This window comes from Ctenocephalides felis, unplaced genomic scaffold, assembly GCF_003426905.1.
Source record: "Ctenocephalides felis isolate EL2017-DRISC unplaced genomic scaffold, ASM342690v1 CF-g0.4_SCAFFOLD_01604, whole genome shotgun sequence".
Classification (NCBI taxonomy): Eukaryota; Metazoa; Arthropoda; class Insecta; order Siphonaptera; family Pulicidae; genus Ctenocephalides; species Ctenocephalides felis.
This window is the reverse complement of record NW_020537758.1, coordinates 7,255,077-7,399,255: the sequence shown is the minus strand read 5'-3', so window position 1 is coordinate 7,399,255 and position 144,179 is coordinate 7,255,077. Positions and strand designations below refer to the sequence as shown.

Sequence of the window (144,179 nt, the reverse complement as noted above, 5' to 3'; positions counted from 1 at the left end):
GCTCAAGAATCCATTAAAATAAACAAACTGTTTACGCTTATGAAGATAACTCTTAAAAAAATAAATAAGTGAAGAATGATTCATGATTAAGTAATGGTAAATGATTGCTGTCTACATTTTGGTACAAGAATTTATTTTGGTTGGTTTTTAAGGTTCCAATGCCTCTGCAAAGTACGACGTCCCAAATTCAACAGTCTGCGATTGCTGAGTGTCCTGATTTGCACTTGGGTGAAGCTGCGATGACTTGCCAGGAATTATTGGCGCTTTCAGGGGCCCTGAGTGCGGCTCTGCCGACTGGACAAATTGCTCTGGACTCGTTCTTCAATTCTTTGAGCAAGGTAGATAATAAAAGATACTTCAAACAAACATTCGTTCGACTAGGGTGTAAATCCGTACAAATGCAACGGAAATTGTTACGGCAAGGTCAAGTGAAAGTCATTCGCTTTCGATGATATCATTTCTATACGGGTCGATTGTGATTAGTTATCGTGTCGCGTGAATAGAGATGTGTCGTTGTGTGCGTACCGATATTAACAAGGAAATCGGCATAGATAAATAAACATTTTAAAGTTGCATCGTAGTACAAATCTTCTTAATTATATTGTACTCGTATAGTCGTTTACGTTCATTCTAAATCAATTTTGCTCGTCGGTAGAGATCCTTTTCTTTCAATTTGTCGGTAGAGTTTAATTCAAAGGCTCTGAGATTCAGTTTGCTTGCCAGTAGAGTCCTATTTGCTTCTTTTATAAAGTCGAACTTGCTCGTCAGTAGAGTTCTATTTATATTTTTTTGAAAGCAAAATTTGCTTGTCAATAGAGTTTATTTTGTTCGCCAGTCGACTTCTTTAATTTTTCAATCTGTCCACTTTGCTTCTCAGCACATAGGTTCGATATTTATTTTGTTTGTCAGTAGAGTTCTTTTTTTTATTCTGTCGATTTTTTTTCAGTAGAATTCTCTTTTATTTATCCTATGTGGGATTCAGTTTGCTCGTCAGTAGAGTTCTTTTATTATGTCGAGTCCGTATTTATTTTGTTTGTCAATAGAATTAAATTTCTTTATAACATATCGATATTTATTTCGCTCGCTAGTAGAGTTCTTTCCTTGCTTTTTTTTCAAGTCAACAAATTTCTGTTACTTTCTCAAGTCAAATTTGATTGTCAGTAGCGTCCTTTATAAAGATCAGCCGGGTAGTTTAATTGTAATTGATAACTAAACTAGTGATGCATGGCATCGTGCCTTAAGGCAAATTGCTGGAACTTCCAGTACCAGTAATTAAAATTTTTAAAAAGATTAAATTTTATTTTAGGACTCTGAAAAAATCAATTTTTGAGATTTTTAAAACTTTCGAAAGAAAATTGACTTCTTTGAAAAACTTGTTTTAAAAATTCAATTACTATTTTTGGCACTTTTTGCGCCGTATCTCCGGAATGACTGAACCTGCCTTTGCCAAAAACTAATTACCACGTTAATAGGAATTGAATGGTTTTTTAATCATTCAAATCGCTTTATCCGTGTTCCCGAAATCGTCGACGAAAATTTGTATCCGCACACACACGCACACACACACATACATCCATTTTTTAAGGTATTTCAAAATGTTCAGAAGGTTTTGAAAAAAAAATTTCATTTTCGATTTTTTTGCAATTACTATAACTTACCCTATGGGAAATAATATTGATATTGATAATTTTTATGATATAAGGAAATTCATTTATAGTTTTAAAATATTGGAGGCCTGTGAAAACAGGTTTGGTTATAAAAAATCAATAAAATAAATAAATCACTGACTAAAAGAGTGGTGAAAAATTATTCTATTACTAAATAAATATAGAGATAAGACAGAAAATTGAAATAGAGATTTGTGAAAGAAGAGTGAAAATGTAGATTTGTATATAATTTTGAATTCAAATTTAAAAAAAGTGTTAGGGTTGTTTATAAAGTGACATTTAAGCATTATTTTAAACCAAAAAAAATTTTAACTGAAATTATGTTCAGATTAAAATTAGAAGAAAATTGATTCCAAGGGGTGAACAGAGCTTGATGAGAATAAATAGGTTTTGAAAGTAAAAAAAAGTTAAATGTATCTTTTTTTTCAAATTTCAATAAATGTTAAGGGCGGACAACCTTTGATGAAAATAAATAGTATTTTCTTATTTGGTCATAGAAAATCATCAAATGGTGGAATAATTTTGGAAATATTGGACTTGCAAAAATTTATCGTCAAATTTTTTGAATGAATTTTGCAACTTGTTATGTGGCACAATGCTACTTAAACCGATTTTTTTAAAAAAATTTCCAGGGAGTTCAAAAACCAGACGAGTCCTCAAACATCCAGCAAAGTTTTGGCCCTCACAACCAAATCGATATGGATTTAGGGCCAACAAATCAGTTACAAAATGAAAACTACCCTGTTTGTGTGATGTTCAAACAACCACGATTCAGGGATCACCTAATACTGACCAACCTAGACCTTTAATTTTGAGGTGCTTCATCGCAGTCTACAGGTAATAAAAAAAACTTACCCACTACAAAAATAAAACCCTGACTATGTCTTAAAATTTTCTACAGATTTTGTTCTAAGTGTTGTTCCTGTTTCCGACGCAAAGTGAAACTCCTGGTGGAGCACAAGTATTTCCAGCAAGCAATTCTGCTGGCGATTTTAATAAACACTTTATCAATGGGAATTGAGTATCACGACCAGCCTGAAGAATTAACAGTGGCTGTTGAATATTCCAATGTGGTTTTTTCGGCGATTTTTGCAGTCGAAATGACCCTGAAAATAATTGCTGAAGGACCCTTCGGATACGTTGCTGACGGGTTCAATGTCTTTGATGGCGTTATTGTTGTCTTAAGGTCAGGAAAAAATAAATTTACAAATCTCACATCATCTTTATTAATTTATTTCATATTTTCTGACCATATGTGATCAATTCCCAATTTTTTCTATGCTCATTCATAAATATGATTCCTATCAGAATCGTGAAAGAACGTCGACTAATATATCAAACGGGAGAAATAATCTTTTTTAGATTAAATGTTACCTGTACTACGAAGGGATGAAACTTTCTTGAGATTAACGAAGGGTCGGTATATATATATATATATATATATATATATATATATATATATATGTATATATGGGAATGGGGCGTGCGTAACATTAGTCCATATCACATTAGAAGCAAGTTTAATGGATTGTAATTAATACCATGTTTCGGATGTAACATAATTTATATACTTAGTTGGTATATATATATATATATATATATATATATATATATATATATATATTTAAGAGAGAATGTTCGGACGTAACCGTAGTTAATAAATAATGTTAATTTTGAATTCCTAACGTTTGGAATTAAGTTTTTATAATATTTTGTAGGAACGGAAACTATTCTGAATATATTTTATTTTATAATTCATTATCTTAGTTCTTTACTTTATCAGAAAATTTTCAAAATCGTGTTTAAAAATATGTACCATATGTAAACGTTTCTGTCAGTTTTTGAGTATGAATAGAATTTTAAGTATTACTATTGAATTTTCTCAAAATTTTGTATAAAGATAAAAAATTTAAGTAAATGAAAGTTTGAATAATTTTATCTAATTTACAGTGTTTCAACAAATTTTTTTTAAATCGTCCAAAGTTTAAATATTGTACCTTAAAATTTAATACTCGCTAAGAAAATTTTCGAAAATTGTCTAAAATTTGTAAAATTGAACCATGTCATTCATTCTAAATTTTAAATTTAACTTTCTATGAAATTTTGTATAAACCTAAATATATCTAAGTATTACAAAATTCAGATAATTTTATCTATATACACTTATTCATTATTTTATAAAAATATGATGCTTTCTAACAAAATTTTCCAAAATCGACTAAAGTTTGAAAATTGATACCCAAAGATTTCTGTTAGTTTTGAAGTACAATTAGAATTTTAAATTTTGGTTTTATATTTCTAAAAAAAATTGTATGAATCAAAATATATCTAAGTATAACATACTTACATAAGATTAGATAATTTTATCTATTTTCACGATATTTTATATAAATTTTATGCTTTCTAAGAATTTTTTCTAAAATGGTCTAAAGTTTGAAAATTTGTACCGTGTCTTTGCAAACATGTGTGCTAAGTTTGAAGTACAATTATAATCTTAAGTTTAGAGTTGAATTTTTATAAAATTTTGTATGAACCAGAATCTATCTAACAATAAGTATAACATAGATAGATATTTTTTCTATTTTCACAATATTTTATAAAATAATAATGCTTTTTAAAATTTTTTTCCAAAAGGATTTCAAGTTTTAAAAATTGTACCATGTCTTTGTAAGCATTTTCTTTGAGTTTAAAGTACGATTTTAGAATTGAATTTGTATAAAATTTTGTATGAACGGAAACAAATTTAAGTATATAAGAGTTTAGATAATTTTATCTTATTTGATGGGGATTTATCAAAATATGTTACTTTCTAAGAAATTTCTCCAAAATCGTCCAAAGTTTGCAAAGATTTCTGTTAGGTTTGAAGTACAAAATTTCTATCAAATTTTGTATGAACTTAAATATATCCGAGTATAACAAAGTTCAGATAATTTTATCTATTTTCACGATTTTCATAATTTCATAATTTTATAGAAATTTCATACGTTCTAAGAAAATTTTCTAAAATCATCTGAAGTTTGAAAATTTGTACCATCTTTGTAAACAATTTCATTAGGTTTGAAGTACAACTGGAATCTTAAACTTCAGATTCAAATTTTATATAATTTTGTACATACAGAAAAAAATTAAGTACACCAAAGTTTAGATAATTTTATCTACTTTCACATCATTTTAAGAAAATTCTATACTTTCTAAGAAAATTTTCCAAAATCGTCTACTGACAAAAAAAATCCTCATAATTTTCTAGTGTCATCGAGTTATGTCAAACTTTCCTGGGCGAAAGGGCCGGCAGTTCAGGTCTATCAGTCCTGAGAACCTTTCGTCTCCTGAGGATCCTGAAATTGGTCAGGTTTATGCCTAATCTGAGGAGACAACTTTTTGTCATGCTTAGGACGATGGATAACGTCGCCGTCTTTTTTCGCTGCTTGTACTTTTCATTTTCATCTTCAGGTTAGTGAAAAATTATAATTGATTTCGAAGAAAAAATATGTTTAAAATATATTTTTGGAAATATTGGCAAGGTGGAAATTTGAAACTAAAAAATAATTTTAGAAATATATCTAGTATTAGATTAGAACTGAAAAATTGTATGAAAAATATGAAAAAATGTGATACCGCAATGCAAAAGGTGTCGAAGGTATGGGCACACAAAATCATATTGCTAAAGAAAAATTAAAAAATTAAAAAAAAAACAACAAAAATGAATTAATAATTCAATGAATAATAATTCAATTAAAATAATAGTTTAATAATTATTCTGAAACCATCAGCGTCGTCGACTGTATCAAATTTCACCTCGCCAAAAACTTTACAGATTTTTAAATGTTTGATGACTCAAACCTGCATATATATATATATATATATATATATATATACATCGGTATTATTTTATCCCATTCTTCAATAAATTGATTTAGCCTCAAATCCGCTTTAGAAAGTCCAGAAAACCAATTAAAGATTATTTTAAGAGGCGCCCTCGACTTTCTTTTCCCTTGCGAACTTTTCCACTTGATCGAACTTTATCGACAATTGTCGACGTTTTCAAATACTTTTTTTCAACTTTTCCTTCCTTCGATTTCTTTGTGAAAAAGTGCAAAAAGTAAAAAAAGTTTACTAAAACGGAAAAGCCATATTTTTCTCGAGAATTAATTACGGAAATCGATCCGGGAGGAAATTTTTAATAACGCTTCTGCGGTGTATTGTTTGATTTATATTATAAATTGTAATTTGAGGGAAAATTGGATTTTGATGAAATGAAATATATATTTGGGAAATCGATTTATTATGGAAAATGTGTGGAGATATTTTGTTTGAGTCAACAAACATTATTATAAAATTAATCTTAATAATCCTTAATAACGAAATTATAATGTAACATATATTTACATGTGATATGTCATATATATTTATTTATAAACAAACAAATACAAAAACAGTACACAGACAATAGCAGAACCAAGTAAGCAAAAAATTTATATTAAAATATTTTTAATATAAAAAATTATAAATAAAATTTATGCACTTTTCTACAAACATCGAATATATATAAAATAAACAACACTTTTGTTAATAAAATCATTTGGAAATATTTTGCACAATTAAATAAATAAAAAAAAAAATTTGGTGCAATATATTTCTATTATTACGATACAAAAACAAAAAAAAATTATAAGTCATTTATAAAAACTTTCACTGGAAACTTTTGCCCAGAAACACAGAAATTTATGTTTTATGTTTGTGTATGTCTCGACTTTCATTCGATTAATGTTTTGAGGACTATTTTTTTGGTAAATGTTGTGTGAAATGTGTCATTTCATATTTTATTTCACTTTTTAGAACACTTTTCTGCAAAAAAAAAATATAAAAATTTGGGTAAGTCGGTAAAGATTTGAGTATATGTACAAAATGGTTAATTTTAGATTTTCGTTGAATAAAATACGATTTTTTAAAGAAAATATGAATTAATATTATTACAATATTTTTGTCATATAGTTTTAAAATTAAGCATGAACTAAATTATTAAGAACTATCAGAAATTTGATGCAATTAACATAAAAATATTAATTTGTTGCAAAAAAATTTGATAAAGTATGGCTAAATTTTTTTATAAAATTTGCATGCGTCTCATTTTTTTATATCTGTCATCAATTCAATAAAATATCAAAATTGAATTTTTACGTCAGATGTCAGTACATTAAATAATAAAAATAAATTTTAAAAGTTAAGATTAAAGAATCATGTGTCAAAATTAGAAGGCTTTTCTAAAATTAATTATTTTGCCAGCTGAAATTTTCACTTGTTACGTAATCTATTTAATCAGTTAATGTGCAAAATATAATAATTTTAAGTATGAATATTATCTAAATTTTACAAAAAATCATAAAAATCTGTTTTTAATTTATCCTTTTAACAAAGTGTGTGACTTTGTTTAATTTTTTTAAACTTGTTAATCTTCTAAATTTATTTTAAATTATATAAATAAAATTCCAAATTTTAAATGTTATTTCAACCAAATTTTCCATTGTATTATTACAATTAACTATAAAATTTTCAATATCCAATTTAAATAACAAAAATTCTAGACATCTATTTTGTACATATATACAAATATTTATACCCAAATTTTAAAATAAATCTATACAATTTATTTTCCAAAAAATCACACTTTCTTTTCTCATGTAGTTCACAAATGTCGTTTTATGTTATGTGTGTGAATTAATGTTTAGTTTTAGAATTTGTTTGTTAAATGTTTTCATACAAAACTATACCAAAATATACGATAAATTAATATTGTAATTATTGAAATTGTTTACTTGAAAAACAATTTTGATTTTGTTATTAATTTGTGGATATATTTTGGCCTGAAAAATCGATTTTATGTTCTTTTCTGTCTATGTGAATGTCTTCAAAACACATTTTAAATTTATATATATATATATATATATATATATATATTTATAAATATTTATACACAATTGAAATAATGGTACAAAATTTAGTATATCTTTGCACACATTTTGTTAACTCGTTCAATTTTGAATTTTATATTATATAATTTTTTTCAACATTTTATTACGTTAAGATTTATTTAATTTACTATGACCATATAGACAAATTTTATTAAAATTAATACTACAAATATAAGATAATTTTTTAAAAATATCTCTTTAACAAAATTGTCCTAAATGGATAACTTAAATTATTAAAAACTATTAAAAGTTTTTAGTAAAAAAAATATTTTTGTTATATTTTACCATATCTACTTTGATCACAATTACTAGAAATATTTTTTTTTCTTCTCGGGTTTATAATGAAAATGTAATTCATCTTTTTCGATTCAAATCTAATGACATCCTAATCGTTTTCTTTTGTCCTCAAGTGGAATAATTTAAGTCTCGAATAAAATTAATTCCGTCTTTGTACAATGTCGCTTTTATATAGAAAAATATTACTTCGGTTAAAAATAAAAACGAATTTACATAATAATCAAAAAAACGCAAATTAGACGCGGCCGGGGGAGAAATTATATTTGAATAATGACAGAATGATATTATAAAGGAAATTTAATGTATATATATATGTATATGTATATATATATATATATATATATATATGTGTGTGTGTGTGCAAACATATACTATAATCAAAATTTCAACATAAGATTTTATTACATGTTCTTCACTTTTTTTCCATTTAGTCGCTCTTTCACCTTACACTATATATATATATATATATATATATATATATATATATATATATATATATATTAGGGTGGTCCTTAAAATGGTCATTTTCGAATTTCCTTGCTCCCAGGGGCTCAAATGGTTCCAAATGGATAAAAAACAATTCTCTGAAAGTTTTAGCTCTTAATATTAACGTTTAGATAGAGCGCAATTCAATCAAAGTTTTGTATGGAAATAGCATGGAAAAATTTTCAAAAATTTTAAAAATGTTTTTAGATGTAATTTAGCGAACAAATGAATGAATAAAACTCATTCATTTGTCGCTAAGTTATACCTAAAACATTTTTTTTAAATTTTCAAATTTTTTTCATGCTCTTTCCATACAAACTTTGATTGAATTGCGCTCTATCTAAACGTTAATATAAGAGCTAAAACTTTCAGAGAATTGTTTTTTATCAATTTGTAACCATTTGAGCCCCTGGGAGCAAGGAAATTCGAAAATGACAATTTTAAGGACCACCCTAATATATATATATATATATATATATATATATATAGATATATATATACTTTTTTACACACTTGCCAAACTTTCGCAAAAACTTAATGACCTCTTCGCCTTTGACAAAAAATAGTTAAAAAAAACTATGGGAGATGTGAATGCTGATTAGACGACGAACCTTTATAAAAAAATGGTTCTAGTACCAAAATTTTTTGTTTTTTTTGGAAACAAAATCTTATTTTAAAAAAAAATTAAAAATTACTTAAATTAAATAATTCATAAAAATGCTTTTTGGAATTTGTTATAGCGCTAATTTTATTTGTTTTTTTTTTCATAAATTATACTAATTAATAGGCAATTTATAAAGAAAATAAATCATTTTTTAAAACGTTGTCTAAATAATTTTGTTCATAAATATTAGATGACTGTATAGCTAGATAATAATTTTTTAGGAGCTTTTATAAAATTGTAACCATTTTTCGGTTTTTGTGGTTATTTTTTTTTTACTTTGGATAATTCAAACTTTAAATTTATTTATTTATTATACGCCAATCGGCTATATACAGTTAATTAATTTATAATCGTAAATAACATTTTAAGGACCCGAAAAATAAAAACTATCATAATTGCACCAAGTTTTCAAAATTTAAGACTTTTTGTTGAACTTGGAATTTAAAATTATTAAAATCTTTGGTAAAATTATGATAATTTTTCGGTTATTGTGGTTAATTTTTTTTTTACTTTGGTTAATTTAAACTTTGAATTCGTAATCGTAAATAACATTTTATGGACCAGTTAAAAAACTGGTTAGATTTTTTTTCTAAATTTTTTAAGGACAGTTAGGATCAATACTGTGACGTTTAGTTTTGCAACACTCTATAAATTCTTCTATATATATTTATAGAAATAAATATGTATAAATATTTCTATTATTTCAGTTTAATAATAATTCACAAACAACGTGAGATAATTTTTTTTCTAATTTTTTTAAGGACAGTTAGGATCAATACTATGACGTTGAGTTCTGGGATACTCTGTATAAATATTTTTATAAGGACAGTTAGGATCAATACTATGACGTTGAGTTCTGGGAGACTCTGTATAAATATTTCTACAAAGACAGTTAGAACCAATACTATGACGTTGAGTTCTGGGATACTCTGTATGAATATTTCTATAAGAACAGTTAAGATCAATACTATGACGTTGAGTTCTGGGACGCTTTGTATAAATATTTATATTATTTCATTTTAATAATAATTCACAAACAACGTGAAATGATTTTTTTTCATAATTTTTTAAAGACAGTCAGGATCAATACTTTGACGTTGTGTTCTGGGACAGTCTATATAAATATTTCTATCATTTTCCGGTTCGTCAGCATTCAAATAATAGTTCTCAAACAACGTGAAATGATTTTTTTTTCTAAATTTTCTAAAGACAGTTAGGATCAATACTATGACGTTGAGTTCTGGGACACTCTATAGAAATAATTCTTTTATTTCTGGTTCGTCAGCATTCAAATAATAACGTTAATTGACATAATAATTTTCAAACAACGTTTTTCTTTTATTTATTTATTTATTATTTTGTCAATCAAGACTTAAAAAGTCATTCAAACAACGTGAGCAGTTTTTTCTAATTTTTTTTAAAGACAGTTAAGATCAATACTATGACGTTGAGTTCTGGGACACTCTATAGGAATAATTCCTTTATTTCTGGTTCGTCAGCATTCAAATAATAACGTTAATTCACATAATAATTTTCAAACAACATTTTTTATTTTTATATTTATTTATTATTTTGTCAATCAAGACTTAAAAGGTCATTCAAACAACTTTTTTTTTTATTTTATTTTTATTCTGCAATCTATAAAAATAATTATATTTAGCAGAGAATTCTGACAAGTGTTTACAATTGGTTGTTTACAAATTGGTAGAATTCAAACAACGTGAGCAGTTTTTTCTAAATTTTTTTAAGGACAGTTAGGATCAATACTATGACGTTGAGTTCTGGGATCAATACTATGACGTTGAGTTCTGGGACACTGTACAAATATATCATATTGGTATGGTAATATATATATTATATATATAGTATATATATATATATATATATATATATATATATATATTATAGAATTTTATGATATGAGTGGAACGAATATTAATTGTTTAAATGAACAAAACAGCACTCAGATTTGTTTAACACAACTTTATTTTATGATTACAAACGTTTCGAGACCAGTGTGTGCCTCATCATCAGTGTAATTTCAATAACAGTTACTTATTACTAAACATTCTTTAATATTTTATTTAAAACTATACTTTTGACTTTTTAATATAAAACATCAACTATTCCTTGCATTGGCAAGTGACAATTGTTTCAATCAATGCTTGACACGGTACTAACTGACATGTGACATTTACAGAATATATATATATATATATATATATATATATATATATATATATACTAGCATACCCAGCCTTGCGTTGCAACGGCCCCTATTAAAATCCACCTGATTGAAATTTGAATCCGTTTGACAACCAAATTTCAAACCTTTTGTTATAAAAAATTCATATCAATCCAAAAATAAATAAAATCCGGATTGAAATTTGAATATGATGGATCAATACTATTGATTAAAGTGTTTTTTTTTAATTTAAATAATAAATAAACTGAAATAATTAAACATTTTGATAAAGTTCTGAGGAAATCGAGTTCAAATCTATGTTTGATTTTTGGCACTTCGAAATCTAATATAATATGATATAATATTCAGTTTTCAATCATGATTTATATTAATTTTGTGATGTTCACCTGAATGAACAACTTAAGCAAATTAAATCTTAATCATAAATCAATTTATTCTTAACAATATTAACAAACGTCATTTTCGGCATTTGTTTTAAATTCGTAACCGCTCAAATTTATTTAAATTTGATAAATTTTATTATTCTGTATCTTAAATGTGATTTGTAATATAAGTTGGAATAATTAATTCTTTTGACCTGCCAAAATTTTGTTTATGATGAATTTATTCATCTAATACATTCCATAGATATTGATAAATAACATTTCACTTTTTTTAGTTTACAACTATCAAAATTTATTTAAATCTATAAACATTATATATTTCTATTATTTTGAATATAGCATTTTGCCTCATTTGGATATAACTGTTGGATATATTATAATATATCTGTTACTTTTTCAATAAGTAAAAATAATAAATTTTTAAAATTGTCAATTTTTTTTTCAGAAATCATAAATCGCTTTTTCTCGAAGTTTCCGTAAATATTGACATTTGTCATTTTAGTGTTTTGTTTTTTTTAGTGAATTTCTGTCAAAATTTATGGAAATTTATAAAAAATATAAAACTAAATAAATATTTCCTTCTTGGTCGAAATTTAATATAATGTGATATAATATTTTTCAATAATGTTTTGTATCTACAATATTGACTATAACAAAACTCGGAATAATTAATGTAATTGTTTCTTATTGAAGTCGTCAAAAATTCTTGTGATCTATAATGTTTCGAGGAAGTTTTGGTATCCAAACTAATTTCGTAAGCAAATCAAATAAATATAAATTATAAATCTATTTATCTAATAATTTTCATAAATATTGTCAAATGTCAATTCACGTTTTTTTAATGTCAACTTTCATTTAAATTTATAAACATTGATTTTTAATTAGATTTAAAACTATATACAGTGATTCTGAATATAGCATTTCATATACATGTTAGATATATCTATATATGTAAGTTTTTGAATTATATTTTTTGAACTGTCAATTTTTTTTCTAATTCTCGAATTTTCCATAAATTTTGACATTTGTCATTTTAGTGTTTTGTTTTTTTTTGGTCATTTTCTGTCAAAATTTTTAGAAATTCATAAAAATTATGTATTTATATTTTAAATTTACTTTTCAAAATTTCCTATAACCTAAGTTGGATATATATGCACACTATGAGCCAATAAAATTTAAAATCGGTTCAGTAGTTTGGGCGTGCATCGCGAACCAACATCGTGACACGAGATTTATATATATATATATATATATATATATATATATATATTACCATTCAAATCTCCTTTTCACGTGCGAAGAGGTCCTCAAGCTTCTCACCTCAACCCAAGTTTGTAAATACTACTCATCACCCGCCACCTATTTGTTTATTTATCTCGCGACTTTGAACCTTTGTAACTTTGAACCTCTGAACCTTTGAACCTTTAAACCTTTAAACCTGTATACCTGTATACCTGTACAAACCTGTACCTGTACCTGTGTCTACTATTAATGTGTGTGTATTAGCATACTTGGTATGAACCTCTTCGGTTGCAAGTTCTGCCCAAGGGACGTGGCTGCCTTCGACCCGGACAGGTGCGATAGGAAAAATTTCGATTCGCTGCTGTGGGCACTGGTGACAGTTTTTCAGGTACCTAAATAAAGGGCGAAGGAATTATTGACACTTAAATTTTTTGGAGAAAAGGAAAAAAATTAATTCACTAATGTAAAGGATAATAATTAGAAAGTTCAGACGTACACTTGATTAATAGCACATACAAACACAACACATGTCAGGTAGTTTGGAAAGTGATTTGAGTCTGCGTACGTTTCGAGTGTAGATTTGTTTTATCATCAGTGGTATATTGAAAAATTATATAAGACAAATTAAAGTTGTCTGCACTTCATGTTGAGTTCTCGGACACCATGTATAAATTATACTGCTTAAAATAATGAAATAGCACGAACTTAGATGTTCAATAAGAATGAAATCAGCCTGGAAAAATTAATGCAGGGCATATACAATTATCATTGTATTAATTGTAGTGAATTTGGAATTCCCATCAACAATATATGCTATATCAGTCTAAAATTATTTGCATTTAATGCACAAGAATAGAAAATTATATTGAGATATATTTTACATCATCATTGAAGTATTTATTTGTACTCCTGACTACAGAAAATCATCTCATTTTTTCTAATAATGTAAATAACCTCAACGAAGTAGAGATCAGCATAGAAATATTTATCTATGACAATATTTTTACGTATTGATGCTAAAAAGCTAAATATTATTTGAAATTATACTACTTTACGTATTATACGTTTCATAAATAATGTTTTTAAATTCGAGTAAGTATGTTGGACGACATCAATTTTTGGCTAATTTATCTAATTCTATTTGTAATATAATTATCACAACTTATTTGAGATTCTCAGCCGATCATGGCTGTTTACAGAAATATCTGTATGTCTGCAAATTAACTTTGAATCAAATATAATCTTTTACATTTCCATCGTTGTTCATATAAGTACTAACACGTTAGTTGCCATGTCAGTCATATGTGTCTGACACTAAATAAGAAATTTTCCTACAAAGCAACGCTTTGTAGAAGTGAAATAATTTTTTTCAGGGCCATATATGTCAGTGTGTGAAATTAAAAATAGTGTTTAACAAAAAAAAATTTAGATGCATTAAATTTTGTTGATACATTTTTAACTAAATTATCTAACACTGTCGTGGCCCATGTGAATTTTTTTTAATTTTATCACAGTGATTAACTTGTCAATAAAAAAAATTACGTTCAATATATTAATATTAGTTAACTAGAATTATAGACATATATATATATATATATATATATATATATATATATATATATATATATATATTTGGCTTTCGTGATTTTGTAGAAGTATAAAAAAATTTTAGGTCTAGGTAATTTTAGGATTAAATTTTGTTGATACATTTTCAACTAAATTATCTAACACTGTCGTGGCCCATGTGAATTTTTTTAAAAATATTACCACGGTGATTAACTTGTTAATAAAAAAAATTACATTCAATATGTTAATATTAGTTAACTTGAATTTAATTTCTTTAAATATGGCTTGCAACTTTATTATGTTGTTTCATTTTTTTTATATTTGTCTTATATATTTTACAGTATATTTTTTACTAAAGATGGGTCAAATCTATATTCGAAACGTAAGCTGGGTTATAATTTCTGAATTATCTAACTCTGCTTTTTATTTAATATTTGAACGTATCTCTCTATATTACAAAAACTAACACGAATTAATTGGATGAAAATTTATAATTGGATGAAAATTTACTAAAATTATGTGTTTTTTTAAAAATAAATTTTTAATCATAACATAAAAATTAAGTATGATTAATTGTATATATGTAAATTATAAATATTTGTGCATTAATGAATTAATGAATTATTAGTATTAATAAAAATATTAAAAATAAATTTGTGTTCAAAATTTCTAAAAAATTAACAAACTAATTTTTCATAAAAAATTTAAAACTCATTGTAAAGTAGTAAATAAATATAGGTATTATATAGTTATTCAAAAAGTAATATTTCAAAGCTATTTTTGCAAAAATTTTAAACATTTTTATCTTGAATATTAAATTTGAAATTAACGATATTAAATATAAAAGTTATAAATTTTTCATAAAATAAAATAATACTTAAAATTTAAAATAAATATAAAATTTGAAATACGATTGATACAATTAAAATCAAATTTCAAAATTTATATTTAGCTTTATGGTTAAAATCATTTAAACATTTATATATTGCGACTTTTATAAAAAATATTGATTAAAAATAAATATCATATTTTATATAATAAAACAGCCCTTAAGCCAAAATTTGTATATATTCAAATTCAAAATTTTTAAAACAACTTTTATTAAATTTTCAATCATGATTTTTAATCACAGTTTGACTTTTTTTCAATAATTTATATATTTCCTGGTTTTAAATATAAATAACGAAAAATTTTTGTGAATTAATATTATTATTATCATTCAAACATATAATATTTGAAACTATCAATTTTTGAAATAATATTTTCATAAAATAAATTAAAAACGTTAATTACAAATTATTGATTTTATAGAAATAAAACGAACGATTTCTTATGTACTTTGAAAAACCATTAAAAATATTATACAAGTTTTATTATAAAATTAAATTTATTCCAAAATCATAAAACCATATAATAGTAATGTTGAATAATAATAAATTTAAAAAATTTAATAAATTTGTTCATTTTTTGTGCTCATCTAAATTCTTCTTTTCAATAACTTTGATAAATAATTTTGAATATTAAAAATGTAGTTTTCGAATTTTATATTTTTGAATAATAATAATAAATAATATAAATTATTTACTGCAAGAAAATTTTATAATATATATATATATATATATATATATATATTATAATTTATATTTAAAATCAGCAAATATATATTATTTAAATAATCAAATTGTATTCTTAAAAATTCACGTCCACCGATTTTTAAACAAAGTTTTTACCGTTCTATTTTTAAAAAATATTCATAAATATTTATTTATCCACTGCTTTTTGTTTAAAAATTTTGAATTTGTATATCCAGATATTATATATTTTTTCTTTAAAATATTTATAAAATTTCATAAATTTTGCCTTAAAACCTACGTTAATATCGCATAAGTTTTAATAGAAAAAAGTATATTGAATTAAAATTTAAAACCATCAAACCTTTGTCGACATTGTAAACAAATATCGGAGATTTATAAACGTGCTATTTATTTTATACATTAATACGTTCAATTTTCTTCCTTGACATCAAGTATATAAATATATATATATATATATATATATATATATATATATATATATAAATCTACATTTCCATTAATCCATCCATCTGAATGATAGCTTCTTTTTCTTTGTTGTAAACTGCAAAGTAGCTATTTTTATCAATCTATTTCCTTATAGAGAAAAGTCTATGGAAAACGTAAAAGTAGCTTTTGTTGCGAAAAAACAACAAAGAAAATCGACCCACTTCGCATTAACAATGTAGGTAGCTTTTGTCACTGAAAAGAAAGGATAGACGGGGCGCTGGGGGAAAAATTGTAAGGGATAAAAGATTTATGCTGGTTATTTTATACTTTTTTTTCTCAGAACGTGTTTGAGATTCATTCTTGAATTTGTTGATGACATAATTATAAATCTGAACCCTAAATCATTTCATCTTTTCACCACGAGTTAATATTTTATCGTACGAGAGTCTTTTCAAATTTTGTGTAAATTATTAGAGCTTAATCCAAAATTGCTCATTCAACCTTAAATTTTCACACTCTTAACCTAATTGTTAATTTTGGTAACTGAATAATTTTCTGCGGTTTTATTTTTGAGTTTTATGTTTCTTCTACTTATGAGTCTTTTACCCCTTGAGAGATTTTTTCCCCAGCCCTAGGTTTAAGGAGAATCTAGAATTCAATTCCTCTTAATGAGGTAGATATTGTTGATTGTATTGAAGGCAAAAAAAATATTGCTTCGTTCTCTGTTATTTTTGTTGTTTTGTATTTTTTTCTCGTATTTTTTCTTTTTTTCTCGATATATAGAAGGCGACTTTGATAAAGGGGATGTCAAATGCATCACTTGTTGATATAAAATTAATTGAAATCTGTTATATAAATAAACAGAAATAAGAATATATATTATATATATATATATGTATATATATATATATATATATATATATATATATATACGTTTCGACTCTACATGTATGTCATTTTTTTGGAGTTTAAACCAGAAAATAATTTAAATGCAAAACAAATTTATTAGTCATAACAAATTTTGGATGTATTTTTTCCTGATAAATGTGGTGCCTTGATTTTTTTAAATTTTGGCGGTTGGGAAATATTTTTTTTAAATTTTGGCGGTTGAGAACAATTTCTTTAATTTTTAATTATTATTTATATGATCCATTTGTCATTATCTCTATCTAGCTTTTTTATTTAGCTAAATATTTTGCTACAGATACTTTGAAATTCCACTTTTATTATTTCTAAAAATATTTATTATTGAAATTATTACATTATTATTCTTAAGAAAATACTTATTTTTATACATACCTTACAAAACTAAAATTGTTTTAATTATTTAATTATGGATTTTAAAGTATTTTTTTCAAATTACTGTTTTTTTTTAATATTTTTCCCTTAATTTTTGTTCATTCGTGTATATTCAATATATTAATTATTAATTATTTTAGTTATTTATTTTTGAAAAATATATTATATTTTTTAATTTTAGTTAAAATTTTTGCTGCAATAGTATAATTTAATTATTTTCGAATTGCATTTTTTAATTGGGTTTAAAAAAACTCAATTTTTTTATTGTATTGATTATATATAAATTGTTGTTAATTTAACTCAATTTTTCATTAGCCTTTTTTTAATATAGAGTTTTATTAGTTAATTTTAAATTTCATTTAAAATTATTTTTTATTTTCATGCCAAATACATTTCAAAATATAATTTATTGTTATTACAATTTGTAGTATTAAAATTCTGTTTTTTTTTAATTAAAATAAAAATTATAACTATTAAATTTTTGTGATAAATTACAAATTAGTTTGGATATATATATATATATATATATATATATATATATATTATAAATCACGTGTTTCCTTGATCACTTAAAATAATTTTACTAAAATATATTAATTCCATTTTTCACTATAATTTTATTAAAAATCTACAAACTTCCAACAAAAATATTTACCTACAAAAATTTGAAAAAAAATTATTTTCAAATGAATAAATGTAAAAGAAATAAAAGAATTTCAAATTAAAAATATAATTAACTCTTAAACTTATAAATATTTAATATAGATTTAAAACTAAGTTATGAATCTTAGTTACTAAATTATTAAACAGACTTATACAAAAAGACTTCAAAACAAAATACACAAAATAATAGGCTCAAAATTAGACACAAAACAAAAATGTCTGAAATTAGGCATTCTAAGATATATATATTATATAAAACAGTCCTCAAAAATAAGGTAAGTATATTAATTTTGTAGTATTTAATAGTTTAATATATAATATTGCATTTGTTTTAAATATTTCTTCTACTTTTCTATATGCATAATTTTCCTAAAAATCTTTTTTCTAAACTAGTTTCTAGGCATGGGAATGTTTTTATTAATAAAATTTTATAAATTTAAATATATTTATTACACAGGTAATTATTTAAATTATATGATTGTTTCATCTTTTATTTGTAATTTTCTTAGTAAATTTTTGTAGATAAGGGATGAAACGATCGTATGATTCGAAATTACAAAATATCCTAAAATAATTTGTGGAACTTTTTTATATATTATATAAAATTTTTATATATAACTACGATTTTTCTTGCATGCAATCAAAAGTAATTTTTAATACAAAATGTAATATAAAAGATGTGCTAACTTTTATTAACAAAAGGGTTGTTTGTTTATATATTATAATAAAAACAGGTATATATGATATTTTATATATTTTTAAAATATTTATGTGGTTTTATATTTAAAATTTTGCAATTGCTATTTTTAAATAATTATTTGGCTGCTATTGTTGATAATTTTTAGCCTTGGATAATATATATATATATATATATATAAAAAAAAAATTGACACATTTACACTTTTAATTATCTTTTCCCCACAAATTAATCTATGTCCAAAATTTTCCTAATCCATCCCCAAATTATTTCGTACCATCCCCAACGGTTTAGGTAAATATGAAAATTCCGTATGTAAATAATTAATTGATTCATTATTTTCGGGGTTGAAGGGGTAGATTTTGGTATTATAATTAAATTAGAACGTTCGACAATAAATATTTACCTTACAGAATCATTAATTTAATCCACTGATATATATGAAAATTAATACATAAATGCAAACGTGAGTTTAATATTATATAGGTGAAAAACAAGTGTTGAAAATAATTGAAATAATAAAATTTTGTATGTAAGTTTGTATCGATTTATAATTTTTGGTATTATATTTTACTTTCACAATTTGGAAAAAATAAATATTTATCTTCAAATAGTTATAGAGAAAATAGTTATATAAACGTATATATAGTTATTTTATGCAAACCATATAAATTTTTACATTTTGCTGATAAAAATCTGAAAAATAAATGCAAAATCAAGTTGAACCAATTTTCCAAAATTACAATGCTTTATCTAGATTCTGGAAAATGATACCACGTTCAAATTAATAAAAAGCGACTTTTATTAATAATTTTACTATTAATTGTGCGAAATGATTTTCAAGTTACAGAAATCGATTTTAGCAGAAAAAGGATTTAAAAAAATCTCCAAAAAATCATACAGCTGCGAAATATATGAATTATTACATTTTTACGTAAATATATATTTAAACCAAATTAAAACATCTTTCAAAATATATGTTTGATTAATTTATGGAGTTATTTTTATATGAAAAAGTGAAATAATTAATGAAAACATTCAATAACTAGGCAAAATTCTTTGAAAATATGAATTTAAAGTTGTTACCAATTTATTATATTTATACTTTCACCAAATTGTCGTATTCATTTATAACTTACATACAAAAATTTATTTTTTAAGCCTAAAATAAAAATGCATTTTATTTAGCGTTTTACTATTTTTCAGTCAAAAGTATTAATTTACATTAAATAAATAATTTGTTTTCATTAAAATTTATTTATGTTATTAATGGTATATATTTTATTATAATAAAAATAATTTTAAAGGAAAAATACTAAAATTCGTAAAAATTAAGTCAGATTTTTTGGCACAAATACAAGTTTTTTATGATATTTTGTAAGGTTTGTATAAAATGCTTAAAATTTACTATCAGAAATAAATAAATGAATATATATATATATATATATATATGCCGTTTTAGGGAAATTTCATATATCTAAAATCAAAACGTTGAAAATATAAATATTCTATCTTTATTCCAAAAAAAGTTAACAAGAGAAAAACTTAAATGTGCGACTTTTTCATTTTTAAGTGAGCAAAGCCTTTTTTCAAAGCACCTACGAAAATAAATTTATGCAAAAATAATTTCAAAATAGTTTTTGGGAGTCTCGAAAACCTGTAGGCTACAAAATATCATAACTTTATTTATTAAATTAAAAAAAATTAAATTCAATATAAAAAGGAAATAAAACTGCACCAAAGTTATCTCCATTTTTTATCAAAATTGTGTAAAAACTCTATTTTATTTAAATTTTTTATGTATTTTATCTTTCGTTGTTAACAAACTCTTTAAAATTCAGAATTTTAAAAATTCTTATATTATAAAATTCATTTGTTTAATTTATACAATATTTTATTTCACAATTATAATTTTATCTATATATCGAATAAAAAATAAGAAATTTGTATATACATTTTAGAGAAGACCTAATTTCAAAATCGGAATGAAGAGACAGGAATATTTTGTATTATTTCATGACAAACTCATAAAATGCGACTCTTGGTACTTATGAATCTGTTAATAAGGTACATAAATTGATTTTTGGGGAAAAATATCAAAATATTTTTTTAAAACGTGAAAAATTGTCACTACTTCTTTAAAATTTTCATATTTATACAAAACTTTCTGTAAAAATTTTAAGGAAAGTGTATTTATTAACTTCTCGAATCCGATTTGCTAAATGCTTTCTTGTTGCATAAAAATGAAATACATTTTTAGAATACGAAATCAAATAAAATGTGTTGAACAAATAAATTTAGTTTACACAATTACAGTTAATTTAAATGTGTTTGAGAAAATTCAATTGGAAATCGCAATGTTTAGATTTAATTGAAAGTGAAGACTTGATTTTAGTTGAAAATTCTATCTAAACATCTAAATCTCAATTTCGGTTAATTAAGTCACACTTTGGGAATATAGTGAAACTTGCCTTAAGGGGGTATTCTACTGTAGAGTCATGAATTTCGCCCGGTTTTTGAAGCGCTGTATAAAGGAAACAAATAATATTTTCACTATCGATTTTTTTATCATTTGTTTATTGATATTTTATTATTATATAAAAAAATTATTAAAAAAAAATAATTAAAATTCACAAAGTTATGAGCCATCAAAGTGGGGGTTCCCAAAAAAAGAGGGTGTCCTGGCGTACATGATTCCAACTCTCCTGGTGATTTGAAACATAAAAAATAGATGGATTCTTAATTATAATAGATGTCGCTATCGTATGAACCTTGGATAAGCTGAAAAAAAAATTTTTGTTCGAATGGCGGCAGTTTGAAAAAAAAAATTAGTTTTTTTCATGTTTTTTTAACAATTCCAAATTTTTTTAAAATACTAAATGAAAAGTTATAGTTTTGCGCAAGGTCCATACGATAAAGCGATGTATAGAGAAGATCCTCTCCAAATTTGAAGTAAATCGGTTCATTAGAACTCGAGATATCCTTACCGCCAGCTCGAAAAAAGTAGTTCCGAGAAAAACGCGTTCAAAGTTTTGAGACAAGTCGGACCCGAACCGAGGCCACGTTACTAAATCGGTTATAACTCAGGAAATAATAATAATTTTGAAAAATCCTTTCAATGACATATTTTGAATAACTAAGCTTTGAAAATATGAAAAAAAAAATTTTTCGATTTTTTCAAAATTCTACAGTAGAATACCCCCTTGAGGCAAAATGCTTCTTACAACTATTTACTCTAATCACTCCACATACGAATAAAATATCAATCTATCTATATAAACCACACACATATCACCATCACTACCTTTACTACCATTACTACCATCACTACCATCACTACCATTCACAACTAACATATTAAATACTAACTACCCCACCGCCGCCCTCAGCGTGTTGGGCATGTACCTGTTCGGCGGTAAATTCTGTCGCTACGTCGGCGACCCTTCCGAGGACGGTCTGCCGCCCTTGAACAGGCGAGGTGAGCCCATCGAAAGGGAGTGCACTTGTCCCGAAATAGTGGCAAAGGACCCCCATTGCGAATGCGACAGGAAGCATTTCAATGATATCCTGTGGGCGACGGTCACAGTATTTCAGGTAAAAATGGTAAAAATTTGGTGGAGTTGAAAGGGTTGGTGGAGATGGTGGAGATGATGAAGGTAAGTTGGGTGAAAGATTGGTGAAGGGAATTTGGTGAAGAAACTTTTGGCTGATGTTTTGTAACAATTTTCATGTAAAGTGGTACTAAAAACTGTCAAAATGCAAACTCTTACCTAGGAAACGCACAAATGTCAAAAAAACGATGTTATCAAGGTATGTTACTCATGTACATGTTGACCTGGGTGACGGGTGACACACTTAAGTTTTTTTTTGTATTATTTTATTTTTTTTTTAATTATGTTCGATTTTATTGGACCAATGAAATACTGATTCAAAAAACGTCGAGTTAGTATATTAATAATATAATAATAATAATAATAAATATTGAATTAATAATATCATAAAAAAATTCACATAGGCCATGATAGCTTTAAGTTTCACATAATTTCACATTGGCTGTTTTTTTTTATAATTATTTAATGTTTTATAATTATGCTTGATATTATTAAAAGCGTCGAATTATTGAATTTAACACGTCAATCGCCACGCTAAAATAAAAAAAAATCACATAGGCCATGATAACTTTATTAGAAAATTTTGTTAAAAATGTATCAAGAAAACTCAATATATCAAAGAAATTTTTGGAAAACGCTATTTTTAATATCACACATATAAGACTGACATGGCCTTATGGCTAAGAAATTTTTAGGTCAATTTGTCAGAAGCATATGTCTGACATGGCTCGTGTAGAACACATATTGCTGACATGGCGATTAACGTGTAAAAAAAAATAATATCGTTTGAAATTGTTTTGAAAATAATTTTCATGAAAAACAAACATCAGAAAATTGTTTATATTAAAAGTTTAATAATTATTTTTTTAATTTAAACAATTATTTTAAGGTAAATCGAAATATTTTACTTTTGTTAATTATGACAAAAACATGGTCCAAATAATTCATTTTAATATTTTTCACCCCTCTTAGAACAAGATTTTTTATCAAAACTTGATACTACAGTATTGGACTTAATATTTTACATTTTTATAATAATTTTTTAGAATTTTAATCTTTTATTTAATCACCTGTAATCTTTATTTTTAACTTATTTTAACAAAAATTTTCTTCATTTCATCAGTGTGTGTACTATATATAGAATTGTTGTCATAAATTTCATTCTACTTTTAAATAGTAAAAAAAATTAAAAATCTCTAATATGGGTTATTATTTTTTTTGCATATTTGTTTACACAGACAAACTACATACAAAAATTGTGTAAACAAAAATTTATTATAAATAATTAAGTAAAAAGTCTACGAATAAGGTAAGTGGTTACCACTAACATAATATTTTTTATTCATTGCATTTTTATCTATATATTTATATATTTTTGCTTATACATTTAAAATTTTATTCTATGTGTATATATTTAGTTTGTTTAGTTATGAAAAATTTTGCAAAATATTTTATTCATTTGAAATAAACTGTTTAAAATATACAAAAAATAAAACAAACTATAAAATATAATTATAATAATATAATATAGTAAACATAATTTATAAATATTCAGAATTTTTAAAAAATACTTAAGAAATTTTAATATTTTTTATATAAATTTTTAATTTAACTTATAAAATATTTATAAATACCAAAATTTTTGTTTGTCAAATTAAAAATATGATTTTATTTTTAGAATTTTCAATATGCCAAAGTTTTTAAATTTTACTTCTATTTTTTTATTTATTTACTTATTCGTTTTATTTACTATAAATAAAAAGCTTAAAAGTTTAACAAAATAAATAAAAAATAAATACATAAACGAATTTGAGGATTCACGTTGCATTCTTTTAGTACGTGCTCGGATTTTTTAAATTCCTAAATTCAATTGCAATTTTATAGTATACCGAGTTGCTGTAGGACATTATAATGTTAGAATATATTGTACATTATTTAATTTTGTATTAATTTGCCATAAAAACCATTCACGTGAAACAATTTGTCAAAAAGATACGACACATTTAATAAATACATGACAAAATATTTTTCTGAAAGTACAGAATCAAAAATCAAATCAAATAATTCCCCCACATTTCTTTTACTAATCAGTAATCTTTTTTTCCTCCAACAAATTCATTATTCGCAGAGAAACAGAATTAAAAAACATTATACAAATTAAGTTAAACAACAAACTGTATTGTGTCACAAAACAAGATTGTGTTTTTCCTTTTTTCCGTCCGAATAAAACTTTTTAATACGAACTCTCATTATAAATTCAAATGAGGGAAAACTTGTCGGAAAACGATGGAAAAACTAATTAGATTCTTGCTTTTTTTCTTCTTTATTTTTCATCTGAGTTCGACTCGTTAATTGAATCTTGGAGGAGGAAAAATAAGATGTTTTTTATGGGAATCGATTGAGTGGAGTGATTTAATTGATTATATCGAGATGAATTAATAAAAATTTTAAAACAGGCATTTATATGTAATAAATATTTTTACATAACATATTTTTACATTTTTAATTTAAAATATGAAAATTCGGCTGAGATTTTATTTTAATATGTATTCTTCAAAATAAATTTAGTATTTAGTAGGTAATTTTGCTACTACTAGGTACTAAAATAAATATTATTTAAATAACGTACTAAATAATTTTATATATTTATTCAATTTATAACCATAATTTTCGTAAATATATTTAATATTATGTGAAACATAAAACAAAAGCTAATAAAACCTAAATTAATTGTATTGTAACTTTAAAAAAATATATATAATTTTTTTTTAATTTTTTAGTAAAGTATATATATATTTTAAAAATTAGTTCTTCTAACAAAATAAATTTAGAATAATAAGTTTATAACATTTTTTGGCATGATTTTTTTAAATAAATTTCAAATATGTTTTTATTAATTTTACAAATTATTACTAATTTGCTTATGTACATACGTGTATACCTATTTACTAAAGAGGATTAAATAAAAAATATGAAATTCATTAAAAAAATATTATTAATAATAACAAAATTAAAATAAATATTATAACAGCAATTTTTATGCATGTTGTGTTTTTTTTTATTAATTTTGAATATATTTTAAGTTTTTTATATAAATTTTATTTATTAACGCAAACAAATATTATAAAAAAAAATATCTTAACAATAATTTAATAACAATTTTAAAAATCTACTTTTGCATGTTTTTTCTTACATTTTTTTTATAAATATTAATATAATTTACTACTTTTACATGAAATATAGTTTAACATATATATAAATTAACATATAGATGAAATATAATTGTTTTTGGCATGATTTTTTTTAATAAATTTTTAATATGTTTTTATTAATTTTACAAATTATTACTAATTTGTTTATGTACATATACATATTTACTTAAGAAAATTAAATATCAAATATAAAATTTATTAAAAAAATATTAATAATAATAACAAAATTAAAATAAATATCGAAATAGTAATTTTTATGCATGTTTGAATATATTTTAATATTTTTCATATAATTTTCATTTATTAACGCAAACAAATATTATTAAAAAATATATTTTAACAATTATTCTCATAACAATTTGAAAAATATTCTTTTGCATGTTTATTCTCATTTTTTTATAAAAAATAATATATTTTAATACTTTAACATATATATTAATTAACATAAATAAATTTTCAAATATATTTTTGTTGTATTTTTTATTTAAAAAATCTAAAACAGTGCTTTATCTTATTTTTTATATATTATATAAACTTATAATAATATATTTGAATACGTGTATATTATTAAAACTTAAAAAATTAACATATATTTATGCATGTTTAAATTTACATTTCTACTAATTTATAACATATATAAAATTTTTGCATGTTAAATAAAATTTAATTAATTTTTGTAAATTTTTGTATTTATTAATATTTATACTTTGTGTATGTTTGTAATAATAATTTTCAAAACGTGTATCTAATATTAATATAAAATATTTCTAATATTAATATTAAAAACATATTTTAAAAATTTCAAGTTACAAATTTTTATTTATAATGCTTTCTTGACTAATTTTCAAAGTTTTGTAAAATGCTTTTTTAATATTTTAAATACAAAATTTTATTGCAATGTTCATGCAAGTTTTTGAGATAAAAAATAAATTATAAATTTAAAATTAATTATCAATTAAATTTCATATTTAACTAATATTGCTCTTTTTTATAATTATTTTACTAACGACAAAAATGACAAATCTTGAATTGTATAAAATATTTGAAGCATTTTTTCCTAACAATGTAATGTTTTATAATTTATATATTTTTATAGAAATTTCATTTAATTTTATCATGCAAGAAAATAGTAAATATAACATTTAATTAATTAAAGTCATTAATTTTGAAAATTCTATTTAAAGCCTATTCTATTTATTATATAATATTCAGTATTAATTTAGATAGAATAAATTTAAATATATTTATATACAATTTTTGTATTAAATTTTACTTACTAGGGCATGAAGCATGTGCACAACTGTTCTAATAATTCTTAAACAGAATTAATATTTTGCAAGAACATTGTGACTTAATATTTTTTATTTTGTAATATTCAGTATTAATTTAGATAGAATAAAATTAATTTTATTTATACACAATTTTTGTATTAAATTTTACTTACTAGAGCATGAAGCATGTGCACAACTGTTTTAATAATTCTTAAACAGAATTAATATTTTGCAAGAACATTGTGACCTAATAATTTTTTATTTTGTATCCATTATTTTAATTTTTTTTGTAGATTTTAACCCAAGAAGATTGGAATGTGGTTTTGTTCAACGGAATGGAAAAGACCAGCCATTGGGCAGCCCTGTATTTTGTGGCCCTTATGACCTTTGGAAATTATGTGCTTTTTAATTTACTCGTCGCTATTTTGGTCGAAGGGTTCAGTTCGGAGGTAAAAAATAAAAAAAAATTAAATTAACCAGTTATAATATATAAATTGTTAATTTTTTACAGAGACATGAAAGAAGAGAAAGGGAGCAAAGGGAGTTGGCCAAATCAAAATTATCAGCAGAATGGTATTCGGATTCTAATTCTTATGATTCCAGGAGCGATTCTTCTCATAGTGACAGTTTTACACAGGTAAAAGGAAAATATATACATATACCCTAAGTCTGTTTTTACACGGTAGATTGGTTCCAGAAGAAGCCGTGTAAAAAAAAAACGTGTAAAAAAAGACATTGATCTTATACAAAAATGGGTGATTTGTTCCTAATCTCTAAAACCTATTGAAATTAGTGAAAAACAAGAACTTTTAAGAACAAAAATTCATGTTTATTTTATTAAATCAAATATATAATGCTTATTTTCACAAGCATAGTAATTAATGTTGAAAAAGATATGAACTCTAATCTTAAAAGTAATATTTGGTTGTCAAATATCTCCCTTCCGCTTTTTTTGCTCTTGGTTTATAATACAAAAAGGCGGAAGGGAGATATTTGACAACCTATTATAAATTAAATGTATGGCAAGTTCAGGAACTAAAAAACTATGTTGTGAACGAAAAATTTAATTTGACAAAAAAAATTTAAGTACATAAAATTTCAAATTTAAAATATTCAATTTTTAAACCGTGTTATATCAAAACCGTGTACAAAAAGATCGTGTAAGAACAGACTTAGGTGTATATTTAAAATCAGTAAATGTAAAACCATCTGTAAATACACTTGGATAAGCACAAAAAGTTTCATCAAAATTGGACTAACCGTTTAGGAGTAGTTCAGTGTCATACATACGCGTACAGAAAAATCTTACAAATCTTGGGGGCAAGTCTGTCTCATAACATAGCGTTGTCATGGCAACTGTAAAAACTGTAAAAATATCTATCTATTCATTATTATTTTGACAGAATACAGTTGATGTAAAATATAATCCTTAATTCAATTATCCTTTCTCCCAGGAAATTAAAAATACATGGCGCTCCGCCGACGATTTGCACAAACTCAAAGACTCGAATACAAACGCTGCAGCAAATTCTGGGACAGCTTTGGCGATTTCTGCAAATGTCGGTACAAGCAAAATGGTCAACAAGAGAAATTTAGCAAATTTGAGAAGACTGCAGGAACCTAAATGCAATATCGAGAAGCAGTCGAAGATGTTGCAAAGGACTAAGGGATCTGTTCAAGGGGATGCAGAAATTATAAGGTAAGAAAAAATATATATTGATGTTGTTTTACGTGTAGTTGTTACAAGACTTGCTGTTTTTGATGTGAAACTTCTTTAGGCGTGACTAGGGTGTAAATCAGTACAAATGCAACGGAAATTGTTACGGCAAGGTCAAGTGAGAGTCATTTCCTTTTGATGATATCATTTCTATACGGGTCGATTGTAATTAGTCGTCGTGTATGTGAATAGAGATCTGTCGTTGTATGCGTACCGATATCGACAAGAAAATCGGCATAGATAAATAAAAATTATAAAGTTACATGGTAGTACAAATCTTGATTTAATGAAAAATGCCTAAATCAAAAAAATATTTAACACTGTCGCCCAAAATTTAGTTTGCTTGTCAGTAGAGTCCTTTTTTTATTTGCTCAGCAGTAGATTTTCTTTTTTTAAATATTTTTAAATGGCTTGTCAGTAGTGTTTTTTCTATTAGAATTGTTATTTGCTCGTCAGTAGAGTCCCTTTTTTGTTTTATTATTAGTATATTCTTCAATAGATCCTTTTTTGCTTTCATTGCTAGTTTGCTTGTCAGTAGAGTTCCATTGTTCTTTAATTTTTAGTTTGCTCGTCAGTAGATTCCCTTTTTAATTTTAATTTTAGTTTGCTCGTGAGTAGAGTTTCTTTTATAATTTTACAGTTAATTTCCTCGTCAGTAGAGTCCCTTTTTTACTTCAAAATTTAGGTTGCTCATAAGTAGAGTCCCATTTCTCGTCGCCTAGATATTTAATTTGCTCGTCAGTAGAGTCCCTTTCTTCTACTATTTTTAGTTTGCTCGTCAGTAGAGTCCATTTCTTCTACTATTTTTAGTTTGTTCGTCGGTAGATTTTTTTTTTTACTTTTGATTTTACTTTTGCGTTCGTTTGTGAGTAGAGTTCCATTCATATTTTTTTAAATTAATTTGCTCGTCAATAGAGATCTTTTGTTTTTCTAATCTTTTAGAAGACCCTTTTTTTTAGTTTGTTAGTCAGTAGTGTCTTTCTTCATTTTTTATTAGTTTTCTTGTGAAATCGTTGTATTTTTTTATTTATAAACTGCTCCTTAGTACAGTTCCCTTTTTTGTCACGAAATTTAGTCTTCTTGTCAGTAGAGTCCTCTTTTTTGCTTTGAAATTAAGTTTGTTCGTCAGTAGAGTCTTTTTATATTTTGTGTAAATGAAATATTTGCGCCGTGTACGAAAAGTAAGTTTGTTGAAATAATTTCTATATTATTCGTAGTTTCTATAAATATTTGAAATAATTAAAATGGAAAATATTTTTATAGGCAAGACAGATATTACAGTTGTTTAAAAAATGAGATTATATCGCCAGCGAAAAAGTAAAAAAAATACAATCAGTCAATGAGTGTATGTTAATTTTAATTACATGAAGTTCTTCAAACACAAATATTACATGATAAGTGAAGTTACAAAAACAATATTTGTTCAGACGCTTTTTAACATGATCCTTTGTGTGAACGAATATTATATAATTTATTAAACAGCAATTACTTCATTTCTCTAATGAAGGTTCATTTCTAAATGCTTATTACAATGACAAACCGATCATGTCATATTTGAAATATGACTTTAATGGCATTATTGTTTTTAAATATTATACATATTTTTAATGCTATTATAAATATATAATTAATAATTTATCATTATATAAATGTGAATAATGGTCGACACTAATAAATGTGTGCATGACGACTTTTACCACATTACTAAAAGACATTATTCGAAATTGTTACATAATGTATTTATTTTTACATAAATGCCATCTTGTACAGTAGCAAATAAGTTTTAGTTCAATCGCGTGTGAACCTTACTCACACTTTTTTTTTTTTTGCAGAAGTCCTTTACCATTGCCGGTAATTACCCATACTTGTGCCACACCTCAAGATTCCCCAAATACAACCCTGGAACCTCCAGTTTGCAAAACAACAGGTGAACGTGGTGGTTCAATTCGTCGAAAAGCTTTGGGCGAAGATGAAACTGACATTTTGGACACCATGGATTTTTTAGACAAAAGCTCTGTAAGTACAAGTTAAAAATAATAAGCTAGCAGCTAGAGTTTGTCGGTTTTCAAAAACCGGAAAATTATGGAATTCGAAAACCGGTTTTTTAGTGAAAAAAGTCGGTTTTCACTGTATAAATGGAAAATGACAAAAGTGCCCATAATCATGAAAGTGGTCTAAGTCATATATTTCTTGTTTCGAGATATTTAATGAATTGCATTTGAATAAATTAAAAAATATTTTTACATTATGCGTCATTTTAATTTTTAATTTTATTAGTCTCAATTAATGGAAATTTATTGTGAATATGAAATTTTGTGTGAATTTCATACGATAATATTGCTTTTAAAGTTTGAATTGACTTAGATCATTTTCAAAATTAACTGAATGTCCTATAAATGACTTGAAGCAATAAAGAACTTTGAGTTTTATTTGAAACAATAATTTTATTGGAATAATTTGTGAGCATTTATTAATTATTTTTAAACGGTAATCCATTTTTATCATTATTTCGAGTATTTAAGATTTTTAAAATGTTCCTGAAAAACTGGAGGAATGTACGATAGTAAACTCATAATATCTCTATGTTTTTCATCCGATACTGGTCTAATGCTGGTGTATAAGGGAAGTAATTTAATATTTCCGTATATTTTTGGTCTTCCTCTTTTAGGTGAAAGATCCAAAACGTGAAATGTAGAATCATCTAAAGAAGTTTTATAAAACATTTAATAAGATTCATTTTTCAAGAATCTCATCCATTGAATTTGTAGCCAAGAGACAGATTCGCCCGCAAGTTTTGATTTTTTTGTCGTGTATTCTTCGCCATTATTTCTCTTAATTTTTCTAATATTTTGTGCATAACTACTTTCATTCTTTGCCCGTTTTCTTGTCTTATCTTTTTCTCCCTGCACCATTTCTTTATATATAATTTCTTTAAATTTTTGACTTAGATTACTTTCATAATTAACACTAAATGAATTCCATATAATGTTGAAATTACAACCACTATATAATGGTTCATTTTTGACAATTTCGTAAAAATCACATTGAATACATTTAGTTTAAACTAATGTGGTATGAAATAACTGATAAATTCATTTTTTTTTTAATTTTTGACTTAGACCACTTTCATAATTATGGGCACAAATATAGCCAAATATAAAAGATAGATGAAAGCGTTTTGATTCTTGGAATCATATCGGTTCAATAACATATGATATCTTATCAGTCTGCAATGGTTCCCAAAAAAGTTTTGTATATATTAGTTACGATTTTTATACCAGTGTATATATTAATTTAAATCAGAGTGACTTCTTCTTGAAGAAGCAACATCCTCTACTCTAACTTAAAAAAAAGTTTTAAACCCTAGAAGTCACAAAGAACAAAAAACTTAGAATTATTATATCAAGCTTTAAAAACAATTAAGCATAATTTGGTCGCAAGTATAAGAGTATTTTCTCTTACAGAAAATTTTGTTAGTAAACAAAGGACATGTCTAATTTGCAATTCCATAGACGTTCTCAGTTTTTTGAAATCATATTTTATTAAACAAAAAAACAATTAGAATGTTTAAAACTAATTAATTAAAATTGCTCGGAACAGACAATAGCCGAGTTTAGCTTAATTGTTTTTAGAACTAAAATTGATATTAACAAGTATGTATCTGTAGAATTTATGTTAAAAGTTTATGTGAATAATAATACAACCGTTTATGCAGAAAGATAGAAGCAGACTGACTGATTATATATTCTTTAACTGATCACATGTATTACAAATATTATTAACAATCACTTGTTGACACAAAAACAAAAGAGAAACATATATACATAAACATACAGTAGGCATTGAGTGTTTAGTATCAAACTTCAACAGTATCAACATGTATCTAATATTTAATTTAATTTAATGAATGTTTTTTATTTAAAAATGTATTATTTTTATTTATTCGAAAACTTTCGTTTCACTATCATAAAAATATTTTCATTCTTATATGTGAAAATGATGCATGAATAACGAATAATTATTTTCAAAGGTATTTAATAAAGATAAACTATTATTTTTTAGTTTTACTAATTAAAATTAAAATAATTTTGTTTACTATCTATAAAATTGAACAATAAATAAAATCAGTCAAATACTGCTCTAAATTACACTAAATTTGCGTAAAAATTACATAGTATTCGAGCAAAAATTTATTTTCTATATAAAATTCGAAAACCGGTTAAAACCGGTTGTTTAGTAAAATTAAAATTCGAAAACCGGTTTTCTAAAATGTCGGTTTTTGTATAAATTCTAATAACATGTGTCCTTTACCCCAGTGTTCTAGTATCCCTGGTCTTCTAAAACCGCCAATTCTGCACGTCAACTCGACTTTAAATCTGAAGGCAGTATGTGTGACACCTGTACCATCTTTGGAGAAGTCGAATACAGAAAAAGCAGCATCTACAAATTTACTTTTGCCATCAACAACGCCTCAATTTTTATCCCCAAATTTTATTCCAAACAACAACTTTCTGAACATTCCGGTTGAAAGATCAGGAAGCGCTCCGGTTGGATCGAATTTGAGTTTGAACCATTTGCTGCCACCAGTTTTGAACCAGGAACGATGTGCTTCCAATTTGAGCCTCAATTTAGCCAACAATTGCCTGGGAAACCAAAACATAAATACAGAAGATGGTCTGAATAGTAGTACCACAGAACCAGGTAATGAACGAAAAGTCTTGTTGTGATAATATTTGTAATTTCTGGCACATTACTTGATTTACTGGTTTAAATTTATTAGTCAAGAATTTAAAAAACCTATTCCAACTTTCTTTCACAGAGTTTATACAATACGATACAGTCACAACTAGATTGTTTTCAAAAATATTTTTTAAAATGAGATATATTTGAGGATTCTTTGTGGGCTATTAACTATTTAGTTCATCAGTTAATCAAGATCTGAAGAGAAAATAGAAGTTCAGCCTAAAATAAAGCACGGGTTTATTTAATCAATTATTTAATCCTTTATAAATATTTATACAGATTATGATTATTATTATTTTTAATTTGTTATTTCTCATATTGATTAATTTTAATTATTTTTATTTCAAAAATACTTCATATGACTGTATCGTTTAATTTATTTTATAAAAATCGAAAAGGTCTGAGTAACCTTTCAGAACTAATTTGATAATTTACATTTATCATAATATTACTGAAGGTTTCTTTTGTAAAAACAGATTGAAAGGAAAATAAAAAAATACAGACTCTCTTCATATATATTAGTTTCACATGGGTCATTCTTTTACAAATCGTACGGATTTTCGAAAAAATAAAATATCACATTTTAGAGTTGTCTGAATTTTTTTTACAGATATTATACATAAAATCATTTGACACGTATTTCAGGATTTTGCTAAGAAAAATTTTTTACGAAAATATTTACGATTGAAATATGGATTTTTTGCTCAATTTCTATGAATGCGGTAAATTATTTATCTCCGGATGTGCTGATCGGATCAGTATTATTATTTTTTTTATTACTATCATATTGTAGTGAACTTTGTAATGATGAGATTTTTTTTGTTTTTGCAATTTTCTTAAAAAATAACAACCCTTAAATATTTACAAAGGTTTTACTCAGCCTTACCCCAATTTTTTAACAACAATGTTTGAATTAGACGGATTGTTCAGTTAGATTTTTCTAATTATAAGAAAATGTTTTTCAGACTTCAGATCAAAGCATCAGATCAAAGGTATATCTGGTATTTTCTTTATAAAAGTATACGAATTAAATTGTTATTTCACATTGGCTATATAATTAAGCTATAATACGTAAAATTCCATTAAAATTAAAAATAAGTCGATCCCTTTTTATCCAGGCTATAGAGTAAAGACGGAAAATGACAAATTTTAGAAAAATGTCTGAAAAGCATTTTCTTATGATTAGAAAAATCTAACTGAACAATCCATCTACATTCAAATATTGTTGTTAAAAAATTTCTAACTTTAATTGTTTTTGAAATATTGGCAGTGGATCTTTTTACCCACGAACTTTTAAGCTCCGCTCTCTCCTAATTTTTTTTTGACTATATATTCATTTTTCGCCAGAAGCGAAATTATAAAATATTCTTCAACCGAAAAACAATAAGATTGAAAATATTTAATATCTTTCGATGTAACAAAGTCTCCAACAAATTGTAAAAAGAATTTTGTTGCAGATAAAAAAAAAATGTTTTTTCTTGGATCGATTCAAGTTGGGGTAAGGCTGAGTAAAACCTTTGTAAATATTTAAGGGTGCTTATTGTTAAGAAAATTGCAAAAACAAAAAAAAATGTTTTTAATCATTACAAAGTTCACTTCAATATGAGTGTAATAAAAAAATAATAATACTGATATCCGATCAGCACAACTGGAGATAATTAATTTACCGCAGATGATGTTCATAGAAATCGAGCAAAAAATCCATATTTCAATCGTAAATATTTACGTAAAAAATTTTCTTTCAGCAAAATCCTGAAATACGTGTCAAATAATTTTATGTATAATATCTGTAAAAAATAATTCAGACAATTCTAAAACGTCAAGGTCTGGATGGTGTACGGTTTGTAAAAGAATGACCCATATATTAAATCTTTAGTACTTGTTTTACCAATTTCTGTCTTTGTAGATAATGCTGATGTGCAACAATCAGATCAAAGTTTGGTCAACAATAATTTGGATTCAGCGACTAGTCCAGGGCCAAAAAATGGTTCAGATGTTGAAATTTCTTCAAATGGAAATCAACATCAAATTTTGTCAGTTGGTCAAGTTGCTTCTAGTAATGGTCTGGTTGCTAATGGGGCTGTTGCTGTAAATAATGGCATTTTGCTGAATAATAATAATGGACAGATGGATGTTAGCATTACTATTCAACCAGAGGTAAATGAAAAATAATTGGATAAGAAGTTTTGTAGGAACTTAGGCACCGATTCTGCCGCATGACAGACCAATGTTATGGCCATGTTACGCTCCAACTTCCACACACTATGCTTCTGAATTGTACTGAATACTGTCAAAATGTCATGTATCTACGTCACCCAAGGTCTAGGCTCAGAATACATTTTTGTGTCGGCAATAAACATTGAGGTCTAGGTATACAAAATGGGTATACCAACAGAAGTCCGGTGTCAGGTAGTAAATGCGTTAACTACGGTGAACCGAGGACTGGACGTACCTTATAAGTAGTCACGAAAGACCATTGATTATGGTGCTGCATCAAAATCTATAATTTTTAAATCCCCAAAAAATGCTCTTTCTCTGTCTTCAGCTCAAACGTCGTGTTTCACTAGTGTGGGAGTAGTTGTGAATATGATAGTATAAACTCCACTTGTATAAAATATATATAAAATTTATTGATTATGAAAATTAATGATATAAAAATATGACAAGTCCAATTGTTTTCTCTACCATGACTAGCCTGCTTGATCGCCACAATCTGCAACGTCACTCGTATGTTATGAAGCTTAGTCAGAAAAGCCCTGCCACCTAAGATTGTTGTTTTGGCATTTATGCTGTTTCTAGATTAAGTTTTATATCTGACAACCTGAGGAATACGCTTGATTTTGTATGGAAAGTTCTACATAACATAGTCTTGCGATAACATTGGTCTGTTATGCAGCAGAATCACTTAATTTGGTGTTTGTGTAATATTTTCTGGTTTCTTTAGTTTTCTTTATTGATCTATGAATTGATCTATTTTTGATTTTGCAGATAAAAGAGAAGTCATCAAATCTTCTTCCAAGTGGATCTCTAAGGATACGAAGAGGTTGTAGTTGGCGATTAGGTCGCACCAGTCTTAGGAAAAAATCTAGTCCAGGTAAAAATTAATTTTGGTAAAATATTTTGATCAAGCTGATTAAAATTCGGACTTGTTGTAAGACAAATTGGAAGCAGCACAAATTATGCTTTTGTGACTAATTAAATTGTCCTTGTTTTCACTATTCTTGAGTGCAAGTGACACCAATCCAATTTTCATAATATTTCAGATAATCTGGTCACTTTTTCTGATGATCAGTAACATAAAACTTAACTTGATCTCCTATTATTTTAGGTATTTTGGGTTCTGCATCCTTAGACAAGGACCAGGATGGTGAAACTACTGCCAATGTTGTCATTTTGAATAATGGAAGTGATAAAGCTCATAGTAATGGTGAGAAATTTACTGGAAATATTTAGGATAAGTTATGATAAATGTAAGATTGCTGATGGTTGACAAATCAAATTCATTGGATTTTTTAGTATATTTGATCAACTGGAAAAATTATTAAAATCAAATTCTAGTGTCTGACCTTGATCAAATGTTACTAAGTATTTATAACTACTTTATAACCATTATCCATTTTATTTGATCATAATGATAGAATCATGATTGATATAGGTGTAATTGATTCTAGTACTGTGCAACTTGCAATAGCAAGTTTTAAGAACTCCAAAATATTTGGTTTCGATGGTATTCCATCTTTCTTTATACGTGATTGCTCATCTACTCTATCTGATCCACTTGCATTTTTATTTAATCTATCTTTGCGTACAAACACTTTTCCAAATTATTGGAAAATTTCACGATTACTTCCAACTTTTAAACAAGGTGATACATCAAACATTGCAAATTACAGGCCGATATCATTATTATCAAACTTTGCTAAGGTGTTTGAAAAAATTATTTATAGAGAACTAATTCCTTATGTGAGAACTTTAATTTCTACTAATTAACATGGATTCATGCCTGCCCGTTCAACGATAACAAATTTAATATGTAATAAACAATATATAGCTGAGAATCTTGAAACTAATGGACAAGTTGATGTTATTTATACTGATTTCAGTAAAGCTTTTGACAAAATTGATCATAACATTCTTCTTACTAAATTATCTAAGATTGGTCTTAATTCTTCACTTATTTATTTTTTCAAGAGTTATCTTCATAAGCGTAAACAGCTTGTATATCTGAATGGGTTCTTGAGCAACATTGAAAATATCAGTTCAGGTGTTCCTCAAGGATCCATTCTTGGTCCACTACTATTTATTATTTTTATTAATGACATTTCTGATAATATTAGCTGTCCACATTTATTATTTGCAGATGATCTCAAAATAAATTTTGTTGACGACTGCTTATTATTACAGTCTCAACTTAACTCTTTGGTGTATCTATAACAAATCACATTTAAATATATCAAAGTGCAAGATTCTCAGTTTTTCATGTAAGCGCGTTCCAATACTTTTTGATTATAAAATTTCTAACACCAGCATTGATAGATGTAATGAAATTTTAGATTTCGGAGTTTTATTTGATTCTGGTTTGTTTTTCACGGATCATATAACTGATATTTGTAATAGAGCACATAAATCTTTAGGTTTGATACTGAGAAATTGTAAACAATTTAAATTTACCAATGCACTTATTTGCATGTACTATTCTATTGTACGTTCAAAATTAGAATATGGTTCGATTATTTGGTATCCTCATCAAACCAACAACTCTGATGCGATAGAGAAGGTTCAGCGTAAATTTCTGAAATACCTTTATTATAAAACATATAAAATTTACCCTGAACGTGGCTTTGACCACAAATCTTTACTAAAAGAATTTGGTATTCCTTCCCTTGCCTCACGTCGATTTATCTGTACAAATATGTTCTTATTTAAACTTTGCAATAATTCTATAGACTGTTCTCTTATTCTTAGTCAACTATCCTTTAATGTTCCAAGGCTATCTACGCGTTCACAATTATTTTTCAATTATCCTACTCCTAAATCTAATTTTCTCTTAAATTCGCCTATTTTACTTATGTCCTCTAACTTGAACTTAATTAATAATGAAATAGATATTCACAACACTTCACCTAATCAAATCATCTCCATCTGCACAAGTAAACCTTTTTATTTTCTTTTCAAATATCTCATTATTTTATCTTATTCTGTTTATAAATAATATTGTTACATTTTGCATTATATGTAATTTTATGTAAGCATTTTATGTTAACTATATATTGTAATTTTGTTTATATTTTAATTGTTATTCATTATGTAAAATAACTGTATTTTTGAGTCCTCTTGGAGTAATCTGTGGGCTATATATTTAAATAAATAAATAAATAAATGACAATTTATAATTTATTTTTTCCTCCTTCAGGGCGCAATACAGACCTCCAATCGATGCACCGAATCCGCAACGACACCAGACAAAATTCCCTGAATTCCCAGAACCTTTTGCAAGGTTCTCAGAATCTACCACTTTTACCAGGCACGTCTAATTTTAACCTAAGCCCAATGCCGTCGTTTCGTGGTAGAAGCTCGACTTATGGTTCAATACCACATGCTGGTATGTGGTCAAGACGAGAATCTTTAGGGCCACGAAAATACAGTATCAGTTCTGTCGGAAGCCATGGGCAGAGATTGACTCATAGAAGGTAAGATAACATAGGTCAACAAGGAATAATTGTGCAAACGATTTAAAAACAATACTGTTTTTATGTATATTTAAGGCATTGATTTCAAAAATGACATTGGTTTTTTCTATGAGCTTTAGTTTTCAAAATACGATATATATTAGGTTGTCAAATATCTCCCTTCCGCCTTTTTGTATTATAAACCAAGAGCAAAAAAGCGGAAGGGAGATATTTGACAACCTAATATGATATATTTTACGATATTAGGTGCGCACCCAAGTTCTCGCTGTTTTTTCGATGAAAATGTAACTTTATTATAAAAAAAAAAGAGTGCGCGTAAGGATCACATGCGATTGAAGTAAAACTTATTTGCTACTGTATGAAGTAGCAAATTTAAGTTAAGTAAAAATAAGTACATAATATAACAATTTTAATTAATGTTCATTAGTAATATGGTATGGTAACACTCGTAATGCACACATTTATTAGTGTCGACAATTATACACATTTATATAACAATAAATTATAAATTATATTAGGTTGTCAAATATCTCGCTTCCGCTTTTTTGCTCTTGGTTTATAATACAAAAAGGCGGAAGGGAGATATTTGACAACCTTATATATTTATTATTGCATTAAAAATATGTATAATATTTACAAACAATAATGTAATCAAGGTCATACTTGAAATATGATATGATCGGTTTAAAGTAATTGCTGATTAATAAATTCTATAATATTCGTTCACACAGTGGATTATGTTAAACAACGCCTAAACAAATATTGTTTTCGTAACTTCACTCATCATGTAATAATTGTGTTTGAAGAACATCATGTAATTAAAATTAACATACATTCATTGACTGTTTGTATTTTTTCTTGAATGTATGTATTCTTTGAACAGCTGTAATATCTGTCTTGCCTAAAAAATTGAAGCCATACTTTTATATTTGTCTTATTTATCTATCAAGCCCTGCACATAGCTTGATCTATGAATCATTTTCTTTTTTATGTGAACGTTAATGCAATGATCATCATCAATTTTACGAGGTAATAAATTAACCATATTATTATCAACGTCAACAGCCACATTTATAATTTGTCAAAATATTCCAAATTGCATGTCTCAATCGTCTAATTTGCATGAAACACAGCCTAGGTGAAATTAACCTTTCAGATACAGTATCTAGTTTAGGTAGATAATTTGGTATAGATGGGAATACAAACTCGTTAAATTTACACAAAGTGGTAATTTTACCCGAATTTAATGCCTTTCGACAAGTTTGACATACGACCTGATTATTTGAATCAATATTCAAAAAACCATCATTAAGAATTTGTTTTTGAGCATCATTTGATATTTCTAAGTCACTTTGAAACCAGAGTCGATCACACACAAAACATACATAGCCAAAGCTATCATTTGTAAATTGTTTTTCAAACAATTTTCGTACATTCCCAAACAAATTGAAGTTTTTATAATATAAAAGTGAAAAAATAATATAAAGTGACAAAAACTGATCTTTTGCAAATATTATGGAAGTTGAAATACTTCATTTGACTCTTGCAAAAGATCAGTTTTTGTCACATTATTAGTCATATTATATACAGAATCATTAATTTGCAATTGACGTGATCAGAAAAGGTTACAGCAGTACTTTCATCTGAAAAGATGACAGAATAATACGTTTAAATGTGAGTAGTTGAAGCGTTTTTCAAGATTAAACAGCAAAAAGATACTTACTTATGTCATTGGTGTTGACATTAACATCTAAATTGATACCTCAGGCTCAAGATTTTCTAATAAATTGGCAGTAACCGATTATTTTCCTGCCGTTGTTTTGTTTGACGATGTAAATCTTGTAAATTAAAATTAGTCTCCATAGCCATCATAAAAGAGAAACATGTAAACTTACGTTAAATTTCCAGTGAAGAAATATTGTTTCCACAATTTCACTTATCATGTAATTGTGTTTGTAGAACTTTATTATTGACTGCTTGTTTGTTTAAATATAAAAATATTTTGCATTTTAGTAATAACCTCAAAGGTATATAATAACCTCGAACAACTCGAATAATACAAATTACTTCAATAAAGTTACATTTCTTACGCTGCGCAGATTTTTCCTTTGTTTCATTATTTGCGATTATTTGCACTACAATTATTTATGGGGGACGGGGTAAAATATTCTTTCGATCCTGACATTTTTATTAACTCACAATTTATACTACTACATATTTAACCTTAAAAAGATTTGATATAACACAGAAAATTTGAACAATATGCTTCATGCTTTCGGTGGATACTCGCGACATCTGAGCTAACTAGCGTCGTAAGCGCGAATCATGCAAGCGATTACTTTACACCCATGTCGCGCCTAAAGAAGTTTTACTTCAAAATTTTTTTTTGTTGCCCTGTGTAATTGACCCAAATCCTCATTTGTTTTACTAAATGTGTCCTTTATCCTTTTATTAGGTTGAGGAGGCGTTCCTGCGCTCCCGAGCATTTTCTCTCCCACCAGCAACACGTAGAAGATATATTCATTCCAATTTCGACAAGTAGAAAATCCATACAGTCTTCGAATGTGCTGATTGTCAGTTTAGCTGAGCAGCTTCTCAATGATCCTAAAATGTCTGAGGATACTTCCAGACGTTTGAGTTCTATAGCTGCAGATTTGATTGCTAATAGTGATCCTGAAAGGGCAAATGGTTCTGAGGCCACGTCCAAACTTAAGGAGCTGGTGAAACTTTTGGAACCGAATCAAGGGTGCTTGAAGGGTCGAGAGGATTATTCGCTTTATGTGTTTCCTACAGATAACAGGTAAGGGATAAAAGACATATTGGATGGTAATGAAATATTCGAGAAATTTTAAACGTTTTCAAATATATTATTGCAAATACTGTAACGTTCATTATTTTTACTATCTTGTTATATCTGATCTGAAATCAAATGTAAATCATAAATCAATTTAACTCCTATCATCTATTAACAATCTTCATTTCATTTCGAATTCAATTTCAAAAAAAAATAGTTGCCTAATTTACAAAAAATTGAAAATGTGTTCCTGTACAGTCACAGTCTAAACGCATTTGCAAATAATTCTGTGCGACATTTTCACTTATACTGTGCTTAGCTTGGCGGCATTTTCACATTTTTTCAATAGTTTTCTCACAAAATTGGAAAAGTTCTCCAGTACATGAACACGTATCACGTATCATTTTATTTTTATTACACCTTTATTTTTTAATTTATTATAATACTATATATATATATATATATATATATATATTATTTAGTAGGAATTTTATAAAAAAAAAGTTTGTTTAATAATTTTGTTGAAAAGGTGGATTGATTGTTATATATTATTATAAAGAGTTGTGAAAAAACAATTAAAAAATCTACTCAATTATAAAAACGTTATTTTTTGGGTAAAATTTTCAGGCTAACTTATATGCCATCATACTTTATTTGTGAAAAATTAATTTAATTTTTAATACAATACAATACACAATATTTATTTTGAAAATTAATTTTGCAATATAAACGAAGCTCAAGGAAAATGCAAAATTTGAATTATTTTAATCAAGTTTATGAAAAATAATAATTTTTAATATTCTATATAATGCAAATACGATCCTGTACTAATATATTATTTCTATTTTACTATTCAAGTTCGTTCCTGTAAAATTGCATCTAGATCACATATAAATTATCGGTACGTTCCTGCAACGTTACAAAAATCGTATAAAAATCTAATGAACTTTTATAGCCCCAAAAAATAAATTAATATTTTCTGTAAAAATCTTAATACGTTTTTGTATCAATATATTATTGTTATCTAATTATTTAAAACAGTTTCCAAATCGGTATCTGTAAAATTGCATTTAAATCACATTTACACTTGTGTTAAATTTTTGCAACGTTACAAATATCGGGTGGAATTCAAACAAATTTTCATAGCCCTAGAATAAAAATAATTTTTTATCCTCAAAAGCAATTGTTTTGTCAATACAAACAGAAAGTTTTTAAGATCATTCAAATCAGACGCTTAGTTCACTCAAAAACTGCCGTTTTTTTCACAATTAGCTCGGTACCTCCGAAGCGGATAGACCTGCCTTTGCCAAAACTAATTACCCCTTGTCTCCATCATTACTAATGGAATGTTTTTTATATCATTAAAATCCGATACTTCTCCTGTTCTCTCAAAAACTAGATTTGTATTTTCTGCACTCTTTGCCTCGTATCTCCGTAACGGCTGCACCTGCCTTTGCCAAAAGCTAATCAGCACATATCCCTATCAATAAGAATCGAATGTTTTTTAAGTTATTCAAATCGGTTGATCCGTGCGCCCGAAAACGTGGACGAAAAATGTGGACGCACAAAACATCAATTTTTTCTGAGGTATGCCAGTAAAATGTTCGGAAACCTTCAAAACGTCGAGAAATGCAAAAAATTTCATTTTCGATTTTCGGCCCATTACTATAACTGCCCTACGGGAAGTTAAAATTCATATATTGGATCTATTATTTAGTAATGTATATTATTTTTTTTCAGGTTTAGGTCGATGTGTCGTTGGTTCGTAAACCAACAATGGTTCGACAATGTAGTTTTGCTCTTCATAGCCCTAAATTGCATAACTTTAGCAATGGAGCGTCCAAATATACCATCAACAAGCCCGGAAAGAATATTTTTGTCATCTGCTAATTATGTGTTCACTGCTGTTTTTGCAATCGAGATGCTTGTAAAGGTAAACTAAAAAATTCCTTAGTGATCTTAGTAAAAAACTTATCTACTAATTTTTTTCCTTACTAAAAACTAAGCTTTCATATGATATTTGTGAGTTATTTGACAAAAATGAAAACAATTTCCCGAATTTTCTATTTATTTCCAAAGAATAATGAAAGACCGAATTCAAAGTCGTTTTATTCCAAACTTTTATATCGGGGTGTTTATAACTGTTGGCATGGAATCGTAGCAAATTTTATCTAGTTTCTCCCTATCTAACCTTAAAGGGGTCCTTTAATTTTTTTTCCTATTTTTAGGTTGTGGCAGCAGGTATGATTTACGGTGAAGACGCCTATTTCACCTCAGGCTGGAACATCATGGACGGTTCTTTGGTCATAATTTCCATCATCGATTTGTTGATGTCTTTAGTCAGCGATTCTAGTCCCAGGATTTTTGGAATTTTGAGGGTTTTTAGGCTGCTGAGGTCTCTTCGACCTTTGAGGGTGATAAACAGGTAACATAATCGCTTTAAGGGGCACAACTAGTGTAACCGCCTAAAAAAAGGTGATATTTGGGAATTTATATTAAAAAAACTACTTTATCAAACATTTCAAAATTTTAGGAATATATTTATACATGTTTTAAGAATACATAGTAAAATTTTTGAAGAAAAAAATTAAATATTTTTTAAGTTATCGTCGATCTCCAACGGCGCGACAAAAAAGGTTTTCACTGCTGCAGTGATTCCGGCCTTCTACGTGGATGAAATTTAAAAAAAAAAATCTCGTTAAACTAGATAATATTGTCTGTAAAATGAACTACGATAAAGAAAAAAATCAAAAATTGACAAAATGGCGGCGTTTTTTTTAAAAAAAGTCGAATTTTACCCAAAATTTTGGTCGTTTTTGGATTGCCAAAATTCGATTTTTGATCCGATCAAAAAATCAATAGTTCATTTTACGGAGAACTATATATAGAACATGTAAAAAAAATTTGATAGTGATCGGATCATTTGTTTTTGAGTAATCGCTGTAGCAAATTCGGCAAATGCTGTTTCGAGAAAAACACGTTTAAAGATTAAATGATCGTTATACTATATTCTGTATACATACTCTTTAAATGGCTGTAACTAAAAAACTATTTAAGATATCGATTTAAAATTTTGGTATGTTATTTTTAGAGATATAACCTATCGAAATAGGGAAAAATTGAAAATTCGATTTTTTGAAAATTTCACACTAGTTGTGCCCCTTAATGTGTTCTGGATGTTTTTTTACTAATTCTTGCCAATTTCAGAGCTCCTGGTCTAAAACTGGTAGTCCAGACTTTACTATCATCCTTGAGGCCAATCGGCAATATTGTGTTGATTTGTTGTACATTTTTTATAATTTTTGGAATTTTAGGAGTACAGGTAAATTATTTGTTATATATAAAATAATGCAAATTTTTATGTATTAATTTTTTTTATATTTTAGTTATTCAAAGGAGCTTTTTACTATTGCGAAGGCGAGAATATAAAAGGCGTCAAAAACAAAACAGATTGTCTAGCAATCCAAGGCAACGTTTGGATAAACAGAAAATACAATTTTGATGATCTGGGAAAAGCTTTGATGTCACTTTTTGTCCTAAGTTCGAGAGATGGTTGGGTGAATATTATGTACACTGGTTTGGATGCTGTCGGAGTCGATCAGCAGGTGAATAAAAAAAAAATATTTGCTACTGTACAAGAAGGCATTTAAGTTAAAAATAAATACATCATATAACAATTTGGAATAATGTTCATTAGTAATATGATAACACTCTCGTGATGCACACATTTATTAGTGTCGTCAATCATTATACACATTTATATAGTGATAAATTATAAATTATATATTCTTTAATAGCATTAAAAATGTGTATAATATTTACAAACAATAATGTAATCGAAGTCATACTTGAAATATGACATGATCGGTTTAAAGTAATTGCTGATTAAAAAATTCTATGATATTCGTTCGCACAGTGGATTATGTCAAACAACGTCTAAACAAATATTGTTTTCGCTACTTCACTCATGTGATTGTGTTTTAAGAACTTCATGTAATTAAAATTAACATACATTCATTGACTGCTTGTATTTTTTTTACTTTTTCGCTGGCGATACAATCTCATTCTTTAAACAGCTGTAATATCTGTCTTGCCTATTAAAATATTTTCCATTTTATTAACTTCAAATATTTATAGAAACGACGAATAATATAGAAATTATTTCAACAAACTTAATTTTCGTACACGGCACAAATATTTTATTTAAACAAAATATAAAAAGGTCTCTACTGACGAACAAACTTAATTTCAAAGCAAAAAAGAGGACTCTATTGACGAGAAGACTAAATTTCGTGACAAAAAAAGGAACTGTACTAAGGAGCAGTTGATAAATAAAAAAATATAACGATTTTACGAGCAAACTAATAAAAAATAAAGAAAGACCCTACTGACTAACAAACTAAAAAGAAAAAAGAAAAAGGGCTTTTAAACAAAGATTAGAAGAACAAAGGATCTCTATTGACGAGCAAATTAATTAAAAAAATATGAATGGAACTCTACTCGCAAACAAACGAAAAAGTAAAATCAAAAGTAAAAAAAACTCTACTGACGAGCAAACTAAAAATAGTACAAGAAAGGGACTCTACTGACGAGCAAATTAATTGTAAAATTATAAAAGAAACTCTACTCACAAGCAAACTAAAATTAAAATTAAAAAGGGAATTTACTGACAAGCAAACTAAAAATAGTAGAAGAAAGGGACTCTACTGACGAGCAAACTAAAAATAGTAGAAGAAAGAGACTCTACTGGCGAGCAAACTAAAAATAGTAGACAAAAGGGACTCTACTGACGAACAAATTAAATATCTAGGCGACGTGAAATGGGACTCTACTTATGAGCAACATAAATTTTTAAGCAAAAAGGGACTCTACTGACGAGGAAATTAATAGTAAAATTATAAAATAAATTTTACTCACGAGCAAACTAAAATTAAAATTAAAAAGGGAATCTACTGACGAACAAACTAAAAATTGAAGAACAATGGAACTTTACTGACGAGCAAACTAACAATGAAAGCAGAAAAGGATCTACTAAAGAATAAACTAATAATAAAAGGGGACTCTACTGACGAGCAAATAACAATTCTAATAGAAAAAAACACTACTGACAAGCGATTTAAAAATATTTAAAAAAAGAAAATCTATTGATGAGCAAATAAAAAAAGGACTCAACAGACGAGCAAACTAAATTTTGACCCGAATAAGAAAGGGACCCGGAATTTCGTAAATTACGGACAACAGTGTTAAATATTTTTCTGATTCAGGCATTTTTCATTAAATCAAGATTTGTACTACGATGTAACTTTAAAATGTTCATTTATCTATACCGATTTCTTTGTTGATATCGGTACGCATACAACGACAGATCTCTATTCACATACGCGACGACTAATCACAATCGACCCGAATTAAAATGATATCATCGAGAGCGAATGACTCTCACTTGACCTTGCCGTAACAATTTTCGTTGCATTTGTACGGATTTACACCCATGTCGCGCCTAAAGAAGTTTTACTTCAAAAAATAATTGTCTAAACTGGTGAGAACTAAATTTTTATACATATTTTCCAGCCAATAGTAAATTATTCCGAGTGGCGCCTTCTGTACTTCATAGCCTTCATCCTTCTTGTTGGATTTTTTGTACTCAACATGTTCGTCGGAGTTGTCGTCGAAAATTTTCACAGATGCAGGGAAGAACAAGAGAAAGAGGAAAGGGTTCGAAGGGCTGCTAAAAGGGCTCTTCAGATGGAAAAGAAACGCAGACGTACGTATACCAAATCATTTTACCAATATCATTTCATCCACGTAGAAGGCCGAAATCACTGCAGCAGTGAAGAGCCGTTTTTTGTCGCTCCGTTGGAGATCGACGATAACTTGAAAAATATTTAATTTTTTTCTTTAAAAATTTCACTATGTATTCTTAAAACATGTGTAAATATATTCCTAAAATTTTGAAATGATTGATAAAGTAGTTTTTCTAATATAAATTCCCAAAAATCACCTTTTTTTAGGCGATTACACATTTTAATTCCATTACTTTTTCTAGTGATGCACCAGCCTCCATACTACACCGGCTACTCTCCAATCAGGATGTCCGTCCACAATGTGGTGACCAGCAAATATTTTGACCTGGCAATAGCAGCAGTCATAGGTCTAAATGTTGTCACGATGGCCACTGAATACTACAAAATGCCTCCGGCTTTGGAAACAGCACTGAAGGTCTTCAACTACTTTTTCACCGCCGTCTTCATCATTGAAGCCGGCCTAAAATTGTATGCATTGGGCTTCAAAATCTACTTGAAGGATAAATGGAATCAATTGGACGTCGCTATAGTTATACTATCTATAGTTGGTAAGTGGAATAGATTGATGAAACCTGCTGAACTATTTTATTTATCCAATTTTTATTTTAAGTATCCAATTTCTTTTTCCCCCAGGTATTGTTTTGGAAGAACTGGAAACCAATATAATCCCAATAAATCCGACAATCATGCGAGTGATGAGAGTTCTAAGGATTGCCAGGGTTCTCAAATTGCTAAAAATGGCAAAAGGGATCAGAGCATTGTTGGACACTGTCATGCAGGCTTTGCCACAAGTTGGCAACTTGGGTTTGTTGTTTTTCTTGCTGTTTTTCATATTTGCAGCTTTGGGAGTGGAGTTGTTTGGAAGACTGGAGTGCTCTGATGAAAAACCCTGCCAAGGTAATGGGAAAATAATTTATCAACTCTGGATAATGTATTTATGTCTCATTTGGTCATTTATAGGTTTGGGAGAACATGCTCATTTCAAAAATTTTGGAATGGCCTTCTTGACCTTGTTTCGTGTAGCCACTGGTGACAACTGGAATGGAATCATGAAGGATACCTTAAGGTAAACTATATTGATTTTTATCATTACCAAAATACCTTTTTGTTTTACGAATTTATTATTTATCTAGGGATGATTGCAATGATGCCACCGATTGCGTCACCAACTGTTGTGTCAGTCCAGTGATTGCTCCAATATTTTTCGTCATTTTTGTCCTGATGGCCCAATTTGTGCTGGTCAATGTGGTTGTTGCTGTTTTGATGAAACATTTGGAAGAAAGTCACAAACAATTGGAAGACGAGCAGAATATGGAAGTGGAATTAGAACGCGAACTTGAGAGGGAATTGGAGGTAATGGAGTGTAAATTGAGATTTGTTAAAGTTTGTTTAACGTGTTTTTTGCAGGATGTTGAAGATAAGGAGTTGTGCAAAAAATTGGACGAGCCTGGTGAGAATGGAGAAGCCAAACCCATACGAAGACCTTTAGCAAAAGTTTTGTCCCTGCCCAAGAATTACACATACAGCCCATTTGTACGTCCCAGAAACTTACACAATGATGCTGATTAAATTCTCTTCTTACTCCTGTGTTTATTTTTAGGTACTCAAACCAGTTCCATCAATCCCCTTACTATTATCGCGCAGACGAGCATCATCCCTGCTTCCACCTACAAGTGTAGAACCGAGAAGAAGACGTCAAACCTGTCACTCCCAGCAAACTTTAGGTTTACCATCATACAGACAATCCAGAAATTTATCATTGTTCCTCCTGGATGCGTCTTCAGGGCAACTTTTAGACGCCGGTAAGCATTTACGACGATCCACAGATCCTCCCAGAATAGACATTATGAAAGCTGATCTAGAAGCCAACCTGGTACCAAGAAGGACACCAAAATTGGGCAACAGTGCAAGGACAATGTCTTTATCAGAAACTTCGACTATACCATCTGGTAGAAGGATGAGCCAGAGAAAGTTGGCAAGGGCCAGCAGTTTGGCAGAAAGTTCTCCCAGATTGAGATACAGATGGAGAAAACACAGCGCCGAAACTGATTCTGTTGACGAGGTTTTGTACGAGGAGGATTTTGGGGTTAAGGATAACAAAGAAGAGAGTGTTATTAATGAAGACGACAGTAATTTGTTTGTGAAGAAGGAAGAAAATTTACCGCAAAAACGTAGTCGTTTGGAAAAGGCGAAGTCGTATGAGGATCCTTCGTTTATGTTGAGGGAACGCGAGAAGAATGAAATGCATGTATTCAAGTAAGTATAAACTATATCAAGGGCGAGCAACCTTTTTAACCCACGGGCCAATTTGGTTTTCAAAATTTTATGGCGAGCCGCACGTAATTTATATATATATATATATATATATATATATATATATATATTAGCTGACCCGGCGAACGTTTAGCCACCGAAAATATTTTTAACTTCCCGTAGGGTAAGTTATAGTAATCGCAAAAAAATCGAAAATGAAATTTTTTATATATCTTTACGTTTCAGAGGTTTCTGAACATTTTGGCATACCTTAGAAAAAATGGATGTATGTGTGTGTGTGTGTGTGTGTGTGTATGTATGTGTGTGTATGTATGTGCGGATACAAATTTTCGTCGACGATTTCGGGAACACGGATCAACCAATTTGAATAATTCAAAAAACATTCGATTAGTACTAATAAGGAGACGTGCTGATTAGTTTTTGGCGAAGTTAGGTCTAGCCGTTCCGAAGATACGGGGCAAAAAGTGCCGAAAACGGTAACTCAGTTTTTAAGAGAACGGAGCATCCGATTTGAATAATTCAAAAAACATTTTACTTGTATTGGCAAGATGAAGAGTTGATAAAATTTTCATAAATGTAGGTCTAGCGGTTTCGGAGATATGGAGGAAAAAGTAAAAAAATGAGCCATTTGGCAGTCAAAAATGATCATTAGACATATGCACATCAAATTATCAGATATTTTAACAATAAGTATACATTTTGTTAACATTCCTATGGGTTCCGTACCAATGCTTATGCGTTAGACAGCGACGCGGCGCTTACGCGCTTTATATTTTGTCCCTATGCAGTTAAAGCAGTACGATTGCTTTGAAAAAAAAAGTTCAGATCTTCCACAATATGTCAAAATAAAGAAAAAATTTTTTTTTCAAAAAAAAAATAATAAAAAAAATTTTTTTTTTTAAATTTTTTTTTTCAAAAAAAAGTAATTTTTTGTCCAATTTATAGTTTCTCAAAAATCTTATTTTTTCAAAGTAATTTTTTTTTCAAAAATGTTAATTGTTTTTAAAAAAATAATAATTTTTGGTACGGGAAGTTCCAGCAATTTGCCTTAAGGCACGATGCCGTAATTGCCTTAAGACAGAATTCCACTTACAGCTAGTTAGAAAATCATTAGTATTAGAAATGGCTAACTAATTCCGAATGTATAAATATGTGGTATATAAATAAAATGGACAGCTAACACTATTACATTACTAACATACATATTTGAATTAAGTTATGCTATGTCTAGCGAAACGAGTGAGATTTCAATAATTCTGAAAAAACATTTCAGTTTTCTCTCAAAAACAGTTTTATCTTCACATTTTAATATTAAATTTCTAATTTTTTTTGCTAGAATTGCTGCTTCTGCAATTCTAGCAAAAAATTGCAAGAAATTCAAAAACTATGTACTTCTAATGCACATTGAGAAATATTTGTACAGTAAAATAAGCCTGCAAATCAGTTAGTTTATCGGAGGTAACCATTTCGTTGCCAATATCTAAGAATTGTTTTTAAAATGTTGCAGCGAATAGAGCGGATAAATTTAAGCTTTTTTATAAGCTCAGAAAAATCTCGATCGAATTTCAATTAAAAACGTTCACAGGCGATAATAATTAATTGATCGATTACCGAGCTAAATAAAATATGATTGGACTACTAAAATGACTATTATAAAATAATGAAAATTTGGAGTTGTATGTAGTTTTCCATTCCGCATTAAGAAAATTAAAATAAAGAACAAAATTTGAAAAAAATGTTGCGCTCGTACAACCCATGATAAAAATAAATAGCTTTTTCTTTTTAAATAAAACTGAAGTTTTCCCATAAGGTCAAAAGTCTGAACTAAAATTAAGTCAAAAGATTTGTTGACTGAGCGCGAAAATAATGTATTTACAACAAAATTGCTACAAGAAAAGAACAAAAATACAAAATTGAAAAAAGTATATATTTTATACAATTACGAGTATATATTAGAAGTATTTATAAATATAAATACAAAATACAAACAAATAATAGTTAAACAGAAAAACTAATTCACTTGAAAACTTTAATAAGAAATTTGGCATTGTTTTCTTATATAAGCTTTGATTAGCTTATCAGCGTTTTTTTTTTAATTTTGTTCTTTTTTTTCAATGCGAAAAGTAGCAACACGTATGCAGCGTTTTACTCATTGTCAGTTTTGATAGGTGGCAATTTTTTGTGAATTTTATGATTGAAATTAATACAGGTCCACAAAAAAAAGTTGTCTGGATTGGGTGTGTGACATATGTTTTCCGATGTACTGTCAATGTACTTTTACCGCTGAATATAATAAATTTATAGTCAAAATTGGGACACAAAATATGGAAAAATATTTAAAAAATGGTACAATCTTCAATCTAGCATTTTTTCTGAATGAATGAATTATTATCTACCGACTTTTCTTTTGCAGACCTGTGTAATTGTTCGCACACAAAAATAATTTATTATAATTTGATTTGAGTTTTTTTTCAAAAGCAAAAATTTCTCAGGGCTGACATAAGATTTATTAAAAATTGCGATGTTTACTGAAAAAATAAATTTTCTAAGTCTGTATTATTTTGCATGGTAAATGGCGAAGAAAACATTTACATGAAAACACAGCTGTTTTGTTAGGTTTGACCATTTGGAATCACAATTAAAATTTGTTCACATTTTCTTTTTCTGAAAATGAAATGTGAAACACAAGATACTACAAAAAATATTAATCTTTTTTATTAAGTACTTTATTTTGTTTTATTAAGTACTACAATTGTTCTTTTATATCCAAAAACAATTCACGCTCTAAACTGTCAGGAAGTTTTTAAATTCAGGGTGATTTAAACTTTGCGACAAGTTCTTAATATTTCTTGCAATATTGTTAAACTAATATTTGTATTAATATTTATTTTATCAGGAAATGCTATTTCTGCGAACAACCGTTTTTACCAGTTTTTGACAGACAACAAAATTAGCCTTTACAGCCGTATTTAATAAAATATCTAGAAAAATAATCTGTAGTTGAGAAATGCTTGACGGGCCGCGGGTTGCTCATCCTTGAACTATATCCTCAATTGGTGTAAATTTTGATACGAATTCATTTTCAGGGCTGGTGATTTCCTGACGGTTCCTGAAATCGGAAGCACTTCATTTGCAAATGATTACGATCAATATCAATGACAAACAGCACAAGACGAAGAAACCAAATCCATTCTTCGGAGTGATGATTTTTTATCACCGAGGAAAAGAAAGTCTTTGCTTGTAAAAATGTCAACTTTGCATTGTGTTATTGACGAAGACGATGGTGAAAAGAAAAAAGACCCAAAATTGGTAGATGATGATGAACAGTCTCCAGAGCAAACAAATGTGTTTGCAGACGTCCATAAAGTAGAACTGCATCAGACAGATAAATCAGAAGCCAAAACTACCAGAAAATTGGTTGAGCCAAATTTATCCAGGATCAGCCAACTTAAACAGAAATCCAGTCAAGAATCATCAAGTCTGGACGACAAAAGCCAGGCAACAGTCATATGCCATCAAAATGGTGACAATAATGATTTACAAAATAATAAAAGTGTTTGTGACAATTCCAATAGTGACACATTGACTTCTGATAAAGTTTCCATGTCATCAGCAGACAATCAATGTGTTTTGGACAGTATTACAGAATCCATGTACAGTTTCGAAAGTTTAAACATTGACTCTTGTAGTATACAAAATTGCACAGTCGATATATATAGTGAAGACATTGAATATATAGATGAATGATATTTGCTGATTTTAGTAAATCTGCACTTGAACTTTTGATGATGGACCACTTTGCATGATGTAGATGTAACAGGGTTAGGCTAAGTTTGTGTCGTTAGTAGAAAAAAATGTAATTGGAATGTTGGTAAAAGAACAATAATTTGGTAGAGGATCAATAATTATTTTAGTAGAATGTACTAGAAGGTTTTGGAAAAAAAATTTTGAATTCAAAGTCATTTTATTCCAAATTTTTATATCGGAGTGTATATAACTGTTGGCATGGAATCGTAGTAAATTTTATCTAGTTTTTTCCTATCTAACCCAAAAAGGGGTGCTTTCATATGATATTTGTGAGTTATTTGACAAAAACCAAAAAAGCGTCCCAAAATTTCTATTCATTTCCAAAGAATAATGAAAGATCGAATTCAAAATCGTTTTATTCCTAACATTTGCATCAGGGTATATATAACTGTTAACATGGAATCGTATTAAATTGTATCTAGTTTCTTCCTATCTAACCGAAAAGGGGTGCTTTCATATGATATTTTTGAGTTATTTGACAAAAATCCAAAAAGTGTCCCAAAATTTTTATTTATTTCCAAAGAATAATGAAAGATCGATTGCAAAGTTGTTTTATTCCAACCTTTTATTCTGGGGTGTATATAACTGTTGGCATGGAATCGTAGTAAATTTTATCTAGTTTCACCATATCTAACATAAAAAGGGGTGCTTTCATATGATATTTGTGAGTTATTTGACAAAAACCAAAAAAGCGTCCCAAAATTTCTATTTATTTTCAAATAATAATGAAAGACCGAATTCAATGTCGTCTTATTCCAAACTTTTATATCGGAGTGTATATAACTGTTGGCACGGAATAAATTTTATATATATAAATATTTATATAAATATCTATATATATTAATAATAAATTTTATCTAGTTTCTCCCTATCTAACCAAAAAGGGGTGCTTTCATATGATACTTGTGACTTATTTGACAAAAACCAAAAAAAAGTGTTTCATAAAAATTATAAGAATTTCTATAACTATTGTTCTTTTACCAAATTAATGACAACGTATAGTTTTGTTATTATTAGTAATCGAACGATAATTAGATAGCTAAAATAATCCCAAAACCATTTTTTTGAGGTGTTAACTTCCAAAAATAAACTAAAACTTGTAAACAAAATTACACTGACGAAAAATCCTACTAGCTGTCTTACTATTAGCTGCTTCTTGTAATATAATAAATATTAATAAACGATTTATTTGTAAAATAAAAAATTTAATTAGGGATGTTCTCACGTCAAAAAAATGGTTTATCGAAAACTTATAAAAAATATATAATAAATAATTGTTATTAATTTATAACAAGAACCAAGGAAAAAATAATTGTAAATTTTGTAGCTATACGGAAAAAGTATTAAATAATACTTTAACAACAAATGTTAATAATAAATCGTCAATTACGAAAAAATCTATATATAAATATATTTAAAAAAATAATAAAACAAAAGAATAATAATCATTTAAGATAATAAATACTCATAATTAGTGTAGAATAATAAATTTAGATAAATTAGACAAGACTTCTTACTTAAGAAACTCTAATGACGAATTTACTAAACAATTTATATATATATATATATATATATATATATATATATATATATATATATATAACATTAAAGTATAACGTGCATTAAAATTTAAATATATAAATTAAATACGTTTGTTTTACTTATTTTCAAATTTTCTCTGAACATTTAAAAATTAATGTTTTTGCAATATTTTTGGCGAGTTTATTCAAAATTTTGCAACGTTTTTGCTTTTTTTATTGTATTTACGAAAATTTCAATTTGAATACAATTTGAAAAATAGATTATTCGATTTGAAAATATTAAATTTGAAACCACGCATTTTTATACGTTTTAATCGATTTGAAAATATGAATTTTATATTTTTCCTTTATCACTATTATTTATCTAAATTAAAAAAAATATTTATATATAAAAATATATATAGAAAAATGTATGAAAAAAAATTGGTGGTTGTTTATAAAAATTTTAAATATGATTTTACTATTTATTTATTTTATTTAATAATTTATTATATATATATATTATTGAAATTTACAATGTGCGTTATACATAAATAAATAAATAATGTATAAATATTACTAAAATTAATAATAGTAGGTAGATAAAATTGCCAAAGTATTTTAGAAATTAGTTGTGTAAAATGTATATATTAGAAAAAAATTATATATAAATATATAATATATTAAGAATTACGTTCACAAAGCAATAATTTTTGTAGTACTTCAAATATGATACATATAAAATATGTATATATTTATAAATTTAAGCATATATACATAAATATATACATATAAATGTATATATTAGTGTATATATGTCCCTTTTGTAGTATTTCTATATAGGCTGTGCTGAATTTTGGCCTTTTCTCCTAAAAATCTGTATCTCAAATTGAAAGGTTTTCAATTTAGCAAACAATAATTAATTACTAACTATTCCTGTTGCTACTTTTTATAAATCAATCTGTATAAAATTATTCATTTTTTGTACAGATTGTTCTTAAGATGGACTAAAAGACCGTATATAATAATTTACTTTATAAATTCTAACTAACTAATTTTTACTGTTTTTGCTTTGTTTAAAGTTGTTATACAATAGTCAAGCTTTTTTATAATAATTATTCATATATATATTTATAATTAAGGTCTTTTAGTCCATAATCCACTTGACAATCCAAATCTTAAACGCCTTTCCTCTGGACTCTCTACTATTCGAAAAATTACTAGAATAATATATATATATATATATATATACAGTTTTGCATAAACAATATTATAAATATAAATATAAAAATAATTATATACATCTATATACATGTATATATATATATATATATATATATATATATATATATATATATATATGCATGTATGTATGTATGTATATTATTATAATAAATATGTAAATATATTGTTTGAAAGTTAGCAAAATAAATATAGAAATAATAGATCAAATAAATATAATTAAAGATATTATAATTATCGTTGGAGTTAGAAGTTTAATGAATAAAATTTTTATTAGCAAAATATATATTGTTGATTTTATTTATATGCGATTTACAAAGATGATGCACTTCGTTTATTATTATATTCAAAATTTATTTGTACATAATTTTTTTTTAAGTATATTTCAGGTCTTGGATAATTATATATATATATATATATATATATATATATATATATATATTAATTATCAAGATTAATTATCAAGCTCTAAGTTATTTTTTCAACTAAGATAATTTTGTTTGCTTATCTTCTAATCCAGATATAATTAATTTATTACAATAATCAAATTATTTACTAAGTATGTACTTTTATAAAAACTGATAATTTAAATATCATACATTTGTCATGAAACAAGTTTATTTGTTTGAAGATATTGATTTATCTATTTTATAATACTTTTATTGTTAAAATTGAAGATTTAAATCAAAATTGGTTCGAGTTTCCGAAAAAGAGGCGCTCGAGTCACAGAAGCGCCATCTTCGACCGAAAGAACTCGCACGCTCTGCAGTCGCACATCTACAAGTTTCCTTTGCACATCTATGGTTTATGCCAGTCTGTGGGATGCCATGGCATAAATTCGTTCATTTTCTCATCGGAGTTGGTCGAACAAACATCGTGGAATAAAGAGGCCTCCCTGCCAATTGCTGCCTGGACTATAATTTGGTACGTTGTACTTGTGCTAAATACATTTCGCTTTACGGATTCACTCGGATTTCATTTCGTGTTCGACAGTGTTGCGCTAATACTAAAGTCGTATTAGTGCCATAGACGCTCGCCGGATATGTTTCATTTCATAATGTCTACTGTTAAATAAAATTATTTCGTTGACTATGCAAGAGTTTACAATCGAAAGGCTGCCGGACCTTGTGCAACGTATTCGAAAAGTGATTGTGGTTTGTGAATATTATGAACTCGGTTATAAGAATTCCGGGAATATTTTTTATTCACTATTGTATAAATTCAACCGCTATTTTATAAACATTTTTATCATTGAGATACTTGGGTATTTTGTGAGTATATGTGTATATATTATTCAATTTTAATATTTATTTATATTATCACCAGGTGCTAACTCATTTCGATTTGTAGATAACAAAAATTGCGTATATTTGACCACAAACATTCTATGATTATCTGGAGCAACTGCAATGTACTCAAAGGCAGCTTTGGTGACGTATCAACATCATTCACTAATCTGCATTAGTGTTTAGCATAATTTAATACTAATTTCTGTATATTACAGGTGCAGGTATGTTCGAGTTTGGGGCAGCCAGTTACTACAGTAGTTTTGTGCAGAATCTTTCAGTTTTCATGCTAATATTATTACTGCAATGCACTCACTCTGGTTTTATTGGAATTGCATTTGGCATGAATGTATTTATTAAACAGTGAATTGACCCAAGATACTAAATGATAATTTTAGTTTTTGCTTCATTTTTTACAAACTTACATAATCAATAAAGCGTTGGCTTTTACGATTCCGATGACCATTTGCATGATTTGCATCCATTTACTAACTAATAATACTAACAAACACTAACAGACACTAATCTATTTAACTACTAATAAATAATATGGTCGTTTGAATCTTTTAGGATTATGCGATGTGTATTTGATGTATTACATTAAATTTAAATTTTCACTGTTTTCAATTTTTGTTAATGCATTTCATACAAAACCAAGTGCAATTATTAAGCCGCTAGTAAATTTCTACAGTATATTTCTGGGCATCAAGATGAAATCACATGAACACTACAATATATCATACCAAGCAAATTGAGTATTGAACAGCCAAGTATAGGATGGAAATGTAGTTTACATTCAATATATTAGTATTGATGATTAATACTTCATATGTTCTATATTTGCCGTTTTGTAACCTTATAATTTGTTTTTAGGCATATTTAAACAGCCACTGTGTTTTTAACACCATGGACAACTGCATTGATACGATTGAAATATTTTCATTTTTACGACCACAAACTTTTTAAAGAACTATGAATAAATGCTCTTTGAGCAAGTTCAAGTAAGTGACTAATAACCAATATTTAGCTTAACATTATTTTTATGTAATGTTAATTTGTTTAATATTTAATTTATTTTTGTATATACTTTACAAATTATTACTGCTGCTCTGCACTCTGACTCCTTCACCAGGAATCTTTCCAGAAACATTTTACCAGGTGTGTGTTTATGCATAATCAGTATAAATATGAACAATAAATAACATATTTATTTTTTTCCAGGTCCTTTCAACTGCTGTCGCTCTGCACTCTGACTCCTTCACCAGGAATCTTTCCAGAAACATTTTACCAGGTGTGTGTTTATGCATAATCAGTACAAATATGAACAATAAATAACATATTTATTTTTTTCCAGGTCCTTTCAACTGCTGTCGCTCTGCACTCTGACTCCTTCACCAGGAATCTTTCCAGAAACATTTTACCAAGTATGTGTTTATCCATTACCAGTATAAATGCAAACTTTATTAAAATGTTGCTTTTTTGCAGATTTTCTCAATTCAGCTATCACTGCCCCTGATGCTAAAAACATCATGAGTTTGGAGTACTCATTTATGTAAATGATTCGCAAGTGGTTTTTTTTTAAATAACTGCCTATAATTATGCATGATTAACCTAACTCTTACTAAATCACTAACACGACTAACCTCACTAACTTAATCAGTTATTATAAAAACCACTTGCTGAGTTTTACAATGAATGTTTTGCTGAGGTTGCTTGAAAGACAGCGCTGATTGATTTATCAGGTAATTTATTTTTTATAGTATATTTTATGAGACTTGTTACTAATTCATTGTTTTTGGTCATAGGGTAAACGAAAACTTCAAGCCAAGTAGTCTTCAACTCTCAACTTACTCAAGACTTGTTCTCCAGCAAAAACAATCGCTCGAACTACTATAATTATGTCGTCCCAAGTAACTACCTCCGTCTTGTCGTCAGCGAAGGTGTCTACTGTGATATATAGATTAGTTAAGTGCATAAATGTTAATGAAATAATGAATAAATATATTGTATTTAATTCAATTTGATGTTTTAATTTAATTATGAGCCACTTTACGGCCAAATTACATTATGCTGTAACGTAAATTACGAAGATATTTAAACATTTCTAACTTGATAACAAAAATTTCTTGTGTTATCAATAGGGATACTTATTAAGTGCACTTTTTAGTGTAGACAATTGTGCAAAACAGTTTCTTTACTGTTTGGGTGTTTGCAACCATCTTGCCGCATCTTGCTTAAGCTCTTTATACCTTTGCTTTTTGATTCGGTAGAAACGCGTTGACAATGGACTTTGCTTTTCTCCAAACACTTATGTTAGTCGAGTGCCTTAAACATTTAATACGTCGGACCGATGTTTTCTCTTGTTTAAATATTACACTTTCTATTATTTCTTTAAATGGTGCACTCTTTTTCTTAGCTATAACTATCACTTAATTTAATATCACCATGTGTTAATATTAATATATATATATATATATATATATATATATATATATATATATACTATATATATATATATATATATATATATATATATTATTGTGTAATAGCAATCGATAATGCTGCATTGTGTAAGAGCGATGCTCAATTCGATATCGATTGCACTCATCATCACAATCAGCAAATATTTTAAATACGCCATCGTAAGGTGTTTGTAGTCCCAGTTTAGAAGTATATAAAGTACCGATATTAGTTGGTACATCAGAGTTGTTTTAATCATAATCAGAGTTGCTTTTGTCTATCACAACATAGTTGCTGTTGGCCTCAGCAAAGTCGCGATATTAGTCGTCGTATGAAGATAATTGTTAATCATTGTAAGTGGGTGCTAATAAAGTATTGTTAAAAATAGTCAATCAGTGTTGTTCTTTAGAAGTGACAAGATATTTCAGCCAATATTTTAATAAAGAACTCAAGGCAATCCGAAGCCTACTATTACTATAACCACCGCTCGGTAAGGCTGTATTGACTAGGAGGTCAATACGAACCACGTTACCAACAACCCCAATACATTTCATTTATATATTATACAATTAGATAAATGTTAATGTATTTTAGTCGTTTTCATTACTGCAATTGTAAGAATAAATTAATATAATTGTATTATTAAATACTGTGATACATTAAGAGTTTTGAATAAAACTAACTAAACTTTATTTGGAGTGTTTCATTTCACACCATTTTCAGTATTATATATATTAGAAACACACCGTACAGGTGCAGTTACTATAAACTGATAAGCTAATGTTATCATAAACATTAATATACTCATTAATTCGTTCTTCGAAGAGGATTTATTATTTTGAATAAATTTCATATAATATAATTTTTGTAATCTAATTCTATGATGATTAATACTGTTAATGTAGTTATAAATTTGGCCATTTTAAATAGACTAATCTATGGTTTTTCACTCATTTTTCAATCACTTTAATCTATTATACTAATATTTAAAGTCTTAATTAGTTCATTTTAATTATTATACTTTGAATATTGGTAAGTTTTACTTATCTATACTTATAAAAAAAAATTACTTAACTATAACTTGTAAAAAAAAATTCAAGTTCTCAGTCTTGTGTTATTTTCTTCTTCTTTTGCACAAGAATATCTTCATTATTATTAACATACCTAATTTTTATTCGCTTAATTATTACATTAATTACATTCATATTCTTACCATATTTAGCACCCTACCATCTCCTATTTTACTTTACACTACCTTACCATAACCTTACACTACCTTTACCTAATATTTACCTACGTTAAGAACTAATGTACTCTTACCTTGCTTACCTTACCACGTCTCGAACCTGCTACCCTGTCCTCTCCAGCGACTCCCACCTCCCAACGCGCGACGCCACGACGATCACATTAATAAACCGTTACAAAGTAGGTGATATTATATTAAACAAAAAAAAACTAACAGGTCATATGGCCCCAAAAAATTCGAGTTGGTATGGCCTGTGTTGGCGTAATTGGTAGAGTGATGGCTTCGTACCGTAAACGTACCGAGTTCGAATCATACATCAGGACAAAAAACGGAAAGAAGTAGTGCTGTTCGCGTTGAGGAATTTATTTATTGTAAGATAGCACAAAGACAAAATTAAGATTTAATAAACTAAGAGGTCATGAGGCCAAAAGAAAGCAGATTCGGTGTGGCCTGTGTTGGCGTAACTGGTAGAGTGATGGATTCGTACCCAAAGAGTGCCGAGTTCGAATCATACCTCGGTGCAAAAAATGGAAAGCGTGGAATTTATTTATTGTAAGGTAGCACAAAAATAAAATTTGGATTTAATAAACTAACAGGTCATGAGGCCGAAAAAAAGCAGATTCGGTGTGGCCTGTGTTGGCGTATTGCTAGCGTGCTAGCTTCATGTCAACAGGGTACCGAGTTCGATTCATACCTCCGGACACAAAACGCAAAATAGCGTGACTGTTGACGCTGTGGAACGAGGTATGCACGGAATCACATCCGTTCGAATTTGAGACCCCAGGCAGGCATGCTCTCCTCGATCTCGATTGAGAGGAGAGATACGCGCGAGAATCCCGCATCATCCCCTAATGAACCCCGCAGCATCCCCAAAAAGGGGAGAGGGGGGACTATAGGGGGGTGTGGGGTTCGCGAACCCGCGACCCTGTGGTCCGACCCTCCCGAAAAAGGGAGAGGGGGGACTATAGGGGGGTGAGGGTTCCGCGCGACGACCACCACTGGGTCGCGCCGGTTGAAAAGCTGGGTGCGTCACAGGGTGGGTCGGTGTGCGAGTCCCCGGAGCACCCTCGAGTGCGATGATGGGGATGTGGGGTGGGGAAAATGCAGTGACGAGGGAAAGAGGGGTGGAAGAGGCGAGAGAGGGGGTGAAATAGGGATGGTGGGAGAGAGATAGGGGGGAGTTAAGTGGAGGGAGAGAGGTAGGAGGAGAGAGATAAAGGGAGGGAGAGAGATAGGGGGAGTGATAAGGGGAGGGAGCGAGATAAGGGTCGGAGAGAGATCGGGGAGGGATGAGGCAGAGGGGAGAGAGACGGAGGGAGGGATGGATGAGGGAAGAACGACAGGGCGGACGTAACACATTTTGCGTACAAATACGCGTACCCAAAGAGTGTCGGGAGACAAAATGCGTTTTGTCTCTCGCTTTCTTCCCTCATCCATCCCTCCTCCGTCTCTCTCCCCCTCTCTCATAACTCCCCTTATCTCTCTCCCCCTATCTCTCTCCCTCCCCTTATCTCTCTCCCTCCCCTTATCACTCCCCCTATCTCTCTCCCTCCCTTTATCTCTCTCCTCCTACCTCTCTCCCTCCACTTAACTCCCCCTATCTCTCTCCCACCATCCCTATTTCACCCCTCTCTCGCCTCTTCCACCCCTCTTTCCCTCGTCACTGCATTTTCCCCACCCCACATCCCCATCATCGCACTCGAGGGTGCTCCGGGGACTCGCACACCGACCCACCCTGTGACGCACCCAGCTTTTCAACCGGCGCGACCAGTGGTGGTCGTCGCGCGGAACCCTCACCCCCCTATAGTCCCCCCTCTCCCTTTTTCGGGAGGGTCGGACCACAGGGTCGCGGGTTCGCGAACCCCACACCCCCCTATAGTCCCCCCTCTCCCCTTTTTGGGGATGCTGCGGGGTTCATTAGGGGATGATGCGGGATTCTCGCGCGTATCTCTCCTCTCAATCGAGATCGAGGGAGCATGCCTGCCTGGGGTCTCAAATTCGAACGGATGTGATTCCGTGCATACCTCGTTCCACAGCGTCAACAGTCACGCTATTTTGCGTTTTGTGTCCGGAGGTATGAATCGAACTCGGTACCCTGTTGACATGAAGCTAGCACGCTAGCAATACGCCAACACAGGCCACACCGAATCTGCTTTTTTTCGGCCTCATGACCTGTTAGTTTATTAAATCCAAATTTTATTTTTGTGCTATCCTTACAATAAATAAATTCCACGCTTTCCATTTTTTGCACCGAGGTATGATTCGAACTCGGCACTCTTTGGGTACGAATCCATCACTCTACCAGTTACGCCAACACAGGCCACACCGAATCTGCTTTCTTTTGGCCTCATGACCTCTTAGTTTATTAAATCTTAATTTTGTCTTTGTGCTATCTTACAATAAATAAATTCCTCAACGCGAACAGCACTACTTCTTTCCGTTTTTTGTCCTGATGTATGATTCGAACTCGGTACGTTTACGGTACGAAGCCATCACTCTACCAATTACGCCAACACAGGCCATACCAACTCGAATTTTTTGGGGCCATATGACCTGTTAGTTTTTTTTTGTTTAATATAATATCACCTACTTTGTAACGGTTTATTAATGTGATCGTCGTGGCGTCGCGCGTTGGGAGGTGGGAGTCGCTGGAGAGGACAGGGTAGCAGGTTCGAGACGTGGTAAGGTAAGCAAGGTAAGAGTACATTAGTTCTTAACGTAGGTAAATATTAGGTAAAGGTAGTGTAAGGTTATGGTAAGGTAGTGTAAAGTAAAATAGGAGATGGTAGGGTGCTAAATATGGTAAGAATATGAATGTAATTAATGTAATAATTAAGCGAATAAAAATTAAGGTATGTTAATAATAATGAAGATATTCTTGTGCAAAAGAAGAAGAAAATAACACAAGACTGAGAACTTGAATTTTTTTTTACAAGTTATAGTTAAGTAATTTTTTTTTATAAGTATAGATAAGTAAAACTTACCAATATTCAAAGTATAATAATTAAAATGAACTAATTAAGACTTTAAATATTAGTATAATAGATTAAAGTGATTGAAAAATGAGTGAAAAACCATAGATTAGTCTATTTAAAATGGCCAAATTTATAACTACATTAACAGTATTAATCATCATAGAATTAGATTACAAAAATTATATTATATGAAATTTATTCAAAATAATAAATCCTCTTCGAAGAACGAATTAATGAGTATATTAATGTTTATGATAACATTAGCTTATCAGTTTATAGTAACTGCACCTGTACGGTGTGTTTCTAATATATATAATACTGAAAATGGTGTGAAATGAAACACTCCAAATAAAGTTTAGTTAGTTTTATTCAAAACTCTTAATGTATCACAGTATTTAATAATACAATTATATTAATTTATTCTTACAATTGCAGTAATGAAAACGACTAAAATACATTAACATTTATCTAATTGTATAATATATAAATGAAATGTATTGGGGTTGTTGGTAACGTGGTTCGTATTGACCTCCTAGTCAATACAGCCTTACCGAGCGGTGGTTATAGTAATAGTAGGCTTCGGATTGCCTTGAGTTCTTTATTAAAATATTGGCTGAAATATCTTGTCACTTCTAAAGAACAACACTGATTGACTATTTTTAACAATACTTTATTAGCACCCACTTACAATGATTAACAATTATCTTCATACGACGACTAATATCGCGACTTTGCTGAGGCCAACAGCAACTATGTTGTGATAGACAAAAGCAACTCTGATTATGATTAAAACAACTCTGATGTACCAACTAATATCGGTACTTTATATACTTCTAAACTGGGACTACAAACACCTTACGATGGCGTATTTAAAATATTTGCTGATTGTGATAATGACTGCAATCGATATCGAATTGAGCATCGCTCTTACACAATGCAGCATTATCGATTGCTATTACACAATAATATATATATATATATATATATATATATATATATATATATATATATATATATATATATATATGTATTAATAACAGAGGATGATATTAAATTAAGTGATATTTATAGCTAAGAAAAAGAGTGCACCATTTAAAGAAATGGTCCGACGTATTAAATGTTTAAGGCACTCGACTAACATAAGTGTTTGGAGAAAAGCAAAGTCCATTGTCAACGCGTTTCTACCGAATCAAAAAGCAAAGGTATAAAGAGCTAAAGCAAGATGCGGCAAGATGGTTGCAAACACCCAAACAGTAAAGAAACTGTTTTGCACAATTGTCTACACTAAAAAAAAGTGCACTTAGTAAGTATCCCTATTGATAACACAAGAAATTTTTGTTATCAAGTTAGAAATGTTTAAATATCTTCGTAATTTACGTTACAGCATAATGTAATTTGGCCGTAAAGTGGCTCATAATTTAATTAAAACAACAAATTGAATTAAATACAATATATTTATTCATTATTTCATTAACATTTATGCACTTAACTAATCTATATATCACAGTAGACACCTGCCCTGACGACAGACAAGACGGAGGTAGTTACTTGGGACGACATAATTATAGTAGTTCGAGCGATTGTTTTTGCTGGAGAACAAGTCTTGAGTAAGTTGAGAGTTGAAGACTACTTGGCTTGAAGTTTTCGTTTACCCTATGAACAAAAACAATGAATTAGTAACAAGTCTCATAAAATATACTATAAAAAATAAATTACCTGATAAATCAATCAGCGCTGTCTTTCAAGCAACCTCAGCAAAACATTCATTGTAAAACTCAGCAAGTGGTTTTTATAATAACTGATTAAGTTAGTGAGGTTAGTCGTGTTAGTGATTTAGTAAGAGTTAAGTTAATCATGCATAATTATGGGCAGTTATTAAAAAAAACCACTTGCGAATCATTTACATGAATGAGTACTCCAAACTCATGATGTTTTTAGCATCAGGGGCAGTGATAGTTGAATTGAGAAAATCTGCAAAAAAGAAACATTTTAATAAAGTTTGCATTTATACTGGTAATGGATAAACACATACTTGGTAAAATGTTTCTGGTGAGATTCCTGGTGAAGGAGTCAGAGTGCAGAGCAGCAGCGGTTGAAAGGACCTGAAAAAAAATAAACAGGTTATTTATTGTTCACATTTATACTGATTATGGTTAAGCACATACCTGGTAAAATGTTTCTGGTGAGATTCCTGGTGAAGGAGTCAGAGTGCAGAGCAGCAGCGGTTGAAAGGACCTGAAAAAAAATAAACAGGTTATTTATTGTTCACATTTATACTGATTATGGTTAAGCACATACCTGGTAAAATGTTTCTGGTGAGATTCCTGGTGAAGGAGTCAGAGTGCAGAGCAGCAGCGGTTGAAAGGACCTGAAAAAAAATAAACAGGTTATTTATTGTTCATATTTGTACTGATTATGGATAAACACACACCTGGTATAATGTTTCTGGAAAAATTCCTGGTGAAGGAGTCAGTGAGCAGAGCAGCAGTAATAAGTTGTAAAATATATGCAAAAATAAATTAAATATTAAACAAATTAACATTATATAAAAATAATGTTAAGCTAAATTCCTGGTTATTAGTCACTTACTTGAACTTGCTCAAAGAGCATTTATTCATAGTTTTTTAAAAAGTTTGTGGTCATAAAAATGAAAATATTTCAATCGTATCAATCCAGTTGTCCATGGTGTTCACAGCCTAAAAACAAATTATAAAGTTACAAAACGGCAAATATACAACATATGAAGTATTATTCATCAATAAAAATATATTGAATGTAAACTACATTTTCATCCTATACTTGGCTGTTCAATACTCAATTTGCTTGGTATGATATATTGTAGTGTTCATGTGATTTCATCTTGATGCCCAGAAATATACTGTAGAAATTTACTAGCGGCTTAATAATTGCACTTGGTTTTGTATGAAATGCATTAACAAAAATTGAAAACAGTGAAAATTTAAATTTAATGTAATACATCAAATACACATCGCATAATCCTAAAAGATTCAAACGACCATATTATTTATTAGTAGTTAAATAGATTAGTGTCTGTTAGTGTTTGTTAGTATTATTAGTTAGTAAATGGATGCAAATCATGCAAATGGTCATCGGAATCGTAAAAGCTAACGCTTTAATGATTATGTAAATTTGTAAAAAATGAAGCAAAAACTAAAATTATCAATTAATATCTTGGGTCAATTCACTGTTTAATAAATACATTCGTGCCAAATGCAATTCCAATGAAGCCAGAATGAGTGCATTGCAGTAATAATATTAGCATGAAAACTGAAAGATGCTGCACAAAACTACTGTAGTAACTGACTGCCCCAAACTCGAACATACCTGCACCTGTAATATACAGAAATTAGTATTAAATTATGCTAAACACTAATGGAGATACATTATTAAATGGTGTTGATACGTCACCAAAGCTGTGTCCGTGTACAATTCAGTTGCTCCAGATAATCATAGAATGAATGTGGTCAAATATACGCAATTCTTGTTATCTACAAATCGAAATGAGTTAGCACCTGGTGATAATATAAATAAATATTAAAATTGAATAATATATACACATATACTCACAAAATACCCAAGTCTCTCAATGATAAAAATGTTTATAAAATAGCGGTTGAATTTATACAATAGTGAATAAAAAATATTCCCGGAATTCTTATAACCGAGTTCAAAATATTCACCTTTCGATTGTAAACTCTTGCATAGTCAACGAAATAATTTTATTTAACAGTAGACATTATGATGAAATGAAAGATATCCGGCGTGCTTCTATGGCACTAATACGACTTTAGTATTAGCGCAACACTGTCGAACACGAAATAAAATCCGAGTGAATCCGCAAAATAAAATATAATTGGCACAAGTACAACATACCAAATTTTGTTCCAGACAATAAACGGCAAGGAGGCCTCTTTATTCCACGATGTTTGTTCGACCAACTCCGACGAGAAAATGAACGAATTTATGCCATGACATCCCACAGACTGGCATAAACCATAGATGTGCAAAGAAAACTTGTAGATGTGCGACTACAGAGCGTGCGAGTTCGTTCGGTCGAAGATGGCGCTTCAGTGACTCGAACGCCTCTTTTTCGGAAACTCGAACCAATTTTGATTTGAATCTTTAATTTTAACAATAAAAGTGTTATTAAATAGATAAATCAATATCTTTAAACAAATAAACTTATTTCATGACAAAAATATGTTATTTAAATTATAAGTTTTTATAAAAGTACATACTTAGTGAATGATTTTATTATTGCAATAAATAAATTATATCTGATTTAGAAGATTATCTTAATTGAAAAACTAACTGGAACCGTGATGATTAATTGATTTGGCATTTGAAATATAATATATAATTACCCAATACCTGAAATATAAAACTAATAAATAAAATATCCAGATAAGTAGATACTAATGGCATTTATTTCGATTTATAAAATATATGCAAGTATTCATCATTAACTATATTCTTAAATAATATATATATATATATATATATATATATATATATATATTATATATATATTTATATATAATAAAGAGTTGTATATCAGATAATAGTTACCATTATGAATTGGTAATTAATTACTATATGTAATTTAGACTAACTAACCTGTAAAAGAGAGCAACAAAGATTTTTTTTCAAGTATATTTATTTATTTTAAAGACAAATATATATTAACAAAGGCCTTGAATAAAAAAAACAGTACGTTATTAAAATTTGATTTATATATTGTGTATAATTCGTATATATATATATATATATATATATATATATATATATATAATTCATTTATAAATTTATAGAATTAATTGCAGCATGTAATATATTTGGCGTGACTGAATATAAAATGTTAAATCCTCCGTGCAGATGCGAAACTCTTGGCACACCACATTCGACTAGAAATTTGGAAAACTGAAAACAAAAGTAAATATTTTCGGTATACCGACTTGCTGTAGGGCATTATAATATTAGAAGCTATTATAGGGTATTAAATTCTTCACAAATCTGTAGAACAATTGATTTAAGTTAGACGAACGGTTTGAGGGTTACAAGATATATAATAAATAGATGCACAATCTAGTTAATTTGCCTAATATATATATTTATTACTTACCAATAGTACGTTTTCGTATTCGCAGCCTAAAACGACAATATTGGCCTGTCCAAGTCGATTCTGAATGGCAACACCGGGGGTTCCAAAGGCGTCCAAATCTTTGGCGTCTAATTGGACAGAGGTGAAAGGAATGTTGATGCTGCCGGTGACACAAGCCCGACTAAATCTGTAAAAAAAAGATAAACCGATTCGTGAAAATTATATGTGAGACAAATTAAATAAACTACAAATTAGGCTCTGCAATAACTCGGAAAAAATAAAACTAAATATTATTTAGTTAATCCAATTATTCAATGTTGATTCTTTAGACAACGCATCAGAATTATAACTCAATATTCGACATCAATTTAAAAGTATACCAAGAAACTTCACGACATTATGTTGCAAGTAAAAGTCGTAGATAACTTAATTTTGAACATATTTGCTTAATACATCATTCAGATTAATCAAACGGTTTAAGAAATGTAGACCATTTAGAGCACAAAGGCACTTCATTGATTAATTTTTTTTTGTATCGAAATTTGAAGCGCACCGATTTTTGTTTAAGGGGGTATTCTAGTGTAGAAATTCAAAAAAATCGATTTTTTTTATTTCATATTTTCAAAGTTTATCTATCTAAGAATATGGGTACAAGAAGGTTTTTGAACATTTGAATTATTTTCGGAGATATAGGCATTTTACTGACTCGGTCTCCATACTGGTTTCGCTTCACGCAAAACTTTAAATGCGTTTTTCTCAGGACAGACTTTTTCAATACTGTTGACACGATTTCTCGAGTTCTACTCGACCGATTCACTTGAAATGCTCAGAGAGTCTTGTTTATAGACCTATCTATAGCCCGAACAAGGATTATCCACAAATTCCAATTTTTACTATTTTTAAAAAATTCGAGAAACTCAAAAAAAAAAAAAACAATAAAAAACACTTTTTTTCAAACCGCCGCCAATTTGTAAAACAATTTTTTTTGCTCATCGCTAGTTCAGCCGATTGCGACATCATTGTAGATTAATAATCTATTTATTTTTTGAATTTCCGATGGCTAGAAGGGATAAAATCATGTCAAGACTAAGGTGCCAATTTTTTGAGACCACCCACTTCATCAGTTGCCAGTTTTTACAAATTTTAACTTTTTTATTTTTTAATTTTTGTTTTGTATCTTAATAATATTAATAAACAAATAGTGAAAAAATGGATAGTAAAATCATTCATTGCTTTCTTTTACGACACTTTAAAAATGACCTAAAATTCATCGCTCTACACTAGAATACCCCCTTAAGTATAAAAAATGAACATACTAATATAAATATTCTGTGCTTAAAGGCGATTTTAAAATATACCGAGCTGCTGTAGGGCATTATTATATTAGATAAGATTATACTTAATTTAATTTTGAACAAATTTACAGAATATTTTATTTATTTCACACAAACGGTTCAAAAGTTACAAGAAATATACTAAATAAATGCACATATTAGTTTACAATAAATGCATAAAGCGCAAAATGCGTTTAGAACATTTGTCAAGTTTCAAATGCAATTTAAAGTATACCGAGTTGCTGTAAGGCTTTATAATGTTAGACAATATTATCAATAATTTAATTTTGCATAAATTCACAGAATATTTCATTCACCCCTGTTCGCACCATATCAAAGGGTGCGATTTATATTAATATAATCAAAAATCATATAAAAAATCAAGTCAATCAATACGATATTAAAAACTTGTAATTAATATAAATTAAATACATAAAGTTACAAATTAAAGTGTTTACAACAAATTAGTCCTTCAAAATTCAATCAAACATCCATTGAAAAAACAACCCCAGACAAACGATTCAAAAGTTACAAAATATAATAAACGTATCTACCTCTATATAAATGAAACTAGATCAATGTACTTACAACGTTCAAAAGGATTTTAAAGTACACCGAGTTGCTGTAGGACTTCATAATATTAGACAACATTTTAAATTACATATTAATTTAGTACAAATTCGTCATATAAATCATTTACCCAAGGCAAACCGTTTAAAGGTCACAACTAGTGTGAAATTTCGAAAAAATCGATTTTTGTTTTTTGTCATATATCGGTAGATTATACCTTTAAAAATAATATATAAAAATTTCAAATCGATATCTCAAATAGTTTTTGAGTTACAGCCATTTAAAAAGTATATATACAGTATATAGTACAACGATGATTTTATCTTTAAACGCGTTTTTCTCCAAACGGCATTTTCCGAATTTGCTGCAGTGATTACTCAAAAACAAATGATCCGATCACTATCAAATTTTTTTTACATGTTCTTTATATAGTTCTCCGTAAAATGAACTATCAAAATGAACTATGAAAATTTTTTGATCGAATCAAAAATCAAATTTTGGCAGTCGAAAAACGACTAAAATTTTGGGTAAAATTCGACTTTTTTTAAAAAAAAAACGCCGCCATTTTGTCAATTTTTGATTTATTTTTTTCATCGTAGTTCATGTTACAGACAATATTATCTACTTTAACGAGAATTATTTTTTTTTATTTCATCCACGTAGAAGGCCGGAATCACTGCAGCAGTTAAGGGTCTTTTTTTATCGCGCCGTTGGAGATCGACGATAACTTAAAAAATATTTAATTTTTTTCTTCAAAAATTTTACTATGTATTTTTAAAATATGTATAAATATATTCCTAAACTTTTGAAATGATTGATAACGTAGTTTTTTTAATATAAATTCCCAAAAATCACCCTTTTTTAGGCGGTTACACTAGTTGTGCCCCTTAAAACTTGCTAATACTTCTAAAACTATCAATTCCACTTACTGTATAGAACTGCGTATATCAACAGCCAGCAGCTCCTCATTCCGTTCCCTCAAAAGCCCCACAAAATCCTTAGCACTAATCCTAGGACAAAACTCCTTTTGCAAATCCTTAATTTCGACATCAGATATATCGAATTCGTCTCGTTTCTCCTGGTCTCCCCTATCAGCCTCGTTGCATCTCCATGTGATACTTTTGGGGGTGCTCTCGTAAAGACCAGTGGAGTACTCCAGACAGGATTCTATGTCCTGTTCTGGCAGATCGGAGAATAAAAGGATGCATTCGTTGAATCCTGATGACATCAGAACTGATTCGAGACGTTTTAGAATCGATAGTCCTATGTAGAGAGGAAAGGAGCTGTCGCCTAACAAAAGTCTGTCCCAGAGATGCAGGATTTTGTGGATGGGGAAGACATCTGAAGTGAAAGAATTTGGTATAAATAATTATTTTATTTAAATAAATTACAGTTTTTTGATTTACTTACGTGAGAACATGGTCAGAAACCAAGGAATAGCGAACAACTCCGGGATAAATCCGATGTTTGCCAAATGTACTGCCAATTTGGGCTCGTGGTATGCCGTTAGTTGGGAAAATTTTCCAAGATATTCCCCAATCACCTTAGAATTATCCTTGCGGAAAAATCCGCGAAGATACCTGCTCACGAATCTTGAGAGACTTGCGTAAGCAAGAGCTAAAAAAAGAATAAAACTTATAAATTAGATTGATACACCCAATACAATATTATTAAAAACTAGTGGTGTATGGCATCGTGCCTTAAGGCAAATTGCTGGTACTTCCTGTACCGTAATGAAATATTCGAGAAGTTTTAAACGGTTTCAAATATATTATTACAAATAATGTAACTTTCATTATTTTTGCTATCTTGTTTATTATATCTGAGCAAATCAAATGTAAATCATAAATCAATTTATCCCCTAAATATTAACAATCGTCATTTCATTTCGAATTCAATTTCAAAAAAAATAGTTGCCTAATTTACACAAAATTGCAAAAGTGCTCCCGTATAGTCATAGTCTAAACGCATTTGCAAATAATTCTGTGCGACATTTTCACATATACTGTGCTCAGCTTGGCGGCATTTTCACATTTTTCAATAGTTTTCTCACAAAATTGAAGAAGTGCTCCAGTACATATACAGTCTAAACGCACTTGGGTAAACATTTGTACCAGAGTGGCGCTTCGACTGTACTTAGCCTGGGTAATTTTTTGATTTTTTGAATTTTTAATCCAAAATTACAAAAATATTTTATGGAAAATAAAAAAGATGTAATAATTTTTTATCCTCAAAAGCAATTGTTTTGTCAATACAAGCAGAAAGTTTTTTAGATCATTCAAATCGGACGCGTAGTTCACTCAAAAACTGCCATTTTTCGCACATTTAGCTCTGTATCTTCGAAATGGCGAGACCTGTCTTTGCCAAAAACTAATCACCTCTTCTCCCAATCATTACAAATTGAATAATTTTTTAGATTATTCAAATCTGATACTCCGTTCTCTCAAAAACTCGAATTGTATTTTCTGCACTTTTTGGCTCCGTATCTTCGCAACTACTGGGCCTGCCTTTGCCAAAAACTAATCTCCCTATCAATAGGGATCGAATGTTTTGTAAACCCTTCAAATTGGTTGATCTGTGCGACCGAAAACTTGGACGAAATTTTGTATCCATACATACATACACACACACATCCATTTTTTTCTGAGCTATGCTAAATGTTCAGAAACCTTCAAAACGTCAAGAAATGCAAAAAATTTTAATTTTGATTTTTGGACGATTACAATAACTTACTCTACGGGAAGTTAAAAATTGTATTTCAATTTTAAATAAAGTTAATATTCTATCGATTGATAAGAAGCGGTTATTTTTTCACATTTCTTCATATGACTAGAAAATTTCTTCTCGAGCACTCTACTTTTTTTAGTTTTGTAGTAACTATATTAAATTTACTATGATTTACCATAGACTGTTTTATATGTTCTGATACAAAAAAATTAAATAAAGCTAGTTGCTACGCGCGATTGTATATTCTACAAATTTCCAATATGTAGATACCGGACATTTTTTTACATTTCTTCATATAACTTGAAGATTTTTTCTAGGGCACTCTACTTTTTGGAAACTAGATACAATTTAATATATTTTACCATGAACTGTTTTATATGTTCTGATACAAAAAATTTAAATAAAGTTAGTTGCAACGCGCAATTGTATATTCGAAAATCGTCGAAAAAAATTTTTTTAACACTTTATTACAAGAAAATGACCCGGCCGATCTTTACCAAGAACTAATCAGCACGATTCTCAACCAATATCTTTCGAACGGTTTTTGAATTTTCAAAATCGATTCAGAACTGCGGGCTAAAACGTGGTCAAAAATTTTTCACTTTTCTGCTATTTACGAAGAAACGGCTCGGCCGATGGTCGCACAAAATTGATAAACGCTAGTCCTTATCGAGATACATCGAATGGCTTTTAAATTTTTAAAATTGGTCTAGCAGTTTTTGAGAACACGTCGATTTACGGCAAAAAATTTGTTTGCGCACACGCACACACACACATACATACTTTTTCCAAATTTGGTCTCATTCGATTCAGAATGGCTTGCAACGTCCAGGAGAAAACATAAAATTAGCGAATCGGAATTTTTGATGAAAACATAAACTTCTCCTTCGGGAAGTTAATAAATCAATTTATCTCCAGAACATTAACAATCGTCTAATTTACACAAAATTGAAAAAGTGCTCCCGTAAAGTCACAGTCTAAGCGCATTTGCAAATAATTCTGTGCGACATTTTCACTTATACTGTGCTTAGCTTGGGGGCATTTTCACATTTTTCAATAGTTTTCACAAAATTGGAAAAGTGCTCCAGTGCATAAACAGTCTAAACGCACTTGGGTAAACATCTGTACCAGAGTGGCGCTTAGACTGTGCTTAGCCTGGGTAATTTTTTGAATTTTTAATCCAAAATTATAAAAAAAAAATTATGGAAAATAAAAAAAGATGGAACAATTTTTTATCCTCAAAAGCAATTGTTTTGTCAATACAAGCAGAAACGGTTTAGATCATTCAAATCTGACGCTGAGTTCACTCAAAAACTGCCATTTTTTGCTCTGTATCTTCGAAATGGCGGGACCTGCCCTTGTCAAAAACTAATCACCTCTTCTCCTAATCATTACAAATTGAATGTTTTTTAGATCATTCAAATCCGATACTCAGTTTTCTCAAAAACTCGATTTGTATTTTAAGTTTACGTTTTAAACTTATTAAGAAAGTTAATAAGCCCATCTCAGGGACTGCGGTGCGAAATGGAAATACGAAAAAACCTCTCACACTATTTCTTCCCTGAATCGAGTTGAAGTTTGACTACCCATTATTATTATTACAATCATCTATTATTACCTTCGTCAGTGAAATTCAAATGCAAAAACGGCGCAGTCAACGAATCCAACCCCTGCCAATACACGTATTGGGGATTGCTCAGCACCCAAGCCTTCAATATCCTCTTCAGACTCGCATGTCCTGTAGGGGATGATAATAATTCATTGTACTGATGGCACCTTGGAATGTCCACTTCTATTTGCCTGTCGGTCTGTGTCGGAGTTTCCTTGTCGATGGATGCATATTTTTCTCGTTCGATATCCAAACAGTTTACTCCGAGAAGACAAGCCCAAATTTCACCTCTATATAGGGGCGGAATGTCGATTGAGCACTCGGAGAGGAGCATGTCTCTTGTGTAAGGGTAACCCTGGGAGGTAAAGGATGGTAAAGGATATATATACACCTAAGTCTGTTTTTACACGGTAGATTGGTTCCAGAAGAAGCCGTGTAAATAAAACCGTGTAAAAAAAGACATTGATCTTATACAAAAATGGGTGATTTGTTCCTAATCTCTAAAACCTATTAAAATTAGTAAAAAACAAGAATTTTTAAGAACAAGAATTCATGTTTATTTTATTAAATCAAATATATAATGCTTATTTTAACAAGCATAGTAATTAATGATGAAAAAGATATGAACTCTAATCTTAAAAGTAATATAAATTAAATGTATGACATGAATTCCCCCAAATTAGTGCCATTCACATTTGCTTTGACCAGTAAAAATTGTTTGTACGCGCTAAAGGGGAATTCACTTAAATCTTTAAGCTAGTGTTCGCAAACTATCGATATTATCGATGGTTTCAGACTTTTTTCTTTCATAAATACTTTTTTGTGATATGAACATACTTCGCAAAAAATAAATTTGACAAAAAAAATTTAAGTACATAAAATTTCAAATCGTGCTAAATAGAATAAAATCGTGTAAAAAAATTAAAAATATTCAATTTTCAAACCGTGTTATATCAAAACCGTGTACAAAAAGACCGTGTAAAAACAGACTTAGGTGTATATATATATATATATATATATATGTGTGTGTGTGTGTGTGTGTTACCTTTAGTAGCCTGTTGAATAAAATTATACGATGGAACTGATATTCTGTATCGCGTTCTCGAATGATCAAAGGTAACTCTGTACTTCCTCTTATTATGTCTGAAATTTAAAAAAAATATATACATAAATAAATAAATAAATACATATATGTATATATATATATATATATATATATATATATTTGTTATTTTCTAGATTTTTTAATAAATTGATAAGGGTTTCTTTTCCGAACAGTTAATCCAACAAACAAAAAACAATATGTTTTTTTTCTAAATGTTTAATTACGACGTTTCGGAACTAGAAATGTTTCATCATCAGGTTTTTCTATCAGTAACAATATTTAAATATATAATAATAATATTAATGATGATGTCATCCGTTCTAAACAAAAATCACAAATAAAAAAGCCTATTTTATCGAGAAATAAATATGAATATATTTAACATCGAACAAATTTATAAAATTATATGAAAATTAATTTATTTAAATAATAAAGCAAATATGAGAAAAACTAAATGTATTAAGTATTGGATTTTCTTTATGGATGAAAATTAAAATCGGTTCGTACAGATATATTTTTTTAATTACAATATTCATTACAACTGCTAAATAATTTAACATCTAGTAGCTTAATGAAAAATACGATAGTATTTTCATTAAAAGGATATCCGTATATATAATATAAGGTAAGATAAAAGCAAATAATAATAATAATAAGATATAACCTTTTTGTTACTCTCTTGTTTATTTATTTTCATCTTTTGCCATTGTCAAACTATATTTTTTTTATAAATTAAAGATTTTGTGAAGATTTATTCGCCTTTGTTAAATTTACGCTATCAATTATGAAAAAAAAAATTAAAAAACGAAATTTAAAAACAATAAGTGAAGCTCTTTGTTTTAATATTTCAAGCAAACTAGTTAATACACACATAAAATTTAGTTTTGATCATAAAACGGGAAGTTCCTATCTTAATCTATACATTTTCATTACAGATTACTAAGAATTTATAACTGTAATATGCATTTTGTAAAGTTGTATTTTGACAGTAAAACAAAAAAAATGTTATTGCAGATATATGCAAATTAGAGTTCAGTGTTTATAATTTCATGTAAATGCAATATTAACGTGTAAAACGAGTACCGTGTAAAACGGGGGTAGGTGTATGTATATATATATATATATATATATATATATATATATATATATAAATTGAGAGGTTTTCTCAGATTGTAAAATATTATAATAAAGTTGTTCTTGGGCGTCCATCCATTAATTGAAACTATTTTATTGAAGTAAAATGTTATATTGTCAAACGTTTCGGGTCCTGATTTGACCAATCTTCAGCGCATACAAATAATTTTAACAAAAAACACGGAAAATATAATGCACCAATTACTATACAAGTTACAAAGCACGACTTTTAAAAACTATTAAATTAAAATAAATATTAAATTAAAATAAAATAAATGAAAAGGTTTTAAAAAAATACCCCTTCTCATCGAGACATTTTAATAATTAATGTCATTATATTTCAATTTAATTAGCAACTCAACAATTTACATAACTAATGAATTTTTAATAAAAATGATTAATTTTTTTTTATTAAATTACTAGATTTGCAGTGTTTATCCATGAATTTTTCAGATTTTACTTGATTTGATATAATGAACTTGATGGTTTATTAAGTACTTTTAGTATTATCAATTTGTTATATTTTCAACAATGTTCTTGATTATTAATTAATTTGAATGATTTTTTTTTTTATAAATGTACTTAATTTTAATCAATCTCTTTTATTAACCATTCATTTAACTTATTTTTATTAATTTAATTAATATTTCGCATTTATTACATTACTCTACTATCTAGTAAATATTATCTATTGAATAGAAACAAACAAATAGATAAATAGTTAATCAAATAGATAAATTAATTATCAACTAAACAAATAAATAATAATAAAAATAATTAAGTCAACCAATGGATAATTGATAATGAAATGAACTAATAAATATTTAATACTGTGAATTAACAGACGATTTATTTAATTAAAAATTTATATGCGGTTAATTAAATACTAATGGTGTATGGCATCTTGCCTTAAGGCAAATTGCTGGAACTTCCCGTACCGTAACAAAATGTTCGAGTAATATTAAATGTTTTCAAATAGATTATTATAAATATTGTAACATTGTCTAATATTTATAAGAATTGTATGAACTGAATTGCAAAGTTGAAATTATTTGTTTAAAGAGCATTAGAACTTTAGCCAGAATTAAAATTAAAAGTAAAGCAAAATTTTTCAATTTCGATTTTTGGAAAAATCGATTACGTGATCCCTTATCTATGAATAGGCCTATCTACGTATACAAAAGAACTTACCATTTTTATATTTGGGACAATGCAACAAAGGCCAATAGTGAGTGAACTTGACATGTGTCAATCTTGACATCAAATTGGTCAACTGGATTTGAACCACTTTGGGGTCGTACAGGGACGATTGATCCTTAACTGCACCGTAGGTGATACCATTGAGCATAACCAAACTGTAAAAAAATAATAGTTATAATAATAATAATAATAATAATTAATTATTGTAGTAAATATTGTGTTTTTTATTTACTTTGGCAATGATAGTATAGGTGGCCTATTTTTCAAAAGTCCTTGTTTCTTCAACTCCAATTGCACATCGCCTCCTGCCAATTGCCAAAGACTGTAAATTTGTTTAAGTTCACACCGAAGTAAAGGATGAACAAAGTCCGTGGATTTTTTAGTTGAAATATTCTAGAAATATATAAAAAATATAAACATGAACATATATATAAATATATATATATATATATATATATGTGTATATATATATATATATATATATATGTATATAATTACCTTATGATCCTCAACAACTTCATCAAACATTTTAAATTTCAACAACTCTTCGGCTGTAAGTCTTTCTTTCGGATTAATATTCAGACACGATTCGAGAAATACTTTCAAATCATTATCTAAACTCTGAAAAAAATATCAAAGAATAAATATAGGATATAACAAATAGCCCACGTTTCTAAGTCGATTCGAACTAGTAAAAAATATCTATGGTTTTGAGTCGATTGGAACTTTTAAAACAAAATCTACGTTTTTGACCATCGTGCCTTAAGGCAAATTGCTGGAACTTCCCGTACCGTAATAAAAAAATTCGAGGAATATTAAATGTTTTTAAATAGATTATTATAATTACTGTAACTTATATATGTTTACAAAAAAGTAAATAAACAAAACTTAATCAATCTAATTTAACATTGTCTAACATTTATAAGAATTATATAAACTGAATTGCAAAGTTAAAATTATAACTATTTTGTTTAAAATTGTAACTAAACATGTTATTTATCAACGATAGAATCTAAAAGTTCAAGAAAATTATATATAATTTATCAGTAATTACAATTTATTTATTTAGAAATAATTAACACTTAAAATAATTATGAAAAAAATTACAAATTATACAGTAAATCCAAAAATAATATCAAATATTTCATCATAGTAATTTAATTAATATTTAATATTATAAAAAAATCATTGTGATATTAATGAAATATTCATTATTAATATTAATTTATTTATTTATTCATAACCGTAACATATTTTTTAATATTTTTAGCAGTTTTATTATTTTTATTCTATTAATTTGTTTATTTAAAAGTATGAAGTGCAGTTTTAGATAAAATTTTATATTAATTTGTAAAATTATTAAAAAATATCAAATATGACATCATAGTAAAACTTATAAAAAATATGAAAAAATGTTATTAGAAATAGTTGTGAAATTATTCATAGTATAATATGTACAGATGATTAATTTACTAGTGATGTATGGCATCGTGCCTTAAGGCAAATTGCTGGAACTTCCCGTACCATAATTACACATTCGAGAAATGAAAATAATCAATAATTGTTTTGAATAATTTTAAATAGATTATTTATTATAAATACATACTGTAAACTTGTAAGCGCTTATTAAATTGAGCGACGAGCGTATTTGTCTACTTTTATTAAATTTGATGTATTTTTATATTAAAAAATTTAAAAAAAAAAAAGTTTTTCCTAAATTTTTTGAACATATTCGTTTTTTTTTAATTTCGAAATATTCTCAAATTGTTGTAAGAAATCTTTTTTTTTAATTTTTCAAAATTTAGTTTTCTTTTTAAATTATGAAAAATTTCGAAATTTTGAATTCTTTTGTGGAAAATTTTCAAAATCACAAAATATTCTGTAAAAACATTTTTGCACGCCATTTACTCAAGCAGAATGTTTTTTGAATTAATCTAATCGGATGACCCGTTCTCTCAAAAACGCATAATCGTTTTTACACCCTTTGCGCCCCATACCTCCGAAACCGCAATATTGCCCTTTGCTTAAAATGTTCAGAAACCATTAGAACGTGCATATATATAAAAATTTTCATTTGCGATTACTATAACTTAGTTAAAAATCTTCATTTTAAGTCGATTCAAACTTGTAAAAAAAATCTACGATTTTCAGTCTCTTCGAACTTTCATATTCTTTAAGATTTAATAGAAATTTCAGGACATTTTTTTGGTTTGTGTCAAACCAAATAAAATTTACTACGATTCCATCAATATAGTCATAACATTCCGATATAAAAGTTTTGAATAAAACGACTTTGAATTTGATATTTCATTATTTAGGAACAAAAAGAAAATTCGGGACATTTTTTTGGTTTTTGTCAAATAAGTCATAAATATCATATGAAAGCTAAGGAGAAACTAGATAAAATTTACTATGATTCCATGCCAACAGTTATATACATCCCGATCTAAAAGTTTGGAATAAAACGACTTTGAATTCGATCTTTCATATTCTTTAGGATTTAATAGAAAATTCAGGACATTTTTTTGTAAAAAAAATCTACGATTTCAAGTCTTGTAAACTTGTAAAAAAATGTACGTTTTCAAGTCGAATCGAACTTGTAAAAAAAATCAAGTGTATAGTTGAAAGTACATGCAACTACCCTTAAGACCCCGTTTGTTATTATTTAACTTTTTCTGATATTTTTTACTTCATATAAATTAATATTTTAACAATATTGATTCTAACCTGGTATTTTTCGAGTAAGTTGTGCTCGCGTGCAATTCTTTCCGGAATGTTTTTATTTGGCAAAAGACTTAAAATTTTTCTCATTATCTGAAATAATAATAAGAACAATAAAATACAATATTTAGTAATAAGTGAAAATTAATTTAAGTAATTCATACCTGTGGTAGTTTAAGAGTTGGCCAAACTATACACTGCAAACTCAGTTCTAATATTATTAAACCTATTGAAAAAATAATAAAATTATATATATATATATATATATATATATATATAAATAAATTTTATTACCTATTGTCCAAATATCGGTTTTTGGACCATAATTATCGCCTTGAGGGCCTCCTAATAAAACTTCTGGAGCCATGTACTTAGGATATCTAAAAAAAATAAAATGAAAAATTAAAACTTTCGCAAAAAAAAATCGCAAAACTCAAAAAATGTCAAACAAATATGTTTTTATCCGTAAATTGACACACATAAATTGACAGTAAATTTCTATTAACTAAATATATTCATAAAATTTAATTATTTATCATTAGTTGACAATTATTTTAAATTTAGCCAATCAAGTTGTCATTTTTTAAATTAGTTTAAACTTTCTCTGTCATTATTTTTTTGAAAAATATTTTTATAAAATTATTTAGACGTCCTCAAAAGTAACCATGAACGTTGCAGAAAATAAATGCAACATGCACGAATATATTTTCGAACAGGAAGGATATAAAATCGAAGGTAATTAAATAATAATCCAAAATTTCTTTAAACTTTTACAATCAAATCATAATGTTTTTATATCTATTTATATTCACCAGATGACCAAAAGGATGACAAAACCGATCAAGAAATTTCCACCAGCTCCTTCTTCATCAGGCTGATGACCAAAAATGTTACTTGTTGGAATTTATTCAAGAAAAACGTTGAAGATAAATCTGTTTATGTACCTTTTATGCCTGATTACTACAAAAGCACCAGAAATCAACTTTTTGGGTCTATGAGATTCTGGAAGTTCCAAAGCGATGGACTATTTCAGGTAATAATAGAAAACTAGTCGTGTATGGCACCGTGCCTTAAGGCAAGTTACATGAACTTCCCGATATGTGTAAATAATCGACTTAATCAATAAAAAAAATTAATTTATGAGTGATTTGGGAGTGGATTTATAACACGTAATTGAAAACGAACGAACACGTTAACTCGGAGTATTTTCTAAAAGCAAACTTCCGAAAATCAATAATTTTTATAATTGAACCAGTTTCCATAAGACTTTAATGGTTTATGTTCATTTAGACCAAGTACTCTATCGTTATACCAAGTAAATCGTCTAATTTTAATTTTAACAAACGTCAAAAAAACTACTCATTTTCTCAAACTTTGATGAATTTTTTAAATTAAATTACTTGTCGTACGGCCGCAATATTTCAGTAAGTTCTATAAGACCATAATATATATAAAAAATATTTATATTTCTTTAAATAACTTGAAAATTTTGTTCCGTACACCCTTGATTAATTAAAGTAACAAAAACTAGATAAAGTTTACTACATTTGTACATAAGCTGTTTTATAATCTTTGGTAAAAATTTTTTGAGAAAATGAGTCAAGTTTGAATTTAAAATTAAGACACTTTCTGCAATTGATTAAATATCTTGAAAATTTTGTTTTGGGCAGACTTTTTAATTTAGCTTAGCAGAAACTAGATAAAATTTCTTGAATTTGCATATACACAGTTTCATACACTTTGGTACAAGAAATTTGAGAAACAAAATCATAGTATGAACTTGCCTTATGAATTTGATGATTTGAGGTACATTTTCAAATTTTGTCAAATAACACGAGAATTTTGTTCTTTTTTAGTTAGCTCAGCATAAACTAGATAAAATTTACTACGATTACATATACATAGCTTTATACACTACTATACAAAAATTTTGGAAAAAAAAACAGTTGCACTTAGGTATTGTGTTAATTTCAAAGAAAGTTCCATAAAAATCGGCTTCAATTTTTTTTCAACAGTTTTCAACCTAAAACTAATCAGTATCATTCCCAACTAATTTCTTTCGAACAGTTTTTGATTTTTCAAAATCGGTTCGGTAGTTTGAGGTTAAATGTGGACGACAAGTCCTTTTTTTCAAATTACAAAGAAACGGCTCGGCAGATCGTCTCACTAAACTGGCAAACTTTAGTCCTCATTGAGATACATCAAATGCCTTTTAAATTTCCGAAATCGGTTCAAGCGCTTTGGAGAAAACGTCGATCAAAGGTCTAATTTTGACAAATGCCAAAAAACGATACTAATTTTTGCAAAGTTTGACAAATTTTCAAAATTAAACGACTTGTTCAAAATATTTTAGTATGATCTACAAGACTATGGTATCTACCGTCAAAAAAAATCATAAAAATCGTCGAATTTTTTTTTGGGTAAATTTTATTACAAGAAAATGACCCGGCCGATCTTTACGAAAAACTAATCAGCACGATTCCCAACCAATATCTATCGAACAGTTTTTGAATTTTCAAAATCGATTCAGAATTGCGGGCTAAAACGTGGACGAAAAATTTTTTACTTTTCTGCTATTTACAAAGAAACGGCCCGGCCGATCGTAGCGCAAAACTGAGAAACGCTAGTCCTCATCGAGATACATCGAATGGCTTTTAAATTTTTGAAATCGGTCCAGCTGTTTTTGAGAAAACGTCGATTTACGGCAAAAAATCTGTTCACACACACGCACATACACACACATCCTTTTTCCAAATTTGGTTTCATTCGATTCAGAATGGCTTGAAACGTCGAGAAAACATAAAATTAGCGAGTCGTATTTTTTGATGAAAACATAAACTTCTCCTTCGGGAAGTTAATAATATTAGGTTGTCAAATATCTCCCTTTCGCTTTTATATATATATATATATATATATATATATATATATATATATATATATATGACTCTTATTCGTTCCGTTCTCAAAGACAATAGTTACCCTACGCACTTGGTCAACAACATCATTAACAATAGATTAATTTATTTACAAACAAATTCTAATAATTCATTGTCACCTTCTTGTTCAATTTCAATAGCTTCCTCTTCCGCCCAATACAAAGGAACTATCTGTTTACCTTTTTTAAGCAATTTTTCATATTTTTTAATGAAGTTAGTTTTCATTAGTTTTTAGTTTTGATAATACGTTTAATTGCCTTTTTTCGGTTCTTAAGTCTGGAACCCCGTCTGATAGGGTCACCGATTCTGTTTACAGGTTGGATTGCAATGATTGCAACATGTGTTATATTGGAGAAAGTTCCCAGTATATTTATAAGAGAGTTAATCAACATATTTATAACTCAAAAAATCCAAACCAATTCAAAACTATGTTTTCAGATCATATGCTCAATCTCAATCACACTTTTAACACTTCACATCCGGTTATTCTTTATATCGAAAAAAATAGTGACCTTAGAAAATTTGCTGAATCCTTTTTTATTTCATTAAATTCCTCCTCTTGTGTTAATAAACGCAATTCATCCCATCTTTTACATGATAGTTACCAGATTGTCATTGATTTTATTAAAAAAACAAAAAATTAATTTGCTATCTCTTTTATATTATTTTTTACATTAGGGTTTTTCTTGTTCTAACTTTTACATGGTTTGCTTTTTCCTTATAATCAACTTCAACCACTGTTGTTTGAATCGTACGTTCCTCGAGCAAATGTCCTTAATGCGTCCCCTCCCATTCCTATCAATACGCCTATTGAAATAATTCAGTCGAGTTTGGTTGCTCGGTATGGGCGTGTTTCTCGCTCACAATGATGCATTTCATAACTTTTAGTTAAATAGTTTTCAAATCTTTCAGTTTTTATAATTTTTTCTAAAAAAATGTTTTTATCTAATATGTTATTAAGTTTAATTTTTTAAAATAAATTTTTGTTGAGTGTTTTTGTCCTGTGGTGTGTATAATGTTTCTCTATGCTATAATTAATCTATATTGTTGTTTTATATTAGTTAATAAAATTTTCAAATATTGTAGTTGCTGAATGATGACACGCATCTTGTGTCGAAACGTATAAATAAAAGTTTTTATACTTTATACCTTTTTTATTTCGACGAATGGGCTGCTAGTCACTCTGAAATATGTTTCAACGTCGAAAAAACTATCAATATATATATATATATATATATATATATATATATATATACACGTATATATATAAAAAGCGGAAGGGAGATATTTGACAACCTAATATATATTGATAATTGTAACCCAACTGAATTGACAAGGGTTTTCTTAATTTTTCTGCAAACATCACCAGTTACTTTACCATTTTACTGATAATTTCTCTCGAGGTCAATTATCACCAGAAAAACATATTTTTACAGGATTCAACACAAGATGAAGTCTACGATTGCAGTACAAATGGAGTCATAGATTCTGCCCTAAAAGGGAACAACGTTCTCATAATGTGCAATGGACAAACCAATTCCGGTAAATTGAGAAACCATTTAAAATTAAATTTTATTACACAGATTCAACTACTTATTATTTTTCCCAGGTAAATCTTTCACCCTGACCAACTCCAGATGCGACTACCAAAATCGCGGCATCACATTCCGCCTAATCTCCGATCTTTTCAAAGCCAAACAAGATCTTTGTGACAAAAATTTGGCCAGAGTCGCCTTTCGTATAAGTTTCATCGAATTAGACGATTGGACGTGGTGCGATTTGCTCAAACCCTGTTCAGAAGAACGTAAAAAAACAGGAAAAAAGAAAAAAGACTGTGATGATGACTGTGATGGGTATCCGAAACGTTGCAAAAGAGCCACGACCAGAGGCGTGCGTGAGAAGTGGTTTGAGGGCGTCAATATTTGTAAAGTGCACGAGTTGTATGAGGCTTGGAGATTGCTGTTTTTGGGTAAGTGATAAAAATTGATTTTTAACTTCCCGAAGGAGAAGTTTATGTTTTCATAAAAAAATCCGAATCGCTGATTTTATGTTTTCTCGACGTTTCAAGCCATTCTGAATCGAATGAGACCAAATTTGGAAAAAGTATTTGTGTGTGTTTCGACATTTTCTCAAAAACAGCTACACCGATTTCAAAAATTTAAAAGCCATTCGATGTATCGCGATCAATTTTGCGCGACGATCAGCCAAGCCGTTTCTTTGTAAATAGCAGAAAAGTAAAAAATTTTTCGTCCACGTTTTAGCCCGGAGTTCTGAATCGATTTTGAAAATTCAAAAACCGTTCGAAAGATGTTGGTTGGAAATCGTGCTGATTAATTTTTGGTAAAGATCGGCCGGGCCGTTTTCTTGTAATAAAGTGTTGAAATTTTTTCTTTCGACGATTTTTATGATTTTTTTTTGACGGTAGATACCATAGTCTTCTAGATCATACTAAAATATTACGGCCCTACGACAAGTTGTTTAATTTTGAAAATTCTTCAAAGTTTGAAAAAATTAGTATTATTAGTTTGTAAATATTAGTTTTTTGGCATTTGTTAAAATTAGACCTTTGATCGACGTTTTCTCAAAAACGCCTGAACCGATTTCATAAATTTAAAAGCCATTCGATGTATCTCAATAAGGACTATCGTTTGTCAGTTTTGTGAGACAATCTGCCGAGCCGTTTCTTTGTAATTTAGAAAAAAGTGTTAAATCTTTCGTCCACATTTAAACTCATACTACCGAACCGATTTTAAAAAATCAAAAACTGTTCGAAAGATATTTTTTGGGAATGATACTGATTAGTTTTAGGTAAAAATCTACCGAGCCGTTTTCTTGTAATTAACTGTTGAAAAAAAAATTGGTGCCGATTTTTATGGAACTTTTTGGGGGGGATATATAGCATGGACTTATAAAACTTACTAAAATATTACGGCCTTACGACAAGTAGTTTAATTTTAAAAATTCATCAAAGTTTGAGAAAATGAGTTTTTTTGACGAATGTTACAATTAAATTAGACGATTTACTTGGTATAACGATAGAGTACTTGGTCTTAATGAACATACTAAACCATTAGAGTCCTACGGTAACTGGTTCAATTATAAAAAATATTGATTTTTGAAAATTTGCTTCTAAAAAATTCTCCGAGTTAACGTGTTCGTTCGTTTTCAATTATGTGTAATAAATCCACTCCGAATACTTTTGATCGCTCATAAATTAATTTATTTTTTATTGATTAAGTCGATTATTTGCACATATCGGAAAGTTCATGTAACTTGCCTCAAGGCAAAATCCCAATACCAACTAGTTTATTTTTGGAACATTGTACGTTGTTAATTTTTTTTAGGTGAAGCTCGCAGAAAGACTGATGAAACGTGTTCACACAAACCTGCACACAAGGCAAATGCAATATTCACTATATACATCTATTGCGAGTCCCTGGTGTATACAAATCCAGTATTGACAAAAGCAACTATACATCTACTAGATCTGGCAGGTAAACCACCAGAAAACCAGCCTCACAACTAGGGTTTGTTGGTTTTCAAAAACCGGTCTTAAAAACCGGTTTTTCGGCGAAAATTATGGAATTCTAAAACCGGTTTTTTAGTGAAAAAAGTCGGTTTTTACTGTATAAATGGAAAATGACAAATATAGTCAAATATAAAAGATAGATGAAAGCGTTTTGATTCTTGAAATCATATCATTTCGATAGCATTTGATCAGTCTGCAATGGTTCCCAGAAAGGTTTTGTATATATTAATTTAGATTTTTATACCAGTGTATATATTAATTTGAATCAGTGTGACTTCTTCTTGAAGAAGTAACTTCCTCTACTCAAACTTAAAAAAAGAGTTTAAAACCCTAGAAGTCACGAATTAAAGAACAAAAAACTTAGAATTATTATATCAGGCGTTAAAAACAATTAGGAATAATTTGGTCACAAGTATGAGAGTATTTTCTAGTTCAGGAAATATCGCGAGTAAACAAAAGACACGTCTAAGTAGCAATTCTATAGACGTTCTGAGTTTTTTAAAATCATATTTTATTAAACAAACAAACAATTAGAATGTTTAAAAGTAATTAATTAAAATTGCTCGGAACAGACAATACCCGAGGTTAGCTTAATTGCTTTTAAAACTAAAATTGATATTAACAAGTATGTATCAACATGTATCTAATTTCTTTTTTAATTTAATGATTTTTTTTTTGAAAAATGTATTATTTTAATTTATTCGAAAACTTTTCTTTCACTATCATAAAAATATTTTTATTCTCATATGTGAAAATGATGCATGAATAACGAATAATTATTTTCAAAGTTATTTAATCAAGATAAACTATTATTTTTTAGTTCTACTAATTAAAATTAAAACAATATTGTTTACTATTCATAAAATTGAACAATAAATAAATACAGTCAAATTCTGCTCTAAATTACACTAAATTTGCGAATAAATTACAGAATATTCGAGCTAAAATTTATTTTCTATATAAAATTCGAAAACCGGTTAAAACCGGTTTTTTTAATAAAATTAAAATTCGAAAACCGGTTTTCTGAAATGTCGGTTTTTGTATATACCCTACTCACAACATTCAATTATTTATTACAATTTTTTCTCATCAGGTTACAATACGTTTGCCCAAAATCAAACATGTCCATCATCCAAAGACATCTTGGGGGCCAATATGATGAAATACCAACTATCTTTGTACATGAGTGGTGTCAAAAAGCATGATCGACCTGCACAAATGGGTGATCCTAAGAAGTCTAATTCACCAGCCGAGATGGCGGTGAAAAAACGGAATTTGCTGATATGTGAGTAGTAAAAATTTGTGACTAATGGGGCAATCCTGCCGTAACAGAGCTCATAAAATAGTGAAAGTGACTAGCTGTAAGTGGAATTCTGTCTTAAGGCAATTAAGGCATCGTGCCTTGAGGCAAATTGCTGGAACTTCCCGTACCAAAAATTATTATTTTTTTTTTAAAAACGATTAACATTTTTGAAAAAAATTTACTTCGAAAAAATAAGATTTGTGAGAAACAATTAGACAAAAAATTACTTTTTTTTATTTTCTTTATTTTGACATATTTTGAAAGATCTAAACTTTTTTTCAAAGCAATCGTACTACTTTAACTGCATAAAGACGAAATATCAAACCGCGTAAGCGCCGCGTCGACGTCTAACGCGTAAACATTGGTACGGACCTCATAGGAAAATAAACAAAATTTATACTTTTTGTTAAAATCTCTATAAAATATCTGAAAATTTGATGTGCATATGTCTAATGATCATTTTTGACCCGCCAAATGGCCTTTTTTTTACTTTTTTCGTTAGATCTCCGAAACCGCTAGACCTGCCTTTATGAAAATTTGATCAATTCTTTATCTTGTCAATACAAGTAAAATGTTTTTTGAATTATTAAAATCGGACGCTCCGTTCTCTTAAAAACTGAGTTACCGTTTTCGGCACTTTTTGCCCCGTATCTTCGGAACGGCTAGACCTGCCTTTGTAAAAAACTAATCAGCACGTCTCCTTATCAATACGAATCGAATGTTCTTTGAATTATTCAAATCGGTTGATCGGTGTTCCCGAAATGGTCGACGAAAATTTGTATCCGCACATACATACACACACGCACACACACACACACACACACATACATCCATTTTTTCTAAGGTGTGCCAAAATACTCAGAAACCTTTGAAACGTCGAGAAATGCAAAAATTTTAATTTTCGATTTTTTTGCGATTACTATAACTTGCCCTACGGGAAGTTAAAAATTCTGAAAATGTCTATCTATTTGCTTTGCGATCAGGCGTACTTTACATATAAACAAAGCTAGGAAGAATCTTATGATAACTGCATCATCACAGATTCAATTATCATAACATTCTTCCTTGCGTGTTCTTAAGTAAAATTTGCCTGGCGTTTTCATTATTTTCACTACCAAGAACAAGTATAAGAGAGCGTTGCCATGACAACACTATTTTATGAACTCTGTTACGGCAGAACTGCCTCATAAATCTGATTCATATGATTTGATTATTTTCATTTGACTATTTTTAGGTTATTTGAAAGACGTGTTGAATCCCAGCACGATTTTGAAAGTTATATCTCACGTGAGACCTGTTAAGGAAGATTTGGATATAACAATCAGCTCTTTGAAGTTTGGATCTATGCTGAAAGGTTTAAAAGGTAACTAGTGGTGTATGGCATAGTGCCTTAAGGCAAATTGCTGGAACTTCCCGTACCGTATTGAAATACTCGAAAAATTTTAAACGTTTTCAAATATATTATTGCAAGTACTGTAACTTACATTATTTTTGCTATCTTGATACATCTGAGCAAATCAAATGTAAATCGTAAATCAATTTATCTCCAGAACATTTCGTCTCGAATGTCATCGTCTCATTTCATTTCGAATTCAATTTAAAAAAAAAGAAAGTTGTCTAGTTTGCACAAAATTGAAAAAGTGCTCCCGTATAGTCACAGTCTAAACGCATTTGCAAATAATTCTGTGCGACATTTTCACTTGTACTGTGCTTAGCTTGGTGGCATTTTCACATTTTTCAATAATTTCCACGAAATTGGAAAAGCGCTCCAATGCATAAACAGTATAAACGCACTTGGGTGAACATTTGTACCAGAGTGGCGCTTAGACTGTGCTTAGCCTGGGTAATTTTTTAAACTTTTATTATAAAATTACGAAAATATTTTATGAAAAATAAAAAAAAGATGCCATAATTTTTATCCTCGATAGCAATTGTTTTGTCAATACAAGCAGAAAGTTTTTTAGATCATTCAAACAGGATGCTTAGTTCACTCAAGAACTGCAATTTTTTGTACATTTAGCTCTGTATCTTCAAAATGGCGAGACCTGCCTTTGCTAAGAACTAATCACCTCTTCTCCCAATCATTACAAATTGAATGTTTTTAGATCATACGAATCCGATACCCCGTTCTCTCAAAAACTCGATTTGTAATTTTTGCACTCTTTGCTCCGTATCTCCGTAACGGCTGGACCTGCCTTTGCCAAAAACTAATCAGCACATTTCCCTATTAATAGGGATCGAATGTTTTTTAAACCACACACACACACATCCATTTTTTCTGAGGTATGCCAAAATGTTCAGAAACCTACAAAACGTCGAGAAATGCAAAAATTTTCATTTTCGATTTTCGGCCCATTACTATAATTAGCCTACGGAAAGTTACAAATTTGTTTAAAAAAGTGTCTTAAAAGTGGTTATTATTGCGGTGTTATTATTTTCTAGGTAAACTTTGCCCGTACACAGAAAATGTTCCTGAATTGTACATAAAAAAATTAGAGGAAGAAGTCAGGATTTTAAAAAAAGACTTGCTGTTCCACAAAATTCTGTTAGAACAGGTTAGTTTAAAAAGCCAGTTGACATTTTTTTTTATTTTACATAGCAAACTATGCTCTGAGTGTATAGTTTCCTATGTCAAATAAAATAAAACTAGTGGTGTATGGCATCGTGTCTTAAAGTAAACTGCTGGAACTTCCCGTACCGTAATGAAATATTCGATAAAATTTAAACGTTTCCTAATATATTATTACAAATACAGTAACATCCATTATTTTTGCTATCTTGTTATGTCTGAGCAAATCAAATATAAATCATAAATCAATTTATCTCCAGAACATTAACAATTATCATTTCATTTCGAATTCAATTTCAAAAATATAGTTGCCCCCTAATTTACACAAAATTGAAAAAGTGCTCCTGTATAGTCACAGTCTAAACGCATTTCCAAATAATTCTGTGCGACATTTTCACTTATACTGTGCTTAGCTTGGCGGCATTTTTACATTTTTCAAATTTCAAAATTGAAAAAGTGCTCCAGTACATAAACAGTCTAAACGCACTTGGGTAAACATTTGTACCAGAGTGACGCTTAGACTGTGCTTAGCCTGAGTAATCCACAATTACAAAAATATTTCATAAAAAATAAAAAAAGATGTAATAATTTTTTATCCTCGAAAGCAATTGTTTTGGCAATACAAGCAGAAAGTTTTTTTAGATCATTCAAATCGGACGCTTACTTCACTCAAAAACTGACATTTTTTGCACATTTAGCTCTGTATCTTCGAAATGGCGGGACCTGTCTTTGCCAAAAACTAATCTCCCAATCATTACAAATTGAATGTTTTTTTAGATCATTCAAATCCGATACTCCGTGTTCTCAAAAACTCGATTTGTATTTTCTGCACTTTTTGTTCTTTATCTCCGTAACGGCTAGACCTGCGTTTGCCAAAAACTAATCAGCACATTTCCCTATCAATAGGCATTGAATGTTTTTTGAACCATTCCGATCGGTTGATCCGTCTGTCCGAAAACGTGGACGAAAAAATGCGGACGCACAAAACACAGACACACATCCATTTTTTCTGAGATATGCCAAAATGTTCAGAAACTTCTGAAACGTGAAGATATGCAAAAAATTTCATTTTCGATTATAGGCCCATTACTATAACTACCCTACGGGGTGTAAATATGCAAAAATTGACAATTGTTTTTTTTTAAGGAAAATCCCCAAGACTACTCCCAAGCTCGTCTTGACCAAATCAAACGCACCACTTTACTCTACCTGACTTCAAATAAAAACATCAAAATATCAACGCCACCACGAAGAGAATCTTTGGAACCCAAACAGGAGACAACAGGAGGCAAAAGAAATAGCAAAATTAAGCCAAACGACAACCACAACCACAAAATCGTCGAAGACGAAGAGATAGTTTTAACATCAGCTGCTGAAGTCCGAGTAGCTTTACGATCCTGCAGGGATTTGTATCAAGAATTGGAGACCAGAAAGGACCAAGAAATAATTGAGGCTTATAAACGAGGTAAAGAATTTGAAAAACTTTTTTCTACCGGTATACCGAATTACCGGTAAACCGCCCGATTTTTCGGCGGTATTTTTACCGATATTTACCCCAAAAATACCGGTATTTTCGGTAATTTTACATAAGCGCTATTTGATACATAATACACTAAAGTTTAAATTTCTCGGAACAAATTTACCTTTAAATTCCATAATCGCATAAACAGCTATATCTTCAAGTGATTCTATAAGATAAACAAATGTCGAATATTATCTCAACTTGTCATTAAACTGAATATTTATTGCTTTACTAAGGGCTTCATATCGTGTAACAATAAATAGAATTGGACTGATAGATAATGATGTTTGTTTCATCTTTTGTAAAAATGTAACGGGTTTTTAAATGATATTTACGCCAAAATATAGTAATTATGATAATTACTAAATATTTTTGCTTCTTATTACAATTATAAAATATTATTTTCGAAAACGTTTCGAAGTTTGAAAATACTATAGAAGCATCACATTGTTTTAACCCTCCGTCGGTCGGATATTTTTTCACCTTCGAACGGTCGGAAAGGTCTGGCTAGACCACCATTCATTTTACATGCATTTATATGGGATAAATGAGTTTTTGGTGTCTTATATATTAACGATTATTAGTAGTAAATAAAAATAAGTAAAAAATAAGCAAATAAGTAAAAAATATTTATAGTTTTGTTTTTTTCTATTTCTTACCGTCTTTTGCAAGTGTTGAGCTTGCTTATAATAAAAATATTACATATTATATTATATAAAAAAAATCAAAAAATATAAAAAAATCGTTGCTTTTTTGTTAATTTTTCTGTTTTATATCAATGAAAAACAATATTTATTCTTTTTCGGCGTCTTTGAAATGAATGTGAAATTCAAATGAAAACGAAATGAGGTGCGTCGCCTTTGAAATGAACTGTAAAACTCAAAGTGAAAATATAATTTCACTACAGGTTTGCCGAAAAAAATTTCGAACGCAGTACGGGTAGAAATTTTTTTGATAATGTGTGCATTACTCATGCGATTTTCAGTGTTTGCGATTACCAATAAGTTTGGTAGGTTTTCAAAGAACTCTCGTCATGAAAATACTAAAATTCATGTTACAACACATAGCAAAGAATGTGGTCTGTTCAAAAAGTACCCGGAATTTTCGTATATAAATATAAAATATTTATTTATTCGTCTACATTAATGTGGTCCCCTTCAAAGTAGTCCCCCCAGATATAATACACTTATGCCAGCGTTTTTTCCAATTTTCGAAGCACCCTTGATATTCACTTTTTGATATGTCCTTGAGCACTCTCAGCGATTTTCTTCAATCGAGGAAAACCGCCGTCCTTTCATGGGTCTCTTCAACTTTGGGAATAGGAAAAAGTCACACGGAGCCATATCTGGTGAATTTTTGCACTTTGCAACACTTTATTTCATTTTTTACGCAAAATTTAATACAAATTCTTTGACTTTTCAATTCTTCCATTGTAAAAATCGCCGAGCTCAGAAAAACACGTCGAACCTTAGCGACTACCACAGACAAAGTAAACAGTGAATATAGCTGAAAATTTCATCATACTTTAGGGGCATGTATACCAACACAATAAAAAAAAATTTTTGACAATCAGACACTCCAGACCCGCGAAATTTAATTATTAGTAATTCCGGGTACTTTTTGAACAGACCATATATTCTTTGCTATGTGTTGTAACATGAATAGAAAATACCATGAAAAAAGACAAAATACTGGTTTACATATATCAAAAAGCGTATATTTCATACAAAATGTATGGGTGGTCTAGACAGACCTTTCCGACCGTTCTAAGTATAAAAAAGTTAATATCCTTATAATTATCCTTCTGTACATTTTTTCGTCCTGATTTTTTCAATGATCGACAGCTAATGAAAATTTAGGAAAAGTCAAGAAATTTCAAGTCGATAGGATTACTAGAAGTATTTTTTTTTTTTAATTGAAGTCGAAAAAAGTCTGGCCAGACCACGCCGACCGACGGAGGGTTAAATAACAATACTCAACAATGATAGTAATTTATTATTTATCTCGACAAAATATCCGATCTTAAATTAGTGTAGAAAATTTTTTTTTTTAAATATTGGAGATTATGCTATTTAACAAATCGGATACAGACAATACAGTTTATTACAATAATGTAATATGATCTTTTACGAGTTTTTAGTCTTTCTTACTCATAAGTTTGTTTTTGGTGAAAAGTACTCAATATTCTCGATAGTGATAATAAATTAATTAAATTGGATATAATTTTGTTGAATTATTATTTAAATAAAATAAACTTATTGTTCTATTTTATTGTATAGTTGAATATAGTTGTAGTTGTATATACATTTTTTTTATATTTGTACTAGTAACATTAAATTTTATTTACGTTTGTTTAAGATAATAAAAATACCTGTAATTTACCGGTATTCCGGTTTTAAAATGGAAAATTACCGAAATACCGGTATTGCATTCCCTAATGTTTACTTTGTAGGTTTGATTGAGTGTGAAAAGTCAGAACCGGAATTTCCTTCTGAAGAAAAAGAAGACAAGCAGAAAAAGTTTGAGGAAAGTATTTCAGGAACAGAAGTTACAAGTGAACAAGGTACAAAATAGATTTGTATATATTGAGGTGCAAAAATTTGTTCAACACTAGGGTTTATACAAAAACCGACATTTCAGAAAACCGGTTTTCGAATTTTAATTTTACTAAAAACCGGTTTTAACCGGTTTTCAAATTTTATATAAAAAATAAATTTTTGCTCGAATATTCTGTAATGTATCCGCAAATTTAGTGTGATTCAGAGCAGTATTTGACTGAATTTATTTATTGTTCAATTTTATAGATAGTAAACAAAATTATTTTAATTTTGAGTAGTAGAACTAGAAAATAATAGTTTATTTTGATTAAATAACTTTGAAAATAATTATTCGTCATTCATGCATCATTTTCACATATAAGAATGAAAATATTTTTATGATAGTGAAAGGAAAGTTTTCGAATAAATAAAAATAATACATTTTTAAATAAAAAAATGCATCAATATCAATTTTAGTTTTTAAAGTTAAACTCGGGTATTGTCTGTTCCGAGCAATTTTAATTAATTACTTTTAAACATTCTAATTGTTTTTTTGTTTAATGAAATATGATTTCAAAAAACTGAGAACGTCTATCGAATTGCTACTTAGGCGTGTCCTTTATTGTTTCTAACAAAATTTTGTGAAATAGAAAATACTCTCATACTTGCGATCAAATTATGCTTAATAGTTTTTAAAGTCTGATATAACAATTCTAAGTTTTTTGCTCTTTAATTTGTGACTTCTAGGGTTTAAAACTCTTTTTTTAAGTTTGAGTAGAGGAAGTTATTTATTCAAAAAAAAGTCACACTGATTGAAATTAATATATACACTGGTATAAAAATCTAAATTAATATATACAAAACCTTTCTGGGAACCATTGCAGACTGATAAGATATCAAATGCTATTGAACCGATATGATTTCATGAATCAAAACGCTTTCATCTATCTTTTACATTTGGCTATATTTGTCATTTTCCAATTTTACAGTAAAAACCGACTTTTTTCACTAAAAACCGGTTTTCGAATTCGACTTTCTCTTTTCAGGTCGAGAACGGATATCTGTAGGTAAATTGGATCCCAAAGCAGGCATCGCTATTGGCAGAACCAGCAAAGACTCAACCAGATCCAAAAGAAGGTACCTAAAGTTACCCAAATTCCTCACAGCATGCATCAAAATCTATTTTTCCCCAGATCTCACGCCAATGGTTCAATAGGAAGTCAACGTACTGCACAATCCTTGATCGATTATCAGGAATCAGCAGCCAGGTTGGCATTTACATCCAGGACAACTGATGTTAGCGATGTTGTTGATACTGCTGAAGTATTAAATTCAGCAATACCTGACTACGAGAGTACTTGGAATGAATTTTTGGGACTCGAATTGTGGAAATGCAGGAAAGTCAATGCGCTGCATCTTAAATGCCAGGAAACTGCAAAGGAGGCTGTGAGGAAACACAGAGGTAAAAATTGATTTGATAAGAATTGATTGACTAGAATCCGATTAGTATGACGCCGGATATATTGACAACCGCTTAATATGACGTAATCGCACTAGGAATTTGGTTTCCATATAAAATTCCTTAAAAAAACAGCTGTCTAGTCGGATATATTGACCTCGCTTACATTGACATGTCGCTTATAATGACCCATTTTTTGCAAAAAAATATGTCCAATTATAATGACCGACATGATTTTACATGATGTGGCCAAGTTTGCGAAAGGAATTACTATGTATTTTGTGCACAGTAGCACCAGGGACTGTTTTTACAATAAAATTATGCAAAGGAATCAATCAAAAATTACTGATTACTTACATTAAAAAAACACATTTGTATTAGGTTGTCAAATATCTCCCTTCCGCTTTTATATATATATATAAAAAAAAGCGGAAGGGAGATATTTGACAACTTAATATATATATATATTAGGGTGGTCCTTAAAATGGTCATTTTCGAATTTCCTTGCTCCCAGGGTCTCAAATGGTTCCAAATAGATAAAAAACAATTCTCTGAAAGTTTTAGCTCTTAATATTAACGTTTAGATAGAGCGCAATTCAATCAAAGTTTTGTATGGAAATAGCATGGAAATTTTTTCAAAAATTTTAAAAATGTTTTTTAGATGTAATTTAGCGAACCAATGAATGAATAAAACTCATTCATTTGTCGCTAAGTTATACCTAAAGCATTTTTTTTAAATTTTCAAAATTTTTTCCATGCTCTTTCCATACAAAGTTTGATTGAATTGCGCTCTATCTAAACCTTAATATTAAGAGCTAAAACTTTCAGGGAATTGTTTTTTATCAATTTGGAACCATTTCAGCCCCTGGGAGCAAGGAAATTCGAAAATGCCCATTTTAAGGACCACCCTAATATATATATATATATATATATATATATATATATATATCTTGATAGTTTTTTCGACGTTGAAACATATTTCAAAGTAACTGGCAGCCCATTCGTCGAAATAAAAAAGGTATAAAGTATAAAAACTTTTATTTATACGTTTCGACACAAGATGCGTGTCATCATTCAGCAACACAGGACAAAAACACTCAACAAAAATTTATTTTAAAAAATTAAACTTAATAACATATTAGAGAAAAAAACATTTTTTAGAAAAAAATTATGTATAACTAAAAGATTTGAAAACTAATTTTACTAAAAGTTATGAAATACATCATTGTGAAGCTAGAAGCACGCCCATACCGAGCATCTAGACTCGACTGCTAGCAGTATCTCGTGCTCGTATATATATATATACGTTATATATATATATATATATATATATATATATATATATATATATATATATATATATATATATTAGTTTGATAAAAACAAAGTTTTTGATATGAGAGTCTAAGAAAAACACACGCATAAAAAAGTTGGGTCCTTAAGGGTATCCTTTTTCGTAGAATAAATAGAATATTTTTTATGGGCAGGATGTTTTCTTTGAATTCGATATATTGAACTCGGATAGAAGATAAACAAGTCGTTAAATTGTCATGAACCTGCCTTAAAAAATATAATACACACACACACACACACACACACATATATATATATATATATATATATATACCTATATATATATATATATATATATATATATATATACCTATATATATATATAATATATATATATATATATATTAGGTTGTCAAATATCTCCCTTCCGCTTTTATATATATATATATATATATATATAAAAGCGGAAGGGAGATATTTGACAACCTATTATGTTTATGGGTAGGGTAGACTAATTATTAATGGCCCACCACGGATATCTCATAAACAAATAAAATTAGATTTTTTTTAACAATTATATTTGATAGTAGAGGGCAAAAAATGTATAAATTCATAACCAGCCATCACCTTTATTCTTATGACTTGGCTATCAGAAGATAAGCAGCACATAACTGCAATAAAAAAGACCAGCTGAACCTTTACTTTGCAAAGGTGTAAGCAATAAAATAGTAAAGTTTAAAAAAAGCAATTTTACAAGAGATTAATTGAATAAATTGTTAGTCCGGCTCTTCTGTTGAATATTTCTGACCAATAACAGATCAATGTAATATACTGTGTGGTCCTTGTAACAAATGTACCCACAGAATTAATATTTTGCATTGGTTCAATAATGTAGCATAAAATGCCTTTAAAATTTAATAAAAGAAATTGCATCTGTTCGACCCCTGGTTGTTCCACTTTACCCCGTATGTGAGGAAAAATTGGTCAGATACCAAATGTTTAAAAATTAGTAAACAATATAATATTTATATAATTAGGAATTATGTACGTATGTATGTAAGTTTTTCTAAACATAGTTCGATAGATGCTTATTTGATGTATGTTATGTGTTGTTCATTGGGTTTAGACAGTATAATTACCGTAAGTCAAATTGGACCGTTGTGCCCCCGCCCTACCCTATGTCAATTTTATTTTATATTAAATTTTAATGTGTCATTTTTATTTTTAATTAAAACGTTTGTATAGGCTTTTCTTTTAAATTACTGAAACATGTAACATGTTTGCATATTAAAAAGTTTTTCTTCAGTACGCTTTTAATGACGACCGGTTACTATGACGAGATTTCGGCGTCCATTCGATGTCATACTAAGCGGATTCTACTGTATATATAAACGAATATTTACAGATTATAATGATATGGTGAAGATTCTGCAAGAAGCCAGGAACCGTCTGGAGCAAGCTAAATTTGATGCCCGAGTTGCAAGACATAACCGATACTTAGTTGGTGATGGTGTGATAAATGAAGATTCAGAACCGAATGAGAAAGAACATGAAATATCTGAAGCGATTCAAGTTATTGAAAAGGAAATACTGGTCAGTTACTCACAAATGCTTAAAAAAATAACGGAAGCACGCTCGTATTTATTTTTTTTAACTTCCCGTAGGGTAGTTATAGTAATGGGCCGAAAACCCTTATCTAAAATGAAAATTTTTGCATTTCTCGACGTTTTGAAAGTTTCTGAACATTTTACTGGCATACCTCAGAAACTAAATGGATGTGTATGTGTGTGTGTTTTGTATGTCCGCATTTTTTGTCCCCGTTTTCGGGCGCACGGATCAACCGATTTGAATGGTTTAAAAAACATTTGATCCGCATTGATAGGGAGTTGTGCTAATCAGTTTTTGGCAATGGCAAGTCCAGCCGTTACGGAGATGTGGAGCAAAGAGTTCCGAAAATACAAATCGAGTTTTTGAGAGAACGGATCATCTGATTTGTATGATCCAAAAAACATTCAGTTCATAATGACGGGGAAAGTGGTTATTAGTTTTTGGCAAAGGTAGGCCCAGTGGTTTCGGAGATACAGAGCTAAATTTAAAAAAATGGCAGTTTTTGAGAGAACTAAGCGTCCGATGATTCAAAGAACTTTCTTTTGCTTTTGGAAAAAAAAAAATTGTTTCTAATTTTTTTTTGAAAAAATATTTTTGTAATTTTGGATTAAAAATTCAAAAAATTACCCAGGCTAAGCATATTCTAAGCGCCACTCTGGTACAAATGTTCACCCAAGTGCGTTTATACTGTCTATGCACTGGAGCGCTTTTCCAATTTAGTGGAAATTATTGAAAAATGTGAAAATGCCGCCAAGCTAAGCACAGTATAAGTGAATTTTTTTTTTTTTGTTACAATTTATTTTTGTTATAAGTGAAAATGTCGCACATAATTATTTACAAATGCGTTTAGATTGTGACTATACGGGAGCACTTTTTTAATTTTGTGTAAATTAGGCAACTATTTTTTTTTAAAATTGACTGAATTCGAAATGAAATGACGATTGTTAATGTTCTAGAGATAAATTGATTTATAAATTACATTTGATTTGTTCAGATATAGCAAGATAGTAAAAATAATAAAAGTTACAGTATTTGTAATAATATATTTGTTAACGTTTAAAATTTCTCGAATATTTCATTACGGTACGGGATGTTCCAGCAATTTGCCAAAGCACAATGCCATACACCACTAGTTATTTTTTTTTTTTTTAGATGCACAAAGAATGTCTACAACGTCTCCACACAGACCAGAAAGCAAGTATCTCAAAACTGAACCTGTACAAACAATCCCTGGACGAATGGTTTCAAGAATACTGCAACGACAAATACAAAACCAATGTTGGCATTGTTAAATCAGAATTGTTTTTGGGCGAAGAAGAAACAATCGAAGAACAAGCCATGGAAATGGAAGAACACGATGAAAATTTAGAAACTTCTGAGGAATTTATGTTTAATGCTTTGCAGAGAGAAATGTTTAAAGAAATGTCTAGACATAAAAAATGTATTAAGAAATTGATCAATATATGAATTATACATGTACATATATATATATATATATATATATATATATATATATATATATATATATATAATATAACTATAAATTATAATTTCACTCACCCAATAGGAAACGATACATATTTTCCATTTAAAGTCATGTAGTACAAGCCGTAGTTAAAAAGCTTTATTTCATTATTGTCTCCAATAAGAATATTTTCCGGACTCAAATTCCTGTGTGTTATTCCTAAGCTGTGTAAATGCTTTATGCCATTTACCAAACCTTTAGCAACCTTTGTAATAAAATTGATTGAAATATTTGGTAATTCTGAAGCACAATGTTCTGCTAAAGTTCTTCCTGAATACTGGGCAACGATAATAGTCCTTTCTAAAATAAAATATACATATATATAAATATATACACTAATATATATATATATATATATATATATATATATATATTCAATTATATATAATATTTCAATTATCTTACCGTGTTTTCCTCTAACAATATCCAAGTACTGACAGAGATTCTCATGACATATTGTCTTTAAAATTTGAGCCCTGCCCAAAATTGCAATCGAATAAGGTGTTAAAGGCAAACCATTGCTGCCACAAGTCTCGACTGGATGACACCTTGCAAAAAATGTGACTGCAGCAAATAAACTAACTTGGTCTACGTTACTTGAGATTACTGGACACATTTTATGTGTGTGTATATATATATATAGTTATCACAATGGGAATGAGTATTTGTTTAAATAATAATATAATGTAAGTGTTACTTCACTAGTGAAAATAATAATATATAGTTTAACACATTTGTGGTTGTGACATTTTTATTATCAAGTCTATAAGTTTAATGTGTGTATATGCACATATATGTAGTTTACACTTGTAATCACTATTAATATTGTTAAATAAACAAAATAAAAACTAATTATTTATAAATATATAGTTTACAATATTTGAGGTTATGTTTGTGTTGTATTTATTATAAGTTTACTTCTAATATGTTTATATGCAATTAAGTTTTGTTAACACTTTTTCTTGTAATTAATATTATATAATAAACCAAATTTATGTATTTTATGCACATGTTTTTATATTTTTATTAAAATTATTATATATTATTTTTAATATTTGACATTTGTGTTTGACTTTAACATAACCTATAATTGACAGGTTGTGCAAATTGGTAAAGCGGAATTTCCGATAACGGTTTAAAAATTCAAATCCGTTAAAGAATTTATTATTTTCTGCAATGGATGTATATATATATATATATATATATATATATATATATATATATATATAATCTTGTTAAGTTATCGTGGTTATTAGTGTGTTTTACCATCTGTAATGTTAAAAAATATATATCTTATCAATACCATGGAATAATAATGGTTTCATATACTATATTAGGATACAAAATTGTAAGTGTTTTATTATTATTATTATTATTACTGTTTTTCCATGAAATTTCCTTTCATATAATTTATTTAATTTCAATTTACAGTTAATTTGATTACCACTGAATGATGGCTAAGATGCTAGCCGAAACGTATGGATTTTAAATAAATAAACTTTTAAAAAAAACTCTCATACTATTTTTTGGTGTTACGCCCGAATATTAAACTCAAATTAAACATATATATATATATATATATATATATATATATATATGTATATTACAAAAATACAAAGTTTCCAGAAATCAAATACTTTTATTATTTATTAAATAGCATCATTAAATAAAAAACTTATGTCACATACTCATAATGCACTTACTTATTTACTAAATTAAACAATATACTATAATCTCGTACACAAAACCAAAAACCTTTTGATCAGTAGTCGACATTTATTTAATTCTATTATATGAATTCTAGACCTAAACAAATCATCAATTCCTCCTCATCTTCTTATCAGGAGGCGGCATCAGATCATGATCGTTTCTAAATCTGTGATTCTGGATAAACCTTAACAATTTTTCAGTCGTCACAGGATTTTTAATACTGTGCCAAACAGCTGAGGATAAAAACAACATGTAAATGATATTTTTACCCTATAGTATAAGTCATTTACCTTCGGCTGTTGAGTAACTGTTGGGAAACGATTTGTCCGTCCGTTCTCTCATAAATACCCATTTGTTGTTTTCAAGTTTGCATTCGATAATTTTGCCATCTAGTTCTTTTAGTTGCTTCGTGTAATCCATTGTTGCAAACGGCTGGTCGCACTGACCAACATATAAAAATCCTGTTTTCTTTGGCAGAATTCTACCAAGGATAATGAATTTAAAACTTGCAAAAAAACGAAATTTGTAAAGTCACTTATGGTCACTTACCCTAACCCTCCTAGAGTGTTAATTTTTAATTTAAAATCTATAGAATTCATGCTCAATGGTTTCCATTTTAGTACTTCACTGCACGCTCCAGGTACATAAGGCTATAAAAACAATTTATATATATATATATATATATATATATATATATATATATATAAATAAATATATATATATATATAAATATATATATATATATATATATAATTTTTACTAAATAATACTCACATCCAACGAAGGTTGAAATATCAGTCCATCAGGCTCATGAGACAAACTTTTTGCAAATTTAGGTCCCAATAAATTTTCAGCCTGAGTGACGTCCCAAAAACTTTTATTTCTGATACTAAACGGTTCTTTGATGCGTTCGATTTTACCTTCTTTCATTGCCCTATGTCTAGAGTATAAAAAATAATAGATTATTATTATCGTCATAAAAATCTTTTCCAACACTGTTTGATGTTACAAATTTCAGCAAAAAGTCTTTTAAACCTGATGATGGAACATATCGAGTTCCGAAACGTGGTAAATAAACATCCACTAAAAAATCGGTTCATGGCATAATAATTTACTAATTTGTTTTTATTTTACTAAATTGTTTATATTACAACAATGTAGTTACAGATAAATTTGGTTTTTGCCACAAAAAAACTGACGATGGAACATATCGAGTTCTGAAACGTCGTAATTAAACATTAACTGGAAAATATATCATGTCATAATACTTTATTATTTATTTGCTAAATTAATCAATAATGTAGTTACGAAGAAATTTTGTTTTCGACAAAAATAACCTGATGATGGAACATATCGAGTTCCGAAACGTCGTGATTAAACATCCACTGAAAAATTGTTCATGTCATAATATTTTATTATTTATTTGCTAAATTAATCAACAATGTAGTTACAAACAAATTTTGTTTCCGACAGAAAAAAAACCTGATGATGGAACATATCGAGTTCCGAAACGTCGTAAATAAACATCCACTGAAAAATTGTTCATGTCATAATACTTTATTATTTATTTGCTAAATTAATCAACAATGTAGTTACAAACAAATTTGGTTTTTGCCAGAAAAAACCTGAAGATGGAACATACCAAGTTCCGAAACGTCGCAAACTGAAAAAATGTTCATGACATGATACAGGGTAAGTTATTGTAATCGTCTACAAATCTAAATTAAAAAAATTTGCATATTTCCACGTTTCAGAAGTTTCTGAACATTTTGGTGATGGAACATATCGAGTTCCGAAACGTCGTACTTAAACATATACTGAAAAAATATTCATGACATAATATAGGGTAAGTTATTGTAATCCTCCAAAAATCTAAAATTAATAATTTTTGCATATCTTCACGTTTCAGAAGGTTCTGAACATTTTGGCATACCTTAGAAAAAATTAGTATATGTGTATGTGTGAATACAATTTTTCGTCCACGTTTTCAGGCGCACGGATCAACCGATTTAAATGGTTCAAAAACATTCGATTCCTAATGATAAGTAGATATGTTGATTAGTTTTTGGTAAAGACAAGTCCAGCCGTTTCGGAGATACGGAGCAACAAGTGCAGAAAATTAAAATCGAGTTTTTGAGAGAACGATGCGCCCGATTTGAATGATTCAAAAAACATTCAATTCGTATTGATGGAGAGAAGTGGTGATTAGTTTTTGGCAAAGACAGGTCCAGCCGTTTCGGAGATACCGAGAAAAATGTGCAAGAAGTGGCAGTTTTTGAGAGTAATAAGCATCCGATTTTAATAATTCAAAAAAAAATCTGCTTGTGTTGACGAAACGATTGCTTTTGGTAAAAATTTTTTTTTTGCAATTTTTTTCTATACTAAATTTTATTCTTCGAGTATTTCGTTACGGTACGGGAAGTTCTAGCAATTTGCCTTAAGGCACGATGCCATACACCACTAGTTTATTTATTAAATCAATCAATAATGTAGTTACAAAACATATTTTGTTTTTGGCACAAAAAAACTGATGATGGAGCATGTTTAGTTTCGAAACGTCGTAAATAAAAAATCTTTCATTTTTAAAGAAGTATAAATAAATTTATTGAGAAATCCAGGATTAATATATATATATATATATATATATATATATATATATATATATATATATATGATTGTTTCTTTTCCGAATAGTAAATCCAATAATAAAAAACAATTTGTTTTTTGAAGATGTTTAATAACGACGTTTCGGAACTAGGTACGTTCCGTGTTCGGAAAAGAAACAATCAATATATTGAAAAAATCCAGGACTTATCTATTGAATATATATATATATATATATATATATATATATAAATATTTTTTACCTGGGTGCAACAATTTCAGCCTCAACATACTTCAGTCGGTTTGGATAAAAAGGTTCCTGTGACACATCTCGTCCATTGAGACAAATAATATCATAAACCAAATACCGTGGTATATTTTGGCCTTCAACTTTGTCCATAACCATTTCCTACAACAATAAAATTATAATTTATTACAATAACAGTAATCAATTTATTCAACTAAATTATATATTATAATTACACTAACCCCATCAAGTAACGTATCGACTAAATGTGTATGTATATTCATTTTGTGTGGAAAGTACATTGACTCAACTTTAAAAACCGAATTATCTCTGTCAAAGAAATATATTTCGTTCAGTTTGTCAATCAGCATCATGTACCTAGGAAAAATAATAGTGTTAATATAAAATAATAAGATATAAATAATTATTATTATTTACCTGGTACCGTCGGCTTTCCACGATACCCGATAAGGTTTGATTTCCAATTTTTTTATATTTTCGTTGTCCATTGAAACGGGTTGCGACCCTGGAAAACCTTTATTCTGCCAATTACACAAAGCCTGTAAAAAAATAATATATCACAACTGATATAATTTTATATGGGTATATACAGGGCCGGTCCTGCCTTGCATGCGACGCATACAAAAAATGCGGGCGCACGCCTTAGGGGGCGCCAAAACGAGTTTCGGAAATTAAATTTATAATATAATATTTATACTTTTTATATAAAATCTAGAATTATTTAAAATCTAGGATACTTAATAAATTTATTGCTTAATTCACTTATTCAATTTTTTGTTTGTTTGAAGTTACCGTGGAATCGAAAAAGAAATTATCTAGTGTTCAATCCCACAAGCTCAAACCTGCGAAAGATTGAATTTATTGTTGGGCATTATTGACGAAAAATTGCAAGCTGATTTAGTTGAATCGGAATTTGTTAAAAAATATAAACAAATTATGAAAAATGGAGAGTCAGTGCTTAGGAAATGACTTATTTATTCCGAGAAATTGAATTGTAACTTTTGCTTTTGTTGCAATACTTGCAAATATTTCGCATCTGTTGAACTTTGAATGTTGAAGACATGCGTGGAACAAATATAAAAAATGGAAGCAAAATTTACTTTGAAACGAAAATCTTAAGGCTTGTTTTATACCTAGTGGTGTCCATACTCTAAATTTATTAATTATTAACTATACAGAAATAATACATATCAAATATAATAAGTTTTTTTTTTCAATATTGGTCAAGAAATGTGTAATTTCTTTGCATTTTTTTTACTGATTTTTGAACAATACTTCTAAAATACGTTAAAAATTTAACTTGAAAACAATAAGCTGATACTCTGAATATGACGGCTCTTACTATATCAATAAGGAGAAGTTTACGACGCAATTTTGGATATTGTAAATGATGAAAAATTAAATTAAATTAAAATTTAAAAAATCCAAAATGAAATACGAGTGTTATGTTTGAAATGAAATGCTAGTTTTTTTAAATATTAATATTGCAAATACGTTAAAAATAATTGAAAATTTCAAAATACTTGATTATAATCAACCCCCGAATCGCCTCGATTTTCTACATAAATTTAAAATCAATATATTTTATACGCTTTTAAATTATATCTAATTTTTTGTGCACTAAATCCAGAATAATTAAAAATTAATTTATTTATTTCACTTAATATTTTTGTTAAATTAAAGTTATAGAATTTAAGAAATGCATTTCAGAAATAGTATTTATTATTTTGATATCAAGATCTTTATATCAAAATAATAAATACTATTTCTTAAATGCGTTTCTTAAAATCGATAACTTTAATCTAACAAAAATATTAATTCTTTTGCTATGGTAGTCGAACTTACATCCTTAACCAATTTACTACATATTGAATATTACTAAAATGTGAAATTATGACAGGGACTGTTTTATTTATTGATATCGATATTAATAAATAAATTTAAAATCAATATATTTTATACCCTTCTAGATTATATCTAATTTTTTGTGTACTAAATCCAGAATAATTAAAAATTATTTTTTTAAAATATGTGAATATTTATATAATTTTAATGATAAACTGTTAAAACGGTGAAAATTAATAGGGGGAGGGGCGCTAGAAAAAAAGTTACATGCGGGCGCTGAAGACCCCAGGACCGGCCCTGTATATGGGTATATATAAATAAGTGTGTATGTAATTTTTACCTGTACTTTCTGTTGTAATACAGCTGCTTCATTTTCATCTCGTATGAGATAAACACCAGGAACACCTTCCATAAATGTCGCGTTCTGATTATACTTTTCCTTTCGTCTTTTCTTTTTTTTACCAGACGTTGAAGAAGGATCCCCGGAATCATTATTTCTTTAAAATAATAAAAAAAATTAAAAATTATTAAAACATTTAATAACTTCCTGAAGAAAATCCTAGAAGTAAAACTTACCCATCATCAGGATTGTCACTCTCATTTCCTGCATAGTCATCCTTATCACCATCATCGTATTCTAAAAGTTAAAAAATAATCGAAGTATTATATATATATATATATATATATATATATATATATATATATATATATATATTGATATTGTTTGTTTCGACTTTGAAACATTATATGATACAGTTTTGCAGCCACAAGTCGAAAAATAAAACAAGAACGTAAATATAAATCTTTTTAGTACGTTTCGAGCTATTCTGCTAGCTCATCATTCAGCTAAAAAAACAAACAATTCATATCCGTTAAAATTAGTTAATAATATTATAAAAACCCGTATGCAGTATTTAAATAATAATAAAATTAACACGAATAATAATAACCTTTCGTCACCTATTGATACTAGTTCAATAAATTCTTCATCTTTTCTAAATCGTTATAAAGGTATTATTTCCTTACCATTTTTAGGCACTTTTACTTATTTTTTAAAAAAGATATTTTCTGAAGAAGGTTTTCTTTTAGTTTCCAAATTTGAAAATACTCTAAATTCTTTGTATACTCCTTTAAAATCAAAAACACCACAAAATAGAATTGTTGACTCCGTTTACAAGGTGAATTGTAATGATTGTGAAAAATTCTATATTGGGGAGAGTTCACAGTATATATACAAAAGAATGCTTCAACATAAATATAATTCAAATAATAAAAATCAATATAAAACAATGCTTTCAGACCATATGCAAAATTCTAAACACACATTTGACCTAAACAATCCAGTTATTTTATATATTGAACAAAATGTTGACCTGAGAAGATTTGCTGAATCTGTTTTCATTTTTTTTAAATTCTGATTGTGTTAATAAGAGAACTTCTTCTTCCTTACTTTTTGACAGCTATCAAAATTTAATTAACATATGTAAATCTGATTTATTTTAATATTTGAACAATTTTCTACCACTTGATATTTTTTTTTATTTTCTTTTATCTTTCATTCGATATATTTCGATTACTTGATTTCATTTTTCAAAATTTTATATATATATATACATATTTTTTTGTTTTTTGTTTTTAGAACAAAATATTCATTTTTGTCAAATTTTACACAAAATGCTTTTTTGAATGTTTAATAACTTACAACTTTAATAACTTGGTTTGGTATGTATAATTTTAATTCTGTTTTATTGTATTTTGTTACTTTGTTTTATTACTCTGTTTGTTTTTTTAGCTGAATGATGAGCTAGCAGAATAGCTGGAAACGTACTAAAAAGATTTATATTTACGTTCTTGTTTTATTTTTCGACTTGTGGCTGCAAAACTGTATCATATATATATATATATATATATATATATATATACTAGCTGGCCCGGTAAACATTATTTTACCATAAAAAATACTTCCACAAGAAAATTGATTCCAAAATTAAAATAATTAACGGTGGACAATTCTTGATAAAAATAAATAGTATTGCAAAGTACTCGGACTCTATATAACTGTTTCCAGAATAATGTAGTAAATTTTATCTAGTTTCTCCCTATCTAACTGAAAAGGGATGCTTTCATATGATATTTGTGAGTTATTTGACAAAAACCAAAAAAAATTCCCAAATTTTCTATTTATTTAAATATTTTAAATCTATTTCAAGTCGTTTTATTCCAAATTTTTATATCGGGGTGTATATAACTGTTGGCATGAAATCGTCGTAAATTTTATCTAGTTTCTCCCTATCTAACCGAAAAGGGGTGCTTTTATATAATATTTGTGAGTTATTTGTCAAAAACCAAAAAAATGTCCCGAATTTTCTATGTATATAACATTTATATAACATTTTAAATAACATAACATTTAAAAAAAACATTTTAAACATTTATAACATTTAAAAAAAAATATTGAGTGTAAACCACCCTTGATAAAAATAAATAGTATTTTGAAGTAAAAAAAGTTGTATATGTTTTGTCAATCCCGCATTAAAAAAACTAAAATAAAAGCGTTGACCCCCAAAATTACTGTTTTTTAGGTTGAATTGAATTTTGCTTTTCGAAGGACCGATTGTAAATACTTTGATTTTGTAACTAGTAATATTTATTTTACTTTAATTACATAAATTACATCGTATTTATAATAATTTAATATGGTTTTATTCCGTGTTGAATGATTTGAGTTTTAATTTTATAATAAATCGATTGATGATTTTTTGTTTAATATATCAAATATATCCGCATGCTTTGATTGGCGCGAACAATTACAAAAAAATATTAGGATTGGACAACCATTAATAATAATAAATTGTATTTTAAATAAAAATTCAAGCTTTTTCTTCAAACTCAAAAATCTGAACTAAAATTATGTCAAAAATATTCAATGACTGAACGCGGGATAAAAAATGATTGAATTACTATAAAAAAACAGGGGTTGGTGATAAAAAAGTAAAAAATTGGGTTGTATGTATTTTTTAATGACAAAAAATTTCGCCAAAGAAAAAATTAAGTGTGTACAACTCTTATAGCTCACTAAATACTAAAAATCTAACTAATACTGAAAATTTTAGTATTTAGACTGTCAGTTAATCTGTACATACTATAATGTAACAAAAAAAATTGTCAAAAATAATTAGTTTAAATGTTCCAGTTATTAATAGCTTGGTTTATCACAGTGTAATAGTGTAGTGTATTTTTGTATAATTAATTTTCTGTAAGTATTTATATATAAGTTCAATAACTTTATATCTTTTTCCTTCTACATTATACAAAATCTTTTAGTTGTTCAGTTAATCTGTACACACTGAATGACGGTCTCGTCGAAGACCGAAACGTATTATATATATATATATATATATATATATATATATATATATAAATCTCGTGTCACGATGTTGGTTCGCGATGGACGCCCAAACTACTGAACCGATTTTAAATTTTATTGGCTCATCGTGTGCATATATATCCAACTTAGGTTATAGGAAACTTTGAAAAGTAAATTTAAAATATAAATTTATAATTTTTATGAATTTCAAAAAAATTTGACAGAAAATGGCCAAAAAATAAACAAAACACTAAAATGACAAATGTCAAAATTTATGGAAAATTCGAGAAAAAAAGATTTATGATTTTTGAAAAAAAAATTGACAGTTCAAAAAATAAAATTCAAAAACATGTACATATATAGAAATATCCAACATTTAAATCCAAATTTGATGAAATGCTATATTCAAAATCACTGTTTATAGTTTTAAATCTAATTAAAAATCAATGCTTAAAAATTTAAATAAATGTTGACATTAAAAAAATGTAAAATGACATGCCAATATTTATGAAAATAAATACATAAACAGATTTATAATTTATATTTATTTGATTTGCTTACCAAATTAGTTCGGATACCAAAATTTCATCAAAATATTATAGATCACAATAAAAAAGCGGCATATTAAATTTAAAATTAATCATAAACAAAATTTTGACAGTTCAAAAAAATTGAATTTCACTGACTTCAATTGAACGACTTCAATAAGAAACAAATAAATTAATTGATCCAAATTATGTTATAGGCAATATTGCCAAACAAATTATAGATACAAAATACTATTGAAAAATAAATTATATCATTTTATATTAATTTTCAACAAAAAAGACAAGAAATATTTTGACATTTATAAATTTAGTGCATATTGGATATATGAAATTGACATTCACTATTTTTAAAATTAAATGCGAATGTAAAAAATCAGATATTTATATAAAAAATTGTATATATAGATAATGGTACTGCGTTGATTTAGACTAAAATCTAATTTATACACTGATCAAAAAAAATATTTCACTATTTGATATAAATAAAATTAAAATAAACAAAACACTATGATGCGTTGGAATTAATTATCGAAATGTAAAGGAATTTGTGTAATAAAAATATAACATTATTATTAATATATCATGTATATTATAAAAACTTCTTCAAAGCGGCAAAATATTTTTGATGGCAAAACAACGTTTGCCGGGTCAGCTAGTATATATATATATATATATATATATATTATATTATTATTATTATTATTTATTTTACCTATGCACCAATCTGGAAGTTGAGGCGCCGGCGGAGCATACTCGACATCATCGTGTATCTTAAACAACTCATCAATATAATCCTTCTTATAAATCCCAGGCGGCCTAACACTTGCAAATTGCTTCATAGCAGCCCCAACTTCCATATCATACACTTCCACCAAAAAAGAGACTATCATAAAACCAGTCCTATTAAATCCATGAGTGCAATGAACACCTATAAGTTTCAAAGGATTCTGCTCTATAAACTTTCTGGCAACTTCAATGAAATTTTGCACTTGATCTCGGGATGGAGTCTCTCCGTGGCCTCTGCATTGGATTTTCTTGTATTTGCAATTGAATTGTTTGATTATCTTCTTGTCGTAGAAACGACTTGTGTTGGTTAGGTCGATCCAGAGACCTATTTCAGCCTGGGAAAAAATAGAAATATGTATATAATAGATGACCCAACAGACGTTGTCTTGTATCCACGTCTACAATTCAAAAGTTCCCAATTTTTTAATATCCTGTACTGTACTTTTTAATCCTATTTGATGTCCTGCCTTTGTGATTCATTTATGGTCTTTGTATAAGCAGTATAAAGAATTCAGAAAAAAATGATATAGTATCTGCGGTACAAGAACAATATCACACTTGATTTCACGACATAACATAATTGCTCTAATAATTTAGTCTGTAATTTTCATAATCTCGTACGATATATTAGTTGCTTTTTGGTAATTATAATTTCTAAATCACATTTTTCTTACTAATAATTTAATAAACATTATTGTTCATGTTCAAATCTTAGGTGAATTAATTTGTTCTTCAATCTAAGATCAACTTGCTGAATATTCCACATCTAAAGCCGAACAAATGAATTTTTGAATCGTGAAACAAAATTCTAAATCATTTTTTTAATAAGTAGAAATATTTTTTGTATTGCTAAATAATTTAGAAAAGTAAACCAAAATATATAAATATAGTATAAGTATAAATTAATGTAGTATTCCGTATATTATATGATGACGAACTTTCATTGCTAATAACTTTCTAAGTGACAAATTGTTCCGAAAGGGGATGAAATTTGAAACTCATCCCTGTACTAATTTCCTTGTGAGAAAAATTGAGTTTGGATATAGCCTTTGTAATGGTACAGAAATTGTAGCAAAAGCTCATTTTTATAAAATATTTATATAAAAAAAATATTTTATTTTGCAAAAATTTTAGGCAAAATTTTAGCGTTTTTCCCTAAAATTGCACGCAACCTGAAACAACGCATTGTTTTAGGTTAACGTGCAAGCGCGCACGAAATCTTGGGAAAATATTATGATTAGATATTTTTGAAATAAAAGTTAATTAATTTAGAAAATATATGTACAAAGTAATTTCAGGAGTATATAAATATAATAAACAAATAAATTCTTAAAAAAATCTAATTAATTAACTTCCTGAAGGAAAAGTTTGTTTTCATAAAAAAAATCCGATTCGCTAATTTTATGTTTTCTCGACGTTTTAAGCCATTCTGAATAGAATGAGACCAAATTTGAAAAAAGTATGTGTATGTGAACAGATTTTTTGCCGTAAATCGACGTTTTCTCAAAAACGGCTGGACCGATTTCAAAAATTTAAAAGCCATTCGATGTATCTCGATGAGGAGTAGCTTTTCTGAGTATTGTACGACGATCGGCCAAACCGTTTCTTCATAAATAGCAAAAAAGTAAAAAAAAATTCGCCCACTTTTTAGCCCGCAATTCTGAATCGATTTTGAAAATAAGTAGAAATATTTTGTTGTATTGTTAAATAATTTAGTAGAGTAAACAAAAATGCGACATGCATAACTTTAAAAAAATAATGTATGTGCAATTTTGGACTGATTGCGTTATTTATTAAACTGAATTATATAATTTCATCTGCCAAACTATATACTGTTGACTGTATCTTATTTAAATTTCTGCCACATCTCAGCTGATTTTCGGCAATAATAATGTAGACATTACATTTCTCATAAGCTCATAATTTCAGCTAAATTCAAATTTTAAGTGAATTGACATTTCTAGCAGATGACAGTTTAAATGTTTTCAATGTCAAACAATGATAGGTGTTTTTTTTTTTTGTAATTTTTGCCATTTATTTCTACAATACTACTATAGTTTTATCGTTCGTTAAATTTTAAAAATTTTCTTTGACAAACTCTAGAAAGAATTATCAAAATCCGCATAACCGTTTAGGAGAAGCATCAAATCAGATACCCGTTACCCCAAAAATTAATAAATCTCAGGGTCAATATTTAGAAATGTGTAGTAATTAATTATTAAAATTGGTCTTTTTTTGGAGAAAAAAGAAAGCTTTAAGGTCAGAAATTTAACAATGTATAGAAAAAAAAATTATTTAAGGCATTCTAGAGAAATATGAATGCTAAATACAACTTCCATTTATTTTTTTTTAATTTCATACATACATACATTTTTATTTCAGAATTTTATGTTAATAAAATTAGAAATGTATAAATATATATGATTTGTAGAGCTTCGAACAAATAATCTAATGGTAATAAAAAACCAAAAAGAAATTAAAAAGATTTTTATTTATTATCGACGTTTCGGAACTAAGTTCGTTCCATCTTCAGGACAGAAACATGATTTAGTTTAAAACCATATACTTAAAAATAAAAATTAGTGGATTTTGGTAAAATTTAAAAAATTGTGAAAGATAGGGAATTATATTTTATAAAATAAAAATAGATGATTATGGATTATATACTAAAATATTAAAATGATAGCAAAAATTATAACAGTTGAACAAAATAAACAACTGTGTATTTATGTTATATGTTTTTTAGATTACTGAATGTTGACACACATCAAGTGTCGAAACGTTTCATGGAATAAATAATTTTGTTATTTAATCTTCTTTTAATTCGACGGTTGGGCTGCAAAAATTTACAAATATATATATATATATATATATATATATATTATAATATTTCATTTGCTTTTCAAATTATTTCAATAAATGCAAGGCAAGTCGAAACTTGTACAATTTATCAAACCTGAATTTAATTACTAAATGTCCTTACAATTTATATATATATATATATATATATATATATATATGTATAATGTAAGGAGTATAAAGACTGTCCCAATATTTCATTTGCTTTATAAATTATTTTAATAAATGCAAGATGAATCGAGACTTGTACAATTTATCAAACCTGAATTTAATTACTAAATATCCATACAATATATATCCATACAATATATATATATATATATATATATATACATATATATATATATACTGATTTATAGTATAATATAAATCATTTATTAACTTTGAAGTAGTTTATTACTATGTGTCAATTTTTACCTTATAACTTTTCATATTATTAAAAAGCATTTCAGGATCAAATTTATCCACCAAAGGGACATCGAATTTGCTATCCAAAGGAGTTTTAAAGGCTAAAAATTTGTCTGCAATCAAACCCAAAGCCTTCCTTGGACATTTCAACCAACGATCAGGAGGCCTATCTGACATTTTGAAGCACTAATATTATAATAGACACTTAAATAAATAAAATTAATTAATAAGTTATTGTTTTTGCACTATTTTTGTTTCTCATTATTGCTTTTTATTCATTATTTTTCGTTATTAAATTGGATTTGCATATGTCACTTGATATAGGTTATGTTACTTTCTTACTTGGCAAAAGACATTTATTGAGAGTGAAATGTTAAACAGTGAAGTTGGCTTCGGAAGGAAACAGGAGGGAAATTTGAATTTGAAATTAGTAAATATTTTGTAATAATAAATTACAAACAATTATCATCTTTTCATAAGCTGCAAATTTAAATCAATTACAACCACAATTTTTCTATATTGCATGTATTTGTTTATAATAAGCTTATACAAATATACATCTATAACCTGATCCGTGTAAGTACAACATAAATTATATTTATATACAACATTGATAAAAAAATATACACCGCTAATTATTCTAAATCTATGACTTTGGTTTTTGAATTTATACCTTCCATCCGTCTTATCAAATCATAATCCAAGACTTCTTTTGCACTTATTTTATTTTCTTAACCCTATGGCACTTTTCTTGTATCGAATCAATCACAATAAACTTTTTTCTATACTGTAAGTAATTTGTGGAATTATTTTAAGCTAAATTTAAGTAGGTGGGTTGATAAAATTTCACCAATTATATTCTAACTGGGATAAATATAATACTAGAATTTTGCATGTTAGAATAACTTTGTAAAACCGTAAAGAAATTTTGTTATCACAAATTAACCAGCAGTATAAAAACTTTAAGCTGATAATAAAATCATCGCGTACACCTTGGTAATAACATACACTGATTATTATGCTAGTAAATGTGGAATAGGCTATCTATCGTGAAACAGCATATTATATATATTTTTAAACAAACGCTAATCAACCTTCTTAGACTTGTTACTGTTCTGTTTGCGTAGATTCTCATGCAATTGAGCTCTCTTGAGTTTCGTCATTAGTTGGGTCGATTGGTACAGCCAGCTTCCCTAAAAGAAATAAATACATATACATATTATATATATATATATATATATACATATATATATATATATATATATTATACTTACAACCATCAGCATGCAGTTCAAAAGTATCGGAACTGAAAACACGACAGAAATAAATAGCCCTTTACTATCAAAGTATTGCTGTCGAGAAAATACTTTCCAATTGAGGGCTGCATAGGCGTTTAATTGCTCTGAGAAATATACCATCAGTACTGAAAGGAAAAGTAAAATCAATATTTAGAATTAATTATTCATGAGTTATATTTAGCATTGTAATAGGTTTTCAATCAATAAATAGAAAGCATAGCAAGCAATATATATATATATATATATATATATATACATATATATATATATATATATATATATATATACATAAAGCGAGAGGTTTTTCTTATACATTGTTTTACTTATTTTTGTCTGTTAATTATGTATTTTTTTATATTGTTTTAATTTGTAGCCCTGAATTATTTAATTGTAGCACTGAAGATGGGTCAAATCAAGACCCGAAACGTATGTTCTTTAAATAAAAACATTTTTCATTAAAACTGTTTTTTAATTACTGGATGCATGCCCAAGAAACAATTTTATTATATATATATATATATATATATATATATATAATATATATATATATATATATATATATATATGCTAACAGTTAGAAAAAAAAAATTTGCCACTTTTTGAGTTTCTCAATTTTTTTTAAAAATAGTAAAAAATTTAAATTTAGAGAAAAGGCTAGTATATGTCTGAAAAGAAGTCTATAAAGAAAATTCTCTATTAACAGATAGATAAACAAGAGAAATGAAAAGTAAAAAGAAATATATACAAACATACAAAAGCGTAACATATATACATAAATATACACACAAACAAACATTTATATATGATATACATGTACAAACACGTATATAATATCTGTATATGTGTACGTGTTTGTATATTTATGTATATATATTACGCTTTTGTATGTTTGTATATATTTCTTTTTACTTTTCATTTCTCTTGTTTATCTATCTGTTAAGTATAATTGTTATTGTTATAATTATATTACTTATATCTATAGTTCTTTTTCCAATTTCTGTCATTTTTTCCTAGTTTATATTAATTTTTCAATATTCATTCTGTAGATCCACTGATGATGACATAAAATACTATGTCGAAATGTTTGGAAAAAAAAAATTAAAGATTAACTTCTAAATCTTTGCTTTTATTTGATGTATGCCCTTGAAGAACTTACTCGCCTTGTTAGTGTATCTATTACTACTTACACAGGAGGAAAAAGAGTACAACTTGAAAGTTTCCATAATTCCTTGTCAAAACTGCTGTGAGTAATACGGTAACATGAAACAATATCAAAGCAATAAGCCACGGATCCCTCCATTCAATCTGCAAGAATAATATCAATATTTATAAACATTTTAAAACAAACAATAACAAGTATCAATGCCCGGACATATGCATTGTTCAAACAACGTATCAATTTACAAAATTACACGTAGAATTAACCTGTCATAATAATAAACTTGGAACTTGAAACTCACGCTTTGTAAAAAGGGCCAAAAACCGTCGATCGAATTGACTTCTATTAGATATGGATCCATTATTTTGAGTTTTAATTTAAATTAAATTAATTGTCATATTAATAATTTGGGTTTTTGTTGATTTTAAGTAAACAGATGTAAATATTACAAAATAACCTTATATGACGTTTGGCTTTTTTTTCTGAACAGTCACCGATAAACTGATTGAAAGGGCGCGCTATTTGAAATTGGTATAGATGGCGGATGTATTATATTTTAATGTAAATAAGTATGAGCATAGATAAATAAGTACTAGTGGTGTATGGCATCGTGCCTTAAGGCAAATTGCTGGAACTTCCCGTACCGTATTAAAATATTCGAGAAATTTTAAACGTTTTCAAATGTATTATTACAAATACTGTAAGTTTCATTATTTTTTTCTATCTTGTTATATCTGAGCAAATCAAATGTAAATCATAAATCAATTTACCTCCAGAACATTAACAATCGTCATACTACATTACACTACATCAAAGAATGGTTGAGGAGGGATGTTAGAAATATTTTGTATATTTTATTTAATTAGTTTTCTATATAAGTTTTTTATATTAGTTTTATTTAATTATCATATTTTTATAATTTGTGTAATTATTTATAAATGTTGTTTTCTTAATTAACTTAATGTAATTGATACAAACAATTCTGATAATAAAAATAGGAAGAAAACAAGAAAACTACGCTAAAACTAAACTACTGCTAAAATGTTGATACTAAAAACTATGTTACCAGTCTATATAAATATATGTTCTATGCTCTCTGTTTATTTTCTGTTGTAAATATTTTTAAAATCAATCAACAGTCAGTGCTGTCTGGATCTTGGTTGAACAAGTTGTTTCTTTATAATAATAATAAATGTACAAGTCATAAATTTAAATAGATTTAAAGTTGAAGTGTGTTTTGTGTGAAAATATGTTTTATGTAAGTACCAAACAAATGTTTTATATTTTACTTTTAAGACAAAGTGGTTCATGTTTATGTATTTCTAAATATTTTGGCAAACTGTTAGGCATAATTCTAAACAAATATTTGTTTCAACACATTATGATATTCATTCAGGTCCAAAATAATGATTAATACACGAATTTGTGACTTTAAACGTCAAAAGTGAATTAGATTGTTTAAGGTTAAACGTCAAACGTCAAAATTGACAGTTGTTTGACAGCTGTTTATTTCCAAATGTGTTTTCAAATGTGTTAATTATTAAATATTTTATTTGAGAATAAAACCACAAAAACTTAGTGAAAAAATCCGTGGATAGATATCTTTAAATTAATCAAGTAGAACAGGTCGCATTTAGTTCATTTTTTCTTACTTTTTCAAAACTGCTCAAAGTCGGATATATTTCAAAAGCGGAAAATACTTTTTTTCATTATTCAAACAGGTGTGTTTTTTATACAAGGAAATACGTTTTTGAATGTTTTTCTTGAAAACAAATAATCGTGTATTAATTGTCGTGTTAATAATATTTATTAAAAGTGCAGTTGTTATCAATAATTCAATATTTACATCATAAAAATGGGTAAAAAATACATAAATGCTCTTTGTAAGTGCCATTATTAAGTAAAACAATTAATTAGTTTAATTGATGAAGCAAAAATTATTTGTTTGTCTAATGTTAATGAAATAATTAGTAAATTTTCACAAAATTAAATTACCAACATTTTTTTAATATTTGAATTCTTTAATATATTCAAATTATGCTGTATAAGATTTATGAATCATTAACCATATTAAATTCATGGATTTTATCAAACAAATTTTACTCAATTGGAATCAATATGCGAGTTTGGGACATTTTTTTACATTTTGTCAAATATTTTGGAAATTTTATTTTTGACACTTTTATATGTTTATTTTAGTATAAACTAGACAAAATTTGCTAGAATTTAGTGTATAATGTTTAGCGCAAATTTGAGTTTAATAATTGGCTATATGTAGATTTTGGAACATGTTTATTTGCTTATACTAGTATAAACTAGATGAAATTTACTAACAAATAGTATAAATTGTTTTATATACTTGCATATCAAAATTTTGAACAATTTTCAGTTGAAACGCAAATTTAAACGTAATATGTAGATTTGGGACTTGTTTTTACTTTTCTTCAAACAATTTTTAATTTTCTTTTCGGGCACGTTAAGTTGTTTACATTAGTAAAAACTATATCAAATTTACTAGAATTTAGTACAAACTAGTACATATAGTTTGAGAACTAAAATTTCGTATAATTTTTAACTGGAATGCGAAATTGTGTCTGTGTACATTTTATCAAACAACTTGAAAATTTTGTTTTATGCATTTTAATTTATTTATATTAGTAAAAAATGGATAAAATTTAGATTTATATATCATAAATAATATTAAAAGCAAAGACTGCTATTCATGCTTTTGTTGAAACTACAGTGATGATATCAAATTATTCGATTATAATAAATGATTTATTTGAAGTTGGATCCATGGATACTATCCATGGATTGTTTTAAGAGCTTTTTTTTAAACTTTGGAAATGATACGAGTATCAAGTTATTCGATTAACATAAAAGAGGTACATACAAATTATTCAAATGTTTTTATTTTTTCACTAAGTTTGTATGGTTTTATTTTCAAATAAAATATTCAAAGCTTACTTATTGTTACTAGTCTGGTATTAAGTAAAAAATAATCTTATTTTAAATGTATATCCTTAGAATAAATATTTATTCTTTTCACAGGTACTTATGCACTTATAGGAACAGGAACCAAAAAATCTGGGTCTCCCCTATACTAAAAGAAATTTATCATCAAGAACTTTTTGGACAAAATTTTTGGATGATTTTTTATTACACCAAGGACGAAATCATCCTGTTTGATGAGCTTTCAGGGCGTGTTTCACTGGAAAACAACAAAAACTTTAGTTGCAACATCGGAATTTTAGCAAAAAAATAGATTTGTTTTCGCTATTTTGGAAATGTTTTGACTGCTTCCAAAAGATTTTCGGACGCTGATTTCAGAAATGCTATCTATTTTTGGATAAACCCACATACACCCCCCGAAAAATCGAAATCTTTGGTTGCAAAATCGATTTTTTTTTTTTAAAAATAGTTTTTTTTCGCGATTTTCAAAATGTTTTGATTGGTTTTGATTGATTTTGGGACGCTGATTTCGAAAATATTATCCGTTTTTGGATAAACCCACACACACCCCCCGAAAAATTGAAATCTTTGGTTGCAAAATCGATTTTTTTAAAAAAAAAATAGTTTTTTTTTCGCGATTTTCAAAATGTTTTGATTGGTTTTGATTGATTTTGGGACGCTGATTTCGAAAATATTATCCGTTTTTGAATAAACCCACACACACCCCCCGAAAAATTGAAATCTTTGGTTGCAAAATCGATTTTTTTAAAAAAAAAATAGTTTTTTTTTCGCGATTTTCAAAATGTTTTGATTGGTTTTGATTGATTTTGGGACGCTGATTTCGAAAATATTATCCGTTTTTGGATAAACCCACATACACCCCGCGAAAATTGAAATGAAATCTTTGGTTGCAAAATCGATTTTTTTTTAAAAAAATAGTTTTTTTTTTCGCGATTTTCAAAATGTTTTGATTGGTTTTGATTGATTTTGGACGCTGATTTCGAAAATATTATCCGTTTTGGATAAATCCACATACACCCCCCGAAAATCGAAATCTTTGGTTGCAAAACCAAAATTTTACTAATGAAATTAAATTTTTTTTTCGCGATTTTCAAAATGTTTTGACCGATTCTGATAGTTTTCGAGGCGCTGATTCCGAATATGAAATCAGTTTTTGGAAAAAAAAATTCTTCTGCCCTTGGTACCAAATTGAAGTTTGAAAAATTGCCAACTTTGAAGCTGATTTTAACTATGAAAACGATGATAAATTTGTATTTTTTTTGGTTTGGTATAAAGATTGTACTTTAGTCTACACAAAGCATCAATTAAAATTATTAATTTCATTCAATAAGGGCCTTAAAATTGCATTTGAAAGTCACGATTTTGGCCAATTTTGGCTGCTCCTGATAGACTGTCTTTTTATCGAAAAAATAATGAGATTTTTAAATTACACCAAAGTAGGTATGGTTTACTGCTAACCAGGCGTAAATATGAATTTATTAAAAATTATTCTCCTACTTTTTCCTATCTTTTATATATATATATATATATATATATATACACACGCGTATATATATATATATATATATATATATATATATATATATATATGTACGTATGTATATATATTATGTCGATTTTTGTAATACTGACACTCAATAAATTTAATTCTATCTATATGTCTTATTTATTTACACAGTTTGAAAAATTATTGGCTCCAAATATTTTTTTCAGTCAAATGGGGTTCGAACTGGCGAACTTGGAATTGCTATTCTGGCCTAAACCGTATCTTTACGACCTCGGCCATTTGCACATTCGGCATACTACATTTTTAGGAAACTTATATCTTTCAGTTTGAAAATAACACTTTATATTTTTAAAAAAGACTACGATTTCATGTAACTAATTGGCCGAGATCGTTAAGTTGTCACTACGGTTGCTCATTGTTTCTCGGTTCAAATCCCCAAGATGCTTGAAAAATCGAATGTATAGTTTTTCATAATTATCAAATATTAGTTCAAAATATTAAATTCAGGTGTCGCATTTCGACCTTGACACTTAGTATATTTCTGAAAAACAAAAAACTCAAGTTTCGCACTTGACTGTAAGAGAGATACATAAAAAGAAAAAAAAAAGGTAGAGGAAGAACTGGGGAAAGAGAGGGGTAGAGGCAGATGATGAATAAAAGAGATGTGTATGATACATATTCTTTATTAAAATTCAATATTAATATAATATAGGAATAAAAATAACTTTTATCATCAATAACTTAAATAGCCGAGTGGTTTAAGGGACCGCATACTCGGCGAAATCACTCTGGAGGCAGGCACAAGGTGAAGTGGATCGAATCCGGCTGAAGGCAACGACGACCAACTCTGAAGCAGAAAAAATGGAGCAGTGCTGGTGAATGGCTGTTGGCGAGCGCAAAGGGTCCTGAAACGAACACACCAAGTGATGGTCAACCAGAGGTCCATGATGCGAGAGGTTACACGCAGAGAGACACATTGCGGAAGATGCATGCCGGACCCAGAAATCTACCCAAAAACCACAACATGCGAAAAAAACAACACCAAAAAAGGAAAAAAAATGTGAAAAAAAGCGGAAAAAAGGGGAAAGAGGAGGAGGAGGAGGGAGAAGGGGGGGGAAAGGACCTAAAAAAAAACCCCCTAAGTCCCAGGTCAATTTTTCTCTTTTCTGTTCAGCGTTGAAACTTTTTTATGTTTTTTAGTGTTCCCCCACACCAATTCCCAAAGTCAACACTCGAATGAAATCAAGTCCACGTTGAAATTTTCACAACGAGAAAAAATTACTGGGACTTAGTTAAAATATTTAACTTTGCCCCAATAAAATTTTCTCGTTGTGAAATATTCAATGTGAGCCTCATTCATTCGAATGTTGGCTTTGGGATAATACAGCATGCATAAATAACTCGTCTGTCTTAATTGAAAAGGTTTCAGAAAATTTGGACTTAGAAAAAAAAAATTATTCGAAAGAATTATAATCAGAAAATTTGGACTTAGAAAAAAAAAATTATTCGAAAGAATTATAATCAGAATATTTGGACTTAGAAAAAAAAAAATTATTCGAGAGAACTATTTACTTAATCGATGAAATGAAATGATAATAATCGAATCAAAATTGTTTATACGACTTGATAAAACATGTGAAACCTTTACAATTAATCGAGACGAAAACAAATTTAGTTGACTTGAATAATATACAAATTATTAGAAAAAACCATAAAAGAAATTCAATAAAACTTGTAAAATGAAATAATGAAAAATGTTCGAAAACTTGAACATTAAAAACTTCAAAACTGTTTAAAGCTGATTGTTATCCTTTAGAAATCGAGTTAAATAATTTTTACAACTTCAATCGAATAATAAACTTGTAAACAAAATTATATTTTGTCTAATCATTCAAGTCAACTCTTCGAAACTTTGATTGCAAGTCTTGATCAAAATTGTTTTTAGCAACAAAAGAATAAAAATTTATCATTTAGCTATGCAGCGATATAATTGAATAAATTTAGAATAAAAGTACAGTTAAAACTTTTTAAAGCTGCATTTAATTAACGATTTGGTAAGTTGTATTAAATATTTGAAATAATTTGATCAAAACCAACAATCGTGTTATCCATAAATAAGAATGTACATGCAGTCAATATCGCTACAGGGAAAACACATGATTTTTGATACTGGAAATGTAATTTAAAAAACTGTTTCCGAAGAATAATGAACAAGAGGTGTCACAAAAAAAGAGATTTTTGTAACAAAGTAAATTTGTAATTTGTAATAAAATACCTTCAATTTAGGAGTTACCTAAGGAAAGATGCTAAGACCTCTTCAACAAATAAGTAATCGATGCTTACAAAAAGCTGTATTGGTTAACTAATAATTTGGTAACAAAAATTTAATATATAAGAATTTTGAATTCTTATTTGAAAATTATTAATTTTTGAAAAAAAAAACTGAATCAACATGTTTTCCCCATAACAAATTAAATATGAACATAGTCTTCTATACATATGTCTGCCTAATTAATTCTTAAAATTGTTATTAGCATAATAGTTGTAGTTGAATAAACAAAAGATAAATCGTATTTTATACATTAAAAATTAATAAAGTATATTTTATTAAAGAAAATGATATTGACTCAAATATTATAGTATAAACAATATTTTTAGCAGATATATGTATACAACTATATTAATAATGCGCGAGCCAGAAAATATTTCACTAAAATATATACAGACTGCTTCATAAATGATATCGGATAAGAAAGGGACAAGTTCTCAAAGCATCTTCTAATTAATTTCATTTAATATGAAAAACAAGCATTAAATACATAACTATATAAGAAGTATTATTATTAAATACTCGGTCATTAATTGTAAACCTCTTTCAGAAAATAAATTATGAGTGTAAACATTTTCAAAAATATTTGACTGCTCTAAATTCAAAAATAAGAAACACTTAATGCATATATACTGCATATTTAGAACTTTATTTTAAATATTCAATATTTAATTCTTATGTATATATATATATATATATATATATATATATATATGTGTGTGTGTGTGTGTGTGTGTGTGTGATAAAATTGTTCTTGGGCATCCATCCAGTAATTAAAAACAGTTTTATTGAAAGGAAATGTTTTTATTAAGAAAACATACGTTTCGGGTCTTGATTTGACCCATCTTCAGTGCCGCAATTAAATATTTCAGAATTTAAAACAATATAAAAAATACATAACTACAGGAAAATATAAATAAAAACATGTAAAAAGGCATAAATCTAATCGATTTAATAAATTAAATAAATAAAAACATTTTCTTTCAATAAAACTGTTATTAATTACTGGATGGATGCCCAAGAACAATTTTATCATATTATTTCGCCATCTGAAGAAAAACCTCTCGCTTTACATATATATATATATATATATATATATATATATATATATATATATATATATATATATATATATATATATATACACACTTTAATTAACCAAATTAAATATTGAATATTTAAAATAAAGTACTACATATCAGATGTAGCATGATAAATGCCTGTATATATCAGAAATATATTCTTCGACTCGCTTTGTATAAAACATGCTTTGCACTTACATTGTTCGATATCCTCTATAGCAACTCCCAGAACACAAATCCAATACTCGAACCACCTCTAGAGCATCTGCCAGAAATATCAAGTACTCGACACAAAATCACTACTTTAGAACCACTACATAACTTTGTTCGTTACATGTCTCTTCGACTTATTGCAACTATCCGAGTAAAGTCTTTACACAATACACGACACACGACTTACATTAGAGACTTTCGTGAATTTAGAATTCGATAATAAAGAGATATGTGTTGGAAGTACTCAAATATAAATTATACACTTTACAATTGCATATATATAAATAAAGGATACACTGGCGCTGTAAATGAATTAATAACCTACAAAAGCACATATATAAATTATACAAATTCACAATTGCATATATAAAAATAAAGGATACGAAAGGCGCTGTAAATAAAATGCTTACTTATAAAATTGACTCAAAATGGAGGCCCTGAAAGAGATACTTATAAAACTATACAAGGCACTTCCACACACATACACTTTTTGGATTTTAATTAACGTTTCACGGTAAATTTATTATATCAAAATGATCTACTAAATTAATTGCACGTTTTGATGCATAAATTAATTAAAACTAATCAAGGATTTAATTAAAAAAACGTTAATTAACCCTAGCACATGTTAATTCGCGAAAATTTCTTTGACAATCGAGTGGCGATTGAAGTTGTCAACATGTGTCAGAATGGCTGTCACCTCTTGTACAATTTAAAGCGCGAAATTCAAATTTGAAATTTAAATTTACCTATTTGAACATATACGGTAAATAACAAGGTGTATATTTAAATATATACAGTAAAAAGCAAAGTGTGTACCCTTTGAATATGTGATAATTAAATTGTTTTTATTCTTGTCTAATTTTATAACGTTCTACAGCAACGCGATGTATGTACTTTAAAATCTAATTAGAATCGAGAAAATTTTTGCGGTGATAAAATTTTAAAACATATTAAAAAATATTGTATCAAAGCATTATTTGCAATTAAATTAACAAACTGATATTCATTTCAAACAAATCCATTGACTTTTGGTGAATTTCACAAAGTTCACAATTGTTAAATTTCAAATAGTTTAGCTATGAACCATTACCAATTGATAAAAAAAATGTATCAACTGCTTGCTTTAAAATTTAAATTAATTGAATTAAAGTATAGTATGATTTTACACTTGTGTAAAAATTATATTAAAAAAATATTCAATAAAAATAAACATTTAAAAAATATTTTTACACAAATATGTATTAATTATTAGGATAAAGTTTAAGCTATATTTAAGGTCTGTTTTACCCGATACATTTTATTACTATTTATTTTTTTCCGTAAAAACTTGTTAGGATATATAATTTTTTAAAAAGAACAATCAATCTGTAATTAATAAAAAATATTTTTATAAAGTGTATTTTATTTTATTAACTAGTATTTTTTATTAACAAATTATAAATCATTTATTTAAAATCTACTTAAAATATAAATCAAGTTACCCATATATTTTTCTTTTTATTTCTAATCATTTTGCACTAAATTTAACTGAAGATGGCAAACAACTTTATGTCGAAAAATCAGGTAATAGAAAATTAATAATTATTAATTTTTAACTTTATACAAAAATGTATTAATTATTAGAACAAAGTTTAGGCTATATTTAAGATCTATTTTACCCGTTACATTTTTTTTACTATTTATTTTTTTTCCGTAAAAACTTGTCAGAATATATAAATTTTTAAGAAAAACGATGAATCTATAATTAATAAAAAATATTTTTAGAAAGTGTATTTTATTTTATAAACTAGTATTTTTTATTAACAAATTATAAATGATTTATTTAAAATCTACTTAAAATATAAATCAAGTTACCCATATATATTTTTTTTTATTTTTATTCATTTTTCTATCAATGTACAATCATTAGTAGCTAGTAATAATTTAAAAATTTATAAATGAATATTTAATTTTATTAATAATACAAAAACTAATTTTTAAGTTAATGATTCAATAAGAATTTGTAGTGGAGAATTGTAAGAATGGCATCTGGCCTTATGATGTATATCAAAAGCCAATAAATAAATAAATAAAAAAAATATATATATGTAACTCAACAAACAAATTTATGTATATGTATAAATTTATTTAAATAATTAAATAATTATATATATAAATATATATATATATATATATATATATATATATACTGAAAATAATTATGACTAATTATGAGTAAGTAAATACAAAAAAGCTAATAATGATTAAGAGTGACAATTGTTTTGTGTAATATAATCTAACATTGAACTTTGTTCTAGTGGTCACTTGAGTATTGTCATACTTATACAAATATAAATTTATATATATATATATATATATATATATATATATAAATATATATATATTATATAAATTCTGAGAAGTTCCATTAAAAAGCCAAAAAGCAAAATTATATTTACCTTTGCCATTTCAACTGTATGACCTACATCAGCCTTGTATAAAATTGTCTAAACTAGTATAATTATATATATATATATATATATATATATATATATATATGGGTATATATATATATACAAATTAAATTTATTCAAGATAAAATTGTATTTTTCATTTTTCCAATCGTGATGCAACATTTTGATCCAACAATAAATATTATTGCATAAATCTTTTAATCTTTATTAAGATAACATAACTATCTTTATTTTTTGTATTACGTGGGTTTAATAGAAAAACAAAAGAAAATCAAGATAATACACGTATTATCTTCTAAAACAAGGCTATCTTATAAATAGATTAAATTTAGAATGAAAATATATAAGATGGGACTTTGAACTGATTTTCGTGATTAATATCTGATAAAAAATAATATATATACATATAATGATTTTTTTTTTAATTGTTTTTGTTCCAAAAATTGAAAATTGAAATATGCAGTTGTTTAGAGAATATTATAGGCTTTTTATCCATATAAAATCACATGTATGTATTTGAACAAGTTTTTGCATATTTTCAACAAATATCAAAAAAAAATGTACAAACATTTCGTTTGCAAAGTTATACGATGTTAAAATTTGACGATTTTTTTCGTCATGTTTTTGCTCCAAGAGTCCAAAATCGGTAAATACAGTTATGTACAAAATTTTCAGCTTCTCATTCAAATAAAATAAAATACACTTTCTAAAAATATTTTTTATTAATTACAGATTCATTACATTGTTCTTTTTATATCATATTTTTTGAATGATGTTTTTACATGCTAGAGATATGCATAGATTTTACTTTTATACTTAATATAAAAATCAAAAAGTTCTACAGGACATACTATCTGTACTAGGACATTCAAATTATTACACAATATTTTTTGATATGTCTTTCAAAATATGTAATATTTAAATTAATATACTTTGGAATAAAATATTGCAATAAAAAATAGTTTAGTACAAAAGCACACAAAAATGTTCTATAGGAATTGAGAGATTTCTAGATGCATTTTGGAAAGCTTTTCAGGACATACTGTTTACACTAGGATATTCAAATTACTGCACAATATTTTTTGATATGTGGTTTAAAATATGTGATTCTTAAATTAATATTCTTTGGAACAAAATAATGAAATAAATAATAATTTATTACCCAAGTACATCGCAACGCCCTATAGAAATTGAGAGACTACTAGGTGCATTTTTAAAGAGCTCTGCTGGACATAATTTTCTGACTAGGATATTAAAAATATTACACGATATACATCAAAATATGATGAAGACTATGCAATACTTCAATTAATATACTAGAGCAAAATAATGAAATAAAAAGTAATTTTGTGGAAAATCAAAACGCTCTTTAGAATTTGAATGATTTCTGAAAAGCTCCTCACAAGACACACATCATATATATATATATATATATATATATATATATATATATACATTTTATCAAACAAAAATTTTATCTCATCCCACAAACCTCTATTTCAATTTTGAACTTCAATCTATCGATTTTTAAAACCGTTTTTTCTTCTAGAGATTAAAAAAAACATTTCTCAGATAAGACTAAAAAGATAAAAAAAATTATCTCGACTGCATCCTTTTTCGAAAAAGTCAGATAACATATAAAAAGTCAGATAATATACAAAATTTTTGGATTTACTAAAGTTCATTACATTTTAATATTTTGTTTAAATTAAAGGTTAGTGATTCTTCAATTTTTTTGTTGTTATATAAACATAATAATATGACAAATACGTGACTCGTCTGCAATGTACGTAAATTAATAAATGGTTGACTTATCATATCAAAAACATGTATTTTGTTCAATAAGTCATGCATTTGGAGTTTGTAATCACAAGAAAAGCATTGGTGGTCAAAACTAGGTTCTGGGTGGAGCAGAAATATGAATATTCATCAAAAACGAATTTATACATTTGATCTAATTTTTTATAAAACTTTAGTATTTATGACAAATTGTGTATTTGATAATTCAAAATATATATTGAGGTATAATTTGTAGTACTGTATTGCAATCGGTGTGCCCTGTAGAGCTCTACAAATATATATTTCCAATTTAAAAACTTTGATTTTGATATATAATTTTTAGTGTACTTTTGTATTAGAGAATTTTTTTATTTGTATGTTTGTTCTAAAGTATATATAGTGAAGTACTACATATTTTAAAACACATTTTGAGGTTTATTGTGTAAAGTTTTGAATGTCCTGGGATGACCCGTGTGTCCTGTAGAGCTCGTTGAAAATGCTTATCAAAATTTTTGATTTCTATATACAGCATTTTCGTGTACATTGATATTAAATTATTTGTTTAATAATTTGTTTGTTCTGAAATATATTAATTTAAGTACTACATATTTTGAAACACATTAAGAAGAAATGTTTGTAACAATTTTACTATCCTAATATAAACATTAGGCCCTGCAGAGCTTTCGAAAACTGCATCTCGAGCTTTTATCATCATTTAAGAGTACGCCTTACTATATTATTTTTTATGAATATTTTGCTCCAAAATAATGTAATCTAGGTATTACATATTTTAACATACATTATGAGAAATATTTTGTAAAAAGTAGAATATCCTAGTGTATGCGGTATGTCCTGTAGAGCTCATTTAAATTGCTTCTCAACATATCTTCAAGTTCTATATAGCATTTAGGTGTAAATTTGTACTAAATTATTTTTTTATTTATTTTTTTATATTAAAGTATAATAATCTAAGTACTAAAAATTTTATAACACATATCGATAAATATTGTGTGAAAATTTGAATATCTTGGTATAAACGGTATATCCTGCAGAGCTCTTCAAAAATGTATATCAAAAACTTTGAACAAATAGAACAAATAGTTCTGGTGTTTGTTTGTGATAAATGATTTTTTGTTTATTTTTTTGCTTCAAAGTATATCAATTTAGGTACTACATATTACAAAATACATATTAGGAAATATTTTAGGAAAATTTTAACATCCTACTACAAGTAATATGTACTACACAGCTCTTTAAATATGTATCTTTGAATAATTTCTAGAACACGTTTCAGTGTATTTTTGGAAGTATTTTTTATTCAGTTTTTTGCTCCAACTACTTTAAGTACAACATATTACAAAGTACATATTGAGAAATATTGTACAAAAATTTGAACATTTTAGTATCACTCATATGCCCTGCAGAGCTTTTTAAATATGCATCTTCTAACAATTCTTATAGAGCGTTATGATGTACTTTTGTACTAAATTATTTTTTTATTTTTTTATTTGCTTCAGAGTATATTAATCTAAGTATTGCACATTACAAACCAGATATTGAAAAATACTGTGTGAAAATTTTAATGTCCTAATGTGAAAATTATGCCCTGCAGAGCTCGTTGAAAAGTGCATTTGAAATCATATTTAAAACACCAATTTTGTTAAGAATATTTTGGTGCACTTTTGGACTATATTATTTTTTATTTAATTATTACTATTAAAATGTTATTTTGTTGTATTTTATATTTTATATCAAGTTAATATATTATATTATATATTAAGTAATGACATATTATAAACAGAATACTATTGCTCTTGCAAAGTTGAATAAAAATATAATTTAAAAATCAAGTCAACTCAAATATTTTTTCATTACATTTTATACTCTAGATTTTTTTTTCATATAAATTTTGTTCAATTAATTTAACTTTAATAATCAAACATAAATATAATTATATATAATACTTAATATATATATATATATATATATATAGAAATTCAATTTTTTTTTAGAAAACTAGTGTAGTATTTCTTCTATTTTAAACAAATACCTTAGAACATGCAAAAAACTACAATCGTACAGGTCAATGGCAAGTTGAAAGAAATGGGAATTTCATATTTATATATATATATATATATATATATATATATATACATAAATATATGTTTTTAAAAAAATGCGTGTTCAATCACGTAATCAATCATTTACCAAAAATATCAATTATAATTATTACTTTTTTCAGGAAAGTACCACGGCCAAGTAAATTTTTGACCTTTTGAAACAAAAAAAAAAATTCAGTGCTTCACTATAAACAATTTTTAAAATATTTAATTAATAAAGTAATCTCTCTTGTATTTATCAATATGAAATTTATAATCTTTAAGAAGTTTTATCTTGTCCATCAGTGATATAATAATGAGATTAAAAATTGTGATCGCGTTTGAACTATGGCTTGCTTTTCAAAGATAACAAATTATATTTAATAAATATGTTTGTATATTATATATATATATATATATATATTGATATATGAGAAAAAATTATAATGACCTCATATAACATAGTTTTGATTTGAAATTCAATCTAAATTAGAAATTGTAAATATGTATGTCATTAGTATACTATTTCTTATAAATAAACAATTTACTTATTGCCCATGATTTAATATATTTAATAAATAGTATCTACTATTATAAGTTTATAATTAATTTATATATATATATATATATATATATATATATACTAGCATACCCGGCCACGATTTGCAGTGGCTTCTCTTAAAATCCACTGAATTGAATTTTGAATCTTTGGTACAATCAACAGTTCAATACTGTTTTTTTTAACTTATGTTGATCAAAAATATTAATTATTAATATATATATATATATATATATATATATATATATGTATGTATATATATATATGTATATATAATTTTTTAGTATTCATAAATCATATTACTTGATAGAATTTTCCAAAAAATGAACTAAATGAAAAGCTCCTTGGTTTGGTTTAGCAATTTCAATATTTTTGAAAAAAAAAGATGGAAATTTTATATAAAAAATATAGACGGAAAACTTATATAAAAATAAATTACATATAATTGCTTATAAAGCTATATTTTTCAAACAATTTTAAAATAAATCATACAATTAACATTATACTATTTTAGAATAAAATTGTTTACTTTTACTTAGTTAAATTGGGAGTAGAATACTCTATATTGTTTTGATTTTATGTATTTATTAGCTTAGATTAATTAAACTTAAATAAAATCACCTTTTATTTAATACTATTATATGAGGCAAGTCTCTACATTTTTTTGGTTTAGCAACTTTAACATTTTTTTCTATTAGGATAGATTTTTTTATTATTTTAAAATTGTGTTACTTCACAAATATAAGAACATATTTAAAACAGTATTTTGAATTTAAAAATGTAATTGAACATCTTCAAATATTTTTTTAAACTACATTTATTAATTTTATATAATAATTTATTGTGTTTATAACATAATATTAACATAGAAAAATACCTTAGACGATTCGATTAATAATATTATTATTTTTGATTAATGAAACTAATTCCAATGTTATTATTGAACGCTTTTTTAAAATAGTAAAATATGAAACAAACTTTATTTTTTGATAAAAAATAATATTCATCATAAAAATTGTAATTTTTGTACATATATATTACATGTATATTTATAAACTATTTTTAGAACGAAAAAACCTTTTATTTAATACTATTATATGAGGCAAGTCTCTACATTTTTTTGGTTTAGCAACTTTAACATTTTTTTCTATTAGGATAGATTTTTTTATTATTTTAAAATTGTGTTACTTCACAAATATAAGAACATATTTAAAACAGTATTTTGAATTTAAAAATGTAATTGAACATTTTCAAATACTTTTTTAAACTACATTTATTAATTTTATATAATAATTTATTGTGTTTATAACATAATATTAACATAGAAAAATACCTTACACGATTCGATTAATAATATTATTATTTTTGATTAATGAAACTAATTCGAATGTTATTATTGAACGCTTTTTTAAAATAGTAAAATATGAAACAAACTTTATTTTTTGATAAAAAATAATATTTATCATGAAAATTGTAATTTTTGTACATATATATTACATGTATATTTATAAACTATTTTTAATGTATTTTTTACATGTATATTTATAAACATATTTAAAAAAGCATTTTTAATTTAAAAATGTAATTGAACATTTTCAAATATTTTTTTAAACTACATTTATTAATTTTATATAATAATTTATTGTGTTTATAACATAATATTAACATAGAAAAATACCTTACACGATTCGATTAATAATATTATTATTTTTGATTAATGAAACTAATTCGAATGTTATTATTGAACGCTTTTTTAAAATAGTAAAATATGAAACAAACTTTATTTTTTGATAAAAAATAATATTTATCATGAAAATTGTAATTTTTGTACATATATATTACATGTATATTTATAAACTATTTTTAATGTATTTTTTACATGTATATTTATAAACATATTTAAAAAAGCATTTTTAATTTAAAAATGTAATTGAACATTTTCAAATATTTTTTTAAACTACATTTATTAATTTTATATAATAATTTATTGTGTTTATAACATAATATTAACATAGAAAAATACCTTACACGATTCGATTAATAATATTATTATTTTTGATTAATGAAACTAATTCGAATGTTATTATTGAACGCTTTTTTAAAATAGTAAAATATGAAACAAACTTTATTTTTTGATAAAAAATAATATTTATCATGAAAATTGTAATTTTTGTACATATATATTACATGTATATTTATAAACTATTTTTAATGTATTTTTTACATGTATATTTATAAACATATTTAAAAAAGCATTTTTAATTTAAAAATGTAATTGAACATTTTCAAATATTTTTTTAAACTACATTTATTAATTTTATATAATAATTTATTGTGTTTATAACATAATATTAACCTAGAAAAATACCTTAGACGATTCGATTAACAATATTATTTTTTTTTATTAATGAAACTAATTCGAATGTTATTGATGAACGCTTTTTTAAAATAGTAAAATATAAAACAAACTTTATTTTTCAATAAAAAATAATATTTATCATAAAAATTGTAATTTTTGTACATTACATGTGTATTTATAAACTATTTTTAGAATGAAAAAATATTCAAAATTTCATTTTCAGTATAAGAAATTGGATAAATACTACCCTTTATGTAAACAATTTATTTTATATATATTAAAGTATAATTTGTGGTTCTGTATTGCAATCGGTGTGTCCTGTAGAGCTCTACAAAAATATATTTTCAATTTAAAAACTTTGATTTTGATATATAATTTTTAGTGTACTTTTGTACTAAAGTATTTTTTTATTTGTATGTTTGTTCTAAAGTATATTAAGTTAAGTACTACAAATTTTCAAATATGTTATCAGGTATATTGTATAAAATTTGGAATGTCCAAAAATTGTAATTTTTGTACATATATATTATATGTATATTTATAAACTATTTGTTAAAATAAAAAAATATTCAAAATTGTATTATCAGTATAAAAATTTGGATAAATACTACCCTTAATATAAACAATATATTTACCAAAAAAATTATTTAAAAGACTCATTTGATTTTGATTAGATTTTAATAATTATTTATGAATGAAGTATAAATTGTTTTATTTAATTTATCAAAACAAAAATATTAAACACAAATAATTTTGCATTTAAAAAAAATATCTCTAATTTTATATTTCCTTACATTCAAAATTTTACAGTAAACTTATTTTATATAAAAAATTATTAAAAATCGAAATTGTACAAAAATTATGTGAATTTATTTTGAACTCTTGACTTTATAAATCCATATATATATATATATATATATATATATATATATATATACATTTTTATATATGCATATACATTTATATATATATATATATATATATATATATACATTTATATATATATATACATTTATATATATATATACTTATATATATAGATATATAATTATCTATGTATGATGTACATGATCATATCTCAAAACATTTTAACGTATAAATATAATAAGCTGTTTTCTGTCCTATGACATTATTTAGTATAGATCGTTCGAACAAACAACATCTATACTAATTTTAGTTTAAATAATTTATTTTAACTTAATTTAGTTTAAGTTATTATTAGTGTTTGTGATTTTGTGTGGACGCAGTTTTAATTAAAGGTGAGTACAGTGAATAATTTGTAAAGGACACATTTTTTGGGTTTTTTAATTATAGTAATTTTTTGGGTGAAAATTAAAAAGTTTAGTTAATAAGTCAGGAATTTAGGTAATTTTTTTTTAAACAACGGTGTAATTTAAATTATTTTAGTATGAGTTTTAATATTTTATTTTAATTTTTGAGCTTTGGTGCATTTTTTGGTGTTAAATTTTTAACATTTTTTTAAAATTTTTCTGAATTTTTTATTATAGATATAACGCATTTAAATATTTTTTTAGATAAAATAAGTAGTTAAGTAGTGTATAGAATAAGTCTTAATAGTTTATTTTATTATTTGAATTTACCATTTCAACAGACTAATTTATAAATTTTCCTGCAAACTTGCCTGATGTATTTTTTTGGTTTTTTATTTTTTCCAATTTTTTTAAATACAAACACAGGACGATTTTTGATAAAATTTTCCAGAAAATGGTGTTTTTAAAATTAAAGTAACATGAGTCCTAGTATTTTATTTTAATATTTGAAATTAATAAATTGAATTATTTGATACTTTATTATGAACCAAGTTAGTTTTAAAATATTGTAAGTTCACTTGGAATATATTATTTTCTATTCTTATTAATTAAATTATACTTAATTAAAATACTTAATTAAAATTGTATACATAAAATTATCTATAAAGTACTATAAAATAATATAATCTCATATTTTTTTAATGAAAAAATTTAATTTATAAAAATAGTAATAAATAGTGCAAAAATATTTGTAAATCCTGTAAAACTTTTCTGATTTTTGAAAAAAACTACAATTTAACAAAAATTTAACACTAAATAATATTTTTTAAGAAAATTTCAATTTAGTCATTTCAAGGTTCAATTCATAACCTGATATAAAGGTGACATTATATTAATTGATTAAAATTATCATTAGCGTTAAAATTAATTAAGAAATTTGATAAATATTTAATGACTTGTGAATTTATTGCAAAAAATATAATACAAATTTATAATCTGCATCTGCAGATTTTTGAAAAATCGTTCTTAATTAATTTTTTATATTAGGACTTTTTTTTAATAAAATACACTAAACAAAACCATTTACTTAGTCTTCCAACTATAGTATCAAGTTCAAATAATAAAATAAAATACTAAAACTTATTCTATAAAATAAAAATTTTACGAATTTGTTACCAATTGCATGTAAATTAATTTTGCCCAAGCCAAAAAAATCTATCTTCATTCCAAAAAATGTTATGAACACAAAACTAAAAAATTGCACCTCAAATACATACTCGTACAAAAGAACTAACTTGAAAAATAAATTATTATTTACTTATCAAAATTTATTATCAAAAGTAAAAAAAATTTCTTACCACTTCAACTATCTATTTTTTTAGATGTATCACCAGCCCGTAAATGAAGGCTTCGCCATCAACACCAGCGCCCCTGGCGCCGAGACCATGGAAATAGCTGTCAGGGAATTAAGGGAAACCCCTGAAGTCCGTCAAGCTGCAATTGTAGAACTAAGACAACTTTTATCAGAAGCTAAAGATTTGTGCTACAGAGACGACGATGAATTTCTTGTCATTTTCTTGAGACCTTGCAAATTTTATGCCAAGAGCGCTCTGGAACTGGTAAGTGGGGTAAAAGACTTATTTGGGGTTGCATTTGGAGGTTAGGTTTGTGGTGGTGTGGTAGGGCAATGTTGTTGCTACATTTTGCTTAAGTTTGGTGCAAATTGGTGGAAAATTGTGGATGTTGTACGCCGAATCCAAAATTGGGTATTTGGAGGTGCGTTGATGTCAATTGCGACTAAACCAGAGGTCGCAAATTTTGGGTTTAAGTTGTAAATGATACTTTGCTATGTAGTGAAGCAATTAGTATCAAAAACATTTTCGAATTTTATGTGCAAGGGATGTTATTGCAAAAATCTCTTCTCACCAAAAGCACTCATATGTCTTTTTTGAAGCTGGTGAGTTAGTTTAAGGATTTCTATCCAAACCATATAAATTTCTTAATATTTCTTTCTCATGGGCAACTTCGAAATAAGTGTTTATGCAAATCGGAGTATCAATTGCATAAACTATCTATTAAATTACATTTAAAAACCTATTACGCCGATATTGACGCATGTTGGCTTTGAATTTTTTGCTTAAAGTTCATCAACTTCTTTGCGTTTTTTTGCATAACGGAATAAAGTCGTATGAATAATTATTGATTTTAAAACATTTACCGGAATGTATGTTCTTAGAAATGCTGGGCGATGACACGTATTCAGTGCCGAAACGTAGAGAATAATAAATTTTTTAATATATATGATTTTTGACTTGAAATTTGACTTAATTATGAGTTCTGAAATTAGTACAGTTACGCTTGGACATTTTTGTATATAATTTAGATGATATTTTGGAAATTATAGTTCTGATACATATAGTATGTTAGAATAAAATTTAGACTATAAAATCATCTAAATTTTTTTCATACAACATAAACGTGTATGTTGAAGTTTGTTGAATAAAAAAATATTTTGAAGTTGAGCAAATCAAAAATTTGAATATAGATAATTTCGTTAAAACATTTTTGAATAATTTAGATAAAATTTTAAAAACTATCGTTCTGATACATATAAAATGTTAAGACTAATTGTATATTATGGAATTATCTTAATTTTTTCCATAAATAATAAACATGTATATTGAAGTTTGTTTAACAAAAAATCATTTTGAAGTTCAACAATTGCAATTGTACGTTTATGTTGTATGTATAGGAATTTTTGCTTATGCGTTTTTTTGTGGACGATTTTTCGAAAACCATCATTTAGATTTATATATAATGTTAGCACAAAATGTAGATTACAAACTTATCAAATTTTTTTCATACAACATAATTGTGTATTTGTAATTTTGCTTAACAAAAAGTTATTTCAAAGCTCAACAATTCATAAAATTGTATACAAACAATAAAGTCAGGACATTTTTTGACATTTTTGACGATTTTTTAAAATCTGTAATTTGGATATATATAGAATGTTAAAGAAAAATATAGAATTATCTAAAATTTTTCCATACAACATAAATGAGTATTTGTAATTTGTTTTAACAAAAAGTAATTTCAAAACTCAACAATTTATAAAATTGTGTATATACAATAACGTTTGGATATTTTTGAACATTTTCGACGCTTTTTCAAAAACTACTAATTTGATTTATATATAGTGTTAGAAAAATGAAGAAAAAATATCTAAATTCTTTTCATACAACATAAATGTGTATTTATACTTTAGTTTAACAAAATTTTATTTTGAAATCCATTAAACGACTAGTATCCATAGACTCAGTTTGTCCGAGATTGACCTATTGATTTATGCAAAATAATATTCATATTACAATATTGCATTATTATTGCAATTAGCTAATTACATAAAAAAGTATTTACTTGTGCATTACACGTGCATTATATCTCATAATTGAAATTTATTCTATACATTGTTTTTTTGAAGTGGATGATGCGACTTGTAGAAATTTCTGTCAGTTTTTATCTATTTCTCGAGATTACGAAATGACCTTAGAACCACATCAATAGAATATTGATAAAATGAGAGATATATATATATATATATATATATATATATGGAAATATTTGACGTCTTTGTGGAGAGAAAATTGTAAGAATTTTATCTGTCTGATGGCACACTTTTTTACGTTTCGTCAAAAATCTTGAAAAATATTGGACTAAATTGTTTGATGTATTAGACAAATATATAGAACAAAAAATCCTATACAAACTTGCCAAACAATGTTATTAAGTATTTTTGCAAATTTTGTTTAAAAATAATTTAAACCCTTGCATCATTCTTTACGTAAAATTTAGTTCAAAAAAACTGTCTTATACTAAGATTGACGCACGGGACATTTTTTGTACAATTAATTAAATATCTCCAAAACTATGAAACTTTTCTTTATAAAACTTTTCACAAGTGTTTTAAGCATAAAACAATCTCAAACTTTTCCATACATCATAATTCCTAATAATGTATTTTTATATTAAAAAAATAGTTATTCAAGCAAAATTTTGTTCCAAAACCAATGCATTATAAGTTTGACGCTTGGGAGATTTTTGTACATTAAATCAAATATCTCCAAAACCAAAAAACTTTTCTTTATAAAACCTTTCACAAATATACAAAGCATACAATTTTCAAAAACTTTTCCATACATCACAATTTACAATAAACAACTTTTATTTTAAAAAAAATTGTTGTTTAAGCAAATTTTTGTTCCAGACCAATGCCTTATCAATTTGGCGCACAGAACATTTCTGTACAAAAAATTAAATATCTCCAAAACTATAAATCTTTTCTTTACAAAACCTTCTACAAGTATATAGAGCATATAATTCTCAAAAACTTTTCCATACATCACAATTTCCAATAATTAATTTTTACATTAAAAAAATTAGTTAATCAAGTGCACGTGTACGAGTAGAAATTACGCAACGTGCGTTTCCCAGCCACATTTATCGTTTTTAAAATCATAAAACAAAGATAAGTATTAATAATTTCAAAGTTTTTATATTAATACGGAACCATTTATGTGAACGAGCGTGAATTATGCATGTTTTTGTTTGAAAAAAGTTGCAAAATGATGCAGTTTTCCAACAACAATGAGAGCTACTGTTTTTGCAGCATAAATCGATATAAAAATAACTATTAATATATATGTATATATATATATATATATATATATATATGTATATGTATATATTTGTATATAAATGTGTATATTATACCATATATAATTTTCATATCGATAACATTCATACTTTTTGTAATAAAGTACAAAGTGCACAAAATTGCACGTATTCAAATATTTTTTTTTGTACCAATTTGTTTTTTTTTTTCAAATTTTTTATTATTTTTTTCCTTTTCCCAGATGCGTCGCATTGCCCAATTCCGAAAAGATTACAACTCAATTTTGGACAATTTGATGCCAGAAGACGAAAGAGTTGCCTTTTGTGACAACGATGTTGTCAACGTTTTGACCAACAGGGATCAACTCGGCAGAAGAGTGCTTATTGTAAATGCAGGAGGTAAGGGACAAAAATTTTGAAAATGCCAGTTTTTAGCTAATTTTATGTGCAACTTAGTTGTCGAAGACCAAAAAGTTGTATCTCCAATAGATAAAAAGTTGCACTCATAGGGGATTTGGTGAAGATGATATATGGTGGTGCTTGTAGATTTTTTCTGAATAATAACCATCTTAGGAGGTTTTTAAGTACACCGTTTTGTAGCAAGTTTTGTCTAGATTTATCACAAAAAAAGTTGCATTCGAAATCGTAATAAAAAGACCGTTTTTACCCAGATGGTGCGGAAATGTTTGCAAAATTTTTATAGTGTTTTTGACAACAATTTTAAATGCATCATTATGTAGCAAGTATTGTCTAGATAAAATAATGCGAAGACCAAAAATTTCTAAGTGGATCAGAAAAAAAGTTGCATTCAAAATCCAAAAAATTAGGTGAACAACTAGTATTATCAAAAAGTAACTGAAAATGAAAAATTAATTGTTCAAAAATAATCCAAATAACATTTACAATGTCAATTTGAATTTTATAATATTGTCCAAATTACAAATTGTTTATAATAACGTCTAAAGTTAAATTTTTGATTTTGAGTTGATTAAAACTGATAGTTGCAAACCTTTGTAAAATGTGTTTAGAAAATCTTACAAAAAAATTTGAAAATGTCGTTTGATAGCAAATTTTATTTAGATTTATTTGTGGTAAGAACAAAAATTTTGTCACAATTAGTAAAAAAGTTGCATTCAAAATCCAAAAAATCTAGTAGACAACTGGTTTCACCAGTAGTACAAAGAAATAACTAAAATCAAGAGAATAATAATCATTTCAAAACTCTCCAAATACAATTTACCATGACAACTTCAATTTTATAATTTTGACCAATTCAAAAATTTAGCAAAAGTACTACTAATATCATTATTTTCATCATGGTCAAAACTGGTGTGATATGTATGATGTGTATTGAAGGTCTGGCTAAAATTTTGAAAATTTTGTTTGATAGTAAATTTTATTTAGATTTAAT

General features: G+C 27.4%; 5 protein-coding genes across 5 annotated transcripts in view; 2 read left to right on the top strand and 3 right to left on the bottom strand.

Annotated features, from left to right (window-relative positions):
* The window catches only part of LOC113373291, a 213,324-nt gene extending 159,844 nt beyond the window's left edge, over positions 1–53,480 (top strand). The window contains exons 29-50 of the mRNA XM_026613599.1: positions 27,548–27,703; positions 27,766–27,891; positions 28,709–28,953; positions 30,804–30,987; positions 33,288–33,672; positions 35,621–35,871; positions 36,703–36,808; positions 37,043–37,141; positions 39,128–39,404; positions 41,860–42,204; positions 43,939–44,131; positions 44,427–44,623; positions 45,406–45,520; positions 45,585–45,803; positions 47,770–47,962; positions 48,245–48,550; positions 48,636–48,899; positions 48,963–49,068; positions 49,136–49,355; positions 49,410–49,535; positions 49,603–50,258; positions 53,363–53,480. Of these exons, the coding sequence (XP_026469384.1) occupies positions 27,548–27,703; positions 27,766–27,891; positions 28,709–28,953; positions 30,804–30,987; positions 33,288–33,672; positions 35,621–35,871; positions 36,703–36,808; positions 37,043–37,141; positions 39,128–39,404; positions 41,860–42,204; positions 43,939–44,131; positions 44,427–44,623; positions 45,406–45,520; positions 45,585–45,803; positions 47,770–47,962; positions 48,245–48,550; positions 48,636–48,899; positions 48,963–49,068; positions 49,136–49,355; positions 49,410–49,535; positions 49,603–50,258; positions 53,363–53,435 (4,842 nt within the window). The 3' untranslated portion in view covers positions 53,436–53,480. The remainder of the gene's footprint in view (positions 1–27,547; positions 27,704–27,765; positions 27,892–28,708; positions 28,954–30,803; positions 30,988–33,287; positions 33,673–35,620; positions 35,872–36,702; positions 36,809–37,042; positions 37,142–39,127; positions 39,405–41,859; positions 42,205–43,938; positions 44,132–44,426; positions 44,624–45,405; positions 45,521–45,584; positions 45,804–47,769; positions 47,963–48,244; positions 48,551–48,635; positions 48,900–48,962; positions 49,069–49,135; positions 49,356–49,409; positions 49,536–49,602; positions 50,259–53,362) is intronic.
* A 15,314-nt stretch (positions 53,481–68,794) lies between these two features.
* LOC113373288 (TBC domain-containing protein kinase-like protein) lies at positions 68,795–103,231 on the bottom strand. The gene is made up of 14 exons (XM_026613596.1): positions 103,021–103,231; positions 102,651–102,915; positions 82,629–82,714; positions 82,499–82,560; positions 82,341–82,427; positions 80,112–80,234; positions 79,846–80,006; positions 79,605–79,768; positions 77,220–77,317; positions 76,184–76,529; positions 73,249–73,455; positions 72,768–73,179; positions 69,956–70,121; positions 68,795–68,953 (listed from the first exon to the last, which is right to left on the bottom strand). The coding sequence occupies exons 1-14, from the start codon at positions 103,229–103,231 to the stop codon at positions 68,795–68,797; spliced, it is 2,547 nt and encodes an 848-aa protein (XP_026469381.1).
* A 1,158-nt stretch (positions 103,232–104,389) lies between these two features.
* On the bottom strand, positions 104,390–117,265 carry LOC113374041 (mRNA-capping enzyme-like). The gene is made up of 11 exons (XM_026614294.1): positions 117,020–117,265; positions 113,670–114,078; positions 109,619–109,679; positions 109,383–109,539; positions 107,615–107,736; positions 107,419–107,554; positions 107,193–107,338; positions 105,100–105,265; positions 104,875–104,975; positions 104,616–104,806; positions 104,390–104,558 (listed from the first exon to the last, which is right to left on the bottom strand). Exons 1-11 carry the CDS (start codon positions 117,185–117,187, stop codon positions 104,434–104,436), a joined length of 1,782 nt encoding a protein of 593 aa, XP_026470079.1. The 5' UTR covers positions 117,188–117,265; the 3' UTR covers positions 104,390–104,433.
* Positions 117,266–117,585: 320 nt separating this feature from the next.
* LOC113374043 (transmembrane protein 18-like) lies at positions 117,586–119,949 on the bottom strand. The gene is made up of 4 exons (XM_026614296.1): positions 119,769–119,949; positions 119,496–119,613; positions 118,285–118,433; positions 117,586–118,203 (listed from the first exon to the last, which is right to left on the bottom strand). Exons 1-4 carry the CDS (start codon positions 119,826–119,828, stop codon positions 118,096–118,098), a joined length of 435 nt encoding a protein of 144 aa, XP_026470081.1. The 5' UTR covers positions 119,829–119,949; the 3' UTR covers positions 117,586–118,095.
* An 18,083-nt stretch (positions 119,950–138,032) lies between these two features.
* The window catches only part of LOC113374042 (clavesin-1-like), an 8,169-nt gene continuing 2,022 nt past the window's right edge, over positions 138,033–144,179 (top strand). The window contains exons 1-3 of the mRNA XM_026614295.1: positions 138,033–138,082; positions 139,477–139,713; positions 143,011–143,167. Coding sequence (XP_026470080.1) covers positions 139,477–139,713; positions 143,011–143,167 — 394 coding nt within the window. The 5' untranslated portion in view covers positions 138,033–138,082. The remainder of the gene's footprint in view (positions 138,083–139,476; positions 139,714–143,010; positions 143,168–144,179) is intronic.

What these genes read in the sequence shown, in the direction of transcription:
- LOC113373288 (XM_026613596.1), bottom strand. Translation starts at nt 103,231, where the DNA reads ATGTGTCCAGTAATCTCAAGTAACGTAGACCAAGTTAGTTTATTTGCT. An exon ending in CCTATACTATCATTGCCAAA is followed by an intron (nt 79,769 to 79,845) that starts GTAAATAAAAAA and finishes ATTTTTTTACAG; the next exon opens with TTTGGTTATGCTCAATGGTA. An exon ending in TTGTCCCAAATATAAAAATG is followed by an intron (nt 77,318 to 79,604) that starts GTAAGTTCTTTT and finishes TTTAAATTTCAG; the next exon opens with ACATAATAAGAGGAAGTACA.
- LOC113374041 (XM_026614294.1), bottom strand. Translation starts at nt 117,187, where the DNA reads ATGTCAGATAGGCCTCCTGATCGTTGGTTGAAATGTCCAAGGAAGGCT. An exon ending in ACTTCCAGATTGGTGCATAG is followed by an intron (nt 109,680 to 113,669) that starts GTAAAATAAATA and finishes TTTAACTTTTAG; the next exon opens with AATACGATGATGGTGATAAG. An exon ending in TGGAAAGCCGACGGTACCAG is followed by an intron (nt 107,555 to 107,614) that starts GTAAATAATAAT and finishes TATTTTTCCTAG; the next exon opens with GTACATGATGCTGATTGACA.
- LOC113374043 (XM_026614296.1), bottom strand. Translation starts at nt 119,828, where the DNA reads ATGGATCCATATCTAATAGAAGTCAATTCGATCGACGGTTTTTGGCCC. An exon ending in TGTACTCTTTTTCCTCCTGT is followed by an intron (nt 118,434 to 119,495) that starts GTAAGTAGTAAT and finishes TTTTCCTTTCAG; the next exon opens with TACTGATGGTATATTTCTCA. An exon ending in TGAACTGCATGCTGATGGTT is followed by an intron (nt 118,204 to 118,284) that starts GTAAGTATAATA and finishes TATTTCTTTTAG; the next exon opens with GGAAGCTGGCTGTACCAATC.